Source organism: Phaethon aethereus, assembly GCF_964289735.1.
Source record: "Phaethon aethereus genome assembly, chromosome: 2".
Classification (NCBI taxonomy): domain Eukaryota; kingdom Metazoa; phylum Chordata; class Aves; order Phaethontiformes; family Phaethontidae; genus Phaethon; species Phaethon aethereus.
In genome coordinates, this window is record NC_138582.1 from 23,968,598 (window position 1) to 24,112,776 (window position 144,179).

Genomic DNA, 144,179 nt, shown 5'->3' on the forward strand with positions numbered 1-144,179 from the left:
AAGTATGGTGGATGAAATGGTAATAATTTGCTAGGAATTAGATACAGAGTAAGTCTCCCCTACCTATTTCTTTTGGATTATTTCATTAGAGAAAGAGACACAGAGATTAAGCCATAGATGGACTCCTTCCAAGGTTTCCAAACCCTGCTGCTTCGGTCATAATATATTTCACTGTTAGGATACTGTTTTGACACAGTGTACAGTGCAGGAAACACCGACACTTGGAAACGCTAATAGTAGGAACAGACATACAGAGGAAATAACCAGAGAAAAATCTAAGAGAAATTATATGACATGGACTTTTTCAAAGATAATAGAAAAAGTAGGAAAGATGGCATTTGTTCTAGGGAGCTAAGAAATAGTAGTGAAAAGTAAGAGATAAGGGAAAAAGAGAAATAAAACATCCAAGAAAGAACAAAGTTTTATATAATAACACAAAAAGTCCTAGGAAGCGAAAAACGGGGAGAGGAACTAAAAGTCACATACAAGAAATCTCAGAGAAGCTGACATCCTGAGAACAGCAAAGAGGCAAAAGTAAACTGGCCTAAAAAATGTAATAGGATCAGCATTTCTATTTATTTACGGTCACTAAGAAGTAGTGAAAAGTGGTGGTTTAGGCCATGTTGGATAAAATCTGGTTTTCCTAAAGTTAAACTTTGGAAAGAAATTTTCTGGTTCTGCCACTTCTACTTTTCTACAACAATAATACAAATTGTTTGTTGTTCACATGAGAAAAAAAAATGTTCATTTGCCTGAAAATAATTATCTGATGAACTTTGTTTACTTCCTCAGAGGATATTAATAGTGAAGGCAGAAATGCTGTTAACCCATTCATTTGTGGAGGTGTTCATCTTAGTTGAATTTACAGAAAATTTTCAGTGAGGGCAGAAAAGTTTTCAAACCGGTAATTCAGATTTTTCAGTCTAGATTCAGTCCTAGTTTTTATACAGTATTCCTCACTGCAGCTTGTGTAATGCTATGAACATGTAAATAATTTTTCTTGACTTCTTGCAAACCGGTTTTTTTTTTACTACTGCATCATGACTATATAATAGATGCCATTTACAAAGGTGCCTTTGTAAAACAGTATCGCTTATATGAGTGGCTATTTCCTACACTTAATATTGAGTTCTGCTAGCGGTTTGCTTACTGATCACAAGTAATATTAAGAACATAAAGGTTGTACCAGCATTTGTTTATATGTGTGTGTGAGAGATGGACAGAGAAGCAGAGCAAATTCTTTTTGCACTTAATTTGTAAAATGTTTTTCTATGCCTCTTAAGGGAGTTTACTTACCGACCTTTACCACGTTGTTCAAACTCCCAAATTCATTCCTGTTGAGTAATTTCTAAAATCAGGCAGCACACTGTGTTATGCATGAAATAGCAGTCGGGTAAGACACGGGTCTGTGTTTTCACAGCGGGCTGTCAGGACTGGATGTCATTCTGACTTTCAAAACAAATACAAATCCCAATCTTCTCCCAGTAACCTTACGGATCACATCCAAGCTAAGTTTCCCATCAGGTTAGTACACAGATGGTGCTCAGAGGGAACAGAGCGCCGTATCCCCACGTGAAAGGTCTGTTGTACACCCCGAGCTCCAGCCCTCCCAGGTCAGCTGCCCACACAGAGTGGGGGGAAGCAGGTACCCTGAGGTCGCCTACGTAATCATCAGATTGTTAGGAAAAAGAGGAAAAACCGCCGCCACCAAAGGTAACTGCATTCTTGTCCACAGGAAACTTTTCAGGGGGCACAGCAAAGTGCCTGAACTAGGGTCTGTGGCTGAGCTCAGCACGCAGACTGGATTGCTGGATCAGCTTGGGGGCAATTATGTGGTTTTCCTGTACCTTATCTACAGCAAGAAGAATATATCTGAGAAAACAGAGAAGAGCTTTTAGGAAAAACAACAAAGACATTGTCTTAAACCAGAATTAAAATGTTATTTTAATTTGTTGGTGCTAAAGTCCTTCATGTCAATATGACTTCTCAAACAAAATTCAAATGATGACTCATCTGGATAAACTTATCTTTTGAAAACAAATAGATTTATCTTCCTGTTAATGTTCAAAAATATACATTTATCAGGGAACAAGTACTTTATTTAAATTATCAGTTTAAAATCTTCGTAAAATGAAAGTAGCTTTCTACACTGTAATTTAGGAATTACAAGTTCCCTTAAGATATGGCTGTAGGCTGCGCCATATGTCACTTGGAGGATGTTTTCTCATACATTCGCAGGAAAATCTTGGGTTTGAATGATGAATTCTGTAAATTTGGCGAGACAGCATGAAGAATAAAATAAAAGCGGCTAGCCTCAAACTTCCCTAGACTACTAGGAGCAAGAAACTTGCCATATGTCATTGACATCCATGAGCAATACTGAACAGCAGAATATCACCCTGTTCTGCAGCATTACATACTGCCCTAAGTCATTAATACAAAGCAGATGGCTTTGTTGTTGATTAGAGCTGGTTAGAATCTGAAATTCCCATTCCAAAGGAAATTTTGACATTTATATTTATTTTCACTGCAAATTGGAAGAAAACATCAAAATTTCCTGGTTGGATGGAAGTTAAAACTTATCTGGAAACACTGAGTTATTTCACTTCATTGGCAATGAATTGTTTTCTCAATAATGTCAAAACCACTGTAATGCTAAAATTAACATCTAATATAAATGCCAAAACAAAATTGATAAAAAGATAAAGTCACACTGAAACTTTTTGCCTTATTAAAAGGAAAAGATAAAGTTGAATGATCAATCCTGACATTTTCCCAGAATTTGTCTTCCTGAATGTGACACATTTACACAAAACATTTTTATTTCAGCTAAGCTGTGTTACCTGATGAAAATGGGTTCTAGTGAAAATAGTTCACCCAGTGCTGTTCTTCCAGGGCCAGTAATTCACAGACTCATCTTGCAAGTTCAAGGATGTAAAAATTACGAGAAATAAAAGATGCACAAAGAGAAAATTCACACTTTATCTGCAGTTTAGAAACTTCTTTGAAAATTGCTTTAAAAAATTCCTTCAATTCCCACAAAATTCCTTCAGTCATCCATACCACCTCTTACATTAGGTCCCTGGTGTTTAGGCACACTTGACAGTGCTAGGTGCTGGACAAATCATCCTTGGCGTGGACCTTCATATTTATGAACTTGTAAACTCTGACATTATCTTAGTGCATCTTGTTTCCATCCCCTTAGCAAGACTCTGGTCCTGGTTGCCAGAACCTCCCACTCCCACTTTCCTGTTGCCTACTTTCCCAAAGAAATTTCCACTAAACTTCTTCAATATTGAACAAAAAGTCACAGTTACTCTCCAGGTAGGAACTTCCACCATCATTCCTTTCCCCATCATAAGAACATCTTTAAAAATATCTAGTTTGCCAGTTAATGGCTCCATTTTTTCCAATACCATGCTTTCATTTTATCTGTCAACACCAAGTCTCTGCTGTGGGATAGGAGACCATCTGTTAACAGTTTTTTTTAAGGGTAGAGTAAGCACAAATGTCACTCTTTGGGAGTCACATGCTATTTGTTTACAAAGATAAAAAAATCAAGATCATGAATTCACATCAGCTTCTCATGTTGCTTTGCGCAACAGTAGCTCTCTGCTTTAGTTTCCACTACCTTCCACCAAGGCGTTGCATATACGGTTACATAAAAGGACCAAACGAAATGTAGGACAGATTAGAAACCCGATGAAGTTGCTCCTAGATGAGTGCGATGACTGGTGCGTTTGGGTGCATTGGGGAAGATTATGTTACTACCGGTGAGTGCCTTGCACAAAGGAGAGGAGCACTTCAGAAGAGAGGAGAATGAACCCCGTTTGATGTAGCTGGAGATGTGAGTATCAGGATAAAGGCAAATTGCAGTGACGCAGACGTGTAGGAAGGCTGGTTTTTCTGAAGCACCCAGGCCCTCGTAAGGTACCAAAATCAGTGGCATGATTTTCTGGGAGATCTCAGTTTACTGGGTACAGATGCTTTTAGAGAAGCTGCCTATCACACAGGTGCCCAAATGGAAGATGTGTTTCTTTTGAGAAGCCTGAGTTTAATGGTGGGTGCTGAGCACTTGAAAAATATAACCTTGGGCATTTTAGGAAATGTGGTACAGAAAGGGATTGTTAAACAAAGAAACTTCAGGTTCCCTAGTTGCTCTTGTAATAGGAGACATAATAACTGCAGAAAATGTCCATCATTTGGATGTTGATATACGGTCTACTTTCGAAAGGACACTGCTAGATAAAGTCACCTCCAGCTGGAACGGGCTGAGAGATATTGCCAGCTCCCCTGCTGTTAGCTTTACACCCGTGTTTATAAATACCGCAAATGTCCTGTGCTTAGTGAAACAGTTGAATGCAGTAAAATCTGGAAAAAGAGCCTCCGGAGGATGGATGTCCTAATGTACCGTGTTAGCAAAGTCTCTCTTGCCCTTTATCATACAAAATTAGGCAAAGGCAAACATACTTTTACAAAAATACTATTTCCATAGAGTTTGAAGAAATCAAATATATAAATATACATCTAATTCCCAAAAGAGTCATCTGAAGTCTGCCAAGACAAAGAGCTATTTATTTTAAAGACCTTAGATGGTTCTACAAATCACTGCAATTTTCTTACAAAACCTTTGTTCCTCAACTCTTCACAAACAAATGATTATCAACCAAATAAGCACGTGACTATTGTCATGACTTTTATTGTTGTGAGCTTTTAAAGAATGAGGAAGAAATGAAATGAAATAATGAGACCCTTTGGGAGTCTGGGAAGAGGTCTTAACCAAATCTGTGTGAGTTTTCCCCCTCTTGTCTGGTTTCTGCTTTCTTTTTTATTTCCTTATTTCTCACTCAGCAGGGAAAATTTTACTTTCAGGCTGTTCTGGGTGGGTGAAGCCTTTGCTGGTTGGCCCTGGTGAATGACTGGCCAACACTTGCAGCATTATTTTTCACACTGCTCATGGGGTGGTGGTCCTCCACACCACCTCCCAAAGTGCTCCAGACAAAGCCCCAGGCGCTGAGCGAGGCTGGAGGTCCAGTCTCCCATCCGTGTGCACAGGGGAGCACAGGGCCCCCATTTACACCCACTCACACCTTGGAGGGTGACTGTAGGATTTGGGAACACTGATTGCGTTACGTGTAGCTCCAGTAGTCCCTTTCCTGGCCCTCTTCACTGCCGGTCTACCCCTACATGGAGGCAGAGGTTATACCTTAACTGAGCAGAAAACCTTCCTGAAGGTGCTTATGGGCACTCTGTCTGAAGCGGCAGAGATTTCGTGCGAAGGTGAGTGACCTCCCCCTCTCCTCGTGTAACGGCCGCGCTGGTGACCGCTAGCCTCAGAACAGACCTGGTAATGCCCCCACGCAACCAAAACCCGGCGGGTGGAGGTGGAGCGGACAGAGTCCATTACGTCAGCAAACACGGATACGCGCCTCTTCGATGGGTAGACGTACGCCACGCTCCAGTCAGGAGCAGTCTCACTGAGCCCCAAGTGCGAGGCTTCACGAGGGAAAGAGTGACCGACTGTGAACGCGAGAGGAGTCACTGCACGATATGCCACTCCGTGGAAATCCGCAATAACGTGCTCTTTTCCCCCGGGTCCCGGTATTAGAAATACCCCTGCCCGGTCATTTTTCCTGCACCACACGCTCAGCCTTACAGGAAACGCTCTGGAAACACATTCCTTCTCTGGAAGCCCCAGTGATGCTGACGCTGATGCGGAGGTGAGGGGGTGTGAGGGCATCATCCCTTTTGCTGCTGGAGGCTGAAATGCTGCTCACCGGTCGCAAAACAATTCCAGCCAAGACCGTGGGCATTGCTGAGAGTAACGTGATAAGCACTAGGCTGTTACCCAGTTGACCCACTGATGCTGAAGACGCTGGTAGTCATGTACTAGCATCTTTTGGCAGGGGCACTGCCTTCGCTGCTGCTTCTCCCTCTTCCACCCCCACGCCAGCCCTCACTGTGAAAATGCACGAAGGAATTATGATGAAGAGAAACAGGAGACAACGTGGAGCAGCTGTAGCATTCCTCTGCAAGGGTAAATCTGAAGGGATAAGAGCCTGGGCTTTTGATGTTCAATATCCGCAAGCATCTCCAAGTGTGAAATACATGAACTCTGTGCAGCTGTTCCTGCTTGAACTGCCCACCTCAAGTAAAGCACAGAGCTATAAAGGTTTTACTTTTATTTCTTGTCTTGAGTTTCTCCTGGGGGCTGTAGCAGGAACACATGGAAGAAGCACTGCAAAAGGAGCAATTAGGAGCACCTTTTGTAGGGAAAGGGTCCCCAGTAAGGGGGCTGGAGGAGCAGGAAGGTGACACAAAACAAACAGTAACTTGCAGCCGTGAAAATGTCAGGATCCTGGAATCAGGCCAAAAGCCTAACACGAAATGAGTGAAATTTATTGTGATGAACACATTATGGAGCGCCAGTGGGTAACTGGACAGCACATGTGTCCCCTGTTCCTCCTATTGACAAATAAAGCATCAATACTGAATGATGAGCCCACCTACACCTTTTCCTCTGGTTTTTTTCCTCTTCATTTCTGCATTATTCTTCTTTCCTGTTTTTCAGTGTCTGCTGGAGTTTTAGCCAGAAGTTTTACTCTGTAGTATATGTTTCAGGCCTTGGGCACTTGTTAACTGCACTGCAAATCTGTTTACTGCTGTTCCTTGTGAATATTCATAAGAGAGTGTCAGATTTTTCTAACGAATCTTGCTCATGAATTTTATCCCTTTTTTTGCTGTTTGCCAATATATGCAGATAAATTGAGGATGGCAAGGCTCAGAATTCCACTCTGCATGGGTTTTTTTTTTTGATAAGTACCTCTGTGATTATTAAGAAGTTTGGTATTCTTTCAACAATATCCAAGCAATCCAAGATGCTGTTTTTAAAAAAATTGAAAAAAAGCCTTTCTTGGCAAGCATTGCCACATTGGTTACTCAAATGAATGCGTAAAAACAAACTAGAAATGGTCAGAAGGAAACAAATTGCCTGTTTCCGCAGGGTAGTTTTCTGTAGAACGAAGAAGAATAATCTCCTGACCAGGTAGCGCTTGCGCTTCATGGCGAGAGGCTAAACCCCGAGAAGTTATTCTTTCCAGCGCTGCTGGAAAAAAAGCACTTTGTCCCACGAGTGGGATCCTGCGCTGGCACTGCAATTTCCAACGTGAAGGTGGAGAGCAGAGCTGGAGGTGGCTCGGAGGTTGTGAACATCACAAGGGCAAAATGAGAGCAGTGCAGAAGAAGAGCGCTCTGCCCGACCTGCTCGTCGGGAGCTCTGAGTTTCCCTCTGCGGGGGCACGGCAGAGATCACCGAATGCACCTTCCTGCCTTGCTCACCTGAGTCCCACTGGAGAGCTACAAGACGACAGTGTGTTGCTGTCCCCATTTACTGTTGGGTTTGCGTTCATGATCAGGCCATGGCAACGTTGGTATTCCAGCCACGGGGAAGCAGTATACACAGATGGGAAGAAAATGTGTCATTTCAGATAGCTGCTGCTTTGAACCGTTTCATTCCATAGCTTGTAGAGCCGTTAGCAGTGTTACAGCCTGAAGGAATAACTGACCTTATGAAGGAAACTTGGCTTTTACAGCAGAAACTGTGCACCGAGGCGCTGACTTTTGTAAATGTATATACCTTTTTCCCCATTCTGTAAGGGCGCGGACAAAGTGGTACAGAGATGCACCTGGAAACGTGTGTACATTGAATCACAAATTCCAGCAGAGTTGGCAGAGACTGCCACGTGCTATAATTGGTGAACCGGCTTTTGGTATCTGAAGCTTTACCAAGCAATGACAGCAGCTGATGGAGCAGGGAGTGAGCAGCTCTTACTGTGAAGTGTTGAGAACAGGGCAAAATTTTGGCCTGGAAGCCCTGGGGACACATCCCCAGCCAAGTCCCATGCTCTGAGATGTACCGTAGTCTCCCCCCTTATCTCAGGGTAAGGGGATGTTGTGCTGCAAGGTTGGGTCAACCAGAGGTTGGGTCAACCAGAACAGAGCAGCACCCCTTCTTTGAGCTTGTGACAGAGCGGAGCTGTGCAGTGACAGGCAGAAGTGTGAGTGGAAGGAGTGGCAGAAAGTGATGGCAGGAGAATTGAGCTTGCAGGAGCCCTACGCGCTGTCCTGTGGAGGCTGGTATGCAGTGACAGCTGATGACTACTGGTGGGTAGGACGCGAAAGAAGGTGAGATCCCTGCCACATCCAGATGTGTAGACAGCTTGAAAGATAGATGGTGTACATGAGTCCACTCGCCACACGTCCAGGTTTTTGTAACGATCGGCAGTTACTCCAGAGGGAAAGCGACAGCGGTGACGGTGAGCGGAGAACCACAGGGGCTGCAGAAAGCACGCGTACCGCAGACAAGCCATTAGGCATTGCCACAGGGGACTGACTCATCCCGGAGCTCTGCTTTCCCACGACTGTCAGGTAGCAGCGCTGGTTCGGAACGATGCTCTTGGCCCGCTCAGCCTTTGGCTCATTCCAGCAGTTGTCAGGAACTTCTTCAGCTGCTTGGCAGAGGTTGAAATCCCACGATTGCTATTCTCAGGGCAATTCTCAAATTATGTGTTAGAAATGTTAAAACCAGCATTGCCCCCATAAGTGGATTATTTCTTGGAAGCAGGTCAGACCATGTGCGTAAGAAACCAAAACCCAGCAGTTTCTGAAGACAAACAATAACGAGGTGGTTGATCCCTGTTTTCTCTAATATTAGAGAGTCACAGTGCTAGTCTCCTAAGCTGGTACTGGTATCATCCAGCTGTCTTTCAGCTATGCTGGAGAAGTGTCCTGCTCACTCTAGTGGTGTGCTACCAAAACTTTCTCTATCCATGCGCCAGAATTACCTCTGTGTGCACCCTGTGGCTTTAGGACAGTGTAAACCTGCTGTGTAAAAGGCTTCCTGCATTGTCCAGTGTTACCTCTCTGCCACTGAAAGATTGTTCCCTAAAGCTCATGTTCTGGCATCTAGTGCTTTCTAATTTTAAACTGTGGAATAGCACTGAAATCACAAAATGGAGCTTTCATTGCTTCTTTCTGAAAAGTTTTCTGCCTTCATTTTTATGCAGTTGGTCTCTGTAGCCAAGCCTATGGTGTGATTTGTCTTGCTACCCACACTGGGAATATATCAGGCAGGACTTGCCTCCAAACTGATTCTCTACACTTTTCAGGTGCTTTGTACCCTGTTAGCTACAAAATACCCCATGTTCTAAATTCTCCATTTCTAGAGCAACACTTCCCCCCCAGACAAGCACACCTTTCTCATTTTACTTTTTCTCACCAGTGGCCTTTCCTCCAGTTCTAAGCCTAAATCAAAATCAAGACGTCTTGCTGTCTTTGGCAGACTGAACTTAACCAAAAAAAAAAAAGTTGTCAACTTTGAAGAGGAAGAGCATTGTTAGAAATGTGTTCCTAGCACTTGCTTATTATAGCAAAGCCCCAACAGTAAAAATAAATTTTATTTCTTTTAAGAAAAGGTGTTTAGATGCTTGCATTGCATTCACACAGCAATGGGTAAGCTGCATGCTCCTGGCTGCTGCAGCTTCGCAGTTCTCCCTGTTGGAGAAGGCTGTAACAGCATCGATGTCCTGCCGCCACACCAGATACCGCACTGCAGGGGAAGCCGGTCGGTGTGGTGCCCGTCACTACCTCACCTATTTATTCTCTTAGATGCTGAATCGTCACAGCCTGTTGTCTGTCAAAAAGCTCTGTCTTCAGTCTTGTCTTAAAAACTCTGCACCTAGACCTGATTGGAGCAAGCTCTAAGTATTTACTCCATGGAGCAGTTGCTGATGACATTTCCTACAACAATCAGTGAGAGATTCTTTCCATAGCAAACACAGAGCAGTGATGCTTTCCTTCCTGACCTTCCATAGTTGTTGGCTGAAACGGTAACAACTCTGCAAGCCATAAACACATCACACTTTTACCAAACATTATTGCCTTCAGAATTAAGACCTTAACATTTTTGTATGTCGTCTTGTCCCATATAGGAAGTCATTCATATATAGTATGTCTAACACCCTTGTATCAGGGGAAAAAATTATAGAAATGCAATTAAGCATAATCATTAAACACTCAGTTTGTCTTTGTTTTGTATACCTACAACATTAATTTCTCAGTATTGTCAATATTTTACTTTGCCACTGCAATTGCCATTTGCTACGTTGCTTGCTGTATTTTTAACATTTATTCATTTATTAGAAATTTGAGAGATCTACAGAGGTCATAAAGTGTGAAAAAACACCTAAGATCAGATCCAATTTTATTTTGTTCTGTGCATTTATTGCTGTCAATCTTAGCTGACATCCTTTTAGCTCACTGTACTCTGCCCATAATCTAATCTACCCTGAAGAGGCAGGCAGCAGTGTATGGAGTGGTTATAAGGATCTTCAAGCGTCTTCAAAGATTTTCTGTACTTGGACTGCAAAAACATTTTGATCTGTTGTTGATAGAATGGGCACAATAAATCCCATCCTTACGGTACCTAGAACACCACCTACTAATGAGGAACAATCTGGAGGGCAAAGAACATGATAAGAATTCATCACAAGTGAACTCAGAAATAATCCTACTGGTTTTGACTGCATTGCCTGGCATCACAGCGACTGTATCAACCCCTTGCTGCAAGTCACACATGGTTAGCTCTCCCTCTGTGCCTGAAGAACACAGATTTTTCTGATTGTGGTGTTTTGCCCCTACCAATGCAATGCAGTGCGTTCTGCTATTCTGTTTTCGTTTTGGGGTTTTTTTATTTGGTAAAAATATGTTGCACCTGCAGCCACGTGCAGCCATAAAAGCATCATTTTTTGGACTGAAACACATTCTTATGGTCTACCTCTTGAAGGCCACTGCCTGCATGTTACCTCACTGTTTTATTTTTCAAAAGACTCTGGACTGGAAGTGTGCAAGCCAAGTTCTGCTTTTTCAAATGTTTGAGATATTAAAAAGCGGCAAGGGGTTATATTGCTAATGCCAGCTCGCTCCTACCGCAGCTGGCTCGCACATTAGCTGGAGATCTTCCCTTTCTACTCTAATGGTCTGAAAAGTGTGCAGCCCCTGGGGCTGTGGAGTCGCTGCCAACCGTGGGTGTGGGTAGCTTCTGCCTACTCCGGGGACTTTACTGGTTTGGTTTTTATTAAACTGGTGCTACTCTAAACTAAGCCTGGCTATTTCTTTTGTCCAGTTGCGTTTCCATCCTGCTGACAGACTCTGCTCGTGTTGTTTTGCCTGACATAAACCTGTCTGGCTGCCCTAACGTAATCCGTTCGCTCAGCTAAGTCCCGGGTTGTTTATTATGGACCCCGTCCAACACCCACTGAAGGCAACGCAACCTTCAGCTGTCTCAGCAGCTGTTGGACTGGGCCTATAAAGCAGGGACTTTTTTGCTATTTTCAGGGTATTAAGAGCTTGGATTACTTAAAAAATGTACAGTATGTTTTGACCAGGATGAAAGGAGGAAAGGCAATAGAAAAAATTACCTTTGAGGTGGCATCTCCCACTTTCCAAGTGTTTTGGAGACACTTTGGAGGAAAAGACATGATTTGGATCAAGGTAGGCACCCAGGACCCTGAAATGGTCAGAAGATGGAGAGAGTCCCATCGGGCAGGACTCCTCACCCTTTCCAGCCTCCTCTCTGTGAACGGGGAGCCTACTCTCCATCACCTGTGTGGGCAACAAGTTTAGACTAGACATCTAGTTACCAGACAGACATCAGTGGATCCTGTGGAGACACAGATAGATCTAGGATGGATCCCACCATTTTACCCTTGAGAAATAAAGTTTTTTGGTCATTCTGATCCAAGAACATGGGAGATTAAGGAGTCAGTCCTCTAGCTGCCTTGGGAATTTCAAATTCACCTGGTGGAGAAGGGGAGTTCTCACCATAGGAAAAAAGTATCACCAACCCAGGGGAGCCTCAATTTCTTCTTCCCAGTGACAAATAGAAGAGATGGTAGATTAGCTTCAAATGGTGGTACATGTCTCACTAGCTGCTTCTGACATGTAATATTCTGTATTATTCTTCATTTTTTTAAAAGTATTACCTTCCTTGGTCTAGAAAGGACATTTTATTGAATGCACATTTAGCCACTCCAGACATCGTTCATAAATCCATGTCTGTGTCCCAGAGACTCTATTCTGACAGAGTGTGGGAGTCTTGTATAAATTATTTTGCAATTCTACTCAAGTTATCCATACAGCAGATTTTAGTTGTGACTGTCATTCATCTGACAACTTCTCAGGCAGGTTTCTGTCGATAGAGAATAACTTCCCACAATTCAGGTATAATGCTGAGCTTCCAGCAAAACTGATGATGTTGCCTTTTGAAGCCAACACACTCAGGCTCCAAAACTTAAAACCCAAAGGGCATCAGTCATTAGTAAATCTGCTGCACAATGTGATATGTAGCAACTTGCCTTAAATAAATGTAATTAAGGTGATTTAACAGAAGCCATGTACAATAATATTTTTAATGGTTAATTTAAGGGAAATGAATTTCCAATTTTGTTGTCTGGGTACTTTTTTTTTCTCCTCCTCATTTTTTTGAAGAGTTTTTTTTCTTTTTTCAAAGAGCTGTGACCACCCAGATTACTATTACTTAGCAATAGATCCAATTTCTGGCTACAAGGAGAATTAAAAAACACAATAATAGTTTGGGGTGGGGGAATCCACCATTGATAAAATCTTTTCAGATTTTATCTGCATTTTGAACTAAAATGGGAATTGGTCCATGCCAAACGAGAGGCAACTTCTGGGTTGCTCTGATTCTGGCTATAAAGCTATATCTAGAAGTGCTTTGGCCCCCCTGATTTCAGTGTACGCTGCAGATGCACCTTGGTCCCATTTTGGAGCAAGACCAAGTGAACACTGCCCTTTGTAGCAACCTGCTTTCCACTAGAGGTACAAAAAAATGTATCTCATTCAGGTCAGGTTCTTGAGACTGTTGGGTGACCAGGACAGAGGGTGTGTTGCAACACCCAGCTACCAGTCAGCTACACCTCACAACACCCATTGCTTACCTCGTGATTTCAAAGGCAAAGTAGAATGGCAATAAATTCAATGTAGTTACAGTTCTCCAGACTGTGAAAAGATAATGTAACCAACATGTAGATTAGGTTTGTTAATTTTTTCAGAGTATACTTTGAGTATACACTTTGGAGTGCATGCTGCCCAAAGTTTCGATTGATTTCCGAGAGTGAGCTATCATCAGAAAACTCAGAATCCAGCACACTGTTCTTCTACAGCCGCCAAGCTAATAGCTATTTAATAATAATAATAATAATAATAATAATAATAATAATGACAATGAAACATGTGTTTGTTTTTCCTCTGCAGTTAATATTTTGACACCAACATGGGAAAGCAAAACAGCAAACTACGCCCTGAAGTCATGCAAGATTTGCTAGAAAGTACAGACTTTACAGAACATGAGATCCAGGAGTGGTACAAAGGCTTCTTGAGAGACTGTCCAAGCGGACATTTATCTATGGAGGAGTTTAAAAAAATATATGGGAACTTTTTCCCTTATGGGGACGCTTCTAAGTTTGCGGAACATGTATTCCGCACTTTTGACGCCAATGGAGACGGAACAATAGATTTCAGAGAATTCATCATAGCCTTGAGCGTAACGTCAAGAGGTAAACTGGAGCAAAAGCTGAAGTGGGCATTCAGCATGTATGACCTTGATGGGAACGGCTACATCAGTAAGTCAGAGATGCTGGAAATCGTGCAGGTATGTGCTGCTCAGAGGCACCCCTTGGCCTCCCTCCTTCCAAGCAAATTATGAAGCAATGTTGCAATTAGACACTGAATTAAAAACTTTGGCAGCATTTGGGGGTTTATGTTCTTGGTTCTCTGTGTAACTGTTTGAATATAAAATGTTATTTCATTTGGCAAAGATTGTGTCGCAATTCAAACTACAGCATTTGATATACATCACAAGTTTTTCCTGAGCAACACGCTGGGGAAGCTCTCCTTTGGGAGTTCTGTCGGGCAGCAGCACAGCAACTAACCTTCTGACAAATGTGATTCTGTCTCTGGAAAATCACTGTCAATTAATTACAATTAATTACAGTTAGACCAAGTAGGTATCTTAGATCAACCAAGTAGTGTACTTTTAAGGAAGGCAGGCTCCCTCCACCATAAGAAACAAATCTACTTTGAAATCATGTTGTTATGGAGAACCAGCTCACATATTTCAAAAGATGTCTGTCTGCCTAATTCCAGCAAGGTCTGTGTACTTAGTATCATACTAGTTGTCTTCACATTAAGTTGCAGTGTAGATAAACCTCATTATTCCATACACAGCTTCTTTGGATGCGTTTTCTTGTGGTGTTAGTAGGAGTCCCACCTCACTTTGGCTTCCTCTAACGTGTTTTTACCCTTGAGGCACATCACTCTACTGAAAGCTTTAAAACAGTTGTGATATGGTGGTGTATTTAAACAGCTTGAGCCTGTATAGTGCAGCTCTGTTTAAAAAAAAAAAAAAAGGCTGTTATCAAGATCCTTTCTTTCCTTGGAAATTTTGAAATGCTATCTATGTACTGTATTATTCAAATTTATATTTGTGCAAGGGAAAGGAATGCACACAAATTACAGGCTATAATGGCAAACTGTGTGTATGGAGTCAGCCTAAATTGCGGTGCCCTTGCCTTTCTACCAGGGCTCTTCTCATCTCCTCCAAGCAGTAACTAAACACCAGCGCTTGCACGGCTTCCACAGGACCCGATACAAAGCTCAGCTGCAAATGTAGGGCTGCTGTGTCGTCTCTCACTTACTGTTTTGTGTTCCTGTGCCTGCGTTAAAGAGTAGGGTTGCATTCAGACCTCCCTGTCTCCGTGCCGCAACAAACCCCGTGGAATATTTGCGTTAGAAGATACTCTGTGCCTTACAAATCTCCCTCTCCCCCGGGGAGGGTAAACAGGCTATCAATTACAGTTTTCCTAGCTGTATTTCTCCTCATGAGAAAACAAAGAGAATCCCAGAAGAACTAGCAAAGTACAAAGCAAACACACGGAGCCCAAGGGGAGCAAGCGCCTGCTCCCCAGGAGGAGGAGATGCCCCCGGGACCACAGGACCCCCCGCTGCTGCCGAGGAGCCCGGGAAGGCCTCGGCGCTGAAAGGCAGAACAAACCCCCAAGACCAGAAGATTTATAAACACGGAGGACAATGCCACAAATGTGTTCATGTCAAACTTAATGAAAGCATCAGCGGCTGGATCCTCTGTAGCGAGCCAGGCAAGGACCAGCAGAACCAGCAGCTTTTGCCAGTTGCCCCAGATCTGCCCACCGGCACGATTAGAGGCCGAAATGCTCTGCCTCCTCTTCACGGTCATGTCGGTGCTAAATCCTAGTGTCGTCCTTTACAACTGTGATGCTATCGTCAAATGAAACTGCAGTTTAGGGATCAGCGTAGGGCAACATTTTGTCAGTTTGTACATCCAACCCAGAGCAACACTTCGGCCGCGTACAGCCCTCAGCCTGGCCCTCCAGCCCTCCCATTACGCTTCTTGGGAGGTTTGGCTCTCTCCTCCTTTCAGATGGCACCTGAAACTCAGCTGAGTGATGCTTTCTGTCATTTACGCTCACCCCACGTCTTGAGGGACCGCACAAAAATTTATTATGGAAGGAAACAGCCTAAGAAGCCTGAACAACAGTCATTTCTGCACCATGGACAATCAGTGGTTTTAGAGTCAGGAAAGCTGCCCTTTCTGTCATGGAGCTTCCCATCAGGCAATGTGCTTGTGGATCTCACCCTGTTCTCTTCCTCCAGTTTTTTACAGTCATAGTGATCTCCCTGTATTACACTGGTCACCCGTGAGTCCTCCCTGTGGGGCAGGATTTGTTGTGTAGTCTCTGGAAATGTGTTCAGCTCATACGTGAAACTGAAGTAGATGAGCACATTTTCTGGCTTTATTGAGAGTTTTCTTTGATGTAGAATGATTAGACTTATAAAAAACCAGCTAACAACTATCACTTTCATTTATGAAAGATGATTATTTTTTAATAAGGAAAGACAGGATTCTGTATCAAATGTCTTCCTGGAGGCCCTCAGCTGTCACTGTCTTTCTGATAGTGAAAAACAGAACTCTCTGTTATATCTCTGATATATGTCTCAGAGGAACCTATTACAAGTCCCTTATCTAGCATACATTTGCATATTGATATAGCAGGATTTATTAAGTTTTCATTGGGATTTTTGCATGAAACGATACATTAAAATAAGTCCTAAAAGAAACACCATCAATCCAAAAGTCTTAGTTTCACAGAAAAATACTGCCCCTATTACTGCGGGGGGGGGGGGCAAGGAATATCACTGAATAACACAGGGGCAAGGCATGCTTTTCTTCTTTATCAGCCTGCTTTTCTTTGTGCTTTGGAAGTCCTTTCTCCGTAGTGATTTTCACTGCTATGCTGGTGATTACTTGCATTTTCCTCCTCACGCTCTGGCCTAATCCAACACCACTGCAGGCAACGCGGGCATCGCGCCCCTGCTCAGCACAGCAAGACGGTGCTTGTGGCAGCAGCGGCAGCAGCACTTGGAGAGCAGAGCTCCTGGCTAAGGTGGCTCGTGTCCCGCAGGAGCCCTGGTAACTGGCCAGCTGCCAAAGGGATGAACACGAATGGTCCCTAACCATTCTGAAGCCCGTTTTCTCTGCGAAGGGGAGGGTAGAGGGCAAAGCACCCCCATTCCTTTAAGCTCCATTTACGATAGTGCACATAGCTTATCACAGACTCACCTTCACATGCCTGCTCATGAGCTTCCCCTAGACAAGTCTCCAAAAAGCCCTCCTTAGAGACACACATGAGCTATCCACATGGAGCTGGCTGCACAGCTTGGAGGATCACACAACCTGACGGACTTCAGTGGTGGGCTGACGATGGCAGAGCCTAACGAGAGAAGGTGCACAGGACGCTGCTACATCTGCCAGGCATAGCACATCTGCAAAGTACTGTGGGAGGATGCTCCATAGCCCGCCCTCTTGACAGGCCTCGCCAGAGATCCTCTCAGGTTCTTTCGCTCTAGAAATGCTTTTCATGTCTCCCATATGTTCACCTATAACCTGAATAGCCCAGTCCACTCAAAAATAGCTGCAAACCAGCTATAAGATTTGTTTGTTCCCCTTGTTGAAAGGAAACCTATTTGGCGAGAGTCTCTTAAAATAAGGTTTCAAATAAGAGATGGAAACCTTGTTCTAAGTGTACATTTTTTAACCATGTGGAGTCATAAGGCATGTTAAGAATACTGAACCAAGAGATGAGAATAACACCTCTAATTTAATACAAACAGAGCATTTGTGTTTCACTTGCTGGGCTAGCTCATTTGTAAGCCAGGAAGAAACAGAAGCTGATATGGGAAGAAGCAGAAGCTGATACAGTTCTCAGTAAGGACAGTGTCAAAAAACCCCGTGGGACTGAGAGGAAAGCAATTTTTTCAGGCCAGTTATCCACTCCATGAAATTTTTAGCTGTCAAAATTTATTTCAACAGAGTAAAAAGCGTTGCCTCAAAATTGGTGCTGTCATTCCTGCCATCACGGTAAGGAGCTCTTTGACACTTCACCAAGTACAGCAGGGAAGTGCAGCCCCCACCAGGGTTTCTGGCCCGAGCGCAGCAGTGGCAGCCAGCAGCTGGGAGCAAAACCTGTGCGAATGGGCAAAGGAGTGAGATTTGCCCTAAATCACCCATCGCCGCTCATCCACATGCAGGTGGAAAATCAAAGGGGAGAGCTCTGCAGGCAACCAGCCGGTTCAGATGAAGCTGGAGCCTGCGCTTGCTCCAGTGATGCACACAGGGCTCTGGAGGCACAGTTTCTTGGTGGCATTCAGGGGCACCAGGGATCTGTAAGAAGCCCTTCTGACAGAATTCCGCCTGCAAAGACTGTCCTGACTCAGGTGGCTGCTTGTAGACAGCCACCTCCAAACCTTCTCCTGCTGAATGCCACCGATGGCTTTCAGCCCAAGCGCTGGGAGGCCGAGGAGTTGTAGTCCATGTGGAGTGGAGCCCCTCCAGCCTTCCGGTCCCAGGTTACAGCCCAGAGCTAGTACAGCCCAGCTCCACATCACTATCACACAAAACCAGCTTCCTCTGAAAGGCTGCTCTTTCACACGTGCGATAAAGAGCTCTGTGTAGCTGCGCTGAATTAATATGGGGCAAGTCTCAAGATTCTTAATCAGCTTTAGCTGGCTTTTACTTTGGGAAAACTTCCCACTGAACTTCTGAGTAAGGACATAAGAATTTGTCCAGAGTAACCATTTTCAGCATGAAAGGAACGCTTACTATGTTATTCCCATCTGGCTTTCCTAGAATATCTCATCTGTTATTCCCTTCACACGCTTCTGTGAAAAGGATCCTGTAGGATGAAGTCATCTTGAAGTGTTGGGGTTTTTTTGTCCCAGAAATCTGCATATTCTTACTATGGTTACTTTGATCAGAGTAAACACGCCTGCACTCCCAATCCGGGCCATTCCTCCCACACTTTCAATACAGATTCTCTGCTTCACCGTCCTCTCACCCTGAGTGAGGGAATGACCCCTCCACCTCTCTTCCTACCTCAGACAAAAGCCAGACAGCTTAAGATGCTTAAACATTGGTGGATTTATAAGCCTCATCTCTGCTCTGACCCCTGCAAGTCTTGCATGCTGATGAGGATGAGGAAGGTGTAAATTCTTGCCATCCACCCTCTCCTTTTTTTTCTTCCCCTATTCCTTGCTTCCCCCAGCTGCCTCATCCCAATGTTCATGTGCTTCCATGTTCATCCCTTCTTCTGATCTCCTGGTTATCAGCTGATCATGGTTGTGTGGACAGCATCCCTGCCTGTACTGAGGCTCTGCCCAATACCCTGGCACCCACATTCTCTTGGGACCCTTGGGCATTCCTGCAGTGCAAATCATGATGATGATGGAGATGATGATTAAAAGCGTGTTCACCACTTTTTGACTCAGCCAGCAGCAGTTCATGCAGAAATGTTCTCCTCTGTTCCCCTGCTCAGGTCCATAGCCAGCATTACAGACTGACCAGAGGGCAGACCAGGAAATCTGCGGCCACCGTGCTGGTGACATAACTGAGAGAGCAGACTTTGACTGTGCAGAGCATAAGCGATGGATAATTAATTGAACAGGCAAATACCTTTCTCGGGCATAACTTTCTTCCAGTTATTTAGAGTCCAGATGATGTGAAAGGTGAGCTGCTGACAAAGGAGAAGTCAGCAAGATGGCCAAGGAAGCAGGTGCTCCCTGGGTGTAAAATTGTGCTGCTTAGCGACATCCTCCAGCTGGTGGATCTATGCAGTCACGTTCCTGGAGCCGTCCCGTGGGGACCCTGGGCCAGATGAGGGTAACGTGCTAGACAGAGTGCCTTCCTGAGTGGGAAAAGAGGAAAGGGAAGATCCAGTGAGCAATCTTGGGCTTGCACCAAGGACTTCCCCTCCCAGAGCAGGAGGAAGAGGAAAACAAATAGCTAAAGCAATCAAGTCTGCACTAAGTTATGAACTGGTGGCTGCAGACACCATGTTGGAGGGGAAACAAGAATTTGAACCTGTGGAAGAAAGTGATCCACATCTACAATCCAGGGCTGGAGGGCAAAGTGACAGCCCAGTGCAGCGCCCATCGGCCAGAGGCCAGCGAGCTGCAATGGGAAGCAGAAGGAGCTGGTCAGACCAGGGCAACGCTGCCTTGGGCTGGGGTGTGCTGCCTCTCCGAAGGGCCGGGATGCTCCCCCGAGACCATCACCCTGCAGCTCTGTGGCTGTTCTCTCAGCTGTGTGGCACCGTACAGGTATCTGACACACAAAACACTTGTTTACTGGTACTGGATGCTCACATTAGCAGGCAACGTTTGGGTAACCCGTTCAGAGACAACTACTTATCCTTGTTTTAAAATTAATATTGCCTCTCTTTTAGAGGTGGGTAATGCCATATGTGACTAACGGATTTGCCCGTGCAGAGAACTATGGGTGGCTATGTTGGACCAGAACATCTGCTCTCTGGGGAGCAAATGTTGAATGTGTATTTTCAGCTGTGTACGTGCACCAACCCTCAATGAAAAGGCCACCTTGCTGCTGGTCAAGTCTTCATTATCTGTGAGACATGGCAAATGCAGGGAGTGAGTCACTGCTCTTCCCGCAGGCAGGATTCTGTCCAAGTGGGGAAAGAAAGGAGAATGGGGGGAAGTGAAGGCAGAATGAGGGGACGAGGGCGGTGAGGACGGAGCCTGGGTGGCCAAAGCATGGAGGCACACCACAGCGCAGGACAAGACCGCGGTAGTCTTGCCATTTCCCCAGGCATTGGGAGCTGCCTGTGCCTAATGTGTTGTACAAGTGAGAAATTCATCTGAAGACTGTTTTAATAAGGAAAAATGTAACCTCGGTCCAAATCCAGATTGTGTTTGACCGTGACTAAATAAGGAAACACAGTATTTCATAAATGAACAGCCCACTGAAGAGGGCAGCTGCATGCACTGGTGCCACTCAATTCCCTTCAGCATCCAGACAGCAGGTCCCAGACGATGTTCCTGGGATATTTTCTGGCTATTTCTGTCAACAGGAGATAATCATACCCCTGCGTTAAGATAATGTGTTTCTTACAAGCTCTTTGCTCCTGTCATGTCACACAGGCAATCTATAAGATGGTTTCTTCTGTAATGAAGATGCCGGAAGACGAGTCGACACCAGAGAAGAGGACAGAGAAGATCTTCCGCCAGATGGACACCAACCGTGACGGTAGGCACCCTCCAGGTGCCGGGGCGGCCACCTCTGCCCCTGTGCTGGGTGGCTGGGGTGTCCTGCCCACATGGAGCAACCCCTCCAACCCACCACTCCTCCTCCAGCCACCCAGGCAAAGCCACCACCGTCCACAGCCAGTGGGGTGCAGGCAGGCAGGGCTTTGCCTCATGGGGTTGCTTTCACAGGGGTTTTCCTTGGGGTCCCCCAGCTTCCTTCCACTGTGCTTGTCCAGAGGCTTGGCAGGTGTGCTGCGACCCAGCATGTGTGCTAAGCAGACGTGTTTCTTTTCTAGGAAAGCTCTCTCTGGAAGAGTTCATCCGAGGCGCCAAGAGTGATCCATCCATAGTCCGTCTCCTGCAGTGTGATCCCAGCAGCGCCGGGCAGTTCTAAACCCGTCCTTTGGATGAATTATGTATCTGCTTTTTTTTTTTTCCTTGCCAAACAACATTCATGGTAGTGTTGCCTCTGTATGGCCAATTATGCCTTCTTTTGTGGCATCTTATAGCTTCTTTTGTTGTGGATTAATTATAAGAATGCTGAATTGCTCTTAACAATTTGTCCAGAGCACGGGCAGTACTGTTTTAAACAGATATTGTGGTGTTATCGTTGTTTTAAAGATTTTGGTTTTTTGTTTTAACGTGTCTGTTTTGGAAAGTACGCGTTGACGAGGAGGAAACCAGCAACAAAACCCTTGGCAGCAAGACACACTGACAGATTTTTAGATTGCTGCTTTAGTAGCTGAGTATTCACCCGCAGGACCTGAAAGTGTAGTAGAGGTTGAACCAAAGGGGTTGTGATGGGTGGGGTAGGATTCACCTGGAACCTCCTCACCTGTCCAGGAGGCACCAGTTAAGGTCAAAGACAGGATCAGGAAGAAGTACGAAAGTGCAAAAGGGGTGCAGGGTGCATCGTCCGCATCCCTGCTCCTACGCCTCATTGTTTCAATGCTGTGAACATTTTCCAGGTTATGAAGGAGAAGGGAAAAAACAAAGATGGATGGTTTTTCCTAAGATTACAGTGGTTGATTTGACGTGGCTTTATCTGAAAATTCAGCAATTTGCAATCCTGATCCCCAAATCCACAACTGATGATGCCTCTTGTTGTTTGGGGTCAGCAAAGGCAGACACAGATATGGAAAACTGGGTCTTGACAATGAATTTTAGGGAGATACATGTTGAATGTGAAATTTTCAGGTTAGTAATAAAGCAGTTTCTACTAAGGAGAGTGGGCATTCACGTGAGGAACTCATGGACACGCAGCTCCAGCTGAGGCACATCTGCTGTTCTGAATGCTCTTACGTAGTATGAAGTTTTTGGGGTGTTTTTGTCTCTCTCCACATAGCTAATGGAGTTTCTGGGCCTGCCCTTAGGGGAAGGCTGTCATCAAAACTTGTTTTAAACATAAAATTGTAGCATTTATATTTCATTTATTTTAGTAAAGTTTGAAAAATCTGTACTGAAACGAGGAAATGGTACGCTTTATGGTATATTTATATATATAAAAAATTAAAACAAAAAAAAAGATCAGCTCTTGAGAGAAATGAATGTTTATCTTTTCACCTAGACGCAGGAGTTCTGAAATTTGCTGCTGCAAAATTTTATCCTTTGGTCAAAGTTGCTGTGTGCAAAGCTAGTACACATACGTGGGATTTCTTAGGGACTTCACAAGTGCTGCTGCAACAGAAAGCTTTGGCGACAGGAGGCATTATGCTGACTAAATTGGCATTAATCTGTCATTAGCTAAAGTCTGCTCTGTGATCCTGTTGGAGAGGTACCCATGTGGGCAGTGCACAGCTTTGGGAATTTGTGAGCTCGTTAGAGTAACCTCTGTCTGACAGGCAAGGCTGGCGTTTTGTCAAGTGACCTTGTAGATGTTAATCCCCAGTAGCCTTAATTTAAAACAAACTAAGTAAAATAAGTCTGCTTTGCAGATGATGATTAGCTAGGTACTAATTAGGAGTCATGAAAAAGTAGCCAAGTATGAATAATTTTTTGTTGAACACTAGCTAGCATGTGCAGTAACTGAGAGAAAAAATCCTAGACTTAATTTTCCATACCATTTGCTTTGCCAGCTGTGAAGTGCAGAGCATATTAAAATAAAATAAAAATAAATTTAAAATAACATTGTTAATCAAGTTGTACTAAAATTATTATGAGTGGCTAATTGCACTCAATAAACGTCTTCAGGGACCCACCTTTGCCTCAAATGATCACAGTGATCCAGCTGATGATATATTCCCATTACATCAATCAAAATTCCCCAGTGTGTGGGGGAGAGTGAGGAAACAAAAGAGGACCAACCACAGACAGAAACAGATTGCAATACCTAGTGCTTTTACCTGTTACCAGCATCACTGGCAAATTTTGCACCAATTCTTCCAGCTGATGGAAATGTTCTGTATCTGTTTCTCCCTAATTTTCATTAGACATCCTGTGCGTAAATCTAATCCTTCAAAGGAGAGCCTGTGCCTACCTTCTTCAAAGTAATTTTCTGCTTTACTCAGAGAAGTTCTGGTCCTCTCTCCCACATCCATCACCTCATGTATATTCAACGTCCCCTCTCGAGCACTTTGAGCTTTTGAGTGCTTTGAGTGTTCTTCAGCAGGACAAGCCTGGCCAGAGCGCCGGGGATCGCTGCAGGAATGGGTGGGCATGCACTGACCAACAGCCCCTCTGCCAGGCGGGAAGGGCCAGTCCCGCCGCCCCCGGGGTGCTCCCGCGCCACCAGCCGCGGGCAGGACTATGTGATGCTGGAGGAACCCTGCTGAACTTCCAACCTACGGCTCGGTGCAGGCACGCGGACCCAGAGCAGCACAGACCTCCAGAAGCTGGCGTTTACTGAAGGTGAACTCGGGTACCTTCTGCAGTTCCATCTTCTTCTTAACGTTCGTGAAAGTAGTTGCATGTGACTGAAACTTTTAAAACGTTGCCTTTTATTTAAGCGACTGCATTCCATCTCTTTTTAGTTTTATAGGATATTCCTGGCCCAGGCCCTAATCTCAGTTTGGTTTTGCTCAGTAGTTTTAGGGCCAGGCTTGCTTCATGTCTCAATACTGCACAACACGTGTTTGAAAACATAACCTGCGACGTGACCCCAGGCCAGCAGAGATGTAATTCTTTCCACAGTTCACAAAATCTGGAAGAATAAGAATTAGCCTCCAGCTGCAGTGGACTTAGCTGGAGATAAGACTATTGTATAAACATTTACAGAGTGAACTAAGGTTATTCTTTTACTTGACTACCACTGACGATTGGTATTGTTTTAAATTATTAACTATCCCGTTCTTTATCGTCCTCTGGAGGTATATTAAAAGAGATCCATAGCTGGAGTTGTGATAGAAGCACCTGCAGACCTCAGATCAGCAGGACAGCAGGGGTGCGCTGCGCCTCGGACTGCAATTTTCTGCTTTGCTGCCATTTGCATTTGCAATCATAACTGCCTTTATAAACCTTTTGAAGACAAAATGATCTACCCTGTATAAAATAGTACAGCAAGTTAGACACTTTCGAGCGATCCATTAGCAATATTCCCCTACAGGAAGGATGGCAGACAGCACGTACTATTTCACATCACCTCTCTTCAATTTTGCAGATGCATTCTCCAGTATTAGTGGCATGTGAAAGAGGTAGCCTTCCAAATGAATTAATTCCACGTGTAGACTGAATCCGTGGAAAATACCAGTCCCATTTATCCGGCCTTCCCAGTCAGCTTGCCAAACTCTGGGCCAGGAGATGTGAAGTGAGGACTACGGCTTGTGCTATCTGCAGCAACCTGTCTTTGTTTCAGGGTGCTTTGGGAAGGGAAATGGGAACACAACCCGTGTAAAACCAGCATGCATCTGTTTCTGTGAGCACTTGTGGTTTGGGAGGGACTGAAGAAAGACCTGTGTTTCAACAGCATTCAAAGCCCTGTGAGTTCACAGCAGTGGATGTTCCCGCGGTACACGGAGCTGTACTGTTCCTCTTGCTCTTCTCAGCAGCTTGTAGGATTTTTACCTTATCGTTGGGACTTTTTGTCCTTTGCTGTTCTCAGTTTTAAAACATAGCCTCCAAGTTTTCTAGACACTGCTGCTTAAAACAGTAAGGCAGAAGTGTGTAACTTGTGTAGCCGGACGAGGTCTATGTGCAGAAGTATTGCACGCTGGCACAAGAAGTGTTCACACACGACCAGGTCCCCACAGTTTAATAGCTGCCGCCACGGGCTGGGCCCCCGGACTTGTCAGCGTGTGCTCTCTTCACTGATGGCAAGCGTGCGATAATGCGGCTTAGCTTAATTTTCTTTCACTGCAGACCAGGCTAAGGCTCATTTGCGGTGTGGTGGAAGCACACACGTGGGCAGAAACCTCGGCTCCGCTGACTCATGGAAAGAGTGAACTGTGGTAACTCGACGCTGAGCCCTAATCCACAGCCTAAGCCGAGTGAGAACGTGGCCGTGGCCGTATGTCTCTCAGCACATGTGAACCCGGGAACACAGTGACAACTGGCAGGTCCCTGGGGACACGTGGCGGTGGGGAGGGAATCCCCTGCCTCAGAGTGAATGCCCTGAGCTCAGCTGTCTCCCTTGTTTTAAAACGCTTTTTTTTTTTTTTAGCAACACTGGTGGAGGTGCAAGACGATAGCGATGTAGCACGGTCAGGGCAAAGGAGGCATCCTTCAAGAGGCTGTCCTTTTGAAGCCTAGCATACGAGCACCAAGCGAAACAAGCGGAGGCGGGGGCTGGCCGAAAACCCTCCTGGGCACCCGCTACGCCAGCACCTCCTTTTGCCTTTCTGACGGTGCTCCCCCAGTTCCCCGTGGTGGGATGGTCCCTGGGCTAAGGAATCAGGTGTCAAGTAACTGGTGCAAGACCAGTGGAGAAGAATATTTTACCCGCCCTTTGCACAAGCGTTCGGATGCACTCTTTGCTCCGTGTCTCACCCAGCGGGCCCTCATGTAGGAGTCTCAAAGTGGGGGAAGGTGGTTTCCTTGGTACCGCGGGCAGAGCTTGTGCTTAGAAACGCAGAGAAACCTGGCAAGCGCCGGACAGTCGAGCCACGCCGGGAGCTCCATTGACTGTGCAGTAGGCAGATAAGATACAGCGCAGCGATGTGTCGGACTCGGGGTGTGATGTGCTCGGAGGTAGGGCTAGACCAGAAATGGCACCTTCTAGCTGAGCAGCTCTCTCTGCTCTGCACTCAGTCAGAGGCGCTGACAAAATACGCTTTTAAATACTTTTAGCATGAACATGCAGCTGCAGAAGTAGAATAACTCTGCTCTTTCTTACATATAAGTAACAGAGCCTTTTGTCTTGCCCTGGTTAGAAGCCGAACAAACAGATCCCAGGAAGAACATGTGGCATTTCTTAAGTGTAACTGAGGGCAAAATGTTGCCTGATCTTCCTTCCCAGTCACGGTAGCCAAGAAGGAAAAGCTCCATCCAACTCTCAAAGCCCAGGTGCCATTTTGCAGCCTGGGGAAGGTGAGAAGAACAGCTATGTTTTAAGCACATGGAGGGGGAAAGCAGCAGGGTTTACAAATTGGGGTGAAAAACAGTGACACTAGAAATGGGGACCGCCGCTGAGGGGCTGCAGAAGCCGCTGGGTGCCTCTGGCATTCCTAGCAGCCGAACGATCCGTTGGATGCAAAGTCAATCTCTTCATCCTTGCAGAAACCATCCCTGTCTACCACGGGAGTCTCAGTTAGCAGCACCCCCTTATTGCAGCCTGGCTTTTGCTGCTGTGGCTCCTGAGAAGTTGTTGGGCGGGGTGGATTTTCAGAGGATAAGATATAAAGCTTTTCAGATATCCTTAACAAGTAACAGCTGGAAAGGCCAGATGTGAGGGGCTTCTTGCAATGTACAGATTTGGTTTCCTCATTGCTCCCAGAGGTCATAAGTGTTATTTTAATATGTATGGTTGGGATTAAGCTATCACGTGTAAAATGCTGACTAATGCACAATAAACATGGCAGAAAAGAGCTTGGGTTGTAGTGAACAATGTGAAAAGACTAGAAAAATGAAAAACCGTAAGGTATCACTGTCTTTAGATCAGGATCTGAATTTGCAAGGCAAAACTCCTCCTCAGCAACAGTCAGCGCAGAATAGTTCCTCTGCGACAGCCCAGTCCGTGGGCTGCTTCATCCCCACGTCACCATGTTCTCGGGCTAGGGACTCTGGGTCCTGCCACAGACATGGTCATCTGAGCTTTTACAGCCTGCTGAGTGCTTCCCAGATCCCAAAGCTCGCCATGGCCACCCTCTCCATTGTGTTCTCTTACTGTGCAGCCGAGAGATGTCTTAGATCTTCCCCTCTTGCCCTGATCTTATACCAAACATGTTCTCACCTTCCCAGGGCAGGCGCTCAGGGTGCCCGGCTCTGCGAGGCTTTGCGCCCACCTCCCGGTTGCCATCCCTACCCTCTCCGGCAACGAATAACAAACACCAACCCTTGACATCTGGAGGAGCCAGGCTTGATGCACTTAGATGGAACAGCTTCTGCTTTGGTTCCCAGCCTTCGGCCCTCCTGTGTGTACCTTGCCAACCACACTATTTATTTCCTAGTATTAAGTAACAGTAGTATTAAACATTTCAAGAACAAACAGAACCTCTGGAACAATGTGGTTTTTATTATTGCGTATGAGTTTGTTGATACACTGCAGACTGAACCTGACCGGTGCTCTCTCCGCTCCCATGGTTTATTCCTTGGAGAGATGATTTCTTCCAGGCAGAAGCAGTATCTTCCATGCGTCACCATTCAGCATGTGGTGCCCCTATGCTGCCTGGAGCACCCAGATGCTGTCGACCAAGAGATAATTTTGGCACAGTAATGTCAGGCAGAAACTCTTCCTGCCATCTGTCAAAAACACGTGTCAAGGGTGTGACCTCTGGTTTTCTCCTCCCTGGGGACGGGGGTTTCAGCAGTATTCAGGGTTGGCCTCACGTTCCCCCACCAAACGGGATAATGATGATGAGTGAACCCACCTGAGAAAAATCCTCTTAAGTTCTAAGCTTCGTTTGTGCTGTTAATTGGCTGCACTCAAAGGGAAGATTAATGGGTCCTATGTGGTTGTTTGGGGGACAACTTGCAGTTCTTTTGCCACCACCTCCTTTTTATTTCCTGCCATTAGCTTATTCCCATTTCCAGGGCAACCAAATAGTTTTTATTAGTATCTGGGAGAAAAAGAAAAAACAAAACCAGAGTTTCAATCTGATAAGGATCTAAGGAAGCTTATTGAAGACATTGTGCTCCATGTTAGTCATATGAATGCTCTACAAGATCATGTTTCTTTGGTATTTTGTGTTTAATTTCCTTATTCGTGTTTGAGTTGTGTTCGTGATTTATTTATTTATTTTGGATCCCCTTAGCTTCAGCCCTGCCAGTCGTTCAGCTCATATGCTAGCAAAAGTCCCAATGAACCCAAGAACAGAGCTGCCTGAGCAACTACTAGTGAGGTGGGCTCACTGTGCCTAGTAAAAATTAAGTGCTTAATTACGTTCGGGACTATTTTTGTCTGCACATTTGCTGCAAGGAGATGCTTGACTGAGCTGCATTTCAGTATGCTTATCTCTTCCACTTGCTCACTTCAATTCCATCTGAGCAGTCTTGTAGTTAGTATTTGTATATTCAGTTCTGTTCTGCTCTTGAACCTGAGGCAACCAATACTGGCCTCTTCTGACAGAAGTACTTGATACCTTTTGAGTTTTAAATATTGCTGAGTGAATGACGTGATGGATGCAAACGTAAATAGTTAAACATTTGTTCATGTAAATTTGGGCAGATATTTGTGATGCCGTAGAGACTAATAAATTGAGATAAACCATGGCCAAAAGCTGAATGGATCCAAGTGTCCAGTTCCCACTTAAGTCCATAACCATTCCACAGGGAGAGCTTTCTCATCTCTGTTCCCTCAGGCTGTTTCTACATTGCAGTGTAGAGTAGAGATACCAAATCTAACTTTAAATAAGCTACCACAGACAGACTAACTGCAGCAGCATGGAGTTCAGCATATCCTGTGTCTTGGCAAAATTAGATACCTCTCTAGATGAATGCTTTGTAAGCAAACCTACATATCCTAAGGAAGACTTTTACAACTCAGAAAGGAGAGGGACGACTATGAATTAATTTGGTCCGCATATTTTTCTTATGGCTGTCTAGAATTGCTAGTGTCCTCCGTGTAGTTGCCTATAGCTATCGTGATGTGTTAATTTTCTCCCCCCCGTCCCGGATTCTGCTGTAAGCAAATCTGGTGATATTCGGAGTCTCCAACCAGTTCTCAGCCAGGCCAAACCCGCGGAAAGGACACCTAGAGGTGAGCTGCCTTCAGGAAGACTCAGGGCAGCTCCCGGGATTTGGCCCCGTGCTGCGGCATGCTTTGGGAGCGTGTACCCACAGAACAACACGCTAGAGCTACCCAGTAAAATGGAAGTAGATGATCAGGCCATTGGAGGAGATGGAGAATTTGGCGGAGGGCTGTGTATGTGTTTTGTGCCCCCCAGCACGCGCACCATTCCCCCTGTTATTAACTTCCAGTAAGGACCTTTCCTGAACTCTTAGTGTCAGAGTAAAGTTTACTTATGCTATAATGTATTTGTATTATGCAATGTACTCAGAAAAAAACAGATGATCTCTCTATGACTGTCCTCTCCTCTCGATAAGCTGTTCTCTTCTGTACATATGATATGCAGAATGTATGGGAGTCTTACCAACGTTGGTTTGCATTTTTAAGACTGTACTAACTAATGTGTGATACTATTGTGTTTTCGTAGTGGCATCTTAGATGTAAGATGTAAAAACTATTTAAAATTACCTTTTTTTTTTTTTGTTACTGTTCAGCTTTTAGAGATAGCACCAAGAACTGCATGTTCACTAGAATCAGTCTTTTTCAAGGGTCATCATAGCTGCACACGGGCACCAGTGTTTCACCCAGAGCATAGTTCTCGTTTTAATAGGGGTCAGTTTTGAGCCGAAACTAATTCTTCCTGAAAAGTCTAGTTTTTCGTCTTTCCCTCGCTCAGACTCAAGCTCCCCCCTCCTGCCCTGTGTGCCAGTCCCAGCCCCAGGAGAAGACCGAGGAGGAGGGTCCCCTGATCTGGGCACCCTGCTGGCCCCAGCATCAGGCTTTCTTATCCCTTAGCTCACCCGTGTGCACACTTGGTTTTCCTTGGAACAGCTGGCTATGTCGGGACAGAACCGATGGGTTCACATTTTAAGACCATTTGTGCAAGTAACTTGACTTTAAAATTCATTAACAAAAATTTTGAGGAATTAAGCAAGTAAGGAAAAGAAGAGCCTGAGCGGCAAGTTTGGGGTCAGAATGTTATTGGGGTGCTTCATATAGCAAGAACTTGAGATCAGTCCTTAAAAGATAGGACCATTTTGAGGGGCTTAGGTCTACATTTCTTGTGGGGTTTGGAGAGGGAAGAGTAGCTTGGATCCACCCTTTCGGGCAAGGCTGACTTACTCAACGGATTGAGTCTGAGAGATGCTGCTCCAGATAGTGTCCTGGGCCAGAAGACAAGACATGCTGCAGCTTAGGAGTATTTTTCTTTCCTTTTTTTTCCTTTTTAATTGAGAAAGCAGTTCAAACTGCACCTGGCAAAATGACTGACTTCAAAAGCATGTTTTTCCTTGTTATATAGACACTCGCAAAACAGCATTGTGTGGTTAAAAAGGCACATTTGTGATAGTTTCTTTTTCAGTGCCAAAATATATAAGCAGTATTGTTTGAAGGGAAATAAGAATTTTTTTACTGTATTGTTATTACTGTTGAACAAATATTGTTTTTAAATGTTAGATTTCGAAGACTTTTGTATTGTAAACTGTTTTGTGACATGGTGCTTTTTCATACTGGAATTACTGATTGCACCTAAATATGAATTATTTTGTTTTCTTATATAAATATGTAACCTTGAACAACCTTGATGGAAACCAGTGTATGGTGGATACCAATGGTTCAAACAAATTCTCCTACTGAAATCCCCTAAATGTTCTTTCCTACTAATAAACATTCTGTTGCAGCTAGCTATGATGTGCCACGCGCTCTTCCTCCCCACCGGAGCCTTAAAGCCCCACATAGCCCCACGGTCTGGCAAGCAAACCTCGGAGAAGCCTTTGCCTGCTGTCCTCCCAGCCCCTGGCCTGCTCCCCGCCGTGGGCGAAGGGGCAGCAGCCGGGCAAGCCAATTTGGAGGGCTTAGCGAGGGCTTACGCTGCGCCCGGGTGCTGCGCCGGCACGTTGCGGTCAGCTGGGCTCTCGGCTGCTAATGCCGGCAGCCAGGCACGGAGCGAGGTAACCGGGGTGGCTGGTAAAAGCGAAGGAAAGGCAGCACGAGGCTGAGAGGCCGGGTCCTCCGCGGCTGGAAAGGCCAGCTCAGCTGGCCGATGGAAGCCTTCCCTGCCATAGACGAATTTCTCTCCAGGTTTAGGGCATTTTTGTACCCCCAAATGACTAGCGCACCGTCAGGGGGGCGGGATGTGGGGAGGGAGCACAGGTGGGTCGGGTGGTAGCCGTGTCGAGTTGCCCTGAGATGCGGCTCGCGGGGCAGCAGCAGAGCCCCTCACAGCCCCAGCGGGCCCAGGGGGGTGACCTGCTCCTGCACTCCTTAAGCTCCTCCAACTCCAGGTAAACCCTGGGTTAAATCTGGAGTTGGGATTAGCACCAGGGTGCCAAAAGTAGTTGAAATCCCTCTCGAAGGTAACTGAAACCGGTGTCTATTTCCTCTTGAGATTAAAAATAAACCCCAGCCTATTTGTGGAACTGCACAAATACGGGCTTGACACAGGCTGGAGCCTGGATGGAGCACCGGTTGCAGGGCCCAGGTACCCTGCGGGCCCAGTGCGCCTTCAAACCGGCTGCATCACACGAGCTTCCAGCGTGCCCCAGCCCGCGTGACGTACGTTCGCCCCACCCTCCCGCTGCAGCCATAATAGGATTTAGCAGTAAGGCATAAAAAAGGCAGGGCTGTTAAGGAGGGGTTTATTTGCATTGGGACGATAAAATCCTCCACTTGCCACCTTCGCTGGCCAGTGCATCTCACTGTGTAAAGCCCGAGGCTCCTGTCCCAGGCCGGGGATGCGGACGAGCTCCCAGCACAGAGCCTGGCTTCAGGTGATGGCCGCCGCTGGGCTGAGCCAATCCCTGTTTCCAGCAGGACGAATCGAGCTCAGGGCGTGGAAAGGTGCCCAAAGCCACGGCTTTGCTGCCCTGTTGAGTCCCCTAAAGGTTCGGTCAAGAGCTAGAGGAGAGGTGGTTTTTTCCCCTCTCCTAGGACAGGGTCAGTTTTTCTTAAAGACCTTTGTTCAGCTGTGCCAGAAACGGCCTTGGCCATCGAGCATGCTGTGGGTGCAGTGGTTCCCACCAGCCAGCACACTTCTCCTCGCTCCTCCATGACCTCACAGACAGAGAACTTCCAACCACAGCCATTAAAGCACTCACATTTTAAGAGCCAGTCAGTAAAATGACTTCCTATAGAACACGATTAAACGTTTATCACAGGCAGTGCCCAGCAAAGGTGATTAAAGAGCCCCACAGGAGCTGGTCCTGGCTCACCCCACACTGCTTGTCCAAGCAAAGCCCTCAAGAAACTCCCCAAAACCTGCTGGACTGAGGACCTGTGGTGGCAGGGTTGGCACCTGGAGCTGTGAGCTTGTCCATGGAGGCTACCAGCAAACTGCAGCCAGTCCCACAGCTGCTATTATGTGTGTATATGGAGATAGATATATATTTATATGCATGGCATTATATACACATGGCTTTTGGTTTCTGCTGTAGGTCAGGTGCCAGCTGCAGATGGACTGGAGGCCATCATCAGGGCAAAGTGCGTGTGGTGGGAGAGGAACGGGTCTCTGTGGTTTCTGGTGCATCTGGGAAGACCTCTTCCGCTCTTGGTTAGTCAGTCATACTCACCAAGCTACAGAGTGTTTAGTGCCTAGCTCTCCTGCTGTGTCACAAACAAGCAGCTGACAAGTACTTTTCAAAATTATTAGAAAATGCCAAGCACACAGGGAAAGACTTTTTTTAAAACCTTTGGTGGCTGTGAAAAGGCTCTTAGAGCTGGATACAACTGGATGAGTTTTGCTTGGATGGGGAAGGGCTGGATGAAGCTGGCTCTTGGAGCCAGCACTCTGTTGGCCAAGACATTTCAGGAAAATTCACTTTTTTCCTCATTGCTCAGGTGTGGTCTCAGCCTGACACAAGAGAGGAGATCTCAGGGGCTGGCTCTCACATGGCAGTTTGTCCCAGTCAGGACTTGCCCTCAACAGAAGCGCTGAACTTCACCCCACAGTAAGACAGGGCTGCCCTGCCACTGCTTGGGCAGCCTCCCTTTGCAAAGGCAAATGCTTTCCCAAGCAATTTCCCACTTAGATGTTCTCGCTTCCTGGCTTCTTGTTTGAAATGACAAAGACAACTGGTGGAGAATAAAATCATAGAATCATCACAGAATCATAGAGTCTTTGGGTTGGAAAGGACCTTTTAAGGTGATCTAGTCCAACCCCCCTGCAATGAGCAGGGACATCTTCAACTAGAGCAGGTTGCTCAGAGCCCCGTCCAACCTGACCTGGAACGTTTTCAGGGATGGGGCATCTACCACCTTTCTGGGCAACCTCTTCCAGTGTTTCACCACCCTCATCATGAAAAATTTATTCCTTATGTCTGGTCTAAATCTGCCCTCTTTTAGTTTAAAGCCATTACCCCTTGTCCTATCGCAACAGAACCTGCTAAAAAGTCTGTCCCCATCTTTCTTATAAGCCCCTTTAAGTACTGGAAGGCTGCAGCAAGATCTCCCCGGAGTCTTCTCTTCTCCAGGCTGAACAACCCCAACTCTCTCAGCCTGTCCTAAGAGAGGTGTTCCATCCCTCTGAGCATTTTTGTGGCCTCCTCTGGACCCGCTCCAACAGGTCCATGTCTTTCTTGTGCTGAGGGCTCCAGAGCTGGATGCAGGACTCCAAGTGAGGTCTCATCAGAGCAGAGTAGAGGGGCAGAATCCCCTCCCTCGACCTGCTGGCCACGCTGCTTTGGATGCAGCCCATGATACGGTTGGCCTTCTGGGCTGCAAGCGCACATTACCAGCTCATGTCCAGCTTTTCACCCACCAAGTCCTTCTCAGCAGGACTGCTCTCAATCCCTTCATCCCCCTACCTGTACTGGTACCTGGGGTTGCCTTGACCCAGGTGCAGGACCCTGCACTTGGCCTTGTTGAACCTCATGAGGTTCACACAGGCCCATTCTTCGAGCTTGTTCAGGTCCCTCTGGATGGCATCCCGTCCCTCATTAGGGACCAGCTCTCTCAGCCTGCCCTCATAGGAGAGGTGCTTCCGACCCTTCATTAGGTTAGTGGCCCTTTGTTGGACTCTCTCCAGTATGTCCATGTCTCTCTTGTACTGGAGAGCCCAGAACTGGGTGCAGGACTCCGGGTGTGGCCTCACCAGCACTAAAGAAAGATCACATCCCTTGGCGTGATGGCAATGCTTTGTCTAATCCAGCCCAAGATACCAGCAGCCTTTGTTGCTGCAAGGGCACATTGGTTCAACCTCGTGTCCACCAGGAACCCCAGGTCCTTTTCTGCCAAGCTGCTTTCCAACTGGTTGGCCCCCAGCATATACTGGTGCACGGGGTTGTTCCTTCCCAGATACAGGACTTTATACTTCCCCTCGTTGAACTTCATGAGGTTCCTGTTGGTCCATTTCTCCAGGCTGATGAGGTTCCTCTGGAGGGCAGCATGACCCTCTGGCATACCACCCACTCCTCCTGGTTTGGTGTCATCAGCAAGGTCACCGAGGGTACACTCTGCTCCCTCATCCAGATAACTAACGAAGATGTTGAACAGGACTGGACCTGGCATTGCCCCCTGGGGTACACCGCTAGTCACTGGCCTCCAGCTAGACTTCATGCTGCTGATCACCACCTTCTGGGCCCAGCCGGTCAGACAGTTTTCAGTTCACCTCACTGTCTGCTCATCGAGCCTGTACATCAACAGTTTCTCTCTGAGGATCTTATGGGAGACAAGCGTCAAGGCCCTTACTGAAGTCCAGGTAGATAATATCCACTGCTCTCCCCTGTCTATCAGGCCAGTTGTTGAACCCATGTTCTGGTGGTTATTTTTTTCAGTCTCTGTTCCCGTTTTCTCAGTAGAATGAATTTCTATTTTCTTCTTTTTTAAAAGTTTTCTTGGGTAAGAAGTAGGAACTCAATCCCAAGTATGTAGTAATACACACCACAGCAATAGAAATATTATCTCATACATAGGAATATTTATTTTTTCCTTCTTAAAAATGTACAAAAAATAAAATAACTGTATTTACAGTTTATCAAACCCCTCTCCCAGTTGCAACACTATTAAGTTATATGAGCTATTTTCTTAATATAAAAGCACACTATTTATACATAAAATTTCCTTGTTTGCCAGAAAGAGGGCTTGTCACAAGCTTTGGCACAAACATTCTTGTTTGTATCTTGTCTCAATTCATAGGAAATGGAAGAGCATATAAACATTTCATAAGCTGTACATTTTAAAAGTCATAAGATACTCCTTTCCAGTTCTGTACCAATCAATAAACAGCATCTGACAGCTGCAGAGTTTAGTTTTTACTAATTGTTTGAATTAATTTACAACATTTAAAAAATCCATAGACTAAAAGAGGAAAATATACAAGACAGACAATTGATCTCTGTATTCCATTGACCAAAAACTTCATGAGAGAGGACACACAGGAATAAAAAGTTATTTTCTTTGTAGTTTACGTTGTGGTAAAAATCCTCCAAAATGTCTTAATGGGGGTATCACTGTACAGCAACAAAGCTTCACTGCAAGGATGCACTTTGTTTTGGGGATATCAGCACCTGACTGTGTAGAAAGAAACTAAAGTTTGAGATTCGGGGGTGTCATAATAAAACATCAAATGGACGGACATAGTGCCAAATCTGCAGCGGGAACCAAAATTAGAGCTTAGAAGACTATTTGCCTTTTGCACATCTCTATCAGAGCCTTTAGAAACACAACATCTACAGACACTGCACTGCTCTAATTCTTCATAGGGAAAATGAGTTGAGCAGCAAGCCACCCTTCTGGCTGCACTAGTTAAGATTCAAGACTGCTGTCTTGAAGAAGGAAAGGAAATGAGAGTTTTGTTCCTTTAAATAAACAACCATAGCAGTGCCACAAAGGGACAAAAGGAGGCAAGGCAGATATTCCAGTCCCCTGCTGAATAGTAGACATATCTTACTTCCATTTAACTTACAATATTTGGAAGATACAGTGTTAATCAATACCTTTCATTAAACAAAAGCAACATGTATATTTTAAACAATATACATGTGAGCACTTTGTACTCCTCAAGACCTTTGAATCAAGCAGGGGATAAGGCACGCCACTGCTTCAGAAGTTTGCATTACTTGTACTGGCCCTTCCCCATCACTTTGGTAGCCTGCTTTTGACCGGCAAGCCCTTGGAAGTGAACCCTGAGAGCTTGTAGCTTGCCATGACCAACATCCAAGGTTCAGTGGTTCTCCAGCAGCTGCTGCTGTAACTACAACCAAAAGGGTGCAGGGTGATGTGCTTTTGTAATGACTTGGGTGCTTGCAATGCATCTGCAGCACAGAAGCAAAGACCTCAGACCCTGGCAGATAAATAAAGTTAAGGGAGATCATCCTTAATTAGCTCTAGCTGTTTTAAAATACTGTTACCATCAGGGTAAATCCTACTCATCTTCCTCAGCCCTGCTACCTTCATTGAGGCTGTAAGAAGGAACTAAAGGCAGGAGTATCAGCTCTCTTGTATCAGGAATTCGCACACTTTAAGATGTATTTAGAAAAGCTTTCAGTTAATCTTGGAAGCAACTTTCCTTCCCTGGACAGTGCCTGACCAAAAGCTCCTAAAATGGCAATGGAAAGATAGCTCCTTAAGCCCCAGTATTTCCTGGAGCATCGCACTTCTCCCTGAGCCTGCACTGCTCCTCGGCACAGGATGCTGCAGCATCCAACAGATCCCAGATTATCTCCACCCAGATTATCTCCACCCATGTGTAAGACAAAAAAGTCCCATTAACCTGAGTGCTGGTGCTGCCAGGACAGCCCTGTCCTTCTCTGTGAGAACCCCAAATTCTCACTGTCCTCTCTTAATGCAGCACATCCCAACCTGGGCCAGCCCCCGGCACCACAGGCATTTCCTGTGAGTAGGAGAGCTTGGACGGCAGGTTTGCTGGGGGCAGAGCCAGGGCTCAACTCCTGCGTACATTTACTCCTATGCTTCACCTGTAGCTTCTGCCCAGACATCATGACCAACTGAGAGATCTCAGATAATATCCTTAAGATCTCAAACACCATCGAACAACAGAGAACTACAAGAACTAACACCCACTGCTCACTAGTCCTGCGTGCTGGTCCTAATGCCACCAGCCAGAACTATCCTCTTTTTTTCTTTGGAAAAAGGTATCTGGGCTAAGTCAGCACAGACCTTTTATCTGAGCCTGAGCCACATAGAAACAAACTGAACGACCATAAATTCCCTGTGTTCCCAGGATGTCTGCTCTTGAGCAGGGTAGCAAGAGCATCTTTGCTGGAGTACATATTTATAAAAAGATAATGGAATTACTACAAAACTCTGCATCAGAAGGAGAAACAGCACATGACAAAGGAAGACAGAACAGACACTTTGTTTTGCAGACATACATGGATTCTAGGTATGTTAGCCCTAAGGCTAACGGCCTAACCTTTTTATAGTTTCTGGTCCCACAGAAACTTTGACAGGTACCTAACACTTCTATTTGAAGTACAGATTTTAATGGGATGCTATTGCTAATGAAGTTAAGAAAGTGTGCAAGAGCTGGCAGGACAAATCATGCAAAAACATGACCAAATCAGATGGGTCAGCTAACCCAGATACTTTGCTTGAATGTAAATAGCTCCACACAGCTCAAAACACTATAGAATGAGCCCTGTTAAACTAGGCAATGTTTCTTTATGCCTTTAACAACCTAATAAAAAAAGATTCTGTGACTAAATGCAAAAAGGATTTCAGAAGGAAAAAAAAATAAACTCTAAAGGTTGCATGTAGGAAAGGACCCAAATTTCTGTCTGTCGCACAGGATTCACATACAGTGCACAGAGAATAAAATGCTTGCAGCTGAAACTCACAGGATTGTCTGCTGAGTGAGGAGCACTCTACAATAGCCAGAGGAGCTGGAAAGTAGAGAGGGGTGCTGGGTTTGGATGCGCCAGGCACACTCAGGCCTTGAACCCCTTTCCTGGTATGATCTTAGCCTACAGCTTTCTCTCTTCACAGAATTCATGAGACAGGGGTGGAATTTGGTGGGATAACCTTGTAGTTCAACTTGGGTTCAGATCCAGCCCTTGTGTGACAGACCTATCCCCACACCTCGGTTGTGGGATACTCAGTCTCCACTGGTAAAATTGTTCTAGTTTCGATACAATATTTACATCAAGCCCACATTTATACCTCACCCAACTGTCCTAGGAATCAAACCAGAATCATTCAATGGAGATACCAGAGCAAGTACCCTTAAGAAGAGTTTGAAGTCCTGTTTCTTACAGTCTAGAGGAATGCTTTAATGAGCAGGCTGCTGCAGAAAGCATCTTTCCCTCCACAGGCTTCAGAAAAGCCCACTTTGAGAGCCTCTGCTTCACCAACAGAACAGGCAGAAGTCCCTTCTGCAACTCTAGGCACACAAGGCAGCAGACACATGGTACCTCTTGGATTTGGTGACAGCTGGATGGGACACTCAAGTATCTACAACTGGGACTTGGGCACCTAAGGTGGGTCCCATTGTGCCAGAGCACCCCAGACCCTGTAACACAGTTTGCTCTGATATTTCAGTATAAAACTGGGTGGGCAAGGGTGGAGCACATGAGTGCAGATGCAGTTATCAGTTTCTCAGTACACACTCCTTAACAGATCGCAGCAATCTAGTCCTCTAGGAAAGATTCTGTTAAACCCTAAACCCAATACATACAAAAACATAGTGGCAGTAAACATGCCCACATACAGTAGTTAAAATATATTATTGCATATTATAAACATTATATACAAGGTTAAAATGGTTTCTTTACCATTTACTTACAAGTGACATTTGTAGCTGAATGCCTTACTTACAAGTCCTCATTGCTACGTGCTGAGAACTACCAGAGGTATTTGGCAAGACTATACACTATAGAGAGATATGGATCAGTCTGAGCAAGTGAACTCCGTCAGCCTCTTTCCCCATCTTTAGCACTGCACCAGCTTTTTGGCAATGACGGAGAGAACTACTGGTAAAGCGATTTACACCAGATTTCTGAAACTAGACCAGCGTAGTTTCTTAACATGTTTTAGAATGAGCTTATCCACACTAAGGTATGGATTAAAATGCTGCATTTCACATTTGCAGTGGGTCGTCTGGTTACAAATCTGGGGGCTGGTAACTGCTTGTACACTAGAGAGTGGGGAACAATAAATAAGGGACCAGGTTAACATGAGTGGCCTCGTGCTTGACAAACCCAAGTCTATATGCAGTGGATGCACATGCGCAGAATGGACAGTATTTTCAAAGCAGTCTAGTAACAGTTTCTCTGATCAATGTCTGTCAGGTTCACGGGGAATCTTCTGCTTTCCAAGAATGATGAAATGCTGCGGTTCCTTACAAAAAGGCTCTGCCTGAGGCTAGATCTCTGTCAGTGTGATCTTGAAGCCTTCAACCATGCTCTCCATGTGTAGGATGAACGTGTCCTCATTGGAGTAGTGTTCAATAATGTTGTCATCCATGTTTACCAAGATACTGGTGACAAAGGCAAAAATCAATACTTTTATGTACCAGGATACTAAAAGGGAAAGCCATGCACTCCACCACATGTGCTCGCCTCATTACAATGCAAAAACAGACTCCAGCACATGCCAGTACAGGGATAATAGGGGGAATCATCATCAAGATCTGCCCCATAGTCTTTGGATTAGAGGCTACTCCTTGCCAAAGTAGTTAAGGTAACGGACATGCCGGTGCTGGGATGTTAACCCACTTAAGCTGCCTACAAGGTGAGCTGTGCTCTAGATCCCTGGCAGACCCAGCTAGCTGGTGTTTCCCATGCTTGGTGTTGGCTCCCCCAGGTACACCTCCGTGCTACTCCTCAGCCACGCCGCGTGAGCTGCTGCACCTCCCTGGTGTGAGTCGCTAACATGGGGAAGCAGTGTGATTTGTGCTTTGCACACAGCCTGCAGGCCTAGAACTCAGTTTGGATGTGAGAATATCAACGACAACTATTAGAAGTGTATATGAGTGTTTTCCTCACTCCTTACCATAAAGTGTTTCTTCCAACAAACATATCACTTGGAAACAGTGTTAGAAAGAAGTAAAACATGAGAAGTTTCACCTGTCTTCTTGAAAGCTAAAGAAAACCCCAGACAAAACAATATCCTAGGCTAGAGTTACAGTTGAAAATAAATAATTGATTTAAAATTATATTACTACATTATTGTGGTTATTACAAGTAAAAACAGTTAAAGAGGAGAGATTTAGATTTATGGCAAGGAGTTGTAGCCTAGCTATTCTAAAATCACAGCTGTGATGCTCATGTCTAAATTTACTCAGCTAAAATCCATGTAGCAAACATTGCCTGCCTGCCTTTCAGATTCAGACAGTGGCCTACTTCTTCCTAACACTGCCGGGAAACTCCACACTGCATTCACAGCAAAGGCTGCACCTCTCCCATGCTAGCGTGCCATGATGTTATTAAGGGTATAGTCTACAAAACAGACTTTATCCAAATACATTTTCCAAACACAGGCTCTGTTTCTTCACAGTAAGCCTATGAATACTGGTCAGACACAGACTGGAGATTCATGTTTCCTTCTCTGCCAACCCTTGCTGTCTCCATAGACATTAAGATTTCAAGTGTATGGGCAAGTCTCCTAAAAGTATTTATACTGCCCAGCATCATGAGGCCCCAAGCATAGTTGGGATCTCTGAGTAATTCTAAGGGATCCTGCAATAGGCCCTAGTTAGTTAGCTTACTTACCCCTTTTTGCTCTTCTTATAAAGTTTTGCAATCTTTTCAACTGGTAGCCCATATTTCTCAGAGATCTGAAATCATAAAAATAAAAGAAACATCACTACAGACTAATGAGAAATATGAAATTATCATCTCTCACTTTACATAAGGCATAGTTTGCACTATCTCTGCAAACTTTGACAGCATAGCTATACAGAAAAGTCACTCACAACTATACCATGACTTCATTTAAGGATGATTCAGGAAGGAATAATCCTAAACGTCTTGATCAAAAAACCACAATCGTTTCCATCCAGAAACTTGGAGACTAAAGTTTTCATAGGGTGTGAGTCATCAAAACTGCCTCAGCATGTCCTACTGCTCTGCTCAAGGACTCAACACTCTTCCTAGTTTCAGTTTCAGATTTTACCAGGGAATTTCAATCTGATGAGCTGCCTTTCTGCCATTTCTTATTCTGATTTTCTGGTCTCATGGAAGCAAAGGCTTCTTTCACTGGGCAGAAGGCAGATGAGTAGCAACACAACAGGAGCTGATGGATTGATGGACCAACAAAAAAATGTGTACATTTCTATTTCTCAATGGCATTTCAAGGTTTGTTAGGCTAACAGGACCCTCCATGGCACTTCTTTTGGCTGAAAAGTATCTCCAAGGTACCTTTTATTGGGCAAGGGCCACAAACATGCTATACACAGGATTAAGAACCTTCTGTATTGTTGGGAAGGTGACTCAGTCTAGTTACTAGGATGAAAAAATGAGAACGCTATTTGACTCACAAAACACGATCTGAGTGTACAGATAGCAAGATGAGATGCCGCAGAGAAGTGTGTTAACAAGGTAAAGGACTTCTAAAATAAACCTCTTGCCAGCTACTCAAATGATAAAGCAGACAACATAGGAAAACTTTTGAAGGAAGAACTATTTAGCTGACAAATTACCAATACTAACAAGCATTTCCCCATGTTTTGGCATTTCTTTGCAGCAGTGTTTTAGTAAGTTTTTGGACGTCCATTCCGCAGTGAGTCTGTGGTGTGCTCATGGAGATGGTGTCCCTGAGCCCTCTGTCTGAGCCAGGTTTCCTTTCCAAATTGTGACCCTTCTTTGAGGGAACAGGTGTCACAGCCCATACTTTAGAAAAGGATTGTCCCAAAAGGCAAAACAATTACAGAAAAATTACATTTTTGTCAGTGATTAATGTTCTGTGGTACTCTACTGCCGACCAAAGTAAGTTTCCTGCTCTTCCCAGGTGAAATGAAGTTGCAGCTAAATAGCTGACTATTTATCTTCTGCATTATCTTTCTGCATTAGAAAACTGAAATGCACAATTAAAAAGACATTTGAAGACTGCCAAACATCAGTCACTGTAAAATCCTTTCTTTGTGTTTGTGCTCAGACTTCCAATGAGAAAAAGTGACATTTTAGAGAAGTAAATTAAAGCAGTTATCATGAAAAAGAAAATGGATAGAAAGCAATGGATAAACTCAGCAACAAGGACAGATTCAAACAGCCACAGGTTGAACCTCAAGCACAGCTCCCGTCCAGAGAGCCAGGATTCTCTAAGAGAGAGAATTAATTAGCCTATACTTGCCTACATCACCTATTAGTTGTATAATTGTCATTTTACCTAAGCTGCAATTTTGTACTTAAAAAGTGTTGCGTAATTCCAAGATTTTGAAGAACGAATAAAGCTTCTTTTACACTGCAGTTTCCCCTGACCACAGCGTACATCTGTGGCTAACAGAAAGGGGAGGATGTAAACAAGGAGTAACTGATAAGGTACACTAGACCCATCCACTCCCTGAGTTTTGCATCTAGCAGAGAACAAAACACATATTAGATTGTGGGTTGTATTTGTTACTTCAGTTTTACTCACACCAGCATGTTTCACTGCCCTCTTGGATATGGTGCTGGAGATACTGATGGTAGTCCTGATTCCATGTTCTCACCTGCCTTGGGAGAGGCCTAATTCAGCATCAAGGCTGCGCAAGCTCATATGCTGTAGGGTCAGATTCTCCCTGCTGTGGGGTGTACAAATGTACACAAAATGCTTTGTACATTTATGAGAAGAGGGGCTTCACCCCACTTGTCTTCTCACGCACAAGCATCCTCACTATCAGACTATAAAACCAATCTCTTTCACTCTGAGCCCTATGTAGCCTATGCAAAAGTTATGTAACCACATGCATGGGGTGGAAATGCACCCTACAAAGAAGCTCCATAACACACCCAGCTTATCTGGAGCAAGTTGAAGTCTTTGCTCCAAACAGGGCAGAACTGAACCCAGGGTTTGCCATATCCCTGTGTGGGATGTCCTAATCTAGTCCAGCTACTCTCCATCACAGACAGGACAGGCTGCCCCACCTAGCCTTCATGAATGCCTGACACAGCCTACGCACATAAATCCAGAGGAGGATCCATGGGCAGGATGCCCAGTAGAAGGTATCACCTACCTCTGACAAGAACCACTGGTGTAGGTACCCACACCTTGCCCCTCACATTCTACCCCTGTCTACCACCATCTTTCCAAGTCTCCCTTCCTTCAATGCCTCATCCTGTGCTGCCCATGGAGGGCAGCTGTCTGACCTGAGGCTGGTGACTCCTCTGGGGTACCCAGGTGCCACACTGTGAAGGCACATCTTGACTGCCTTTGAGAAGTTCTCAGACAAGCTTTCATGTTCTCGTTTTATTTTTTCTTACACTCTAGCTTTGTTTACCATTAATAGAATGACATCAAATAAGCAATCTCGTGCTGAACTTTTTTACGTGGTTTTGTTGTACCCCTAAATTTAAGTTTTCATGTAGAGCAATAATTAAAATGGCTCCATTTCATCCATTTTCATGTTGAAAAAATCCTTCATAACAGGCATCAGAGTAAAACTACAACCTGAAACCACAGAAAACATCACAACTGTGTGAACATGAGAAAATGATATATCTTCTTCTCTGGGTTGTTACCTCTGAAGCCTAGTGATATTGTACAATCAGTACCTGAAGACACTTTTCACTCACTCCATGCAAATAAACAAGCAGGGAGAAATATTCCTGTGCCAAAGAGGTTTAATAGCAGCTAATATACAGCATTCTACACATTCCAACATAAAACTTCCCTAGGATATTTGGGATACCTAACACTCACGCATTCCAAATGTTGCTCAAAGCGGTTTGGGACTCTAGGACACCACTTCCTACATCAGCTATGAGAAGTAGGGCTGAGAAAGCCTTGCCTTGCACTGCTTATGACAGGTGCAGGATTTATATAACATGCAGGGATTAGCGAGCTTTGCAAAAGACTTCCAGCTGATTGAATAAGCGCATTTCTCAGGAAGCCCTAAGGATTCAACCAATTATACGAAATGGCGAGCTGTGGAAGCAAGACTCGAAGAGGGGGTATGGGAGAGCCTCCCCCTCACAGGCTCAGAAAACAAGTCTCCAGTGCAAATGTGCTAAGTCCTGCAGCAGAATCTGAGAAAGCAGAGAGCTACCATCTGCTAGGGCATCTCACTTAACACCTCTTCTGAAACACATTTGTTGCCAACTCAGGGGGAACACCACTACTGCCAACTTCCATATAAAATAACAGGGTTTCTCACCTGACCCCAAGCAGACTACAATGAATTTAAAAAAAAAATCTTTATTTGGAGGAATATTTTCCTTTAATATCTCCATTGTTCGTTTTTCAATCTTCTGAGTAGAGAATTCTTTCCTTCCCTTAGGATGCCTGAAGCAGTGGGACAGCTTTCAGAGTGGCACTGAAATAACAGTCTGTCTGTCCCTCTGGGCTGCAGTCCCCTGGCAGGGGAAGTTTGTCTGTAGCACATATCTGATTGTACAAGCCACCAGAAATGCTTTCTCTGCTGGAGTCAGGAAGACAGAAAAGGCAACATCTGGGCTGGTTGAAGCACGTAGAAAAGCACTTTTGCCAACTTACTTCTATTGAATGGTCCCGTCTGTTGCCCTGCATTGGTTGGAAGGACACATACATAGACAGGTAGCTAATGAAGTTTGGTCTAAGCAAGCTATATTGAGCTCAGCTGTTAGCTTTTAATTTTAGAAAGACTTTGGGAGATGCTTGAATTTCCCAATTTAGCTCACCTTCTGTAATTCGAATAAATATGTGATTCTGCACAATGTAAAACTCAGGTACCTGAGATCCACAGAGTTAACCTGACTTTGGATCAGGCTGAGAGAAGGATTTAGAGCTGGTTGGTCATTCACCACATATGTGTGATGTTTTGTGACAGGCAATTGTTTCACTATTTTCCGTTGATCAAGACTGACTAGTCTAGGATGCAAACATGTTAAAAACCAAACACTTGCACCACTTTCTGAGATGTACTCTGTCTCTGAAACCTTAGACCTCTAGATATTTGCCAAGAGAGAGAAATCTGAGAAGGAATCTAATTGTTCATTTGGAATGGGGGTATACGAGAGAATAAAATAAACGTAGTATCTGAGAAAACAATATCATTAATGATGGAAAATTAGGAGAAAGCCACAGACTACGAAGAGTGATTAAGGAAAAAAAAAAGTAAAATCCATAAACAGAGAAGAAGGGTATGATTCAGGATCATTGGTGCTGTCTTTCAGATCTGGGGCTCTATAATGTTCAGAGCCTCAGTTTCTAAGTTCTTAGCACTGAGTTTAGAATTGAGCATTTAAGACATGCACAATTACAAAATTACATGATTCGCTGAAACGACTGTGGAGAGAGTATTTAAGAATATGCAGTTTGACAGCTTTTTGGCATTGATTTATACACAATATCCTACCAAAGAGTATAAAAAGTTTCTGAGTGTGTTCCTTGCAGTGAACTGGGACATTTTACAACAGATCAGATTTCTCTGGTCCGGAAAACATGCCACTGAGTCAGCAGCTGTGCTAGCAGAGGTATGCAGAAACCTTTCCTGCTTCTGCACCAGCTTTGTTTTTGTGTTACACAGTGGCTGGAGAACAGGCATGGAGAGGCACAGACTACTGGAGATAAAATATTCATGTTAGCTTGAAGGGTGATAGAAGGATTATAACATGCTTTTAACTTCCATATAAAGGCAAGATGAAATAGTGCTACAGCTTATCGTGAATTGCCTCTTCAAGCAAAGCCTGGCTTTTACTATACATGTGTGTTCTGCCTAACAACTGAACTGCAGTCACAGCTAACAAACAGTACCAAAAGCACAGTTAGGACATCCGTAGAATGTTGACTCTCCTCAGAGATACCCTGACCTGAATAGGTGCTTTAAACAACTTCACTAACCCACAAATCTTCTTTTGCCTTCTGCTACTGGCCAAATGTTGACCAAATAACTCAACCTTTACTGCATTTGAAGTGTCTGGTACATGCAATAAGACACTGTGACAGTTTTATGAAAGTAGGAATATACGTACTTCTAGCACCCAGCTGAGCTCTCTAGGGACACTTTCGTCCATTCCCATCTTCTCTCCTATGTAACATGTAACCAAGGCTGGAAATCAACTCAGTGCCCCACATGTCAATCTCACATTAGTCCCCCCACCAAAGCAGTGAGACATGTGGTTGCTTCTTAACTCTTCCCTCACCAAGTTTCACACATCAGCTCATACAAACAGGATTAAATGTGGAAATAGCCACTCAAGATCACAAGGAATGGGTAACAAGCAAAAACTTGAACCAACAAAGCAGGAAGGTAGGCTGCCTGCTAGGTAGGTCACTGGGAGCGAGGCCTACAGAACAAATTTGAGGCAGGAGGTATGCATGACTAGTCTGCATTGGTTCAGCAGCTGCCTCATATGTTGGAACAGGAATTGCACAAAAGCCATATGAAATTCACATGGAAGCAGTGCATCCTTGGGCGGCGTCTTTAAAAGATGGCTGTGAACACACCGATGGGCATTACAGGAAAAGATTCAACAGGCTCTGAATCATCATCAGTTCAGAAAGAAGCATTTCAGAAAATGGAGCCTGCATCCCTCTGCTTCCCTGACACTGGTTAATTACAGCCATTCCTCAAGGCTCAGGTCTCCGATAAACCAGCCCTGTGACACTATTTAATCCCAGCAACCTGCTAACAGCACTGAATTCAGAACATGCCAGCATTTTAGAGGTGTGCTCCAGAAAGCCTTTATGAAATGCTTTAAATGCATTTGAGAATAACTTCATCTTTATATTGCGTTTTATCTCAGTAATACATTGAAAGCCTCAAGATTTTCTTGCCAAGAAAGACAAACAATGTGAGGACATCGGATACTTACCGCTTCCATTAGCCCCTTTACTGTGGGTGATTTCAGCATCAAAGCATCAAACACCTCATCTGTCTCCTTCCTCACATACAAAAGCACTGAAACAGAAAAAAAGTCAAACTTGGAGCAGGTTCAGTCAAATGAACAGATAAAACACACCACACTGAGTAGAAAAACAAATATTAATCCATGGCAGATAAAATGAAGTGCTGAAGATGGTTTGCACTTTAAAAAAAAGTGATCTAAACACTGAAGACACATCATAGTTGCTTTGAAAACACAGGAAGAAAATTCAGCAAATTTCATTTAATGTGGGGAATCTAGATCTTCAAGAATTTAGACCTCCATTTACTGAAATAAGAGAAGCTAAAAAGCACTGGGGCCCTGTCACTGCGTCGTAGGACAAAACACACAAGCTAGGTCTTCCTAAACCTGCGGGTTGGCTTGCACCTCTCCAGGCTTCATCCAAAAGGCTGGGAAAGGATATGCAGAAAAGACAAATCTGGTTTGCCTTTAGCTGAGCTTTTGAGAGCAAAGTCAACGAAAAGGAAAATAGCGCTCTCTGACATTACACACTGCAAATGGGCCCGGCCAGTCTGAAAATAAACACTGGAAAGAACGAGTCTCAAGTCTTTTGAGACTTTACAGGGGAGACATTCAAGGGCATATCTGACAGGCAGGCATTTACCTGCATGCCCACCCCTGCTCGGGTACCCAAATGCCATTTGTACTTCTGAAAATCTCTTCCTCCCTCAGGTGTCCTGCTGGGTCTCAGTGGCTCACAGGCGCTGTACCCTGCCCTCTCTAGCTCTTGCTCTCCCCTCTTTGACTTGTACTGGTAAAAGGAGGAAACTTGCTGCTACATGGCAAAAGCAAAGCAGACAGCTACAAAGTGAATAAACATAAACTCTAGAGGAGTGTTTTAGGTGTAATGTCACATGATGCTGAAAAAGTAGCAGGTCACGTAAGATGTTCCACAATTTATTTTGTTCCCTAAATAAAATGCCTTTTCAAATAGCAGTGCTGCACGTTAGGTACAAACACACGCGCAGTTACGTATTTTATATCTGTGTGACAAACTACATTGGCAATCATCTTTTTTTTTTTTTTTTGGCAGGCAGAAAAAGGTATCTTTTGAAACTGCTAATCCTTGTGGTCCAAAGGATATCTTCACCAGGTAACTCAATAGATGACTTGCAGATGAATCAACGGAGATGATGGCATTTTTCATACAGAGGCAACTGTTTGGAAGCTAATTCTCAGGTCACTAGTGTAGCAGGGTGGACTTAGGCCCACTTCCAGAGAACTGTAGCTTCTTTGCCCAGGTTTTGAAAAAAGATTTAAAACATGGGCAGATCAGTCCCCTGTCTTGGTCTACAAACCACACGTGCAGGACAATGGTGGTTTTTTGCATCTTTAATTTAGAAGTGTAAGCCACAAAACTGCTACCACAGGCACACGTTTTGGTAATTCTTTGGGACCTGCCTGAGAGTGTCCTTTTAAATGACTTAGAAGCTCAGATAACTTTGAGTCACCACCTAAATAACTCTCAGAATAGAAGAGAACAAAAAAAATCCACATCGGTATTTAAACTTTAGTTTAATATGTTTACTTGCATGAGCAAGCACTCACTCAAAGCGCTAATTTTACCTGTACTAACATTTTTATTAATTCAGTAATTCTTTTCTTGTGACTAGAGGGCTGTCCTGTAACTCCTGGCTTTTCAAATATATGGACCTCTGCCAGCCTTAATAATTACAAACGTATCTGAAAGGAGGGAAAATCACTCAGTCCGAGGTTAAAGTTGGGGACATTATACAATCCAAGTGCTGAGCTTTAAACCTCTGTTGTGCTTGATATGTCAGGCAACGTTATGCTGAACGAAGGCTCCATTACAAGGATAACAGGGAACTTCAATCACTATTATACACACAGAGAGCCAGGATTGGTAAACATATGGGGGACTGTTGCTTTTTCTTTCCCCCAACAGGTGTGAAAATCCCGGCTTTGATTCACCAGGGCACCTTCCCATAAATGACTTCTGGTGACAGCGATGCCTTAAGAAGCCCCTGTCTCATCCCTGCCCTTATGCTCTGTTACTCTGACCCGTCTCAGTTAATTTTCCTGGATGATGAACTCTCTCAGACAGCAGATGTGAGTGAAAAAACAACCCTTTGTTCTGAGTTGTTCTTCAGACAGATCAGGTCCCTGCTTCAGCGTACAATGCAGACCCAAAAGTCTTCATGCTGGCATAACCACAGGGAGAAGGCTGGCTGGCCCGCAGCAGGAGGCACATCCAGGGCGGAGGGAAAGAGAATTGCAAAAGACAGGGGTGATAAATTTATCTCTAGTTATTTAAGAAATAGCCCTGTTTCACAAAATTGCAGAGTGGCAACCAGCCTTCGCTGAAGGCAAGGGAGGTGGTTGTACCTGGGAGATTTTTGGAAGCCAGGCCACTGAACTGGGGATTTAAGTGTCAATGCAGAAGAACAATGTTAACTACCCCTTTTAAAAGTGTTAACAGCTTGGCTCTCCATTGGCAAATCTGCCACAGCAGAAGACAAGCAACAGACATGTGGCAAAAATGAAACTATGGACATGATGGGACAGTAAGTCCTCCTGCTTGGGCCACCAGCCAGGTCTGAGCCCAGATACCCTAAGAGTAACTACTACAGTCTTTGTGGTCTCTGGATGGAGATGTGGCACATTTTAGACAAGGAAGGCAGGGCTGGTAGCTGTGACCCAGCTTTTCTTTCCTGTATTTGGAGTTTTCACTAATTGCCCAGGCACAAATTCCCTAGGTGACAGAGTGAATGCTGTCCTCCACAGGAATGGTTCACAAAAGCCTGATTGTTATGAATCCAAAATGTTTCAGAGTAGTTTAACATGACTCTCCTGAGACACAAAAGCTAGACAAAAATATTACTTTCTTCAAGCTGACAACTACAGGACTGGACATCGCCCTGATCTGTAACACAGCTGCTGGATTTATAATTAACGGGAAACTCCCTATGAAATCTGAAAGGGAAAGTGATTTGAAAACTCTTACTGAGAACTCAAAACAGGAAAAGGCCACAAAGTCTAGCCAAGTAACTAGTTGCGCTGCACACTTGGTACAGATTAACATACTTTATATTTCTGTGTTGGGCACTTGTACCTCCCTTAGAGGTCAAGGAGATGAAAGAATAATTAACAAAGATGCAGCTACCTGTGTGAGAATATGAACCTTGTTTTACCAATGGTTTGCAAACCCCTTCAGACCTGTTCTCTTGAAGGCTGCCCCTGAACACTTTTGCTTCCACTGGACAGTATTACAATTAGGTCCACCACGCAGAGGTGAGGCTACACACTGTCACAGTTAGTCAGGTGGGCCTGGATCCCTCACTGGGTCCTACTTACCTGCACTGCTCTGATAATGAGCCACCTGTACTGGTTTTGCCTGGAACAGAGTTAATTTTCCTCACAGTAGCTAGTATGGGGCTGTGTTTTGGATTCATGCTGAAAACAGTGTTGCTAATACAAAGATGTTTCTGTTACTGCTGAGCAGTGCTTACACAGAGTCAAGGCCTTTTCTGCTTCTGCTGGGGTACCCCACCAGCAAGGAGGCTGGGGGTGCACAAGAAGTTGGAAGGGGACACAGCCAGGACAGCTGACCCCAACTAACCAAAGGGATATTCCATCCCATATGATGATGTGCTCAGCAATAAAAAGCTGTGGGAAGAAGAAGGAAGGGGGGACGTTTGGAGTTAAGGCATTTGTCTTCCCAAGTAACCATTATGTATGACACAGTGAATGAATGAGTGACCAACCTGATCTCCTTCTATGACCAGGTCACCCGCCTAGTGGATGAGGGAAAGACTGTGGACGTTGTCTACCTGGACTTTAGTAAAGCCTTTGACAGCGTCTCCCACAGCATTCTCCTGGAGAAACTGGTGTCTCGTGGCTTAGACAGGTTTACTCTTCGCTGGGTGAGGAACTGGCTGGATGGCCGAGCCCAGAGAGTTGTGGTGAACGGCGTTAAATCCGGCTGGCAGCCGGTCACAAGCGGTGTTCCCCAGGGCTCGGTTCTGGGGCCGGTCTTGTTCAATATCTTTATAGATGATCTGGATGAGGGAATCGAGTGCTCCCTCAGTAAGTTTGCGATGACACCAAGTTGGGTGGGAGTGTTGATCTGCTGGAGGGTAGAAGGGCTCTGCAGGGGGATCTGGACAGGCTGGATCAATGGGCTGAGGCCAATTGTATGAGGTTTAATAAGGCCAAGTGCAGGGTCCTGCACTTTGGCCACAACAACCCCATGCAACGCTACAGACTTGGGGAGGAGTGGCTAGAGAGCAGCCCGGCGGAAAGGGACCTGGGGGTGCTGGTTGACAGCCGGCTGAACATGAGCCAGCAGTGTGCCCAGGTGGCCAAGGCGGCCAACAGTGTCCTGGCCTGTATCAGCAATAGTGTGGCCAGCAGGAGTAGGGAAGTGATTGTGCCCCTGTACTCAGCACTGGTGAGGCTGCACCTCGAATCCCGTGTTCAGTTTTGGGCCCCTCACTACAAGAAGGATGTTGAGGTGCTGGAGCGTGTCCAGAGAAGCTGGTGAGGGGTCTGGAGCACAAGTCTTATGAGGAGCGGCTGAGGGAACTGGGCTTGTTCAGTCTGGAGAAGAGGAGGCTGAGGGGAGACCTTATCGCTCTCTACAACTACCTGAAAGGGGGTTGTGGCGACGAGGCTGTTGGTCTCTTCTCCCAAGTAACTAGCGATAGGACAAGAGGAAATGGCCTCAAGTTGCGCCAGGGGAGGTTTAGATTGGATATTAGGAAAAATTTCATCACCGAGAGAGTGGTCAAGCATTGGAACAGGTTGCCCAGGGAGGTGGTGGAGTCGCCATCTCTGGAAGTGTTCAAAAAACGTGTGGATGTGGCGCTTCAGGACATGGTTTAAGGGACATGGTGGCGCTGGATTAATGGTTGGACTTGATGATCTTGAAGGTCCTTTCCAACCTAGTGATTCTGTGATTCTGTAATTCTGTGTTTGTTTTGCTTGTGTGTGCGGCTTTTGCTTTACCTATTAAACTGTCTTTACCTCAACACATTAATTTCCTCACTTTTACTTTTTTCATATTTCTCTCCCCCCATCCCACTGGTCAGGGGGTCAAGTGAGCAAGTGACTGTGTGGTGCTTATTGCAAACATGGGTTAAACCACGACTGCCACCTTGGAATTACATTGCTTTTAATGCATATTTTCACATATCAGACCTGCGCTCTCTCAAATATTATACTGGTGCTCCACCTATACCTGCTCTCTAGAGTTATTGATTCTGCTGTGCAAAATAAATCTGGGAGAAAAACAGCAGAATATTTTAATGCCCAGTGACTCCTGTGGCAATGACAGTATTGCCAACTGGGCAGATTCAGCTCCAGCAGCACAATCCCAGATGCAGGGTTCCCGATGGCAGGAAGTTCACCAGAGCAAAGGCCATGCTGGAAGAGGCTTGGCCTCCAGCCAGCATAGTCCAAGTTGCAAGAAACACTGAACAGGAAGGGGATGTGAAGAGAGCATCCTCCAGCTTCTCTGGTTCTGTGCCTCTCCTGGATTTAATTATTTAACATAATTTTGCCACCAGTTGAGAAACATTTTTTCTCTTTCAACTCTTCCCCTTGAAATGCTTGCAAATCCTGGACAATATTAAAACAACTTACCACAGCAAAGGACAGGAATAATCAAAGCAAACCAATATCTCCTTGCAGGCAATTCTCCAGGCTTCCACCTGGGAAACCCAGGTGAAGATAGTTCTTTATGTACCCTTTGTGGCTGTCCCCTTCTGCCTGATGGAGCCCTGACAATGTGAATTTGGTCAAGGCCTTGAGTCAACAAGATGCAAGTCTGTGGTCAGTACTGACCTCACATAATTACTTGAAGATTTAATTAAAAGAAGAATATGTTCACATTTATTCCAGGAAGATATCAGTCTCCATCCTTGTAATCTTATATGCTTCTCCTGGTTGAAGCACACCACCCTAGCCAACAGAGAAACTTTGCAAATGCAGGCTTCTAGGAAGTTGGTTCCATATATCTCAAATGAGTCTTACATATGGTGCAACTAAGAACAACTGAGCTCACTTCTGTACCTTATTGCTTTGTTTTCTCACACACTAATGGGTAAACCTCAAAACATTTGCAAGTTTGAGTTATATAAGTTGTTCAAACCCCTGGAGCCTCCAATAAACTTACATGACAGAATTCACGAGACTGAGGGAATGGCATATATTCTCCAGAGTGTTTAACAGTGGCAGTGTAGGAAGCTATCACCTATAGCACTGCACTGGAAGTGACAGTACACAAAGCAGATTTTGTGGACAAAACCACCATCTGCTCATCCTTTACCTTCAGCTCAAAGTTTAACAGCTCTACCTAAACCATTGCTTCAATGTGACTCAACTTACACTTCACTGTAGCAGACTGGAAAACAGGATTTGGACTGGTATAGGATATGAAACACAACTGTGATAATATTCACTCAGGGCAGTGAAAACAGTTAAGGGAAACAGTTAAACAAGCTCTTGAACAATTCAGTTAGGTCTGCTGGAATATATCTCTCCATGCCTTATATTTCTAATTGCGTAGGAAATTTCTGAGATTTTATTCAGGCTAATCTCACTCTGCAGTCAGCAGGAGCTTGCCTGTGTAAGGTCTCTGTATTTGACCCAGTGCATCTTGCATATTTGCTTGTGATCCCAGTCGGAACAGAAAAGATGAGCAAAAGTTAAAAATAGACAACCACAGATTTGCTACTGGAACATTTACGAACTACATAGCTTGGCCAAGGATCAAGAAACCTTCTAGCTTTTTTATATTTTATATACACTTGTGTCCTGATCCCTTCTTGAGATAGCACAGTCCTTTTTCTTTTCTGCTTTTAAATCATTATTAACATTTGTTAAAATGCCTCCTTGTATACCAGTAGGTGTAATGATATCTTCTCCCATGTACCCCACATTTCACTAGCATCAAACAATTGACATGGTCTGAGCCACACCTGCTGTTCCCAGCCTGAGGGCATGAGTTCCAGAGCATTATTTTTATGTGTTATGAATTGACTGTTACCTCTTTTCAGGCCTTCTTCTTTCATTTGCTTCAAAGGGGATGGACCAAACTCCTCCTCCACAGGCCGGAACATCCTTTTGACGAGGACACTGCTACTGGAAAACACACAACAGGGACCACGTCACAGTAAAACTGTGCTCTCAACAGTAGAGGAGACAACACCAGCAGTCATGACTCACTTTGGCAAAAACCCCACTAGCTACTCAAGTAGCACCAGACCAGAAACTGTCAGGATTTAGCTTTTGACACTTATCTGAACACTCCAAGTCTCTCAAATTGCCCAGACTGACTGTCTGGTACAGGTGACAGGAAAATATGCTCCAATGTTACACACTATTTTGAAAATCCCAACAGCCCTTAACTGTTTAAATATTGAGGGAAGGAGGGTGGAGAGGAAGAAACAGCTAAGTAAAGGAGCTGGACCCACATTTATACATCGATTTATCTCCTCTTTGGGGTCAAGGAGACAGCCTCGGGAAACACTGGCAATATTTAAAAAATCCAAGACCATACAAGCCAGCAAGTTCAAAAGGAATAACATGCTGTGCCAGATCCCCCGAAGCTGTGACACACTCTGCTGGGGAAGCTGAGGGCACTACAGCTGCCCCCTCCTCTCGGAGTAGCTCTGGCAGGACTCAGTATCTCCTTTTAGTCTTGGAGGAGAGAACTGAAACCAATGTGCTTGGTACCTCAGAGTCCACTGTGAGCCTTGTGAAGAACACTAGCTTCATAAAAGAAACAAAAAGGGCCTCGTGTTTTCAAGTCAGTGTCAGCTGCAGGTGCCCAGCCATTCCCTACCACTGGCCTCTCTTTGCAGGCTTACGTGAGTGCAATTGTCTTACTCCAAACTCTCGGATCTGAGGGTGCTCACTTGGGATTCAAGCAACTTATGAAGTATGGGGCTTGCACACATTACAGTTAATACAGGCTGAACTTCAGCCACACACACTAAAGCCCCTATTTGATGACATCTCCAGCTATTTTAGGGACTTTCTGCAATTATTCCAGCCCCTCCAAAGCCAGATAGGCAGTGCTCCCATTTCCAACCTTCCCCCTGCCCAGGATCTCTTTCTGCTCTTCTCTCTGGCGCTTGGGCATTCTCTCCACAGTTCCTGTATTTGTCACATACACACAAGTTCAGTGCTAAACAGCTTTCAGGAATGCAGTGAAGTTCAGTGCTCCAGTAAAAAATTCCTGGGTTTTAAATTATTTGAGCACCCTTATATATATAAAAGGCACTTTCTTATCAAATATATTGTCCTGTCCCTTTATTGAACTTTATGGCTGTTTAAACTGTTTTACTTGGAAATGTAATAAAAAACAGATATAAAGCAGACAGTTTGCATGAAGGAAAAGAAAGTTATCATCAAAAAAACTCCCTCTAACCAGTTCTACATGTTATTCACCTACTGTTAGTGATGGGAGAACATGAGAAAAGGGGGAAAAGGGAATTAGTTTTATCTGATTTCATGTTTTGTGTCTGCCTTCTATGAGTCTGAACTGCTAACTGCAAAGGTTGTGAAACAATAAATATCTTACCCTTCTCTCTCATCATCTGTATTATAGTAAACCTGGAAGGGTGGAAAAAAAAAAATTATTCCCAAAACTCAGACACTTGCTTAACAGAATGACTTCAAAAGGGAGAAAAGGCAACAATTGGTTTGCAGTTTTTTATCTTTTAAAAATTCTTTTCCTTCCAGAAAACGCAAACATCTCTAGTTCCAACTGTGATCTGGAAAAAGCATGGCTTAGAAAAACTGCTGTTGAATATCATCAGTGGAAATATATCAAAGCATTTTGACAAACATTGCCCTCTCCCTGGTTTATATAATTTTCCAAATTATTTTATAATCCTGTAAATCAGATCACTACTCACCTAAATTACCCCTAATACAATTTAAGCCACAACACTCACAAGCTTTTCTATATATTTAATACTGTCTGAAAATCTAATTAAACTATAAAGACCAACATTAAACTACAGGCCTAATGGAAATACAATTGCTAATGGTACAGCTGAACTCTTGCACAGGCTGCGGGCAGACGCGCAAGTCCAGACCATTGTTTTGTGTAAATCAGTATAGCTCAGAGTCACTGGGACCAAATTTACAAGAGCAGCAACCGTGGCTAACAGTAGCTGGGAAGATACAAAATCAGTCAGTTGTCAAAGGCTTTACAGAACAGTCAGCCAAATTCCTCACAACGTGCCTGCTCTGTGGGTCCACACCAAGAAGTGCCCCAGCACTCAAGCTGTTCAGTTAGTGTGCAAGCATGGGGCGAAGGGAGGGCACCGGAGCAGAGCAAGGCACTCGGGCAGGCTTCCAGTGCTTGTGCTGGCAAGACTCGGCACACTTGGCTCTCAAGGGGAGCCTTCACTTCTGAACCTGCACAGTGCAAATAGCTCAGAGGTGCATGTGTGTGCGCAAAGCTGAGGTCTGTAACTCGTTCTATCACCAGGACCTGAAAGTGGCTACACTTTCATAATAAAGCATTCATAAATAATAAATTATTGTCATAATAAATCATTTTTATATTAAGTAATACACAAAACAATTGCAAAGTTCAGGATAGCAAGAATGCCAATACTGCAACCTATACAAGCAGTAAAAGACAGAGTTGGACATTGCCTAAGAGCTAGCAAACTGGGGTATCTTCCGGTTAGTTTAGAAAATTATTTACAGGATTACGTATATTAGGGAATGTTTCTACCTTCTCCTGTTTTGAGACAAATCCACATTCTGTTTTGAAAGCCATGAGGACAGAAGGCACCCAGCACTGATATGTGAGTGGGTGTCTTTCCAATTTTGGAGAGTAAGTCAGTGACAGCTGTGATTGCAATGTCTGTGCTCTTCGTGCTTTGCTCTACCACAATTCCCACTGCGTTAAAATAAATGACAACTCCAACACCCAGTGTCATTTAATCTTCATTATTTTAATATTTTTTGCAGCAAGAAGTGTATAAAATTCCTTTATTTTGTCTTTATAAACTCATGTATAAAGGTCTTATTCTACTCTCTGAGATGTTAATAAATAACAGGTTCATATTCAAAAAATTGTCAGAGCTGACCCTCCAATTCAGGTTTGCAATTTCCCAGCAAGCAATAAAGTAGGTCTTAGAAGGTTCAAGTCAGCAAAGACTTCCTCACATTTCCTGGTGATAATGACTCCATGACTTCTGCACTAAGCCAGTACTAAATATTAACATTAGCATGACAGATTTTTACTTTGTAGAGTGAAAATATTTTCCAAGGAATTCCCAGATCTCTAGGTGATGCTGACAGAAAATGGGCAGTGGTGTTTAGTGAGCTTACCCTTGACCTCCTTACACATGTAGAGCTTGGTCTTTGTTTTCACTTGTCACAGGGAGGGGGACCTCTGCTACCACAAGGTGGCACTTCATTTCATCAAGCCAAATAGCACATTCAAAACCAGACTTTCAGTCACAAATCAACCTTCTATTTCAAAATTCTTGACTATTTGTTCCATTCTTTCTTCCTAGCAAAAGAATGTCAAAACCGTAACAAACACAAACTAGTCAGTTGTTAAAGAAGTATAAACTTCTTTTTCACACCCAGAACTCGGAAAGGCAGTTGTTTCTTGTAATGTCTTTTTGAAGTGACTCACCAAAAGCTGCATTTACCAATATGAGAGCTGAAACCAACGGCCCCCAGGAACTGTGCTTTGTTTTCCTAAAACCTGCTTAGGACCACACACGGCTGGACGGCAGGTGGGCACCGGCTCATCTCATGATCATTTCCTACCTGTCCAGTTCTTTGTAGGTTTCCAAAGTGAACATCTGGTATGAAGAGAACTGGCTGAGAATCCAGGTCAGCCATTGTTTTGAAGAAGGTGATATCACTCTTTTTTTGCAGAGGGAGTGCACTCAACTTCCCTTCAGCTGCTAGGAGGATTACAAAGCAACGTGGTTACGAGAGGAGGCATATTAAGCGTGATTTAGCCCCAAACCAGAAAGGTCCATCTTACTCACAGTTATTACATGAGGCTTGAGATGCCTGGCCTTTGCCTTTCTTTCTGTTCTGCTTCCTCTCTTCATCTCGGATTTTCCTTTCTGCTCCCTGATGCAAAAAAGACAATCCACAGTCATTAGCCAAAGAGGCCACTGTGAGCACCATACTCTGCGAGGCCTGGAACTACAGCAACAGACACATCAGAAATGCCGAAACAGAAACTGATTATTCCATTACGGATAAATCTGTCCAGGTTGTTGGGAATGTGCCAGCTCTGGATTGATCATCTGTGCCTGAAACTCAGGCTGGCACATCCAAGAGCCTCCAGGGCTGGACACAGCAAGAACATATCTGCATGTTGGCTTGGAGGAGATGGGATAGACAGCTCAGGCAGCATGCAGTCCGTAGGAGGGCTGTTGCCACGACAGCTTGTGCAGAGGGCACCCTGAGCCCAGCGCCTCTGCGATGGACAGAGTGCTCAGGCCAAATAACTTGCGTAGGTACTGACGTAAAACACCTGCAGGATTGCTATCATCTTAGATCATGTCTGTGCTAAGCTTTTCCCTAAACTCTCCTCCACCCACCTTGTCTGGGGGTGGCATTGCTCCACTGTGGCCAGCTTTGTAGAGGCCTTTGAGATGTGCCAGTGCAAGAAGGCTATGCTGACAGCTTGCCAACAGTGCAAGGGCTCTTACAGAAAAATATAGGCATTTCAAACAGGGAGAAGCCCTCCAGACACTGGAAAGCAATGTAGCGCTGCCCTATAAGGCCCCAGGAACTCCTGGGAAGTTGCAGGCTTCTGTTATGTAAATACACTCTCAACAAGTTTAGAAAATAAAACTTGTTATTGACATAAAAAGCAGCAACACCTCCTTTGAAGTTCTGCTAGTTTACTTTATAAATAAGAATAGTCATGTTGTGAAGGGCATTAAAGATCCATATGCTCCCAGACAGTCAGCAGGCAAAATTAATGTTTCTTTCCAAATTAAAATTAGAAGTTTCTTTAAAAGAAAGAGGGGAGGGGGAGGTAAGTAAGGAAAGACAAAAATGTCCACTCAAGATGGCAAATTTCACACATGAGCCAATGAACGAAGCTTGAAAAGAATACAAGGAAAGATGTACTCCTGGCTGTGATCTATCAATAGATTTCCAGAGGTTGAAATAGGTGGCGGAAGAAACATTTTAAAAATCATGAAGGTGTCTAACAGAAACACTGCCTCCAGGCTCAGGTCCCAATTCAGTTGTTACTGACCTCAACCACAGAAGACAAGGGATTCAGAGTTGTGCCTTTATCAAAACTGTTTCTAGGGGTACATCTGTATCTTTAAAGGCCACCTGTTCTTTGACAGAAAGGAGCAAAAACATGCCTCACAGCCCCTGTCCTGCAGAAGGCACATCCCCGAGAGCCCTGGGCTGCACAAAGTGGCTCTGCCAGGCAGCCACAGCCCTACCTGCCGCTCAGTGCTGCCGCTCTGCTGCTCACAGGTAGCAGGGTGAACCTCGAAACTCATCCTGTACACAGCAGCAAGCACAAGTTTCTTAGGACAGCAGAAACTGAGGGGGACTCAGCCTTTTATTCACAATGAAGAACATATGGTTTGATGATTTTTCTTTGATATTCTCTGTTAACTATGAACATGGTAAAGCTTCACAGCTTTGTCTTAATTCATTCAAGGCAAGACACCCAAGTCATTTGGGGTGCGGGCAATCTCTGAGCAGGGCAGCCGTTCCTACCTGGTAGTGCTTATTTGTGCCACAGCCACTTTACAAATGCAGCAACTGCAATACCCACAAAACTACCTACCAGCCCTTCTCAGCTAGGAGCATCCCACATGGCACAGGGCAGGGGCCACCCAAGCCTACACAATGGTGCATTTCTGCTGGACAGTTTTCACAGCTGAGCCATCTGACACATCTCTAATAAATCAGAGTTTGCATATCTCTTCAGGACAGAAGAAGAAATAACTTCTCATAGGTGACTATAAATTAGGCTCTCACCAGTCAAATAATTGAATGAGGTTTTTTCATTTTTTCATTGATGTCTGGACTTCATATAAATGCAATGAGTATTTCTGTTACTAACCATTAACAAAGTGCAGCCTATGAATTTCAGCTGATTCAAAATATTTTTCTTCCAAGACTTCAGCTCATTTAAGCTTATGTCTTGCATTCTAGCTCCAGCCTAACAAAGCCCTTACCATCATATAAGGACCACTCCCATCACCTTTATGAAGTTCATGTATACACCTATTTCTAGTTCAAGGCCAAAGCGTTCCACATCTGGTAAGACAGGCCCACAGACTTCAGCCGCCTTCTCTCTAAAGCTGAAGACTAATAGTGTATTAGAGCTGCTCAATACCCTATGACAATCCATTTTCTCTATGACAATCCATACTGAAGACAAGAGGGCAGGAACTGCATATATTCCAAAAAACATGTAGTTTTTCAGAGCAAAGACAACAGGATTCATTTATTTTATTTTGGAACAATGTTATGGTATTTGCCAAGTCAAATGCCTCTGCTTCTTTTCAGCAAGGCTAATCACATATAGAAAATCAAAATATCTCTGAATTCTCAGCTCCTTCATACACAGTGGCTAAAGCATCTTGCAATATATAAATATAAATAGGCCTGGTAGCAAGTTTCCCTGACAACCTACTTAAGGAATAAAAATTATATTCTTTTATCCTATAGCAGCATCAGTGATCTGCCCGTGATAAAAAGACTGCAAGGGCAGAGAGAATTAGCACTGAGAAAACAAGGTGTGCACTGTAACACTTGCTTTGAAGATTGCCTACTGGAAAATAAACAGGAACAAAAGATTGGAGAATGAATAGGGAGCAAGCACATGATTACAACCTTTGCAGCCTTTATCTCCATACATTTATGTCACAAAGCACACATTGGATCTGAGTTGGTGTTGCTCGCTAGTTTATATGCAAATGAATACTAAATTTAAGTAACTGCCTGAGTAAATACTAAAACATATATAATATGTACCACTTAGCTAAATGCAGTTTTATTTCTTCAGGGATACTCTTTCCACAACAGCTATGCCGTGTTTCAGCTGGAGGACATGAATTTCTCAGCAAACGTTTTTCTTAAAAACTGGACACCTCTACCTGTGACTTATCCAAGTTAATACACAAACACATCTGCTGGTCCTAAAGAGGCACCATCACTGCAGAAAAAAAATCTGTTAGAATACTGTCAGGCGCAGGAACAATTTTTCTTCCACATTTCAAACTAAGATATGTTTCAGTACTTAGGCAGGAGGAATTTACTGTGCAGTTCCTCTGAGCCAGGTGACTGTAATAAATCTAGCCCTTTTCTCATCAGCTTCTCTTTGGGGTTGTCAGAATGGAGCATAATGGTGCAATACACACTTCTTAAATGTATAAAAAGTATTATACGTTTGTTGGTTTGGGTTGTTTTTTTTTTTAATGGCCCCATAATACTTCTTTAATTGATCATGACAAAGAGGTGGGCAATAATTGTCTCACCTTCACGGCCTTCCCCAAACAGGCAGCAAACCCTCTCTTTGTCACTAGAGGGCGAGTCACAGACTCGACAGAGAAACTGAGCCATGGACCCTCCATTTGGCACTTCTGCAACCAGTGCCAGGGTTTTATTTTGGCATTTTGGAAAGATGAGAGTACCCAGCCCCACCAGCTACCTTCCTCTGAGTGTGACGAATTCTTCCAGTGCCATCAGCAAGTGGAAATTCTCCAACCACTTCTTACTTACAAAAGCACCGTGACAAACGCAGGTCGGTAAAGATACAGCAGGTAAGCGCGGGGAGAATCAGGCCTCAGTCTCCTTCCAAGTGCCAATTAGCACAAACTGTCATGTGAATTGACCTTAATAATTTCCATTCATTTTCATTCATTCAACTCATTTTCAGCCCTGCATTAAGTTAAAAAGCTCTGTGTGCATGTGTGCGTGTATATATTTATATTATACAGATATCTATCCCATTATCGATACCCTTGAGCCCTCCAGTTCCCACTTTCAATACAGTTTTGATGTGGATAATGCTTTAACTACCCCTGTGATCTTTTCTTCTACTTTGAGACAGTTTTGATTAAAAGACTCAACATTCATTTCCTGCTTTCTAGTCTGGGTATTTGAAGTACCAATTAAGCCCATAGATGCAATGAACATGTACTATTCAAAATCTCCACCAGTTGTGTCTACAGGTCACCCTTGATGAGTTTTGCTCTGAATTTCCTTCCTTTTTTTAAATAATTCAGATTTTTCTAATTGCTTTTCAAAAACAGGTAGATAAAAACAACTTGTTACTTTGATATTTACTGAGTTTTTAACATCCAGCTGCAGCTTCAAATCTCAAAATGTTTGACATTCAAAGTTACAATTAAAAGCATAACATTTTGACTGCAAGAAGACCTCAGTGCATACATTTACATTCATTACTTTCAAAGTTTTTACTCCACTAACACAACTGACTGATTAGCCCTCAAGATCCCACTGTCAAGACAGCAATAGGGGAATGAACTGAAAAAGGGGAAGGAGCAGCAGCACAGAGACCTGGAACAGTTGAACTCTTACCCTTCCCATTAAAAAGTTAATGCTATGTACTGCCTGGGGCATGGCCTTTTGCCTTTCTATTCCCACTTGTAAGAAGGCAAGACTAATTTGGATACATTTCCGAGTCCCTTAAATAGATGTAGGCTCCTCAATCCCTGAACCTTGACTAGAATCCAGGCATCAGCTCCCCACTGGAAGATAATTCCCAGCAGGGTTAAAGTCATCGGCTGGCAGGCGTTAAACACAACTGAAATGTGGTCACATTCACATCTAAGAATCATCACTGAGATAACATTCCTGAGCAACTATTTCTACTCAGTGATACATATAGCTGACCATGACACTGTCAGACTCACTAAGGCATGATCTATGTTTTGGTGCTGAAAAATCTTACCAATGCCCACAAAGGAGTGGGGAAACACATTGTAAAAGCCAAATTTTGCAAAAGAGGGAGTGAGCCAAAAAAGGAAAAATACATCGTTACTGAACTACAAAATGGGAATGGCTAATACAACTTTGCAGTTCACTTTTAATAAGAGGATCCTAGCAACATAAAAGTCTCATTGAAGCTTCCAAAATAACGGTATGTAATCAAGGCAGGGGGGAACCCATCAGCTGCATCACTGGGACTCAGTGTTTTCCACTGTATCATAACACAGACCTTAGTAGACCTTTCTGAAAGGTGCATTTCTCTATCAGAGACCATTCCACAAAGTTTACACGATACCTATCCCATCTGTTAGAGCCAGATGGGATAATATCATCAGACTGGCACTTGTGTGAGCCTATGGTCAGCACTGAGCTTCCAAGTAGAGATCTATATGTCTGTGCTTTCTATTATTTTTTTTATATTCCTGTATCATGACCTATAACATGATGTCCTTAAACAATCCAATCGTTGCTCACAAGCTGAGGAATCAGAGCCAAAAAGGCTGCAAAGCAGTAAGATAATTACATGATAATCTGTTGGATTTATGATATGGCTGGTCCAAATTCTACCATGAAACACAATTCTTTAGAGAAAGAAAAAGCATTTAATTAGGTCTAAAATACAGCAATAATAAACTGTCTAACAAGGTTCCTCCTCTATCCACGGTAATTGGGCTTTCCACTTACCTTGTCACAAAAAACCTTGATCTGGCAGTAGGCTCGGTGGATGGGTTTATTGCTGCGGTTGTTGTAGCTGTATGTATCGATCTGAATCATCAAAGGAAGCCCTTTTACTCCTTTTTGTGAGGAGAAGTCTGTGCTCAAGCAGTTCACTGTGATGAAAATCTGTGTACCAGAGAGATTACTTTTAAAATGTGGTGCAAACAACTATTAAAATTCTGGAAACACATGACAACAACTGGGAAAATAAAAGCAGATACACCCCTCCAAAAAGAAGATTTTAATTCAGCTACGATCCACACTCTGGCAATTCACACATTTATTCTCCACTTCTGTCATAAGTCCAGCAAAGATGCTCCCATGCTGTGAAGGACAAACTTTTAAGGTGCGTATCAATGCTTCAGTTTGGATCAGGAGCTCACATTTGAGGTGAATCATTTGATTGTCCCAACTTACCATGCTTTAGTTCACACCACAGAGCTCCAGAGTGCATAAGCTGGATTCTTTCTGGAAGAGCCAGATCAGATGTGTCCTAGGAGCACACCTCACATGCTCCAGCTGCTAATGGTTGCTCAGTCTGTGGGATCAGACTAAAAATCTGAGATAAAACATCCTAAAAAGTGTCTCACATGGATGTCAGGTCTTTAGTCCTGACTTGTTTCACTCTAGAAACCTGCTCTGTATGTTTGCACTATTTGTTAATAGAGACATAGGAAGATCATCTTGCATCATCCTTTCCAGCCATATTTTGGTCTGGCTTGTTCTTCTGACAGTTCACAATTTAAATTCAGTGTGGCCAAAGACAAGTTCTGCACCCCTCCAATTCTCTTCACACTCTCAGCAGCAGTACCCCTTCCTCCATTACATCACCAGATACTCCTGGTCTTCACTTTAAGCGTCCTTCACTATTTTTCTTCAATTTCAAAAATGCATCTCATCCTGTCTTTCAAACTGGGAAAGAGTTTCTCAAACATTTATAAAACTACTCCCTACCTCTTCTCAAAAGTCCCCTTTGCCATGTAGCAGCCATGCAACTTGACACTGCCCTTGGTTCCTGGCAGGCGCTGCCTGCCTTTTCAGAAACCCGTCTGTGCTTTCCTTCTACGCCTGCTTATGTCTGTTGATAGCCTCTAGTCACCTCCTGCCCTCTAACCTCCATCGGTTCTATGGGACAAGGTTGTGTCTCATGGCCACGTACAGCACATGGCAGAAGGGTCTCCCATCACCAAGTCTGCCAAGGACTATTTTGATGCAAAGCAAGCTTTGTGAACTGAAATATCACTGATACCTTTCAGTCAGAACAGTATGCATCAACGTTGAGAGATGAAACTCTGTTAAAAATCCACTTGTTCTTCCCAGTGATGAATACATGCATTACATAGTAATTTGGGCCAATTATTTGTTGATGTGATTCCATTTTTCACTTTTCCTCAGTTTAAAAACAACTACAACAAAACCCCAAAACTGTGAACTTTGGAAAAGGACAGAGAAAACCGCCAGTACGTATTCCTTGAACCAGGAGGATGTGAAAGCTGCTCCAGCAGAATGAGGAAGGAACCCAGGAAGGAAGAGATCTGCAGGGTCTCTCAAACAGACTTGATGCACACCTCGCTGGGCGGAGGAGAGGCCAACAGGCCCCTGGGGTCTGGGAAGACTTGGGAAGGGAGAGCATGAAGGAGCCCCTCCTGATCCACAAGCAGGGAAAAAAACTAGCTTGAGTGACCAGAATACTAACATCTGTAAGAGAAAGGCAGCCGAGAATATAGAAGGGCTCCTAGAGGGCTGATGGGGGGATACTTTACCCTAATAGCAGAAGTTAACATTACAGTCAGGTTTTTTACGATGGAGCCAGAGCAGCTTGTTTGCCTGACTGAGCTAATGGCACCTCCACATTTCTGCTTCTGATTCTATCACAGAGCTGCATTTACAAATGAAATAGTTGAACTTTAACTTCGGGGAGAGGAGGGAGGCGGGGAAGGGCCCTAGGTGAAACTCTGATTTTGAAGCTGATAGCGTTATTTCTGTTTCAAATTACAACTTGGTCTCCTCCAGCTCCAAAGGTAAGTGTGGACACGGGTGCATATGCCTTTGAAATATGATGGCCTGAATTTTCATTTGCCTTCAGACTCCTTTACAGTGTCAGGGCAATGCCTTAAAGTGTGTGTGAACACAGAGCAGTGGAATGAGGTCTGGCATAAAACAGAATCTGGTCTTGCTATATTTTAGCCCATAGTTCTGCACAGGGATTTTCCAAACTGCACGTTAACATGTGAGAGGGGACGTGCAGGCTTTGCATCTACTCAGCAGTTTGTGCATCTACCATCTTCACCGCACACTCAGCTGAGAAGCAAAAAAAGACCTCGTCCCACCTTAATCAACTACATACACTGTGTGATCTCTAACGCTGCCTCCAGAAACACTGAGCAGAGCAGGAGTGGCTGAGGAAGAGAGACTTTATCATTTTAAGAGTCTCTAGACAGCAATAACAGATTATTCAGCATGAATAATAGATTGATGCTGTAAGTTTCAATATTCTTGTCCTGACACTGTAATACATCAGGATCTCTCTGAGGAGCAATGACTACGCATGCATGCATGTGTAGTGTACTAATACTTTCTGTCACACTGTTTGCACCTCGCAGATAGACAGATGGATTCTAATTAACACAGATCATTTAGTTTGGGGAAAATTTTCTGTCTCCACGCAATCTTCTATTAGCTTTCCTGTAAAGCACAACACTGACTTTGGATTTGGAAAACATGGGGGATGTGCAAATGGAGGGAGAAGAGGGCATAAATTCTGTTACTTGAGTTAATTTTAGGGGTGTTTTTTCTTTGCATAACTGAAAATGTGGACCGTGGTGCAGCAGGCTGCAGTGAACAGGACCCGGGGAACCCTCCGGACAGTACCCTTCTCTCTGCTCCTGCCCTGTCCAGAAACCATCACCTCCTCGAGGCAGTGGCCAAGGAATGTTGCCTGCTGACTTCACCTGCCTGTCCAAGCACAGCCTGCTTTGCCCTTTACAGCCCTCATATCTCCCTCCCTTGCAGCTCCTGTCCATAATGCAGGTATTCCCACTCCCAATGAGAAAAGGAGCAAAACAACCCCACGGGCAGCCACAAAAAGATTAAGTCCCATCCTACCTCTCTTGGAAGACACTCTGGTTTAAGAGCCTTCTTGCTCTGGTGTATTGCATGGTAGAGTTACATGGTCAGAAAATACAGTTAAGTAGAAATGACAGTAGCAGTAGTAGAAATCACGGCCTTTTTTTTCCCCCCAGGGCCCTGTCTACATTTGACTTAGAACTATTTTAATGGATGTGACTTTGGCTGTACCTGAATGAATTTACAAACTTTTATTTTCCTGTGCAAACTAGATTTTAGCAGTGTTTTGCTATCAGGAACAAGTTTGGGTTGTCATTATAGCAATGTCTTTTTTTTTTTTATGTCAGCATATCTTAGATTAGAGCAATTAATAATAGAGTTCCACCCATCTAGTCTCCAGCTCAGGCATGCCATTGGCAATGAAAAACTAATTTGGAGAAACATTTGGTGCCTGAGAAAGTTTCAAAAGTGGCCTAAGATGACGACAACTTTTCTGTTTGTTACAGAGCATGTCTAGAAAAAGCGCTCTCTCTTTTGGGGGAAGCGCTCCTCCACAGTGTAGCCGTTATTATGTGAATTACTGGCTGTTTGTTAAACACTGCAGCATAATTAGTGATGTACAAGACACAAACACAGTAACCTGCCTTAAGAGAAAGCAAGGCCCAGAAATGCATTTCCCCTTTTATCATTTAATCCAGCCAACATAACTCCTGCTGCAGTCTCTCAGCTTATACACTTTAAAGGTCTACAGTTACGAAATGTCTAATATAAGCCTTTTATTACTATTTACATTTCTGGCTCCCATCATCTCAGAAAGAGCCAAGGGCAGAAGGGAGGGAAGAGTGTGTTATAGCACAAAATCAGAAACCTAAAGCAATTTCTCTGCTGAATACTGGCAATACACAGAATCTATGCCTGGGTGATGGGTCTTTACAAAATCCAGTTTTAAAGGGGTTCATCCCTCCAGACTGTAACAACAAAGAGTTAAATGTCTTGTCTCTTAAATGACTAACATCAATCCCATCATTCCTCGTATACACAGAAAGTGTGGTTTTATAGTTTCTCCTGCCAGCCGCTACCTTATAAATCCCATACAAAGGTAAGACCTTTGTTTTATTTCAATACAAATGTCTCCAGCAAATGTTTACACTACTCTTTTGAAGCTTCCTCAACCCACACCACACCCCGGCAACTACATAAAAATGCCACTTGCCTTGAATCCCAGATGCATACTTACTGAACCATTTGTATACACTGAAATTTCAACATTATTTGCTACCACAGGTTAACTCTTCTTTAATATATACGTGTGTGTGCATGGATCACACACACACAAATATATATATACGCACACATACACACAGAGACATGGTTTATTAAGCCAGTTGCCAAGTCTAATCCGACATAATTTCTGGTACTAATTCCCCCAAATAAAGTATTTTCCTCCAAACTTTAAATTTTGAGAGTAGAGAGAATATTAATTTCCTCCTTAATGAAACAAAATTTGATGTAAGTTAGAAAGGAATTTAATAATTAAGAACAAAATAATTCTTATACTAGTCAAAGCTTGTCCTAAATATTGCTAGCAATGTTAAAGAAATATGGATTGTCACAATACAAATCGCTGATAGACTGTGCTGGTCTATCAGCTTGATTTTGCCCACTGTAATCATAGCTCACTTTGGTCCACAATGTCTAAGAATGTAATGCTGCAACTCACTCACTCATTAAAAACACATTTTATTACTGTATGGGCTATGCCAAAACTCATTAAATAACTGGAAAGATTCCCAGAGGCTTCAGCATGCTTCGGATTAAAGATCTACATTTCAGTTAAATATAGCAGGACAATGATTGCATGCAAGTATACACAACAACTACACAGCACACAACTACTCTACACGCCAAAAAGCATGTGCCAGCACCTGCCTGAATAATATATCCGCCAACATGTCTGTTTACCGCATGTCCAAGTTGCAACGCTTTGCAGAAATTAGTAATTTCTTGATATTACTGGAAAGTATTTTTTGTCTGCTTTTGTCATCTTAAAATGACATTTTTCTTTAGCAACTGTTCACTGAAGTCACACCTTTGAATTTAAGGTTAAAAAGTGCTTCCATAAAAATATACAATTAATGTCGTTTCAGAGTAACATCATCCTAACCATTTTAAATTAGCAAAGTATTAATCAGAGAGAAGGCATATCTCAAAGAGTTGGTATGATTTACGACAAAGATATTCTCCTTTAACCAGGTGAGTTCTGGTTTTTAATTATCTTTCTTGCAAACTAACTTCTGTCAGCAATCAGACTGCAAGCAGGCAGATGTATGTCTACCGAAAATGAAGTTGAGCTCTCTGTTGAAACACCTCCACTAGAACTTTGTCAACCAGCTAGATGTTACAGCAAAATCTTCTGTAGGGCAACAGCAAAGCAACTAACTACCTTATAGCATATCATAAAAAGACTTTTAGAAGATGGTTAAGAAGTCAGCCAGTTCTTGTTAATTGTTGTTTGTTTCCTCGCTGTTTTTTAAAGAACTCCTTTAAAAATACCAAACATAGCATTCAGGTTCAACCAAAGAGAGCCAACAAATCACCTTGCCCATAAAAGTTGCATATTTATATACAGAAGTAAATAAAGGAGTGAAACAAAGATGGACTGTACAAAACATAGTCTTCACTTCCTACCTCTGCTTTCTTATTGCACAGTATTTTTGTCTCAGGGCAGCATAAGGAAGAGTTTGACATGGCTGTAGATCCTTCTCCTCATTTCCCTGTATGCTCTGAGCCACAAGCTCCACAGTGACCTCTAGCAGAAAAGGCTGTTCTAGAAAAAGGTAAGGATGTGCCACGTCCCACCTCTGCTCTGCCAGAAGGCAAAGGGGACTGCTGTTGTCAGCCAGATACAGCAAAGGAAACACTAGCAGAGTGGTGTTTCTGACTTTGGTGCTGTTCCCTTAGTCCATGGAAAGCAATGGCGAGATTATTCCACAGCTCAACACATGCTGTACAAGACTCCTCCTTCCGCTAACTTGTTTTGCCAGCCATCAGTCGGAACATGAGGGACCAAGCACAAGAAGCTAGAGCCAACACCCCAGTTCCCTTCTTCATAATATGGAGGCAATAGAGAGGCCTCTGCCTGTACTCTGAATACCTGTTTCTTCCACAGAAGATCCAACTGAGATGATGCCTTAAAAACCCTTAGCAGACAGACTCACTGTTAACAGGGAGATTCTGGCCATCACACCCGCACTGTTATACCCTCATCCTGAAGGGCTTCCAGGAGGAGGGTATTGCTCTGCTTGAGTGTTGGAGGAGAAATCTGGCTTTAAATCAGCTGCCCTCCAGGTGGAGTAGGAAAGTGACAAATCTGACGCTCCAGATAATTTTGCCTAGATGCAGGTTCAGTCTCCCAAGAGAGACAGGGATATTTGGTTAGGTGTTTTCTGCTGCTTCTGTTTGATTTGTCAAGACCGCTCCTGTGTGCACCTCCAGTGACTGGTCTGTTTTCTTTATTTCTTCCCAGGCCAGTAGAGCGCTTCATCACATCGCATCTCAGAGGCCCTGGCAAGAACTGCTCTGTGTTGCTTTTGTCTGACTCAGAAGAGAAAGGTCTTTGTGCCTGTGAGGTTAAGTTTTAATCTTGAAATTGTGGTGAAAAGGGAAAACAACACTGAGCAGAAACAATGGAGCCAGTTTAAAGATCATCATTCAAAAAGCTGAAGAAAAAAGAGTCTGTAATGAGGCCTTGAAATTCTTCATCTCTCTTGGATGAGGTAATTGCTGGAGAAAAAACACCCTTCAGTGACGTGCCTCAGAGTCCACAGCTTTCAAACACCTCAGGGGCAACCTATGGGAATCCCCAGACCCCGCGCAACTGGTTATTGTATTAGACTCTCCAACTAGAGCAAGCATGTGGGTACGTGTACACGTGTGCGAGGAGGAAAACACTTTAGTGCACTGTGATAAGCTTACAGATACAACCTGATTTATGCTTGATAGTCGTCCTGGTTTCAGCCAGGATAGAGTTGGTTTTCTTCACAGAAGCCAGTGTGAGGCTATGTTTTGGATCTGGGATGAGAAAATGTTGATAACGTGCTGATGTTTTGAACATCAAGTAGTCAAGGACAGTCCAGCTTCTCGTGCTGGCTTGCTAGCAAGAAGGCTGGGGGTGCACAGGAAGCTGGGAGGGGACACAGCTAGGACAGGTCACCCAGGCTGGCCAAAGAGATATTCCATACCATACGACGTCATGCCCAGTACATCAACTGGAGTTGGCCGGGGAGCCGGAATCGCTCCTCAGGGACGGGCTATCGATCACCAGGTGGTAAGCAATTGCTGTATTGGGCATCACTTGTTCTTGTACATTCCTTTATCGGTATTATTATTGTTGTTATTGTTGTTTCCTTCTCTCTTGCTGTCCTATTAAACTGTTTTTATCCCAACCCATGAGTTTTTTCCCAATTCTCTCCCCCGTTCCACTGGGGGAGGGGGGTAGTGAATGAGCGGCTGTGTGGTGCTTAGCTGCCGGCTGGGGCTAAACCACAACAATAGCCCAATACTAAAGCATGTTATGAATCCTCTTACTTTTATCAACACATTTGCAGTTCAAGCTCCTAAAAGATCAGATAATTGATAACTACCACTCAAAATAAGTACACATAAGCCAATTTGCATTTTAATGACTAGTTCCTGCAGAAATACAAGTGGCTTTTTTCCATTTTACTACTGATGCTTATTTAATGCAGCAACAATAAGAGTCATTATTTTAAAATCTTACTATGTTATATTTCCAGTGATCATTGCAAGAGTTGTATTCTTAATGTTCTGGCACCCAAGGCAGGAGCAATGTAAATTGCTGTGAGATTAGAACAAAACGGCTGAGGATAACACCTGACATTAGTGGATGTGACTTTCTTGCTCGTAGGTCAACATGGTGTCTGGCTAAGTCTGGCTTGCAGCTGCAAATGCAAGCATGTTAAAGAACTGCCAGCCCTGGCAATGGGGCTGGTAGTTGCCGGTGGGACGAGACTGCCATGTTCTAGCCATGGTAGTGCTTCCATAAAGGTCCTTGGGAAAGTCTGTCTTGTTGGAGATCCCAAACCTGTATTTGCTGTATTTGCTTGCATAATACTCACACACAGAACGGTCATCTGTTGTGACTGCAGGGACAACATACCACTGTATTTTGAAATGGAATCACATAATAGGGGAATGGGGCGGTGAGAATGTAATCATTACGTGAGTAAATATAGCACCATTAGCAACTGGGCCAAGTACGACTGTTTACCAAGGCCAGCTTTTGAAAGACGTAGGCAGTTTTCAGAACTATTGTCTTTTCTTTAGTGCTCTGTTCTTTTAAAACATGCATCAGAGAATAAAATCCCTGTTACTACAAACCTCAGCACCTCCAGTCAGCAAGTCAGGACCATGAGTGTTAACACTACCACTCCATGCTTGATGCAATCTCTCATAGGACTCACTTGCTCGATGCAATCTCTCTAATCCTCTGTTAGAAATACAGTGGGGAATCGTACATGAAGATGTCTCTCTATTTGAAAATCCTTAGCATTACTTGAACATTGGGCATTTTGTATTCAACATGAAAACAGTATCAAGGAGTTTGCTAAGCTCAACAGTGTTTGCTGTTTATTAGTTCTACATCCCTGAGTGTCCCACATTACCCCCACTCATTTTACACAGCCTACTTCCCTTGTTGTTTGCTTTCCGGAGGCCAACCTATTCTTTTAATTACTGGCAGCTTTTCATTTCTCCTACACTAGTCCATGCAGCTGAAACACTCTGCCACTCTTTGGATAACCTTATCTGTAAGAAACTTGTTAAGGTGCTCTGCTGTCCTGGTTTATAGGTCCACTGTAGCAGTCACATCCCCAAATGCAAAATCCCATGTCTGAGGGTACTTGAGCATTAAGAAAGAAAGAAGGATGGAAGGAAGGAAAGAAGGGAGGAAGGGAGGAAGGAAAGAATCAGTCCTTAAAAATACATTCATGCCCCATTGCAAGGACAGTCTGTGTTACACTATAAAAAATAATGGTACATTATTATGGGAAGGCATAGTTTAGCTTACAGAATATTGATTATTGGAGATGGTAATAGTATAGAAAGGAAGCTGATAATTTAAAGAAAGAAAATATTCACCTTGTGTCCTACAAGGTGGGACTACTTTTTTTCCTACTGACTTTGCAACTAGGAAAAAAAATTTTACAATTTCTCAGGCTGGCCATATTTTAAATAGAAAATCACTGAGAGGCCACAAGTAAGAAACCACACCATGAGAGCCTTGCAGGTTTGCCCAGAATTATATCTCTATCTGTCAGTCATACAGGTGTAAACGCAGTATCATCATGACAGCCGTTACATACCATCTTGACTTTTACGGATGGCCAGAATCCCTGGGGTCCGTGAAAGACCATGGCTTGCCTGGCTTTGCTGAGACTGAGCTCTCCCACCTCCACCTAACCTTTCTTATTATTTGTTAAAAAGGAGAGAATTGGAACAGTGACTGAGGATGGATGGTACTTATAAAGGGATACCATCTGCACGGCTTTTACTCACCTTTGCCTCCTCATTGACATCCCAAGTAAAGGACACAGCATTGAATGCAATTTCTTCAATATTCCCAATGGTATTAAAACTCTCCTTGTAATCAGCTGTAAGAAATAACAAACAAAAAAATGACTCATTAAAAAAGTTTCAACTTTCTCTTTTACAATTCATAGTACATCTTTGCATTTTTAGCTGGGTTGTCTAATGCACCCAAAACTACCTCTTGTATTGTTTATGTTCAATTATTAATAAGCTTAATTGCAAAAAGGTAATATACTGCAGCTTGAGTCTTATGCACAGTACATCACAAAGCTAAGGTTCTTGCAAAATATTGCTTGCTCTCAAAAAGGAATCAGTGTGACTGTAGTGGGAATGAGAGGGTGCATTCATTAGCTTGGCCAAGGAATGGCCAAAACTTGAAAATTTACTAAAAGCTATTGAAACATGTAAAGGGACTGTTCAAACCTTGACATAAATAAATGACATTATGGTAAATCCTATAGAAGCTTTCTAAAAAGCCAAGAGCTATCACTGGAGGAAATAATCAGCAGTGTACATTCCTTGCCCAGCCATTTCAACTTTCACAGGAATTACTGCTCTGGATGCTGGATCTCTATTTAAAAAAATACAAAAAAACAAAACCCAAAAACAAATAAATAAAACCAAAGTGCACAACAAAAAAAACACAAAACAAAGAACCAAAAACACAAAGATCCTCTCTCCAGAGTGTATACGATACTAAAATAGCAAATAAACAAAAAGTATTTTTAAATTGTCTGACTACAAAATATGCACCCTCTTCTCACTTCTTTCCAAAGGGCTGTTAATATTATCAATAAGCTAGCATTTCAGAAGGAATGCAAAGCAAGAGGGAGAAAGTCCCAATTTCAAAGATGACCCACTTCCCCACCAAAAACAGTAAGGGCAGAATACCACATAAGACAGACAACTTCTAGGTCTTCTTTATAACTGAAAAGAGGAACAAGCCCCCTTTTTCTCTCCCTTTGCCAGACAGTTTAACATATGTTCTTCTTTTTGATGACAGATGAAGAGAAAGACCACGTTTGTAAGGAGGCAATATCTGCTTGATTAAAGGAACTTCCAGATTCTTCATGCAAATACATCAGCTCTCCCTGGGACATATACATTTCCTTAGAGTGCTCCAGGGCTGTAATGGCTGTAATTGGACTCGGTGCCAGAGGGCCGAGATTAAGCCATGCAGCCATCTTGATCTAACGTTTGCCCAGATCCGTGCTTCAGAAGCACACTGATTCTTAGCTTTGCAATCAGTTATAGAAAGAGGTCGGGTTTGTATTCTATAAATGAGACACCCAAATGGTTTCAATATTATTTTCCTTTGCCCTTCTAAAAATCAACTGCTGGTCTCTCAAAAATAATTTCTAGGTAATAACTGTCATAAAATCATTTCTAACAAGACCATTGCTGTAAGGAGAATTATTTATAATTTGAGACGTGCAATCAGTATATACTTTTCCCTCATCTGAAATGCAGGGATTCTGGCATTTTACTGGGCAACTGAAATCATGTGCCTGGGATACATGAATGATTTTGAATACAGTTGAAATTCACTCTTCTGACCATAAGAACAGCACAAAATATTTGGTGATGCAGCAAATGAACATGATGTTTGAGAGGGCAGGCAGGTTTTTCATTCCCATCATGAACTCAGATCTCCTTTCTAACTGAAGTCATTGGCTTCACTATCTAAATTCAGTGTGGAAATGGAAATGAGAGGAATTAGAAGACACATAAGTAGTTTAATATGCATGTGCACACATCCACCCACCCCTTAAATTTATGATTCACCAGAAAGTGCCTCATGCAACTGACTGCTGCATATGGGCGTGCTGTGTAGGTGCACTTTGGAAAGACATGAACAAGATGTCTTGTAAAGACACATGTTTTCTTCTCCTAAAAGGCTGTCAGAACCTCACATCCCACCAACTCTTGCCTTCCCCCAACACATGCCTCTCTGCTTCCTTAATTGCCAAACACGAATCTCATGGAGTGTCTATGTGACATGCTGTTTAAAAGCAGAAGTGCATCCTATTCCCCTCAATTTACAGATAATTAAAGAAGGATCCTCAGTAGATTAAGAAAGCATTTACATCCAAGGATATTTGAAAGTTGTTAGTGTGATTACAATTTTTCCTCTTCTGTTGCTGTGAGTTACCAGAAATAGAAAATTGGAGTTCTTCGATATGCAAGAAAACATCTCTACAGGAATTATCTCCTCTTTTGTTGGGTAAACTGCATATTAAACAATGGCAAATTTCAACATTAAACACTAATCATTTGCATGCATTACAGACCATTGTAGTAGTTTTTGTATTGTGCACATAACTAATACAAACTATCCTGCAAAAATATATGGGCAAGACTCTGGAGCACAAATAACCCCAATCTAAAGCTTCCACACCCACCCTTTATGTCCATGTTTGAACCTGTTCCAGCACCTGTCAAATTATGGTACTGATTCTAAATAATCAATATTTGCTGCAATCTAGTATTGTATTCTTTATGTGACATTATTTAAATAATGATCCAATGTCACAGCACAGCACTGTAGAAAAGTCAGCTTTTTATTTTGCCTCATGCCTGCTAAAAACAGCGAAGGTGTCTCCCTCCTTCTTCAGAAAAATCTGTAACAGCACATAGCCTAAATTCTGGAAAACACTCTTCCTTCTTTCTTAATAAGTTTCAAGTCCTCAAGTTGATTCCTCAAGCGCTAAGGACTTGCTTACATGTAAGTACATGCTTATCCTATTAATTTCAATGCATCTTCGGACCCGGTACTGCATCTAATCCATTTAACCGTCCTTCCTCCCAGGAGGTGCAGCAGCCAGCACACAAAACAAATTAAAGCAGTGACCCCTGCATGTCTGGAGTGAGGGAACAAGTCACTCTATTTCCTCTGATCTCCAGAAAGGCCAGAAGGCAAACAGGCAGACCTGTGCCACCGGAGAAAGCAGCACAGAGTCATCACCTCTATCTGAGGGCTGAAGAGCTGGACCCCAGAACTAGAACATCCCAAATTCATTTGATCCTCTGCCTGTTAAGGCCCAAGTCATGCTCTAGATTAAAAGTGCACTCATAAACAATTAAAAAGGATTCACAGATGTTAAGCATATGCTACAAACATTAAATTAAAATAATATTAATGATTATAAAGCTCTGTGGAACAGGTTATACAGATTTGTGGCTATTCACAGGCACCCAATACTCGATTAACCCTTTACATACTGTTGATAGTTGGAGTGAAATCCAAAATAACAGAGAAGTGGGGCTACCAGCAGGCTGCCAGACCATCCCCCGAAGATGGGACAAATCTGATACAAACCCTTGTCTTTAGCAAGCTTCTCTTATTGCCTGTTTAAATGGTTCTCCAGAGTGTATCCTGGCATTTGCTAATCTCCCTCATAGAAACCTAATTCTCTCTGTTAACTACACAGGGCCTGGACACTAACTCAGGATTCCCTTACAGGAGCCCTTCAAGGATCTGAATTTTTAATGTAAAGGGAAATCTTCATAAAGCCACACAATAATTTAGCTTGGAAGGAACCCCTGGAGGTTATCTGGTTCAACCCCTACCCTACTGCCGCTCAAAGCAGAGTCAACTTCAAATTTGGATGAAGTTGCTCAGTTAGATCATCTAACGAAAAAACTGGAAGATTTTGCTAAATGCAGTTTGATGCTTGTAGAGAAAATGTAGTTTGGGAGCCATTCTGCCCTAATAAGCCCTAATAAGCCCAATATCCACAATTGGGAGTCCCAAAGTCCCAAAGAAAATTAAATGTACTTCAAAAACACTGTACTTGGTAAAAGCTAAGGCAGTTTTTCAGTTGTTCTCAAGAAAACATGACTAAGCAACACCTAGGTCTTTCTTCCAAAACCACTGCGATGAACAGTTCTTATGCCTGACAGGGAATGCTGTATCAGTAAGTCTTACTACACCAGGCTTTGCTCATGTCTGCAGTCCAAATAGAGAATATGCACCAGAGTGGCTCAAAAGTTAGCACAGACCTATTTCATCTCAAACTATTACTTTAACACAGATAAACACAAAGCTCATGTACAGCACTTGTTTTGCAGAGCACTATTTTACAGAATACGCATTCATAAGATGACTCGTTCAGGTAAGGGAACTGCAATGTGCTGGTACACCACGAGTGCGGTGGAGTCGGAGGGTGTTGGCACTGCAGTGGAACGAGCACCACAGCACATACTTTCGAAGGTATGAGCATTAGCACTGCAAGCTTGTAGGGACTAGCACAAAAAAACAGGCAGCCTTCAGAAATAGCTGTGACGTGGCATACTTGCTCTTTTAACGTGTCATGATAGGAGTCATTTGGTCTGGGGTGGAGGTTTAACTGCCTTAACTACCCCAAAGGCCAAAAGAAAAAAAAAGTTGGGGAAACAGTTCAGTCAGAACTATGATGACAAGACAAGACGCAGAGAGGAGATTCAGGAAGAGCTGCTTTGACCAAACACACTTGACTTTAAATAATGCCAGCCTCAGTGGAGGCTGCAGCATCTGAAAGTCAAAGGGCACTGCATGAGCAGGACCATTTAGGGACTGATTCTCAGCACTAAAGTGTTTGATCATCCCTGAAGTCTTGCAGCGCTCTCTCCAAGTAACGCTGCTTTTTTTTCCCCCTCCTCTCTGCCCCCTCTCATTCCTGCCATTCAATGGTTTGGTTCCCTCAGGCGGTCAAAACAAGATAGACTTTGTCTGCTTTGGTCTCGCCGACTCCTTTGACTGGAATCTGCTGCAGATGGCTGCGTGTGTAAACTGCACGTGGGAGGGGAGAAGTGCTTGATGTCTAGACACTCCCACAGATTTCAACTCCAGGCTCCTTGGCAGCAGGTACGTGTTCTTCCTCTGCTAAAATCTCCCAAGCATGTGGATAGGGCAGTTGTGGTTGCATGTGCTTGTAAATACCTTAGATGGGATGAACGGTGAACAGGTCTCTCAGGATAGCACACCAGAGCTCTCTGTGACACTGACAAGACTCAAAAAGCAGGGGTGTAGGAGTCCTGTGCGCTCCTTTGCAGTCACCATAATGATGGCATCTTCACTTTTGGGCTGCACTTACACATCAGATTAGCTAACATAACTGTTATGTGGGCTGCTACTGGATCAAAGAGTGGATCGGCCTTTGAAAAACTAAACAAACACTGCCGCTCCTGAAGAGGTGCAGAACTCAACTTCCCAGCAGCAGAAGGTGGAATACCATTAAATACGCATGCAAGGGGCAGCTCTTCTTTATGACTAATGAGGACCATTCCTTCTGCATGGTCTCCATCCTGCTTCATAGATCCCATATCCCAGTCCTAGCAGGGATGAGGCATTGCTAAAAACTGTGGTACAAGCCTTGCAGCCATTGCCAATATATACCACCACATCCCTGTGCAAGGTACCAGAGTTTTCCACCTTCTGCAATCTTCCCTGAAACATCTGGAGATTCTCTTACACTCACCAATGTCGAGGACCCTCTGTTTAGCTGTGTGCTGCCGAGAATGCCAGTATTTCCAGTATTTCAGCTGTTCGTCTCTGTTTTTATCCTCACTGAAAACAACCATGACCACGCTCTAAGAAAATCAACAGCACAGGTTTGCATCAGTTAATATCATTCATAGTCAGAAACACAAAAATTAAGACCTCCCATATGCCTCTAATGCTGATCCAGTCATTGCCCTCCTCCAGCACTTTGGTTGTAGAAGATTGCTGGTTTTTATTCCTGTCCAATATTGCAATGCACTTAAAGACTCGGGGAATAAGAAATGTAGTTTTAAAATAACACAGAGCCTAGGATTATGTTCTTGATAAAATGTAATCGTACTCTTAGACTTAAGAAGTCTAAGTTCCCTTAAGTAACAAGTGGTCATTTCAAAGTCAGAGGATCCTCAATTCCAATTCTGATCCAAGTCCAGCCCAAGTGTTGGAGTTCAGATTCCTTATTAGTCTGGAAGACAACATTACACTGTAAATCGATGTGTTGTTATGGGGCTCAGGCTCACTAGCTAAAGGCAAGACATTCTTAGTTTTAACATACATAGTCCAAATACCCTTCTCGGTAGCAGGACTCTTGCACACATGTATTTAATGACAAACTCAGTGTGACTATTTACTGAGTTTTGCTGAACTTCTCAGTTCAAGTTCTGAATTCCCTTTGTTAAACTGTGTGATTCAAAGGAAACAGATTGAAACTTTATGCCAAATTTCACATAAGTAATAAAGGCTTTTTAAAAACACCCTGCTGTAGGCAAGCAAAACAAAAAATACAATACAATGAATGAATGCTTGTACTAGGTAAACTGAAGTGAAAAGAAATCACAGAGAACTTTTAAATATCCTCTTTTGTTCCCATTCTTCCTTTAACACTGAGTCACCAAGCTCATAAAAAATACCATCAAGCTGTTTCATAAGCTGAGGAGCTGGATCACGATTGATTCATGATCTACGTCTCTCCACACAGTAACCACCGTAACCCTTCATGTGCTCTGTGACCATCTCCGTTCCACCTATAAAAGCCGAACGTCATCACTGTATCTTCCGTGTCTAGCTACTGCATGGGCACAAGGCAGTATATGCCATGAATGAGTCCTGAGTTATGCATATGGATACTGGCTGGCCATCAGGTATGTGCTGGCTGGGCAGCTGATGCACTAACCAGAACTGGCAGTGCAGACTGTAGCTTCTCCACCAAGGAGAGCATTAATCTTTTTCTTCTATGAACCACTTACATGGAACTTGTAGAGGTTTAATACCTTCAAAACCTCTTGCCCCTCTGTCAGGTTTGGATGGAATTGGCAATAAATTCAACAGTCACTTGGCTGGGGGCCTGGCAAACAGAACATGATCGTGAAAGTTACATGTGGTTTCACAATCTTCTGCAAACTGTACATCCTCCAAAAGAAATGGTTCCATCTCTCTTTTACAATTTCCACCCTTCTGCTGCCACAGCTTCAAAATTCACATGGCTGTGCAGTGAACCAGACTTATAAGAACTTGTTTTCAGCCAGACCAGCAAGCTCCTGACTCCTGTTTCAGCTGTACAAGTGCTAGAGTTGGCACTACACTGGGGGAAGGAACAGGTGGCTGGCAGGGAGAGAGACTTTTCAGCAGCAGTGAAGTCTTTACATCAGCTTCAGCCAACAACAATACGCCATCATCAGCCTCATGTCCTTAGGAAATCAGGCTAAAAATTAACTGCTGTTCAGGTTTACACATCATTGCCTCTCCTTAGGAAGAGTGTCTCTAAACTTCATGTATGACAGAAACATGTAGGTTGTTCTCTGCTTCACGGCTTACGTTGACTTTCATTAGTTCCTTAGACTAAAGTCAGAACATTTTTACCGTACTTCATTTATTTTGATGGAAACAGTTTTGCAGCCTCATACATATGCAGCCCTTCCAGCTTCAGGGTGAAATTTGCAGAGCAGCAACTGTGAGGCTCATTGTTCATTCCAAGGTTACTGGGCTAGGATTTGCTTACTCAAAAACATTACCAGGGAAATCAGGAGACCTGTTCACCAGACAGATGTTGCTGAATACCCAAGCTCCAGTTCTACCCACGGAATCTAAGATGCAAATCATCAATTTTGTCATACTTCTGGGTGAATATCAAGTGAAAGCTCACACTTATATGATATAAATGATTAAAAATTTATGTCACAAAGAATGGCTTCAAGTCTTCACATTTTAGCTGAAATGCACTGGAAAGCAGCTGCTGAAGTACACAAGTGAGTAAAGATGGACTTACACAGTAGATATAGCGGTTCTCTGATTTTTTTCTTTATTCATGGCAATGATAAGTTCATCAATTTCAAGTGCAATATCTGTGCAAATACCATCCTGCCAAACCATAAACTGAGGCAGGTATGTATATAATTAACTCATAAGATCACTCTTTGAAAAAACTGGACGCCAAAATATTTGAGACCACCATCAGTATGACTCTCCTGCCTTTACATTGGGCTTCCCTCTCCCACAGGAAAAAAAAACATTAAAAACCAACCAAACACAACTACATTTTATCTGCAGAGCTCCATTCCCATCTAGGAAAGAAATTGGACTCTACCCTGACTTTGCTGATGGGATGCCGGAAACATTTGTTGTCACCCGTCTCACTCAGGGTGATGGCGTAGAACTGTCCTTTGTTCAAGTAGGTCATGGGCCCCTCCCCTTGCTTTTGACGCAGAGATTTGGTAGCTTCTAGTGTATACTGAAAAGTGCTGCTGAAAAGAGAGGGAGAGAAACACCAATAAAATCCATATCACTTTCTCCTTTCCTCTTTGTCCCCATTTCATTATTTCATGCATTGTATAGGCAAGGCATAAGGAGCTAATATTAAAATTCCAGGAGAAGGTCACACAGGTATTTAAAAATGTGATTTTCTTTTTTCAAGTTCATTAGATCTGGCAATCAAGTGTAAAACTATCTGGACTGTAAGTCTCTCAGAGCAAAGATCACATCTTTACTTTCTCTGAAAAGAACCATCATGAAGTATAGGACTACATACCCCACAGTGAGTGTGTCAAATACCAGGAGGGAATTCAGTACAATTTTCAAGACATCAGCTACCTCCACAGACATTTAAACTTGGAATTGTCAAAGAAAGAGAAATTAAAAAAAAAAAAAAAACAGAATAAAATTTGTTGCAAAAGATGGACATAGAGAATAGGAAGTCCAACTGCTACTTTCAGCACAGGGCAGAGAAGGAATACAACCAGAAGAGACAACAGGTTAATTTGTGTAAAGATAACATGCAATCAAGGTTTTTACAAGCCTTCTTTTCAAAATTAATCAGACAGAACAAAATACCTACATTTAGTTCTATCTGCAATCAAATAACTTCCCTTTAGAAAAAGACAAAAATTAGAGAAAAACAGAGTTTGTTCTTCTGTTGGAAGTCAGATTTTAGAAAAGATCCTCCTTCACAGGAGAACTTTCCATCTTTAAAGTAGTTCTCAAATCATGAAAAGTTAAAGCTCCATTAACTAGTGAAGTGTTCGCTGAACACCATTCTCACAGAGCCTCTTCCAGCTGCCTCCACCAATAACGGGCTTGAACAATAATCCTATAAAAACTATGCCTGCAGCTCCTTACGTTCTCTTAAATGAAAAATGATGTTAACCTTGCAGAATAAATCTTCTCTTCAAACTGCATTTTGTCACTACAGGAAGCTTAATGCAAGGAGTCACTTACAGGATGTCCTCACAAATTGGAGATATGGGAGAAGCATTTTCACAAAGGTCCTAATTCAGCAAAGTATTTGAGCAGTGCTGGAGTAGAACCAAAAGGACAAATATGTTGGTCCAAAATAACAGCATATCCTTAACTTTCTAGTTCAAGCAAAAATTCTGGATCATCATAACACTGCCATAGCAATATGGAAATAAGGGGAAGACAAAAACATTTTTAACTACCTAACGGAAAAAAAAAATCACTAAAATGCATGAATAATAATAACATTTAAATCCCCACTTGAAGAGAAGGCAGAAGAAAAAAAATAACCTGATCCACTGTCTTTCCATCTGAAAGAAGAATTTTCAGACAGTTTAGTATCAATTATTTAGTTTACTATCAAGACAATTTCTAAGTGTTTCTGATTACTCTATCTTATAAATGGAAATCCATTTTTTTTCCTTAAAAAAGAAAAAGTTACAAATCAAAGCAAAACTAAGGTAAAAAGCAAACACTAACCTTCCCCTATCCAACCCACTGATGGCAGTAGCAGTGCTTCCCAGCAGTGCAGCTGCTGCCGGCATGAAGGCTCTGATGCAGAGTGGAAAGGCAGCACGAAGGGGACTGCGGTCCCCTCCGCTGCCGCCCACTGTGGTGTGCGTTGCCACAGTCCCTCTGTCCTGTGTGCAATGGGAACGGAGGCTCTGTCGACACTAGCAAGCAGTACGGCCCCGTCCGAGTGGACTGGAAGTGCAGAACCACTGGTGTTGCAGACCCAGCATCCAGCCCACTGCATATGCTTGTCCTATGGATTGACTATCCATTAGCGGTGCGGGCACATCCTCTGATTTAGTGTCACACAAAGGGACTGCAGGTTGCGTGCTGCAAGACTGCTGCACGACGCATACCAAAGCACGCCGAGCGCCCTGGGAGATGTACCTCCAAACCTCCCACCAGACAGAAGGCCTAACGAGGACGTGTGCTGAGAAAGGCCTAGGATGAACAAGTCAGACACACAGTGCCTTAACAGAGCTGCCTACAGTCTGCCACAGTCTGGTCTTCTGTTACCTGGCATTCTATATGTTTCAGAAAGACATCAAAAAATGTAAATCCCAGACACCCTGCACCTGGCCAATTTTGCAGTAGTTGTGTGGCACCGCTTGGGAATTTTCTTCTTGTTCCCACTTGGCAATCAAAGCATGTCCTATAGCAGGAGGATTACTATTACCCTTAAAACTTACTGCAGTCACTCAAATGATTATAATACTATTCTGAATCTCACCATGAGTCTTAACTAAATCCTCGTGTAGTCATTAAGGGATCTTCTATGGGGCGTCCAATTACTTTCATATTCACCACTGCTTTTCTTCAATCTGAAGCACCTACCACTTCCAGTTAACTCCCAGAAAGATGTGAGTTCATTTTTCTTAGTTTGCATTAGGAGGCTTCATTCTAATGTGGACCTGGGCCATAGCATGAAAGATTTAATGTCTGAGAATTGTTAACAATGCCAATGCTTCCGGATTCAATTTTATAAATATCCAGTGTACTAAGTGAGCAGTCTTTGCTAAATATCTGTTTCATATGTACTGCCTATATAATGACTCAGTTCTGAGCTCACTGCAGTTAATGATTGTTTTAATACTCCTCAGAAAAAAGATCAAGCCGTAAGGAACTTCCACTACAGCAGCAGTCATATGCCTACTCCAGGAAAAATATGTGGGCAAGTTCCTGTTTCTAAAGTGAGAGTAATCTCTCGGAGAGAAACAGGACTGCTCACAAGTATGAAACGAAGCATCAGCTTATAAACTTTACTGATCACAGTCTTTATTTGTTAAAAGTGACCCTGTAGTACTTGCCCATTCTACACACGCATTTTTCTGTTCTTAGGGAGGACATTTTCCGTTTCAAACTTCAATTTTTGAAACTTTTTTAGAAACATTTTTGAATTCTTAGGCTTTTTTACATGGTTTGTAATAGATACTTCATTTATATTATTTATAGGTAAATATGAAGTACTACAACAAGCAGAGTAAAAAGACAGAGGGTTTCCCAGAAAACCTACTAGAATTAACTAGAAAAAAGGAAAAGGGAAAAATAAAGATGGGAATTCCATAAGGTTGGTGGAACCAGTTCAACCATCCTGGTCATCTGACTTGTACATCCTGCCATCCTGAAAGGCGGGGAAAATTTTCCATGATGTGGCTGTCAAAGCTGTGCTCTGTCACCTGGGGGACCTCTCTTAACAGTTTTAATCTTGCATATCTCCAGGGGGCTTCAGAGTTGCTAACTTAAAAGAATGCTGAGGGAAGACAATAGATGAAGATATAAACTGGTCAGATATGAAAGCTAACACGCGCAGGAGAAGAAGGGGAGAATGACACTGGGCAATATCAAGGGAGCCCTGCAGGTGCACCAGGGTGATGAAAGGGAGGGTGGGAAGTGGACACAGGCAGCTTCTCCTTGATACGTTCCTATGTGATGTTGGTCAACACATTTCAAAGCTTATGCCATACCTTGTTTGTTCGTAAATATATTCTTCAGCTCCCACTGACACACTGCGATACTTCTGAAAAATAAAAACAACAATTAAAGATAGTTTCATACAATCAAAATGTAAATACTGACAAAAGTAGAATTATGTTTATTTAAGGACCCCTCAGAAGAAACCATCAGCCATTAAAACTCAAAATCCCTAAAAACTGGAGTGGATCCTACATGGTCCTTACACTAGAATTGACAGAGATAATTCATTTATGTTATGCTTTTAGAGTTCTTCATAACCTAACTGCTACAGGAATATAACTGTAAAACAACTTCTGCCATATTAAACTCCTTGCCTACACATTAATATATTCTAAAACAAGCCTGTAAAAATGTGCCCCATCTCAAAGAGAAGTAGACTTTCAAATGAAATCATAGTTTTCCTAGAGACTTCACTTTTTGTTTTGTTTTGCTTTATTTAAAAATATGTGTGTGGTCAGCTGTCCTTCAAGGCCTACAATGAATTGCTGACAAAAATTTAGATTGCTATACTGTCTATTTTGATAGAAGTGGTGACGCAGGCTAAGAAAGTATTTTACCCTCATTATAAGATTCTGTTTGAGTGAAACGCACTTTACCAGATGAAGACAGACCTACAGTCACTCTTTAAAAAATTAAAACACATCTATCAAAAAAAAAAATTGTATTAAGAGGTGGAATTCTGAAAAAAAATGAAATCTTTTTGCACAGACTAAGCAAGGATTTGTACTCTGTCTTCCTAAGCAAATGAACCCGTTCATACTCTACTATGTAAGCCCTGCTGCTTCTTCTTGGCTTGTCTTTTGCCTGAAACATGCTTTTGTTGATGTGTTTCTGATTCACTGATGGATCATTACATTTAATCTCCAGGATGTCTTTTCTGATCACCAGTTAGCAATTAAAAGCTATTTTGTTTCCAGAAGTCTCAAGTCAGGCAATATTGAAAACAGTTTTCAATTTTACCTTATGCACAACTGTGCCACAACAAATATCTAGTCAGATACTAGTTAAGTGCAAAGGTATTATGGACCTGTTAGGAATATTTCCTGAAGGTCAAAAGTCAAGGAGATCCAAGAGCAGCAGAATAGATAAGACTGATAGATAATAGATAATACTTAGATAATACTCTAAGAAATCTAACATCTGAGGGGTATTACAATAAAGATGGTGGCATATTAACATTCTAGCCACTTTTTATATGAAGGCTAGAGGTTGATAACGTAAAAAACATTCAATTTACTTACTTCTCAAATATTTTATCTATTCTATAAAGGACTAATAAATTAATCACAGCTAAATAATAATATTAATGAGATGAGAAAGGTACATTTATGCAATTGTTAAAATTGTATCCGAAGAACAAAGCAAATGATTGACCAGTGTCCACTACCACAGGGATCTAGAAAAACTCAGCACTCCTTCAGCATAACAGAACTAAGTCACTCAATAAACGTTTTGAAACAATTCCTAAATACGTATTCATAATGTGTTTAAAAATTGAGCAGGTATCACAGCAAATCTACTGCAGCCAAACCCAGCCATTCTCATCAAGTAAATAGGAAAACTAGTAAGAACAACTGCATTCTTACTTTAAACACTGATTTAACACAAGTTCCTCGTTTGTTATGTTTTGACATCTTACCTTATGTTCTCCCCACACTTGCTTCACACAGCTGTCCCTACACAACAGTCAGAGCACCGTAGGGGCAAAGCACATCCTGGAATTTTGGTAGTTGAGAAAAAATTACGGGACAGGCTAAGTGTTGAGTGAGGCTGCAGCAGGGTGGGAAAGCTCTTCCCACTCCCGTGCCACATGCACGTGAGCATTTGGGGCTGGAAGGCCACTAACAGTGGCACACACCTCACCTAACAGCTACAGATAGGGACCTAGTTAAAGTTAGTTGTTCAGTCTCCCTGTACAGTTAATAGCGGGGGTGAAGATGGAGAGGAGTGAGTGCACTCGGCAAGCCATTCCACCCGCTATTGGCAATCAGATTTGAACCGCCTCTTTCTCCACAGACTGCGGAGAAAGTCTAGGTGACAAGTATGGTACCCTGTTATTAACCAGCCATTTTAAAAAACACACAGCAAAATATAACATTGTAACAAAATTATTGTAACATGGAGTTTGAGATACAAAATATTACTATTGCAACAAAAATTACCATAACACAGTAAGTTTGGGATCTGAAACCAAGGTATAGATGTAAATACCTTTCTTACCTCCAAGTTAAACAAGCTGCACATTTCATAGAATCATAAAATAATAGAATAGTTTGGGTTGGAAGGGACCTTTAAAGCTCATCTAGTCCCCTCCCCCTGCAATGAGCAGGGGCATCTTCAACTAGAGCAGGTTGCTGAGAGCCCCGTCCAACCTGACCTGGAATGTTTCCAGGGATGGGGCATCTACCACCTCTCTGGGCAACCAGTGCCAAGGTTTCACCACCCTCACTGGGAAAAACTTCCTTTTTATATCTAGTCGAAATCTACCCTCTTTTAGTTTAAAACCATAACCTCTTGTCCTGTTGCAACAAGTCCTGCTAAAAAGTCTGTCCCTACCTTTCTTATAAGCCCCTTTAAGTACCGGAAGGCTGCAAGAAGGTCTCCTCAGAGTCTTCTCTTCACCAGGCTGAAAAACCCCAACTCTCCCACCCTGTCCTCATAGGTGTTCCATCCCTCTGATCATTTTGGTGGCCTCCTCTGGACGCGCTCCAACAGGTCCACGTCTCTCCTGTGCTGAGGGCTCCAGAGGAGCGCATTTGACAGCACTTTGCACAGCGCGGGCTCACTGCTCGGGCAGCTCTCAGCAGCACGGCTCAGAACAAACCAGCCTAATGGGATCGCTCAGCTACAGCACCCCAGGGGAAGCCATGGGTACAGTACCACCGGACTCCCGTAAAAAGCCATTCACCAGTAACAATGAAAAATATCTGAAATTATGTGATTTGATAATGCAGAGCAGTGTTTCTAGTCCAAGGTTTGATCTTACTGATTTTTCAATGGCAAGCTGGATTTCTTCATTAATTATTCATTTAGTTGACCTAAATGTGTTCTATATCTGACAATGGATTTCACCTCCACACATCCTGATCTGTGATGCTTGTGTGAAGACAATTTACTTTTCTGTAATACATGTACACAAACTCACAGTAAATTTCTTATATATTCAGTCAGACTAACTCAGCTTTAATATAGCTTGACTTGTACTTTTGTTACATTTACAATTTTATAGAGTTGGAGGACAAAATCCAGGGAGAGTTATTTACCACCTAATATCTCCAATTATTTGTAGAGGTACAGTCAGCTTTACATAATTTCTATCTTTCTACATTTCTGCCTTGTTTGCATTATTCTGCAGCAGGCAAAAGCAGCCAGAGGATCCTCACCATATTAAAGCTGACTTTATAATTACTTTGCCTCAGCATAACAATGTAAAATAGTTACAAGACGGCTCCTTGTCTCCCTTCATTCCTCCACATTCCCCTACATATACATGCACCCGAGTCTTTCCTTGCCTGTTAAACTTCTCCGTTCCCCTCTAGTCACCTAATTCTACCAGTTTTCTCACTTGCCCATGTTGCAGACTAGAGCTTAGTGCAACAGACAGCTTCTGAATATGTTACTTGGGTTTATCTAGCAGCAGAGGCTGACAGTGCTCATTTGCACTTTCAGGAGAACATTAGGAATTTCCCAGTTACAAAGTGGCTGCTATTTCTTACTGTTATGAATAGGTCTGAAGGCAGATCTTGTTAACAGATAACACATCTTCTTTCAGAATGGCAACTATCCTCTACTTGACACAATATCCCAGAAGACAAAAGATCCATTATTCTCAGTTTCCAATAAACAACTTTAAAACTGTCTTCTGAAACACCTCATGATTGCTCCCCTATAATCAGAGCACAGACTGACAGGAACATGGCAAGAAGCAGAGATTAATTTGTTGAAACAAGCATCACTGCTTTTCTAATGGCTCCTGTGGGTAGCTCAAACCTTCTTATCTTGTTTATAGCTTTTTATTGAGTTCTTAGATGCTAATTTGAGGTGAAAAACTTACTTCTGTTCCTCCATCTTTGAAGGTGTCGCTGTACGTACTGTCAGGCGTACTGCGCTGGTCGTCCTTGAGATAATTTGTGTGGGGAGCCATGTTGGACACTTCATATGGTTCAAAGATAACACCTCGGTGCTCCTCATTTTCTCCTCTTGCATAGTGTGCTTGTGGGGTCATAAAAACAGGGGTGAATTCCTCTGCTTTAACCACAGTCACTCCAGTCCCCGTGATGGGCGTCGAGCTCCCAGACACATTTGTGTTGTATTCCCTTTTGGAGGACTCCAAAGGATCTTGGTTCAAGGAAAGGTTAACCGGCACTGTCTTCAGGACTTGCACGCGGTTCTCTCCCCCACTTAAATTACTCTGAGCTTCCGTGGTATTAAGACAATTTCTGTGAGACAAAACCAAAAAATGTTATGAACTGTCCTAATAGAGTAAATGTCCTCCTTAAATAGCTTAATGTTCTTAGATGGCAAGGAAGGAGATCTTTCAATTCTGATTAAGGCATTGCCATAAGAAATACTAGGGAAAAGACATCATGAGGCAAGTAGAGGGGTCCAGAGCTCTTTAACAGCTAGGTAAAGATAATACTTTTGATTTGACCCATAATCATTATGACTTGTTATAATAAATTCTGGAAATCCAGGGTGGCTTTTGCCTTCGCTTATAATTTGGATGCAAAATCAATCCACCAGTGCAACAGCCTTTAAGCACAAAATAAGCTTAAAGAGTAAGGTGAGGTATGGATTACTCACAGTAGCAATTTGCATGTGAAACAGGCAGAATATCAACAGCAAAATTCATATGCTGATGCATACTTTCAGGCTCTTGACAGACCACTGCTGTCTGTGCAATTCTGGTACCAATGCTCTTCTGAAAGAGCAAGGCCAGGAATCCCATTCTATCAGAGTAGATCAGTAACTACAGTGGCTGCAAGGTAACCTCCAGCAGCATTCCCACATCTAACTGCGGTTGCTGTTGAAAGCAATCTGATCACTGATAGTAGCTGCACTGACATAAAATTGTTAACTCGTAAAACTTTTAGTAGGTGTAACACACTGCTTTGTTTTCAGCCCAGGAGATATGTTCTGACATTACAGTTCCTCTCTCTCGGCTTTCCACCGAAGGCCAGTTTTGTCAATCACACTCAACTTAGGAATTTCTCTGGCATTCACAGAAGAAAAACTGTCCCTCAAAAGAAGTTTCATATTCTATTTTGAAACAGTGATTTTATACTATTATCTATTTGAACTTTCACCTTACACAGCTAGTGGAGACCATCTAAGGCTATCCTGAATTAGATACGTTGAAATAAACCTTACGTAGCTCCTCTCCACTATAGTTTTACACAAGGATACCTTCTTAGATGTAAAAACTTAGTTCTTTCTACACAAATATACACTCTCTCTTGTCCACAAGTCTCAATAAAGGCAGGAGTCAGCTTCCTCTGACTCTTGAAGTCACTTTTAGCCTACAGAGGATGGCTGAAATCTGAGAGGAGTGAGAAAAACATTTTGACTGAATGATTTTAAGAGAGTTACTTTATTTGCTTCTGGGCAGATCCTGAATTATGTTAAATAAAACTGTATAAATCAGGTTACTGAGGCCAAACTACTCATTTTTTTCTCCAAAAGAAGAAAATTTAAAGAAAAGTAGCCAATATACAACTATCAATATAATCTGATTTTACTAATCTGAGCAGTAGCAAAACAACAAAACGAAACACAAACACATCATGAAACTTTCTGCTACTTTGCAAATTCCATGTTTAACAATACTGTTTAATTTTTCTAATAAACTAAAAGGAGTAAAGTTTGCACCCCAAAACTTTTATCCTTTGGAAGAAAACCATATACCCTCAGGCTATTATCATTCCTTCAGTTCACAACTGATCAACACTGTTAGTAGCTGGGTGTATGATTTTGAATAATACTGTACCTTTTATCTTGGTCTTCTTGATTATCACTCACTTTGTTAACAGACAACAGCCTTTTATCTCTGGGAACCTGAGAACAACACCAGGCATGCGGTCAGGTAAATGCAACTGTCAGGTATTTGCAGCTTCAGTTGCTCTACTGCAACAACTAGAAAAATGTAACTGTATCAGTGTTGTCTAGCTCACAGATGCCAGGAGCTGTTTTAATTTGGGAGACTGACTGTGAACATAAAGATAGCTTCCAAAGGGAAAAAAATGTAGGGATTGTTTCCTTTTCTCATTCTTGGGCACACAAATCTGGAGCAAAGCACTCTTCTATATGTCCTTATCTTTGCAACATCAAGCTAGATCACGCTATCTCAAAAAAAAAGCTTATATTTCCACACACATAATAAAAGATGAGAAAGACGACATGATGCTTTGATGAGCATTGCACAGAAACCCTTTTGGATCAGAGGAAAAAAGGGTTTCACTTAAACCACAAGCACCAGCTAAGTCCTCCAGTCACAGAGTAGTCTGGAGGGTACAGGACCCGTACCCAGGGAAAGCTTGTGGATCCTTCCCTTTCCTAGCATGGGGACAGGTTGGGACATGCTTGCATGTCATTAGAGAACACCAACTTCTGCTTTGCTGAGTGCATCAACAGCCATGAGAAGTAAAAATCCAGTCAAATCTGGCCCCTCGATAGACTCAAAATTGACACCAAAAGTGACTTAAAAGATTTGTCTTCCCACATACCAGTTTCCTGACACCAGCACAGATATGAAATCACCACGGGCAAAGTTGCTGCCATGACCATATTTTTCCTTTCTTGCTGAAGCAGTAAATTGGGAGCTAAAACTTCTATCTTTTACAAAAGAAGGTATATCTACTCCATCACAGCAGTTAACTCAGGATTAAAAAGCAAGAATAGACCTAAGAATGGGCTACAACTCTGCCTTTTATCTTTAAATACTTTAAAGGAGTATCACGAAAATATCTGAATTTAGACTAAAAACAATACTACAGTGCACTACAGTAGCCAAGGTTAACATCAGGTATATCTGCAAGACAGCAGCAGAGTCAGAGAGCACTAGCCAGAGCCCGCCCTTCTCTCAGGGACATCCTCTCTCCCTATTAAGCATCCTGTTGGTTAAAAAAACTCATTCATAAATTTTAGAAGTGGGTTCCAAGTCACAGCTTGCTCATGTTGATTGCCCTGTTAAATTCATGTATTCATCCCTGAAGGAGGGTCTACATTTAGGTAAATACCACTACAAGAAAAAGGAAAAAGGGAAAATAAAAAAATAAGTTCAAATAATTCCTACTGACTGGGAAAAGTACTTCAAAAAAATTACCCAGCATGTCAGAACAAATGAGCCAGTCAGATGATAAATAAGGGCTATTTGAGAGAGTCTTGTGCACTGGAAGTCCTCCTCTACACTTCCACATTACAACACAGAGGTTTAAGTTAGGTTTTAAGTTCCTGTTTGAGAGCACCTACAAGAGTTATCCTTTTCTCCCAGTTTAAGACAGAAGTAGTTATGATTGAATGTGCTGGAAATGGCTTTGAGATTAACACAGCTTATCCCACCTGAACCCCAAGTATTTTAAAACTGCCTGGAACAAGGAACCGACATGTCTCTTAGAACATAGTTTTGAGAAGGAAAAGGTCTGTTCCCTTTTTTTACTTAAAAAATACAGCAGATTAATGAACTGCTATGTCGAAAGGCATTACTAAGACAGAAGCCAACACTCCAGATTCTCATACACATCCTGAATTTTACAAATCCACATTAACTTCACAGACTCTGGCACTGTGGTGACTCTGTCAAGTAGAGAAAAGGACCTTTCTTCTTTCTCATTGGGAAAAGCTTTTCTTTACTGACAACACCACACAAAAGCAAGGAACAATTCTTGAAATATAATCAGTAAAAAAATTAAAACAATATTTAACCATAAGTTTAGTATTTGGCAACTTTCCTATAAGCCCTTCTCATGAACACTCATTTAATGATTGTAGAAGAGGCCAAAAAGAGCAGTCCATTCTCTAAGGGCATTTATACTAATAAATACTAAAAGCAAACGTTTCTAATTTTAAATTTCCATTCCTGCTACTTCTTCATGAATTACAAGAGGAGCTGGTATTGTTCTACTGGCTTTCACAGAAGAACATCCGTCCAATGCAGGCATAAGTGGCTTCGTCAGGAGTACTGAGACAGTTTAACAATTTCTTACTTCAGTGCTTGGTAGGCAACACTGATTCCATTTGCAGAGTACAAAGGGGTCAGCCTGGGTTTCAGAGTGAAATTTCTGCATTAGAGAGATGCACCCTGTAGGACTCTCCTCTGATTTCAGCAGAAATCTCGACCATAGCTCTACTTAAACACTATGAAATATACGAAAAAGTAAGGTGGTATCAAAATGGTAGGTAAAGCCCTGGGCTTAGAACCTGACATAAACTGAAACTGTGTGTCAGTACTTCCCCTGTAAACTGACTTAGATCTCTGTCTCTGCGTCCAGCTCCATTTCTGTCCTCCACCTTTCTATTTAGACTGCAAACTTCCAGTGCAAGAGCTAGACCTCACTGTATGTTTGTAGACAGCCTACTGCAATCATTAGGCGAATAAAAACAACATGGGAAACTGTCAGATGAGAGATACTCCAGTTAAAGAGCAAACTAAAACATGTGTGGAATGAAACAGAAAAGCAGACAAACCTACAGATGGACAAGGCCTCCTCTTTTCCACTTTTTGAAGAATACTGCAAGTATCCAAGCAGAAATAAAAAGGGGGCTTATTCATCCAAGGCTCTTGCAAGGGAAGAGGAAGAATGCAACGCTCAAAAAAAAATCACGTTTGAAAATTTAATATGGGAATACTGATTTTGTGTTTTCTGTCCAGAACTAAATACATCAAAACAGACTCAGACAGCCTTCCTAAAATGGGAAGGGTGCTTGATGCAAGTATCAGAGAGAAAACAAGTAGTAGTGACTTCTGTTTTTGCGAACTGGCTCTTTTGATGCCTCTTAGAGTGGTCCCCTGCTAGTGCAGCAGGGAGGAATAATGATGGAGTTACCTACTTTATAATAGTCATACAATAGGCCAAGAGCAGCAGCACTGTCCTCATCACCATTTATGCTCATCATAGCCTTGGTAGCTGCTGTTAGGGGATTCTCCAAATATGACTTCCAGGCTTCATCTTCGCTGGTGTAGGCTCGTCTGGTGTTGAATGAAGTGTCATTTGGCACTAAGGCCACAAGTCGCTTGTTACTGCATAGACAGGAAGAATAAAATTGTGATCCAGAAGGGATTACTTTATTCACAAGGCATGTTAAAGATCATCACATAGCTCAATGAAAGTGATAGGATTATATTAAGCAAGCATCTCTGTATTAAACTTGGTGACATAAATATTTATCAGTCTTAGGTGTCTGCAGTACCTAACCAAAAAAAAATTAAATGTGTGCAGATCTTGTGATAATAATTCAAATGTATTTTTACTAATATACAGACAAAACTATTAAAATATTTTAAAACTATTTGGAAAAAAAGGAAGTAACAATATAAGCACATTTTGCCCCAGTATTTTTGCTAGATGTACACTTGATTAGGGAAAAATATATTTAACTGAAATCAATTACAATAAGAAGACATGAATGAAAAAAATGTATCTAATACTAATCTAGTGTTCACCTAAACCAAGTATAGTTCAGTATTTAATAACTGGGTACACCTTATAATTGAGCTATTCTCTCCTTTTGGAGTGCAATTTGTCTGTAATTTCAGAGAGGTTTTCTGTAACAGTACATGAGCAATGGGTCCAGTGGACAGAGCAGAAGTCGTCAACATATTGGGTCTCAATTCACACTTTATCACTCACCACATCTAGTTACAGACCCATGGCAATACACACAAGACCATTAGTAAGTGGGATTTGCAGCAGAGCAGTTTCCTCCAGCCTGAAAGTGGTCCAAACTGACCAGTGCCTGCATATATCATGAGAGAAGCTGTTGCATCACAGCTATGGCTGAAATTTCCAGTATAATGGAAACATAAATGAAGATAATAGTACCTGCTTTTGCAAAATGTTCAACAAACTTATTGATAACAGCTATGAAAAAAAAAAGAGTTGCATTCCTATTACACAAGATAGTAGGCAAAAAGATTACGCAGGGAAATAATGGACTGAGGGGTGTGCTGCTTAGTGCGTGTTGCAACAGCACTGTCAAGAATTGTGGCTCAAGTTACAAGGATCACGACGAAACTTTTAACATGTTAGACCTTACAAATTTGAAAACTGCAAAGGCAGCAGAATAACTGAATATATTGACTTAACGGGCAAAACTAGCAGTTATTCCCAGTGACCTTCATAAAACATTTCTTGCTATCTTCTACATAAAAACTGTTCATTATTCAGCCTCCTCTTTTTGCCATCCCCTACCTGCAGCAGTGCCAGCTCCACAGACCTAACCCAACCAACTTCTGCTGTCGCACACAGAGTGGCATTCAAATGCTGCGCAATCGAGCCTTTTATTTGATTTCAGAAGCAGGATTTGATAAAAGCACAATTGAACCCACGCAGTAAATGCTCTGGGATGCCAGGACTGTGTCCTGCCGGGCCCCCAAGCCACGGTGACCACCAGGCTGGGCCTTCACCCGGGGCTCTGCCGCTGCCCAAGCACAACCTGCAAAGTGCGTGCTCCAGTGTTTAAGGAATAGGAGGGGGATGGTGGAGATTATCATCTCTATGGTACGCAGCACTGTTTACAAGTTTCTTTATTTAATGAAAAACAAAATAATCCATCTGGTACATAGAGCACAGTTTTATGAGCTCTGTGGGGGAAGAGCGCGTTTCGTAGCTTTGTATCACAACATAGAGCCTACAATTACAGTTCATATTATATTTTCCTTTCAGCTAAAATATCTGGATTTTTAGAAGCTTCCTTTCTTTTCCAAGGGCCTTTCTTTCTGCCTGGCCTTTTGCTGTCTCTTCTAAAGTTTTGTGACCTTCTTGTTACCCACATACACATTTGTGTCGTTACAGGTTTGCTTCAGCAAGCAAAGCTGAAGCATAAATTAGGAGCCCAAGGAAAGACAGAGAGAACTGCTAGGTCTGCTTGCCTTTTCAATACCTTATTGTTAGCGACTCAAATCAGATTTGCAACAGCCCCGTTGTTTGTGCCAGAGGTAGCTGGGGGCCTGTTCCCGCTCTGGAGTAGCCAATTCTCCCTGGCTCAGAGGCAATTATTCCAGGCAAGGATTCTCCTTTCCTCAACAAAGCTCCCCTTCAGCTAAACCCGGGCTGTTTCACCGCATGGGCGGCTGCCCATTGCAACGCACAAAATACCGCTCGCTCTCCTTCCTGTAGCAATCTTCCTTTACAATCAATAACTGCCTTTTGTTACTCGGAGCACTCAGAGCCGTGCGATAGTCGTAACTGATTTATGAGCACTACAGGCAGACTGCGAGATGCCCTTTAAAAACACACCTTTTAAGAGCTGGGCCATGCTTGTCTGCAGAAATGCTGGAAGGGAGGAGTCAATCTCTGCTGCTCTAACTTAGTCAAGACAATCTTAAAGCAATGAAAAGAGTGCTGTCCCTCAGAGGTGTTGTCTACGATTGTGTTGGGGAGAAGCTAAGTAAAGGGGATAAATGCTCTAGGAACAGCCACTCAGTACGTGAACAGCTGGGATGACTGGAAAGGCACTGGTGCACAGACCTAGAGCCTCCCCAACATCTCCCCAGAGCACGTTTTCTCTAAAACCCAGGTTTTCACAATTAAAAACTAAATATCCATCTCCTCTGGCTTGAGAGATGGTCTGCAGCATAATCAACCGACATACTCATTGTGTTTACTCTGCAAACAGACTGAAACAATAGCACTAAGAAAAATAAAAAACTTCCTCATCACCCCCATCCCTGTAATCAGCTCTGTGGGAGGTTAATGGTCAGACCTAATTATCATGATTTAACATGGTCAATCATTTCAAAGATTATATCCAAAGCAGTCAGTCAAAACAACTGCGCTCACTTTAAGAAAACTTCTCTATTAATTAAGGTCGTTTGGATGGGAGAAATGAGACTCACATGTACCCACACATTCCCTTTCCTTTTCCACAACCGCTGAACCTCCTGGACAACTTCAGCCATGTGACAGGGGGGTAGCAAAGTCCCCCGTAACCAGAGGAGATAAATACTTAATATTTTAATATATGCCAAGAAAACCCAATCTCCTGAGCGAGGCTCTGCACAGGTAAGCTCCCCTGGTCCCGACAGGCACCCTTCCATGCTGGGGCACCCCCAGCTGTTCCAGCTGTGTAACTGATGGCAGCAGGCAGCTGCTTGGAGGAGAGTGACTCTGGTGGCACCTGGACCATGAGGAAGACAAAGGAGGACAGCTACGAGAAACCTAACAGCGTTCCCACTGGAGAGAACTGCTCTGAACGCCCCCACCTGTGAGAAAAGTCAGTCGGAGCTTGCAATTAGCAACACATCTACAAGTCTTATCAAAAGCTGCAAACCCATCAGTGACCACATTCACAGAGAACCACTCACTTAAGGAAGAAAGATGGGTCAAGAATGTACATGGAAGACTCCCATCCAACCTAGCCAACAGTATCAACAAATATCTGCTGTAGTCCCATCTTCTAAAATAGCCTGTGAAGGAGCAGAGAACAAGCCCAACCCTGACCGTGCCCATCCCTCAGTCGAGCTAGCCCACCACCCCTCTCCGTGGCAGTCGGGATGTGAGCTAACCAGAACACAGATGGGGGAACATGCCTGTACAAGCTGAAAGCACACCATTATTTTACCACGGAGATACAGCTTAACACTTGAGGATATTTTGTGCCTGAAAAAGCGCATGTTTCCTTTCAAGCTATCAGTTGAGCTTCTAACAAAGGCAAAATGTTTCAGCTCTTTTATGTTAAACAGTAAGTAGGTGGTTATATATCTTAATTTATAGGTGTGTGAGGATGAAAGGTATTTTCAGTGGAATGGTCTAGCTTAGGAGCTGAATTGCCCTGACACTTGAGTGTTTATGTCAAGAGTAAACTTCAGATGGCCTTTATTTTGCAAAAGCTTGTTTTTCCCCCAACTGTTCAGTAGAGATTTTCTTGTTTGTACCATCCTACATTACTTGTGTGCTTTCTACATATGTCTTCCAGATTTAAACCAGTTGTGGTGATTTCTGCATTTGGTAAACTGCTATTTTTGAATTTATTTAAAATGAAGATTATGGAATTTTATAAAACCCTATACAAGTGCAGTGCGTAGAGATGTCCGAAATTGTGCTCACTTTATTTCAGTTACTGTAGTACAACAACGTAAGTTGGAGAGGTACATTATTGTACTTAATGTCAATAAATTAGCCGAATGGAAAGGCTGGCCTTTCAAGCCCTTCTTCAGATTAGAGATAATGAACTTTCAACAGCCAGCACTTGGGGCTATAAAATCCTACTACAGGCAAATTCTCACCCAGCTTCATGCAATTTGAGCATTGGCTTACACAGAATCAGAAATGTGCATTAACACATTCATGAACAATGGTGAAAGGCGGCAGAGCCTTTGTGATCAGAGCTTGCTTTTTATTCAGAAACAAGATGTCCTGCCTGCCCATCTCTCAGCCGATTTTGATGCTCGAGAGCTTTCTGTTGAATTTGCAAAGTTCACGCAGCCCTCAACCTCTCTGCTAAATTTGTCACTGAATATAAAGCAGACTGATAAAGCCATGCTCCATCTAAAGTACAGCATCTCCTCCACCATATGCTCAGCATTACATCCTGATCTAGCTGGTGCTAGTGGGGAAAAAAGTCTTGTCCTGCCTGACCCCTAACTTTTGCCTAACCCAGGAAATTCACCCTCTGAAATCCAAAGCAGGCTGTTCAAAGTGCCACAGTGGACACCCAGCCCAGGCATTTCCTGGGTTTGTTTTTTAAATTGCTTTTTAGGACATTGCATTTGTTCTTTCAACAAACTTTAAACAAAATAATTGTAAGAGTCAGGCTGCTCCATGCATATCCCTGCAGATTTCTTTGCCCCCTGATAATGCATTAGGACTTCCCCCTCCCTGCAAAGCCTAGGTGCCAGATAGGAACACAGTAAGCATAAGTGTGTGGGGCAGCAGAGTGGGAAGAATCCCCATTCCCAGATTTCAGTCCAGGCCTGAGCCTGCCTGTTCTTATGCCTGTGAGACAACTGTGCCAAGCACTTCTGCACACAGCCTCTGCAAACTGTCCCTTCAGGAGAGGAGACGGGAGGCTTTGGTCCATACAGCTGTTATAAAGCACACAGAAATTTTAGCACCAGTCAAATAATTGGAAAAGTCAAGACAGACTCATGTCATCCTGGCTCCCAGCCCAGCTCATCAAGGTCATGGGATATTTATCATAAGCTCCTTTTTAGTTGGATGACAAGAAGGTGCACAGGGCAACTGTCTCCAATTCGGAAACCCTGGGAGAAACACAAATTCTAAAAGGAGATGCTAGCCAAAGGGACCATTTCTGTGTTGTGTGCAGACAGGCGCCACACACCACATCGTACCCTGGGTTTATGATCCCTTAATTGTCCAGATCAGAGACCCAGCTGAAGCATGCTGTGACTCAGTGTGCTATGGGGAGAGCACCTGCCTGCTTAGTGTTTCCTCCAGTGCAAAGGAGAAATGGGGAACTTCAAGAACACCTGCATTTCATTTGGTATGACAGGAAGTATACAGGAGCACGCTCCAGCCACATCCAAGAGCTGGAAAAAGAGCTGAAGCTCACACTTCAGTTTTGACATAGCTAAGGAGGGCAGAGTGTGATCATTTACAAGCATTTCAGTAGCTCTAAAGCCCTTCATGGGTTTATTTTACACAACACAAATCTCAGTTCTGCTATAAGGCTACTATAAAACAGATTTAGAACAGATGTTCATTATAATTTGTCTTACAATGAATGTACATATATACAAAGTCACAGGCACAAATTGAACTACTATGACCATTTAAAAAGCAGCTAAGGACAGAAGATGCATAAGTTAACAAACTTTAGATTCCAGATCATGAATTTCTGTCCGTGCTTATTATACAAAGAAGTATAAATCAAAGCTAGCCCTAGCGCTTGAAAGGATTTGTTTTAAAGATTCTGATGTTAGCCCAAATTTACTACCCTCAGCATACTCCTTTGCCTAGACATCAAGTTACCAAAAAAAAAAAAAAAAAAACCACCATACTCCCCCAAAAAACACAACATGGGTGACTCACTGCAAGTTTTGATTTATTTTGTTTAAAAAAAGTTTAGACTCCTCAGGATTTCTTGCCAAAAGTATAATTAAAAAGTCAGCAACATTGTTGTTTCAAATAGATAATAATGTTCTGTTAAAACTATAAAGGAGCATAAACGTTTAACGAACAGGAAAATTATGGCCCATGTGTTGGTATTTCGTCTTTCATAGCTGACAATCACATCATTCCCAGAAGCACGAACAGGTCTCCAAAATGCACTTAGCGCAATCCAGTGAGCATATAAATATACAAATGACTCAAGAGTGAAGGAAAATCAAAGCCTTTAGACCACCAGGAAACTAGAAGATGCCCTCTGGCCCAGCCAGCAGTCCATACTAAGGAAAAAACTCCCATTAAAGGGGCTGAGTAATTTTGCCTACTAATGAATGCAGGTTTGGGACTCTTGCAATTTTGGGACAATTATTATTTTTGAGCACAAGACAAATCTGAACAAGATTACACATGTTAAATGATTAAAAGAAATTATTTTACCTTTACAAAACACTCTGAGAGGAAGTAAAATAATATATTGAGAGCAGAAACAGTAAATGGCAAAACAGACTAGTTTAACAATTAGATGCTACTAGAAGCTTTATTTGCTTTTACTCAGAACCAAAATAGCTTGAGCATGTAATAATGATTAAAAAAGATTAAAACAAATAGGTGATTCATTAACATTGACAAAAAATTAAGTATGTCAAAATGGAAGTACAAAAAAGAAACCTGACACAAGTATTAAATACATAGAGTAAATGCCTACTGAGGACTAGTTCAAGTAGGCAATTACTCACCGAGACAGACTTTTTATACCTATGATTTTAGAGACTTTTTTCATTTCACTTTTATTAGTGTTATTAGTGCACTAAGTAGTCTGTTGCTTTTTTTTTAAACCAAGCAGAAAACAATCTCAAAAAAAAGGCAAATTTCAGCATATTTGTAAAAAAACCCTGACATCTCAAAAAATGAGGATACTCTGGAGCTCACAACATTGCTGCAGTACCTAATAGTTGATCAGAATTAGCAATTACTTGGCAGCTTTTCACCAGGCCATGCTCTGTTTTGCTAAGAAGTGTACTTCCAGTGTGCATAGAACACAAGGTTGTTTTAGCTGACTTGCAGCTGCCAGCAGTAGGCTTTAAAATTAAAAACAGGTCATGACAAGGCTTCCCAAACCTGCTGCAGTTTAACCTGACCCTTGGCCCTCTGGCCCTTGTTCATTAATTGCTTCCACAGAGTTAATGGAAATGGAATAGTTACTGCACTGATAGCACTGATCGCTTTTTTTCAGAATATGAAATCTTTTACATAGTCAGAAGGAAAACACGAATTCAGCAGCTCAGCAATCCTGGGAGTCAAGATTTCCCACAAATATTTTTTAAAAGCACACAAAACCAAAAATATACTTTACAGAACAACTAAAATACAGAATCACAGAAGATGCCATTATCTCCCACTATTAGGAAAATTCACAAATCTACAAATATACATAATCTTTGAGGTTGGAGACATATTCTCAAGCTACAGGTATGTTGCAATATTTGACTTCTCCACAGTTCACATGCACTTAATATGGTTTCCTTGGTTAAATATTTCGTAAGCAACAGTTCTCCTCTTTATGGCGTTAGTACTATCGAAGAATAGGACAGTGTCCTGGTATAACTAGGATGTCTGAAATAATTACTTATCTTCTTTTAATTAGCTACTACTGTCCCAATCACTGATTAAAAAGCTAATGAAGATTCATCCCAGAATGAATTCCTAGATCAGCATTTGAAAGTGCTAGTGTGTGTGTGCATGCGTACAAAAAGGGCAGCTTAACTGGCTGCTCGATAATCATAGGAAAAAAAATATTTGAGGTAGCCATCAATGGTCTGCACTGGATTAATATTTGTGAAAATATTTGACAATAAATGTCAACCGGTGTAATATCATTTCCCCTTCAGATGTCCCTGCCAGAACGAGAATGATGGTGTCCCTGCCGACCCTTCCCACAGGGAAGAGGTTATTTGATCATACAATCAAGTAAGTGACCTGGGAAAATCCCCTCCCTCCTGTTCTGCTTTGATCTTCAGTCTGCTCTCAGACTTCAGCACCAGAGAGACAGCACTGTTAACAGCAAGGTGTAACCATTTGATACCCTTACTCCTCTCAGTTAAGCTTATGATTGCAAGTTCTATGAGGTTCTTCTCCACACCGATTCTCCACCTTCCTTCCACAGAGATGCTTTTCTGGGGAACATCCATGACAGTATGTCTGACATTTGAAAAGTGCAAGCACTAAACACCTCCAGTTCCTGTTTCTCCATTCATTTCTGGATGAGTAACACTTTGGAAAATTCATCTCAATGGATGATGACCTACTCAGACACTCAGCACTGGGAGAAAAAAAAAATTTACTAGTCCGTGACCTAATTGCCACTCAACATCTTCTGATGGGAAATGTTTGGCTCTCAAAGAAAAAATTAAGAACAACTCACAGAATCACATTGTAAACCACAAATGCCCTTTGTTGTTATAGTACTAGATGCTTAAGTGAAATATTATGAAGGCAGCATCTACATTTACACACTGAGAAGAAACAGGAAACCAGGGCAAAATTACTCTGTGAAGAGTCCAAGATCAACTTCTGCCACAGACACTACCAAGTAGCGAGCTGGATGTGAACATGCCTCCACAGGAGCAGGTTTGAACGCATTCCCACCTCCAGGCTCGCTCTCCCCTCAGTTATTTACCCTATTGCTCAGCTGCAGACCCAGGCTGCCCCAAGTCCTCCTTAATGTGGTCAGTCTGAGCATGCCCCAGCCCTGTCTACCTGGTGTCCAAGTAGCTCTTGTGCATACTGGGGGTGTTGGGAGCCTGACCAGCAGTCATGCGGACGGCTGGCTAGCAAGAGAGCCGCAGCGACCAGCACACTTGGGCCTGCTACCAAGTCTGCTCTTTGTGCAACTGCAGTCCCAGCCTACACAGGATTCATGACCACACAACACCAGGAGCGGCTGGGACACAACTGTAGCATTTACCAGGCAGATCCCAAGTGGTTGTACCATTGCTGCTCCTCATTCACAGGAGTACCAGCAATCTCTCACAAGTATTGAGGTCACCAATCAGGTTCACTAATGCACTAGAGCCATTAATACAGAGTTTTGCAGTAATAATTTCTTTTCTGTATACTACAGTAAAAACAACTTTTCAGCCTATAAATGCAAAAGTGAACCCTGGAATCATCTTTACATCCTGTGAAGGGGATGCTGCCTCCTCCTCATCCTATGCCCATGGCCTCCATTCAATGCCCAAGGTCCCCTCGTGATGGCTCTGGCAATTAGATGGTTAACAGAAACAGCTGCATGGACCTCCAAAATGTTCATAGAGAGGCAGGGACACACATTTCCTTCTGCAGAAGTTCCAGTTTGAGTAGTTCTGCCTTTAAGACCTGCATTTGCTTGCACCCTCTCTGCACATGAAGAACCCAGATAGATAGATGAAAAATGGACGTTAAAAGTAACCTCCAAGAGGAGATCAGGCTACTCTCAACCCAACACTCCCCTGAGCCAGTTCTCTAGCTGCACAAACAGCTCTACTGACACAGCTGAGATCGTGGAGTGGAATGGAAACAGGAACAAGTGGCCACAGCCTGCTTAAGTCAGTACCACCTCTGAAACATGCATGTGAAATTATGCCTTATCTCTTCTGACGGATAGGAGTTTGTGGGAGCAAGCAGACAAGACCCAGCTTAGGCACAAAGACTAAAGGGAAAGACAGGGTGATACGCACACTATCTTAAGGATAATCTCCCCAGTTAGCATTAGAATCAAACTGACTTGTTCTTTAGCATTTTCACCTGACTGTCCACCTTCCTCCCTTAAAGCTGATGGTGCAGGTAGCACTACAGCACCCCTGTCCCTGCTCCTACCTCCAAAGAGGGACACTGTAGGCAGCCCTGTAGAGCCGTTGTGCCATAGCATGGACCACCTCTCCAGAAAACCTAGCAAATCCTACTGAAGGATGAGATAGGAATGTATTTTACCACGCTTTCTATATCCCCTCAACTGCGTAGTCCTTTACATCAGCACTTTACTAGCACAAACCCCACAAAAACATGTCCAATGACACTGGCAAATTAACTGACCTCGAAATAATGAGCTTCCCTCTCCAGTCTTGCCTGTAGGGAAGATCTGTTTTTAAGTAAAAGAAAGGCCATGTGGAGAAGAATGTTGTACTTTCTGGATTAGGTTTTAATTGGATATAATTAGAGCCTAAAAAAACTACCAAAAAAACAACAAAAAAACCCACCTTCCCATGCAAACTCCCCCTACCAGTCTAATATCTCATTCCACGTGGTCATCTTTTCTGAAAACAAATGTATTTGTCTTCTCATGTTACACTTGTGTATAGAGCCCAGGGGATTTCTTTACTTTTTATTTCCTTTTCAAACTCTTACCTACCACCTATGAATTTTCTAAACACTTTAACCAGAAACAGATCACAGGCATACCTGCAATGGGGGAAGTGCTGTTACTTGAGGGTACGTGCTCTGCAGTGCTCTTGCGTTCCTCACAGTGGTAACAGCAGCAGCACTACACAGAGCAGGGGATGAAGGGCATTAATGCTCCAGTCTCAGTAGCTTACACCTATGCCATACCGTTCCTGTTGGGAAGGAAGGATAGTCCTGTAGCTTAGTAGCATCCTAGACCCAGAGGGGACACCTTCTGCCCTGTTTTTTTACATGAGTTAGGTTTCCGCTGCATTGTTTTCCTGCTTCAAAGTTGGCTGTGGTACGAAGTTGCTTCCCCCCCATATTCCCCTCTCACTCCCATTAACTGCGCTTACTCTGCTGCAGTCTCGTTTCTGACTTTTTGCTGAAACTACTGGCAACTAGGCTCGGCCAGGGAGAAACTTACGGGCCTCTCACCTTAGGCAGTTCTGGAATTGCCCATTGCTTTGGGATGCCCTCGATCACTGCTTCTTGTCAGCTCTTGGCTCTTTTGCAGTTAATCTGGTTCCCCTCTCAACTCAATGTCTCCTCTTTCAGCTGCTCCTCCCTGCCCCACCGGCACCCCTCAGGGCTCTGTCCTTATTCCCTTCCTTGCACTTAAATCATTTACTGCTGTTATCTGGACACCTAAGGCTTTAGTTCCCGTTCCCACTCAGATGAACTCCCAGACTCCACTTTGCTCCCAACTCCCACCACAATCAGTTTAATTTCACATCACTAACTACCTTTGCACTACCCCAGTGTCAGCTGATGTTTGACAAGGCCAGGACTAAAACTATTTTTTTAATCTTTCTTCTCTGAACTGCCCCATCTTTTGCCTATCAGGGCAGCCAACCCTGCTGTTTTCTTTTGTCGGATAATCTCTTTCTTTCACTCCTTGACCAGCAGGCCGTCACCAAGCCTCTCTCAGTCCGACGTCTCCAACATCAGGCCCCTCCTCGCTGCCTCCTTTGCCACAAAGGCTCCTGGGGAATCCAACAAGAGCTCGCATCTGAGCAGCACCAAGGGTTGCCGAGACCATGCTCATAACTGGGCTGCTCCTACCTGCACCCAGAGCAGCAGTAAAACAAAACTGCCGTCTCCCGCTTGGCCTCTGCGATCTCCCGCCCTCCATCTTTCTTTCCCCGTTACTCTTCCCCCAGCCGCCTCCTGCAGAAACACTAATAACCCGAGCAGGTAAAATGGCCTTCCCGCCTGGCTGCCTCATGGCAGCTCCTCGGCGCCGCACAGCAGCAGGCCGCCGCCACGCTGCCAGCCAGGCCCCGGCTGCCTCACACCAACCGCCTCGCCGCCATCGCGGGAGCACAGACATCCGCTTTACCCCAGGGCGAATCGGGGCGGGCAGGCACGGGGGTAAATAAAAACAACCCCTGGTTTTGGGCCGATCATCACGAAGCGTTGATGGACTCGGACACACGGTGAGGTGGCGGGAAGAGAGCGAGCCGCGGCCTGCGCGCCGAACGACAGCTCCCGGCACTTCTCCCCGCCCCGGGACGGGCCCCTCTCCCGCCGAGCCCACCGCTGGCTCCGTCTCGGTCCTGCGGAAGGCACGGGGAACTCCCCGCTTCACCGCCGCTCTTCCCCCGGCCTCGCCCGCCTTGGGGCGGCCGCTCCGCAGGCCTCGCTGCCGCCAGGCCTGAGCCCGGCCGCCGCGGCCTGCGGGCTCCGCCGGCGGGCACCCGCACGGGCGGGAGAAGGGGTGCGGCGGCCCCGGGACCGGCGGGAGCGGGTGGTTTCCACCTCCTCCTCCCGCGCCACTATTGGAAAAGTTACTTTTTAACCCCGGGCGGAGGCGCCGGTCTCCAGGCAGCCGGGGCGTCCCGCCGGGAAAACAAGGTCAGGGCGCCGAGGCTGAAGGCGCCGCGGCTGGGGCGGCCGCGGAGCGCACGGGCCGGGACGAGGCCCTTCCGCCGTCCGCGGGACGGGCCCGGGGCGCCGCCGGCCCCCGGCCCTGCCCGCCCGGCACCGGCCGAGGCGCGGGGAGGCGAGGGGAGGAAGATGGCGTGTCCGGTCCGGAATAAAAGCCCTTTGTTGCGCTCGCACAAAAGCCAAGAAGCACTTTGCGTCCGGGGCCTTCGGCGGGCGGAGGCCCCTCCGCTGTTCTTAGGGCAGGGAGAGCTCCCTACCGAAAAATGAGCCTCGAGGTGAGGGAGTTAAAAAAAAAAAAAAAAAAGGAAAAAAAAATCGCTAGACTAAAAGAGGAATTTAAAAAAATCGCGAAGCCCCACAACCAGATGGAAAGCAAGGTGGGAGGCGGCGAACCGCAGCCGTGTCCTCGGGCGCTCCAGTAGTTGCTGTGCCGCCCGGTCCGGCGTCGCTTTAAGGAAGGAGGAACGCCGTCCCGGCAGGTCCGCGTCCGCCACCGGCGAGGGGCAAGCACAACCAGCCAGGCGGGCCGGCCAGCCTCGCGCAGCGGGAGCAGCGGCGTGCCTGCGATCACTTACTTGTCCGTCTCTTGTGACATGTTTGATCCAATGAACTCTCTCCCCTTTTCCCGGTGCCTCCGTCTCCCCGGCGGAACTGGACTTTCAGGTCTGTGCAGGTGAAGGTGTGTGTGTGTGAACGCCCGGGACGGCAGAACCAGAGCTACTGGTAATTCTGCTTTCCTTCCCCCCCTCTCCTGGCTCCGCAGCCAGCCGCCGAGGTAGGACAGGTAAAGCCCCCTCCCCCTCGCATGTGGGGAGCGGCGGGGCTGGGGCGCCGGCGAGGCACGGCTCGGCTCGGCGCGGAGAGCGGCCGGGCCGGGCGCGCACAGGTAACTTTCCCGAGCGGCGCTGGATTCTTTCACTAAAGGAGCGGGGCAGAGGGACGAGCCGCCAGCTGATTGGGCGGCGCGGGCCGGCAGGTGCGCTGCCATTGGAAGAGGCGCGCACAGGTAAGGCTGCCGCCGAGCTCCAGGTAACGCGCCCGCGCCGCGCCGCGCCGGGAGGCAGCCGCGGGGGCCACCGCCGCCGAGGGGAAGGGAGGGAGGGAGGCAAAGAGGAAGGGGTAGCCGGCGCTGAGGCGGCGGGCAGCTCCACCGTGCAACAACTCCTCCCTTCCCCCGCCGCGGACGGAGCGGGCCGGCCGGCCGCTCTGAAGGAGGCGAGGAGCGGTGAGGCGAGGCGCGGGGCCGTTGGTGCCTCGCGCGGCGGCGGTTAGTTGCTGGCCGCCGCGCGCCGCTGAGGCTGAGGAGAGGCCCCTGGCCTGTGGCAGGGCGCGACGCGGCGGGGCCGCCCCTCGGCCGCCCTCCGCCTGCTCCGTGCGCCGGGCCGGCGGCGGAGAGGAGTTGCCGTGCCCGGAATCCCCTGGAGCCGCGGCTGGCCAGTGCGGCTGTCGTCGGATGGCGCCCAGGACAGCTTCGCAGTTAGGTTTTTCGCTGGGTTTCAGGGACTTTTTTTTTTACTTTTTCTTTTTGACCTTACCCACGGTTGGGACCGGTGGGGTTTGACGGTGGTGAATGTCTTGGTGCAGAAGGCATCTCATGGCAGAGGGATGAAGTGGTGCCAGATGACAACATCCACTGCAGGATGGAGATCTGAAGAGCTACCAGTCGAGCTGAGGGGGTTGAAAGGGTCTGTTTTGCCAGCAGGAGAAAGCTGGAGAGAAAATGGGAAAGCTGGGACGGGGTGTTTATTGAGGAAGTCTCTGTTATGCATGGGCGAAGTGGGTAGAGAGGACTGTGCCCTCAAACTGTCAGTCACCCTTCAGTCCGGTGCACCCTACTGTGTACTTTGTCGGAAGACATGAGTGGGCTTAGAAGGGGCGGGACTGGGCTGTGTGGGCAACAGCTTTGCCCCGGATGGGGAAGGTGAGGAAGAGGGCATCTCCCTGCGTTGGGTCAGTTTGAGAAAAGGGAGTGGAAGGGCAGCAGAGAGACTTCCATCTGCTCTCACCTGTTCTTACTCCCTATTCCTCCACCAGAGACATGCCAGGACCCCACTAATTCTTCCTGCTACCATCTGCCCTCCTGGAGACATCTTCCTATAGTAGGCATCCAACTTGACTGCTGATAACCTCTGCTGGACAAATACTGCTGTATGTGTAAAGAATGCACCACTATGTGGGTAGACCATTATATTACTTAGTGATCTTTGCAAGAAAATTAGCTGAATGATGCCAAAACTTTCAAATTTATACTGTCCTACATGAAGGTGTTTCTCATTTTCTACCGTTGATTTCACCTGATAGGGGAATGTAGTAGAAGGGATATTCACAGAAATATATATTTGTATAACAAAATATATAAAACATATAGTATTGCGATCTAGGGCCCTATCTTCTTTCACCTACTCCTGCAGTTGAAATCAAACTTGACTCTCTGAAGTCTTTGGCATTATGGTATCAGACTCAGGCACAAATATCTATCACTGGGTCTCAGGCCTTATCTGTGTTCATAGTAACTAACCAAATTAAGCCAATTCAGTATAAATAGGTTAGAAGTCAGCTTAAACATAGCCCCGTGCAGATTTCCATCGCTTTAACTAAACAGAATTAGAAAAATACTTTAGCTTGATTAATGACGCTTAGATTGGGCACAAGATATTGGTCAGCCCTTCTCTTCCTCCATTCCCCAGGCACAAGAAAGAAGCAATCTGTAAATCCAATCAGAAGTTGCTAATGTGGCCTGAACTTTGAATAACAAATACTGGTATTGAACCTGTAGGCTGCTATTCATAACAATGCTTCTATGAATTATTTTGTATAATACATTTTGAGGAAGCCAAAAGGCTTCATAAAGCACAGAAGAGAAACAGAGTAATCTATTCATTATAAATAATGCAGTCATTTTGAATACAGAATTACTGTGTAATCTTAAAACAAGTTGAGATACATTACTGTGAGATACTATGAGTTGCTTTGGAGAAACAGTGGTAGAATTATATAACAGTTTAAGTTAGTGAGGCCCCCCTGTTAACTGCAGAAATGATAAGGTTTCTTTCCCAAATATTTGTTATGCTGAAGGAAGCTTTGAGACCTGAAAAGGTTACCTATTTGAGCACCATCAATAGGATTGATGCCAGTCGGATTTCCTTTTTTTTTATTTTTAAATTATGAGAAACATTTGTTGTCTTTTTCCTGCCTTTTTTTTTTCCCTGTGTGAAACATATAGGAAGAAGGAGAGGAAGATCAGTGATGCACACTTTTGAAAATGCCACCTTCCCTAAGGTAGAAATGCTGCTGATGTGTGATTTTACAAGAAAGAAAACTGCATTTGATGCCATCTGCAGTCCTGGACCAAACCCAAACTGTAACTCAAACTGAAATGGAGTTTGTTGTTCTAGTACTGGGTCAAATACAGAACTGCCTTTAGCAGACTGCTCTCGGGAGAGATTCTCTTAGAATGAGGTAGCTGGGAGCCTGAATTACTTACTGCTCATTGTCTTAGGTGGTGTTCCAAGGTCAAAGTTAGGAATATAAGTGGAAAATGCAGGAATGAACTCTTGATTTGAGGTTATTGGAGATGACACCTGTTATTTAGTTGGGACTTGCTTAGATGGAAAAATATACCCTGAAATATTTTTTAAGTATGTAGGTAGGCATAGGACTCCTCATTTTCTGGATGAGCCTTTTGCTTCAGACTGCAGGCTGGAATCAAAGTGAAAGTGTCGGAGTCCACCTCTAGCTGAGCAGGTCAGACAAGTCCTACCTAATCCAGCCTGATGCTCATTCTTCATGATCTACAAGATTATTATAAACTAATCTGTTAGTCATTGAAAAATCAGCTAATGTTATTTCTGTCCAGACCAGTCTCGCTTCCTGTAGAATAAAGGCTGTGTAGAGCAAATATGAAATAGTCATGCAATACATTATTGAAAATCTAGGACTTGTCTTTGGCACATACAGGAAAAAATTAAAATAGTAAACTACTGTCTTTCGTACTGTGCTTGCTTCCTTGTCTGCACAGCAGCTGATAGTTTTTTGTGGCGTAAGGATTCACTGTAGAATTTAACTATCTAAAACTTTACCTCATGTTTATACTGTTTACTCCATAGCAGCTAGCGTCAATATTGTTTGGACTTGCCAGCACTGGGTAAAGGAAATAGAGTGTACAAATAAGGCTTACTAGGCTTACTAATTGCACTAGGTACCTAAAATATCTTTCAGAAAACTATTAAAAGAAGTCTATGCAATAAAAGATGTTAGAGAGATATTTATGTCAAAACAGTGCTGTAAAGCAGCTCAGTGAGAGAGCAATGTTTGAAAACAACTGTTTTCAGGAGGCAACGATTACCACGTATTTTTATTTGCATCCTTCTATGTCATTGATGGCTGTTGGTATAAAATGTACTCTCTCACAGTAAGTTCAAAGACAACCACCTACCTACTAATTTTGTGATATGCAACATTTACTATTAATCCTCCCCATAGCCTTGCCTTTGTAGTCATCTTCTGTATGAAACTATATTTATTGGAATTTGTGCAGACCTTGATCCTCAACTGACTTCAATGAAGCCGTCATGACCATCAAAATAAACCTAAAAGATTTCAGTGCAACCCTCCTATACCCCAAATAGATCATTCTTCTGCTCTAAGAATAAAACACTCCGCACTGCTAACTTTAAGAAAGTAATTCTAAGTAACCAAGATCCTGATAACAGTTTACTTCTAATGCTTCACAATGAAACGAAGATTTTGTGATTAATGGCAAGTACTCGTGGATTTCTGTCATGCTGCCCAGAAACTGCCATTTGTGCTCCCCAGACAGGTCTGCTGGGATCCCTTTAGCACCTCCAGCTCTCGAGTGCCTCCACATCAGGTATGACAGCAGCAGTTCTGCAGTGTGGAGGACCATGGAACATCAAGCATTTCCTGGCCACAGGGTAAGGTGTGGAGCAGAGCGGGGGCAATTTCTGTTTGAAATGCTGATTTACATTTCTTTTAGATTCATTAAAGCAGTATGGAAACATGTAAGAAAAAAAAGGAGGGGCTTTATTTATTTTTGTTTTGCTTGTTATGAGTGTAGAATTCATGGTTCTGAAAGATGTCGAAGTTATGACTATCCTGTGTATTTGCAACGCTGAACTTAGGCAGTGTGGCACACACAATGTTGTTTCAGCTTAAAACAGGAGAAGTCATTTTTAGTGATGAAAATAGCTCACAGAATGGAAATCCTTTCAGGATTGAGACATTGATACAGCAACGAAGGCAGCAAAGTCTGACAATACATTGGAATATTATGTTCATACTTGATTAGCAGACATTAAAGTACCAATCCATTTCATAAAGATTACTCACAGTTTTGGAACCAATTCAATAGAACTTAATATAGAATGATAGCTTTTTTGCGGATGCTTTGATCTACCTGATAGCGTTTTTTAGTGATTCACTCAAGCATTTTGAAACATTGGGAAAATACAATTAGGTCACCTAATGACAGTAATTTTGCTTTTAGTGTAAAACTGTAGTGTGAAAAAGAATAAGAAGGCATCTCTGAAAGACAATTTAATGTAATGTGGGACTCTGGAAATATGTTTATTAAGCTGACATTAAAATTGTGTGATGTCATTATGGGGCAGAGCTACAGAACCTAAATAACCTGACCTGTGAGAAAAATGTTAAGAGTGCATCTTCCAGAAGCTTTGTCCAGCTTCCCATGTTAATCAGCAGGATCTTTGCATCATCATAGAACAAAACTGCAAATTCATAGACGCATTTTGAGTAATCCTAATTTGAACTAGTTTGGGATGAAGGTAAAATGCTGTTAGTTTGTTTGGGTTATGAACAGTTCCTGGGGAACGCAAGAAGAAAATTGTCCTAAGACCTATATACCTTTTCTTTTCTTTAATTACTAGAACATTTTTTAATTGCTAGTAGTAGTTTAAAAGCAGCTTTTTCTCGAAGTTGAAGTTTCTTTCTTTCTTTCTTTCTTGCTTCTTCTCTTTTTCTTTTTTGCTTCTTCTCTTTTTCTTTTTTGCTTCTTCTCTTTTTCTTTTTTACTTCTTCTCTTCTTGATAACACAGAATTCCCTAAGTTGTACAAAATGAGCCCACGGTTGTTCTGGTACTGCAGTGGATGCCTGGGGGCAGTGGACTGGCCTTCTACTAAGTTCCATGGAGGCCTGGACTGAAGGGCTCTCACTGGGGAGTGGGAATGGCCAAGTCTGTGTCTGCCACAGAGGCTGCTGCTCCCAGCTCTCATCAGTCATGTCTTGAACCATTATGACTTACAGAGCATAATTTTAAAGGAACCTGAAATAGGGATATGGTCAACATATGGAAAACCTAAGAGCTTCAAATGTCTTTGCATTAGTTATAAGCATGTTGAGAGTTTACAAAAATACAGAAGCTCCACAGGTCTAAAATATTGCACTGCAATAATAAGCATTCTAAAAACAATGACAAATGTGTCTCTTTTTGCTCTAACAGTCTGTCCTAAAATAGGTGTAACTGTTCCAGCATGCAGAAAGTGAAGGATGGCATATAAACAATTGCTTGTTTACTTTTCCCACACTCGGAACTAGAGCAAATGCAGCCCAAAGAATCCACAGAAATACTTTCCAATAGGAGCAGCAGGAGTTGGGAAACAAAGCTGTGGACATATCATCCTATTCACTTAAAATCAATGTGGTTTTCCGTCAAAATAGGTCAATACGATGATCAAATAGCAAGGTACTTAAGAAATCACAGCAAATGGAAAAAGCTGCTTTCAGAATCTGTTGAATAAGAGGTGGGGCTGATAGCCCCTGGGCTGTTACTCATTTATCCTTGTGGCTGCCCTCAGGAGCAGGCAAATGTTATTTTATTTGAAGGGCAGAGGATAAAGAGGATTGTCTGGTGGCACAAAAGGAACCAGTGTTGGAGCCAGGAGATCTCTGCAGTGCCTTGTTCTATGGAAAGGTCACTAGACCATGTGTTTCTGTGTTTCTGTTTAAGCTTTGTCAGCTCTGCTTTTAGTACCTTTACAGACATGTGCAGCGGTGTCACTTTCTACTATTTGTTGCTATTCTCTTTTGAAATAGAGGAGTATTTCAGAAGAAAGCCTCCAACTGGTTTCGTTCATAAACATAAAGGCAGTATCTAATATTACTCCATCAGGCTTTTTGGGCAATGTAGGATCAGAGCTTGTTGACATAATCTTTGACCTTTCTTATTGCCCGGCTTTGGTTCTTCAGTGCTCAGGATCATTTAGTCTGTGGCTTGGGGAAGACCCCAGTTCTAGATCCCTTGCAGCTGCTTCGTCAGCCTGTCCTATCAGGTTCACCATCTCAGTGATACCGTGTTTATACAATGCACATGCCCTGCATGCACCTACAAGCCTGCTTTATCTCTACTCAGACTCTGCTGTGAAAGTAGATTTTGCTATTCCTCTGCTGCTGGAAGGACTTCCCTGACACCCAAGGAGATGTGATAACTGCTCTATCTCGTTCTGCCCCAGTGTTGTGGCATAGCCAGGCCCAGGAACTGGGCTCTCAGTGCGTCACTTTGACGTGCTAGTTCCAAGTTCCTTTACACCTCATTTTTCTTTTGCAAGTATCTCTGTTATCTGTATGCATTATTACACTGCCTAATCCATTGATTTTTTTCATTGTTTTTTTAATACAGATTGGAGTTACTAGGTAATTCTAACTCCTTTAACTGTGTTCCATGGCTGTGGTGGATGCTGCTTTATAACCCTACTTTTGTTTCTCACGAGTCCCTTGTTTAACAGAAGGATCAGACAAAACATCCCTGTTTTCTCAATTCATTCAGGATGCAGGAACTTCTTACCATGTCATGCCCTAGACACTGTGTGTAAATAGGAGTTGCACTGATGATTTTGCTTCCTTTGTTTCAGTACAGAAAGCAAATTTCTCAGAATAAACAGATTTACATCTGTGATTTTTCCCTTATATTTTTGTTTCTTTTCCTTTTTCCCAAGTAAGTGGAAATCTTAGCTTCAGGAAGAAGCAAGGTGAAAATATTCTGCACTGAAGAAGTTTTATGTGGCTCCAGGACAGAGATGCTGAGTATCTGCTCATCTCTGACTTGAAAACAGTACCTGGAGATGGCTGTTTGTTTATATGCGTTTGGTGTGAGTGTTTGGGTGTGAGGGGCAAAGCAGGCAGATTTACATTTACATTTCTTTACTGCTTTTTTCTCTAGCTCCCACATATGAGCAATACCCCTGCGGGGAAGGGTGGGGGCCAGATGCGTATGTTGCTTCTTATTTCACCATAAACTTTGCTCTGAGTACTAGGACTTCTCAGGGGAAGGAAAACCCTGCTTTACCATCATTGGGGGTATAAATCACTCCTCTGCATGATCAACACCACCGTTATGGTGCTTGGGAAGGGAGGCAAAATCATATACTTAGACCGTGTCATTCCAGAGTGAACTAGGTGCAGGAAGACACATTGAAAGGTTCAGGAAACCCATGTGAGAGAGAGGCCAAACTGACACCCTGCAGTGTCCTAGTCCCAAGGCAAAGACCTTGTTTGGTTTCACGGTGAAGTTGCTTGAGCTCTCCCAGCCCAGACACCAACTGCCAGGGACAGTTCCTGACCTATGAAGCTTTGAAAGGAGGTGTGTGAGGCAGACGTGGGGAGGTAGGTGCAGCACCTCTCCATTTTATACATGAGGTTTTTGAGTAACAGACCTGCCAATGGTTACGTGGGGAATCTGTGCAGAGCCAGGAATTTACTACCCCTTACCCAAATTGCAGGGGCATTCAGGCTGCTGAATGCTGCAGCCTGACTCCTGGAAAGTACTCTTGCATTCCCAGTGAAACCAGTGAGTTCCCCAGTTGAGAATAATTTATTTTTAAACTGCACACGCAGGGTTTACATGTTTTGACAAACTCCTGCTGGAGCGCTGAGTGCCTTGTGGATTCTTGGCCCCTGAAACATCATCATGCCTAACTGCTTGTTAAATCTGCTGCCTAGCAGAATCCCTCAGCCCTCCTGTGGGGCCTTTCTTAGTCTAGCCTTGCCCCTTTTTTTGTTTAAATCACTAGCAAAGGTGAAGGTAGAGTTTACAGTGGGAGAACAATTCAGGGTGAATTGCACTCAAAATAGACAAACTGCATTTTAAATGTAGGATTTTAAGCCCAAATGTCTTTATCTCATTTTATCAGAGCTAATTAGTTCAGCCTATGTGCAGCATAGGTTGAATTTTAAATGTTGCACTGATAACTCTAAGCTGACATCAATATCTAGACAGGACAACTGATGATGTGATAGTGAGTTTGTCTTCAAGGACAGGTCTTGCCTTGGACAGAGTGGAGTCCATCCTCACCAGAGTTTTATTAACTCTTGATAAAATCTTCCTCACTTCCTTATGAAGTGCAGGTGGTGGACACTAAGCTTGGTATCACAACGCAGTGGAGCAGGAACTGATCCCATGGCGGGTCACAGCGATGAGCAGGCAGCAACTTGAGTCAAAAGTAGCACACAAGAGAATGTTAGAAGGTCCTGTCACCCTGGCTCTCCTGGGATCTTGTTTGTAAGGTGAGGGGGCATAACTGCATGCTTCTACCCTCCTTCTTACAGTGAAGTTGAGTAAAGCATATTTTGTGAGATTTTTAACAGAAAAACTGGTTGGCTTAGCCCAGTAAAAGAGCATGTGGCTGCCTGAAGGGGTTTTCTCTCTCTCTTACCCTAGGTCGTGCATTTCTGCCCTCTTGTGTCACAGGAAGCAGCCTTAGCTCTTTCATCTTCCTGAAAGCGGTTTTGGTTTTGATTTTTTTTTTTACATAGGGTTAGTTTTCAGGCAGGTAAGTAGGCTGGTTTGACCCCCTAAAAACTCCATTCCGAAACTGTGGGAGTGCTGGAGCCAACAAAAGCAAGGGGACAGTAGTTGTAGGGCAGGCCCACCTCTTTTGGCAGCAGCCTGGTTTTAGCTTTGAGTTAAAGCGATTGTGAAAGTGCATGCAAAGCAGGCTTTTCTGTTCAGGGTGAATGAAAGCCTTCCAGGTGTAAGCATGGGGAATTAATTACAGCATTTGCACAGCCTAGTTCTGGAGTCTCACACATGGCTGGCTCACACGACGTCTCTCAGCATTAGGGAGACGTGGCATCACCAGCAACTCTGGCAGCATCTGCTTCTTGAATGTTTCAGCTTTTTCCAGTGGCTGGACTTGTGGTTAATTTCTGCAAGTGCAAGACAATCCTCAGCATCACTGTAGACCCGGTGAAGCTTCTGAATTCATGGGAGTGTATGGATGAGTGCAGCTCTCTGATCAAGAAGGTATTTTATTAAGTCACAGGTGGAATGATCATCTTTTCTTCGGAAGATGTATGAGTAGAAGGTGGTGTGCCTGTTTTTTATAGATAGCACTATGAAGAATGTCAGTCATTCAAGTTGTCCTTTGCACTGCATCTCTGTTCTTTGCTTTGGAGATAATTTCACAGCTGTCTAATGCTCAAATTCTGTTAGCTTTAGGCAGTAGATGCCTGGGGTTAAATTCGATGCTTTGGCCCTCTGAACCCAGGCGTGCAAGATGTGGGGCAGGGAGGGGGCCTTTCCCCTTGATCTGTGCAGTTCTCTTTGGGTTCCAGAGCTTCCATCAGGGCAGGGAGAGGGAAGGGAGACCAAGGATATCTGAAAATCTTTAGGGCAAACAAGGCCAATTATACACACACCAATTACCTCAGTGTAAACAACCAATCACACTATAATGGGGAGAACCTTTTGAGCCTGAGGAGGGTGCTTTGAAGTGTTTCTGCTCAGTGACTGCCTATTAATGCCTAGAATTGTAGCAGCAGCAGCAGCAGCAGCAGTTGGCTCCAGTGAGTAGAATTTGGTGGTAATGACAATGGAGCTGGGTGGATTGGGAGTTGCATACCCTGATATGACAATACAGTAGTTAAAATTCCAACAGCGGTGAGGCAGTAGCCAGTGGCAACCTGGCTGTAGGCTTGCCTGTATCAGCCAAGACATATCATTAATGGCAGCATGAAGGAATGGGAATTTTTTGTTACATGTATGTGGAGTCATTGCCTTTGTGTCCAGGAAACTGGTTGACCTGCACTGTACTGACCTTTCCCAGTAAGTCTGCAGCCTCCTCTGGCTTTAGGTCTCTCTAAGCTCCAACTGTCATTTTCTCCTTCGAAGCACTACACCACTTGTTCCGAAGGCCTGATCCTGTGGTGGATGGAGTCCACTGAGAATCTTTCTAATTTTGTGAGCTGCTGATCAGGCCCTATAGGGTTGAATTCAGTCTGTTTGCAGGTGAGTGCTGCTACCTGTGTAATGCTGAGGGCTGCAGCAGGTTCCTCAGCCCTGGTCTCCAATCCTAGAAATGGAATTGAACACAATGATTTCTTCACTGGTGCATGCCTGCTCCTCTCTTAAAGTTCCCTTAACATTCACCGTGTACAGCCCCTGTTCAGCCTGCGATCAGTGTGCTGGTTTTGCCCTCCTACGCTCAGCAGAGCTATGTCATCTGCTTCTAGACAAGACACCGGTGCAATAAGGGCAGACATTTCTCCTGTACATGCAGGAGTTAATTCATTTTTTAGAAGCACCTACATGATTTCTCGCATTTTCTGTGAAAGAATACAAGTAAGTCGTACCCAGGTTGACATAAATGTGTCTAACTCTCAGCAGGGAGAGGATTATGTCAATTTAGGCTAATAGCTGCCACAGAATAGACACGCAGATACTCTTAAATTGGTTTAATTTATGTCTGCTGGCCCTGACAATTGGAAGAAAAGATAAATATACACAAAGCGTTCAAAGCTTGGGGTGTTGTGATGCTAATTGAAAAGTCACCAAAGGAAGCCTGCATGGTGTGTGGGAATCTTAGTGCATGCGATTAGTGGCTAATTAGTGGCTGGGAGCTGGAGTGCGCTCCTCCCAGCTCTCTCACGCTGAGAGCAGGCGGCTTGGCCCATGCAATCAATTCTTGCCGCTGACACCCGCAATGAAGCACCTATTGTGGGCAACAGACAGTATGATGATGGGAAGATACAAATAATGCCAGTGCTGCAGCAGGCTCTCCTAACATGCAGAGAAGCAGTGTCAGAGATACTGCTGTCTAGGTGGCTTGCTCTGTCCTGAGCCACAGCAAAGATACAGGCATTTGAGAACTTTTTTTTTCTTTTTAACAGATGCACAAATCTTGTTATCTTACTTTCTGCCTCTTTCATGCCATGTTTGCAGCAGATGACAGAACACACTCAGAGGCCCTGAGCTTCAAACCCTGCTTTAGACTCTGAAGTGAATGCATACAGGTGGTGGCACCCCCTTCCTTGCATCATGTTTTAGAATCGTGACATTTGAAAAACAGAGGTTTCATCTGTCTGTCAGTGTCCCGATATTTCTCTCTCAAGCTTTTCCCTGGTGTACAAATGAAATATAAGAATCAGAGATTTAAATAATACACTTCTGTCATGAATCTAAGAGGTTGGCCTTTAGAAAAAGAGAGACATGCAAAATTGTAGGAATTGGTGTCACTGACGCATCAGACACCACTGAACTAATCAGGGTTTTGTTTGATTAGGCACACATCTATTTTTCTCAATTGTTTTGCGTTCATTTGTGAGAACCCCTTATTTCTTCATTTAAGAAGGCTGTTTTGTAACTCTTCAGAGTTACATGTTTTCTTCTTTTCACCACATTAGCTTTTCCAAATCTTAAACAAGTGTAAACACAGCTTTAAACTGTTACATACCCTCTTGATTAAACTAACCAGTATTAAACCTCACACAGGCATCGAGTAGCAGTATCAGGATGGTTCACTTCTGAACGTTACAGAAGCTAGAAAACTTTCTTTCCATGTCACCAGGTGAGTAATGCGATTTTGCTCAAACTGGAGTCAGAAGTGGGGTAACGTAAGAAGCCCATGCTCACGGGCAGTGGCCTGGGACTGCATGAGCTGGTGGTTATAGAGTCAGCTTTTCTGGCGATCGGTGCATGGGCATTTCTAGCCCAGTTCCCTTAACCTTCCGGTCAATCAACCTTCTGGACAACTAGCCCTCTTCTCCAGCTGTTGAGAAAAAGCTAAATCACCCATGATCTCCCCATTAAGAGCTAATTGCAAAGAGGACATCCTTCATATAGTAGCCATGTTGTTGTAAAAGTGATGCTATTGGGAGAGGTAAGGTTTTCTGACAGAGATAATATCTTGTTTGATCATGTACATAGTTGGGAAAAGTTAACAGACTTTCAGACACCGAAGTTATTCTACAGGTTGAAAGAGAAAACTCGAACTTTGAGCTCTTCTGGCCCTCTCTCAAAAAATCCTGTAGAGAGAATAGGCACAACAGCCCTAGACAGTCAACTCTGCCACGGATAAAGCCAGTTTGCAGGGCAGCCCCGAGAGCCCAGGTGCTCCAGGAATCTTAATAGCCCATGTGGAGCAACAAATTCCTGAAACCTTGCTCTTCGTTCAGTAAATGTTTGTCAAAACAGGAATGAGAGATACAGGAAAAATCAGCATTTTCTGGCCAAATTATTTCCAGCTGGTTCTAGGTTGGTATTAGTAATGCAGCTGTCAGTTTTCATGGATTTTAAACGGACATCCTTTGTGTTAGTAATTTTTAAGATATCTTTTCTTTTATCTTAAGCAAAATACCTGTGGGTACTGATGATTTCAGATACTACTGGACAGTAACATTAAGATACCCAGTGGAAGCTGGTCAGCGTGGCGACTGACGCAGCATGGGAATTCGGTGATAGCGCAACAGACTGAAAGATAGTACATGCTGGAGACTGGCAAGGAGCTAGGAGCAGATAAGACATCTCACTGTGAGGTGAAAAGGGGGCAGAATCCCCAATCAAGTATATTCAGCTGAATGGAGCTTGTAAAGGCACCGTTGTTTGCTTGAAGAGCTTTTGAGAGGAATCTTAAGAGGACTCTCTGGTCTGGTGGGCAGGTTGCCTCTGCCAAGATGCTGCCTCCTTTTGGGAGTCACAAGAGAGAACACTTGCCCCTTCCCCTGGCCAAATTGAAAGAGCCCCTTCTTGTTCCCTCCTGCTCCCTGCCAAGCTTGGGGTGTCTCTTGCTTCCAGGTCAGGGGCAGCAGGGCTAGTGCTGACTACTTCTTCACAGCGTCCATTTAAAGTCAAGGCTCGCTGATGGTTGTTGGTCCTTAGGCTCCCCCTCTTCACTTGGGGGAACAGCCCTGTCACAAGGGCATCTCAGATAAGGCAGGTGGGTGTCAGCAGACCACCAGCAATCCAGCCATCTCCCCAGAGTGCGGAGGAGGCTCTGGAAGAAGGGGTCAGCCATGTAATGACCTCTGCATGCTGTGTCTGATCAGTTCCTGCATTGCTGAGGAGTTTTATGGGGGTGCGGTGGGCTGTGTGCGAGGGGAGAAGACGGGAGATTCTGCCCTGGTACACGGAGTCTTCTTTTGTACTTGTTCCTCCTATACAGGAACTCGGCCAACTGTCCCACCAGCTACCACTCGCACCTCTCCACAGGCTGGGAGACGGGCAGGTCTGAAAAGGCCTGGCAACCTGCTGGAAGAAGTTACTTCTTTTGTCCCCTTGCAGGACATCCTTTCTCTTTTAATGTTTTCTGCATAGCAAAGAGAAGAAAAAAGAGGAAGGAGCTAAAGAGAAGGAGCTGCAGAGGAGTTTCCAGTTCCTGTAGGAATCTGTGCACAGCATGTTGGGTCTGCAGGAGAACAAGGCTGTGCTCAGCCCCATGAAACCTGGTAGCTCAGCTCTAAATCCCAGGATCTCTTCTGGTTTCTGAGCCAATCCCTCAGCATTTAGAGAAGGTACTGGACTGAGATGAAGTTGTGCAAGCATATCTGATCTCATGTCAGCTAAAAACCCCTAAAAATCAGCTTAAAGCACTAGCCTGTTCCAAAGAAAAGTGCCAAATCTCAGTCTGGAGCTTCTGTTAAGTTAAAACCAGAAATGTTCCTTCAAATAACATATAAGCCAGTTTGTTTTGCAAATGATCTCTAACAACCACCTTTTCCAGGTAACTTCCAAAAAAAATTTCACCTACTAAAGCAAAATTTCACCTATTAAAAAAAAATTCACTTATTAAAAAATTTAAAAATCACCTATTCCAAAATAAAATCTGGATCTTTTAATCATAGAATGTGATAAAATCAATCAATAAAAAAAGGGAGATATACAGAAGTTTGGTTTAACTGGGGAAAAGCGAAGGTGAAAGATGGGTCAAAATCAAGCTTACCATGGAGGCTATCTGCAACCTTTGTGGAGAAAGATTACCATCTTGCTGGGGAGATCATGTTTCTGTTATTATAATCTGGCTGATACTGTTTCCTCTCCCTTCTCTGTTAGGTTATCACCTCGGACAGCTGGGGGACCCGATGTGACGTGCAGGGTGAAGCTGTGATGAGACTGAATCACATTATTGAATCAGAAGTGTCATCTGGTCATATCACGCACTGTGAGAATGTGTAGGTACCACAGTCCTCCTCCCAAAGCACTTACAGTCCAAGCCAGAGAGGAGGGTCACAGTAAAGTAGAGACATCTGTGCTATTTTAAATGTGATTTATAGCTGTATTTTTTCAATAAAGCAATTTTTTAATTTTATTTCATTTTGAATGTAGAAGGATATGAAATCTTACAGATGTTACAGAAAGAGCAGGCTGCCTTTCTGCATAAGCCTCTGTGGGGGAATGTCCTTTCTGTGCAGGCAGCCAGGAGGATTGATCTTTACGATGAAGCAGTTTGGTCTGGGCCGCCTTCCCTCGCTGGCCTGTTCAGAAAACGCTGAGGAGGGCAAAGCCAGCCATCTTTACAGCCTTGCCAGGTGACGGTAACGGGCTGCTGCCTATGGCTGTGACTATGGCTGTGTGCAGGGACCCTCCTGGAGCTGATCCTGTTCCGCTCCACGGAGCAAGTCTGAACGAGGTGAAATGAACAGGAAATGCCAGTTCCAGCCCTCCCAGATGACTCCGGGCTACTTGGTGCACTAACTTTTTCAGCCTCGGGAGGTTTTGCATGTTAATTCGTCACCATCCACAAACTGCTTTTGGATCAGTGCTGAGATCAGCCGAGATCTTGGAAAGCCACCCAGTTCACGTGATTCTGGAGACAAGGGCTACGCCGTGCTTACTGGGCTGCCTGCTCTGCTCTCCTGTTTTGGTAATCCTCTGCTCACCTGCAGGTATTAACACGTACAAGAAAACTTCGTCACGATAAACAGTAGTCAAACATGACACTTTTTTTTTTACGTCCATCAAAGATGCCATCATACTTTTAAATCAGTCCCAGCAAAAATCATCAGTGGGGCTGCAGAAAGGTCAAAGGTTTGCCGGTTTAGGATTTCGTGGGAATATACGCTTGTTTGGACTTGGCCCAAGAGCTTCGTTTACCTGTTTGACAGGTAACAATTAGCGAGTAATAGCTCTGCCGGCTGGAATGCGGCTGCGAGGGCCAGCGGGCGCTGGGTTACCTGGTGGGCAGGTGTGGGTGCAGCGCCCAGATAGGTATGTGCATGCACTGCATTCCTGGGAATCAGTTTTCCCTTAAAGATGCAGCGATGACTGCAGGGCACAAAAGGGCTGGGCTTAGCCCAGGCTTGAAGACGTTAAGCTGTTTGCAAGGTAAAGAAATAAAGTAAATAGTGGAAGAGAAGCAGAGCAGTGGCTGTGAGAAGCAGCTGCCCCTTTTTTTGCTTGCCCAGAGAGGAGAGTTTTGATTCTTCCCTGAGAATCTCAATAAAAGAGAATTCAGTGTAATTACAGTATCATGGGAAACAAAAAAGAAGGGAAAAGCTGAGATGGGGTAGAACTGATTTGGGGAGCAGTGCACATCTGTCTAAAAGTTACGTGGACGGGTGGCCAGCATGGCTCAGGAACTGTCTGTAAGGATTTCGGCTGCATTGGTCTCCAGCAGCAGCCCAGCACAGCAGAGCCAAGAGGCTCACCTGGCACGGTATAAATGTGAAGTGGGGAAGTCTTCTATCAATTGGCTTAGAAATGGTTAAACAGCTTAAGTGCAGTTACTCTCGACTCTGCCATTAGCAAGAATCCAAGCTTCATGAGTTTATCAAATAAAACCACTTCATCTGTGGCAAACGGCCCCATTTCCAGCTCCTGTAGCAGTCAGGGAAGATTCCTGCATCAGCCCCTCCCCATGGTCAAGTCCCTAGAGGGAATCTGGTATAAATTATGTAGACAGTCAGGGACTTTGCAGGTGTTTTTAAGATGTTTAATTTTTTTTTTTTTTTTAATGACAGCAGGCAATGCTTCTGTTTTAGGAGCAGAAAGATTTGCTCATTTTTTTCATATTTTATTCCTATTTGTGAACAGGCTTCTGTGTTTGTGTGTTTCCACTTATGTGTTTCATACTTGACAATTGAGCTATTGTGTGACTCTCGAGAAGCCACATCCTCTTTCCTGGTCTCTGTATTTTCACCTGCAGAGTTGGAGTAGCGAGTCCCTTTGTTATTAACCATCAGAGACACAGATGGTAAGTACTGCTAGTTATATACATGTATGCTATTATAGATACATATTTATTTATATCGCACAGTACTTCTTCTGAACCTTATTTCACTGAGATGATGAAGTATTTTGTATTTTTAATAAAAATTATGTCTTTTTTACTTATAAATGTCTTCCATGGCCAAAAGGACTTTATCCTTGGTGTGGTAGTTGATGTCATTTGAGGAAGAAGAAATCCACGTATAATTAGAGACTGTTTTCCTTGATTTTAAAGGACACAGCATCACTTTGAGTCATTAAGCATTATTTGTACACTGTTATTTAGTATGACCTTCATTAAGAGGGAGTCTCTTTGCTCAACAGTGTACTGGCCAATAAATGGTCATTAAGCCTGACTACTAGCTGACACAATAACGAAGTTTGTATTTATTCTTACAAACTCCTCACAAGCCACAAGCAGCACTACAGAAGCATAGAGACATCTCTGCACTGTGGACCGAACCGAAGCAAAAATGTAACCCTTTCTCAGAAAGTGCTGAGAAATATGTGACAGGCCCCTTCGCCCAGCCCACATCCACTGCTTAAGGAGATGCAATTACCTGTTCTGACTTGGACAAGAGGCTTGTCCAGTGCTCCGCGCACCTCCTAGAGCCCCCACCCTGTGCTCTTTGGGAAGGAGTAAGCAGCACTCTGCCCCTTCCAAGCATCCCCCCCTCTGCGTCTCAGACTTCCTCAGTTGGAGCTTGGATTTACATCTCTGCGTTTTGCACCTCTGAGTCAACATGTCATTTTGTGAACCTCTCTGACCACCATTTGAACCCCTGTATACTTCTGACATCTATGTTATGTAGCCATGAGCCCCACAGGTTGCGAGGTACTTCAAATAATCATTTTGTTTGTGATAAATCACATTTCTGATTGTGGCATTTGGCATCTATGGTACGGTGTGAAACAGCAGGCAAACTGTTCCTCCTGTCTCCCATTCATTGCTGACCTTTACAACCTGCAGAGTCATGCACATTTTGGTGTGTCTTTCTACAATGGCTGTTTTGACCTTGTAACGTTTCTGATCACCCCCCCTTTGGGCATGGAGGACAGGAACTGCATGCAGTGTTCAAGACCTGGAACAGTTTAGATTTGCCCAGTGGTGTAACAATGCTTTCTGTTCCTTACATTCCTGATGTTGTTTTGGCCCTGCTGAGCATCAAAGCAACCTTAGCATGCTGAGCAACACTTTCATCACGCTTCATGGTCATGATCGTGCTGAATAATCATGCACAAATTCCTAAGAGTCAAGTGAAGAACTCCCCTCTCTCCTGCAGCTTTCTGCCCACCCCTAGATTTTGCGTCCCTGTGTAGGCTTGATCGTCCCATCACTTGGAGTGAGTGGAAAGGGTTCTCCTGATTTCAGCAAGACTGGAAGTCCTGGGAGCATCTCTTGTTAATGTCAAGGGGACCCGCATGGAGAAGCTGAGATGCAGTTAGCACTGAGTGATGTGCTCTTCTGGTCCTTGGTCAACAGGACTCATTAAGGCAGAAGACAAATGAAGTGCAGTACCAGTGACGGCCTTGTGAGTTTTGCCTCACCTTTCACTTTCTTAAATGCTTTCTGTGAACACAAGGAATTCGGTCTTTCAGTGTGGTGAGTGTGGCTTTCCACTATATCAGCACTTTAGCCAGAATAGTTGTAAACACTTAGAGAGTGGTGTCAATTAAAGGTGACTTAGGAACAAATGTGATATGAAGAACTTGGAAAGACTGAGAGAATTGTACCAAAATCGCACCAGATGCTTTTCTAAATGGACACCTGAAGGGAAGAAGCTATGGAGAGGATGGCTTGGGAGGCAGCCTTCTCACTTCAGCGGTGCAGTCACGGTGATTAAACATACCCTTTGGAAGCACACACTGTTTTGAAGGGGCTTCATGCCATCACTGAATGAAGCTTACAATGAATGACCCATTTCGTGTTAAGAGGCAGGATGACTCCACCTGCTATTCGGGTTATATACAAAAGGCTGGCAGTACTTCAGGCTGAACATGGGGACTCTGGAGAGTATGACAAGGGCTCTGTTGTTCACTGGTAACTACCAATAAAGAGCCCGCTAGATAAAGTGGATCATAAATGGCATCTGAAGTAGTCTTTCACTCCAGCAAAGGATGTTCCAGGACAGCAACATAGGAAAAGGACCAACTCAAAGGAATTCACCACCACAGGTTGTTCCGAGGCAGCATCACACTGCTTAAGGAGGAACGGAAAACACGTGGCCTTATTCTCTGTGAAGTGTTTGTGGAGTTTTTGTCACCATAGTACCAAGTCACCAAATACAGAAAGGTCCCTCCCACGATTCATAACTGAACCCACAGTGGCTGTTGCTGTTTCTTGCAGTCCTTCTCACTCTACCCCATATGTAATAGCTGAATGGAGCAATGCTGGACACTTACAGGCCTCTCCATCCTCCCAGCACGTTGCAAACAAGATTACTACACCCAGCAGCTCTTCATGAGCTTTTCTGGGCAGGTGGAAAGGGCAGATAGTTCTGTGGATCATTTCATACAGCTGTAGGTCTGACTGGTGTCACCTGCTATTACCAGGGTAAGGATTCATGAAATAATGCATTGTGAGACCTTGGGTTCAGCTGTCCATCACCAGACTTGATCTATTTGGGAAGACGTTTTCTGAAATAGTTATCAAGTAATGCAGTATTAAATTTTGAGCCCAAATGGTTCTGCTGCATGTGACAGTAAGGATAAAGAAAAATACACTTTTGTCCATTTTTGGGACATAATATTTCATATTTATGAACAGTTCTGCCATTACCATACTTCAGAGAAAGATGCTGAAAGCTAGCATGGCATCAGGAGAGGCAGAAGGAAAAAAAAAATACTACTTCAGGAGTCTGCTTTGAAAATCCCTTTGAAATTTGCATTTGCTCAGCAGTAGTGTTGCTAATATCAGCAGCTGAATATATCTGGGTTTCCATCCACACCAAAGCACACATCAGGCCACATGTGGCCTAAAAGCAGATACCTCTGCCTCTCCACAGCTCTCGTGATGAGACAACCAGCCTGGAGGGAGAAATCCCCTGCAAAGACAAATTGCTCTGCAAGGGAGACTTTTTGGAGCTGGGGCAGAGGAGTAGACCATGACAAGGAGCATAGGAGGGGAAGACAGGGGCTGGAGGCTGGAAAGGTGGGCAGACAGGCTGTGACTGGGAACCAGAGTGTGGGGAGCACTGGACTGCTTGGATGAGACTACAGCAAGGGGAGGGGACCTCCGGGTACAGCAGTAACAGCACGGCAAGCTGAAGACAAACATGGGGGCGTGGGAAGGACTAAGACTGTTTGAACGAGCGAGAACTGAGAACAGAGGTAGAGGGAAAAGTGGTGGGGCTGGTCTGTGAGGAACAAGGGCTACTGACGGCTGAGTGCTGCAGCAGGGACCCGTTCTGGACAAGACCAAGTGGCTAGACAAGCCACTATGGGTGGCTTCCTGGCTCAGCCACCACATTTTCTGCCTTCCCCTGGTGCTGGATTGCCCAGAGATCTCAACATTACTGACACTAATTACACTACCAGGAGCTGCATCACTGCAGGAAAGTCACTTCCCAGATGCAAGCTGAACCATGGATGGATGCTGTTTTGAACAGTAGAATCATAGAAGAGCCCAGGTTGGAAGGAACCTTGAAAGATCGTCTGGTCTAACCTTTCACAAGAAAGGGAGCCTAGATGAAGATCATCTATCATCCTGTCCAGTTGCATATTGAAAACCTCTAGTGATGGGGACTCTACCTGGGGAGGTTGTAGAACTAGACACTTCGGGTGGGACAATAAGAAGCTGGAGAATTAGAATAACAGTAAGTGGATGTCTTGTATTGGTACATGACATGGGAGGTCATCAGTTGGAGCAGGCAGACGAGCAGAGAGGCCAGCTAGCTGTCCTTGCCAACAGCACGGCAATGAGCAAACCACTGCTGTACCACTGCAGGAAGGCATCTCCAGCCAGCGAAAGCAGTGCTGAGGCCATTGCGGAAGGGAGCGGTGAGATCCCACGGGCATGACCTGCCTCGTTCTGCCCTAGGAGGGGTGTCCCAGACTTGTTCAGCACAGAAAGCAAAGGCTGCAAGGAGGTACTAATATCTCAAGGAAGTAACTACCAGGAAACAAACACAATTTAAATTAAAGGGCAGTGTTGGCACACAGACAATAAGGGTAGAAATGGACTTTGACATATTTCAGGTGGTAAAGAAAGGGTGGCAGCTAACCAGGTGAGAAGTGAGTTACTAGAAGAGATCCCCCAGGAGAAGCAGTGGGAACGATGGCCCTGGGGGCTCAGGAATGTCATTTGGCTGGGAGATACTGCCAGGACCACCCAGAGCCAGGGCTCAGTGCGGCATGTGAGCCCTTCCAGACCACTTGCTTGAGCAACTTCCATTTTGGTATCTCCTAACTTTTGAGTTGTCACTGCTCTTCCAGGGCACTTGTGGAGCATCATACTGGGTCTTCTGCAGCTTTAGCAATTTCATTTCAGTGAATAAGGTAGCTTTCATATAGGCCTAATTATGTACTAGTCGTAGAAAAAGAGAAACAGAAAAAGGAACTTACCTGTATTTAAAAAAGCTGATCTGCTGCCACCAGGGATTAAGTCCTGACACAAAGAACTTGACTTACCCAAGACTGGTTGGGACAAAGCAAACAGTGCGCTGTTTGACTGCAGCCCAGCTAGTGATGGCAAACCTTTGTGGAAAATAAACTGCAGCCATCACAGCTCAGGGGATTCTTTCCCTGCCAGAGATAACAAAAGTTATGAAGGATGAGAAGAAGCATCCCTTGGATAGTCACTGTATTATATAGCCCCTCCTTCAGACTGGGGAAAGATCAACATGAAGGAGTAATGCCTTCCCAAGGGATATCTGATGATGGAAGAATTCAGATTGTAAAGAATGTGTTACTCTGAGTGACACACATAGTTTATTAAATGTTTTCAATTCTGTGAAATAAAGAGCAAACATGAGTCCCCACACCCAAGCAAACACACAGATAGGTTCTTATATAACTCCACCCCCTGTGGCTCCTTTTTGCCAATTTCTGCAATGACTTAATTTAAACAAAATCCCAGGACAGATGCACTCCAGAACAATTCAGCATAACCTCAGCTTGAGCTTCCTTTTAAAGTGGCAGGTCACTGGGTTTTTCTTCGAAGGCATGCATGCTTATTAGCAGCTTCCCATGTTGTCTAAGGGAAGCCAATGAGACTCATCTTATTTTGGGATTTGTGTAGGTTGCAATAATAGCTGTGCTGCTTGGGACTGCTGTTGATGTTTCTTTCTCTGTAAGAATACAGGGAAAGTATTGGGGATTAGCACTGTCACCATGCTCACTTATTCCCTCCTCTCCCCACCGCAAGTCTTACACAAAGAGCACAGACAAACACAACCTTCGCATTGCACAAAAGTAATATTCAATCCATTATTTTGTAAGTAGATCAGTAACTGAGAATTTTTATTATACCACTGTTAAACATAGTAATAAGACTTTCCTTCTATGAGCAGTGTATGTGACACTGTATGAGAGTTTAAACCTGGATCGCAAATATCACAGATTAATACCTGTACCTTCCAGATCATCAAAATGGAAAGGCAAGTTCACGAGTATTTCCAGTTCTGGTAACTTCCACCCTATGCTTTGCTTTTCCTTCCTATCACCTCTCCAGCGTCTTCCAAGCTGCCTTCACTGTGGCTTCTCTCGTGGCTGTCATGACGCTTCCTACTCAACAAGTGCAGAAGTCCATGGGAGTCTTTCAGTATTTATCAGCAAGATTTGGAGTCCTGCCCTCAAGAACAGTGGGGAGACTGCTCTTGGTTCAGGCCCATGCCAACATGAACTCACTGGCACACGGTGCTGGATGGGAGCCATGGGAGAAATGCTTCCTCCTTGGTGGTTCTCATAAAACAACAGGTAACATCATTTTCCTCCCTTTACTTCAGCTTTTGACTTTATAAAGAGAGGACAATTATGATCATTTGCTACATAAAAAGACATACAGGAAAGATTAATGCAGTGCTGTCTTTGAATGCAAACACCAGATGCTGCAGAGGCTCAGTCATGTAGATTTTTTAATGAAAAGACTCCCTTTGTCCTTGTCACAAAGGATAAATAAATTATGTGTGCCTTTTTAAAAGATCTCACCACTCCATTCTTGGAATATAACATTAAAATGAAACCTGAAATTATGTTTCAAATATTAAGCTAAAAATATTAACCTACAAAGATGTAAAGGTGGAGCTGACCCAAGAACTAAGGGTGTGAGTTGGGCCTATTCTTAGGCTACTGAGGTTGTGATCACTAAAGAAACTGAGCACAATTAAGCTACGGCTGGCAGCAAGAGAGCTATGTGACCCTGTCCAGAAATCTGGCTGTTTCTGTCCCATCTTGTCCCATCCCACCACATCCCATCCTTAACACTGGGAGAGAAGCAATAGAGCAGCGTGGCCTCTTAGAGCCTCCCAAGAGCAGGGACATTAGGGTGGATTTTTTGGTGAACTATTAGCAGCGTAACAGTGTCTCTGTCTGGAAGCAGGGGGTGAACTTCTTAGTGCTTTTCTGTTGGAGCCAGCAGAAAAAAATAATCACCAAGTGCTTTGGGTAATATTCAGGGCTTCTGTCAACACTACCCAAATTACCAGAGTACTTACCATAGAGGCAAACCTTGGGAAATCACGTCAAGTGTTTAGCAACCAGTGATCTCATAGTTTTTCTTATTTGAGCAGCGCAGGATGAAAGCCTCCTATGAAGCCTAAGCAGACAGCTGACATGTCCCAGCCTGTTTCCTTCAGTGGCTAAAAGAAGTCATGGCAGACATTTAAATAAAATCTCTGTCCGTACGTGCAATTATCTCTGAAACTACAGCGGGGGATGATCGCCTCTATGGGCAGCCTTCACAGGTAGGAGTGTTATTTGAGGTCCCACGCAGCACTTTGGGTTTGGGAAGTAGTTTAATCTGGTCTTGGGATATCTCATTGCACTCACTTGAAGGAGAACACTTGCCCAAGATGTCTGAGTTTTGAGGACAAGTGGATTTGCACAGGTTAGCCCATGCAGGAGATGGCAACCACTCTGAGGAGGAAAATCTGAGTGTGTTTCTTTACAGAGCCTTGTTCTCTAAGCACTTCTAAGCCTCCTTCTCTATCACCCACCAAGCCCCAATGTCTATGCCAAAGCAGGAGTTGCAAAGGACAGTTATGTGACAAGAGTTATTAAGAAATAAACCAGGAGCATCTGATGTCACCAGACACTCCACAAAACACACAATACAGGATTATCAAGTTCAATCTCCACTTCAAAGCCAATGGGAATGCAATGCTGGTGAACATCTCCATAGTCCACTCCTCCCCTTCCTCCAATGCTGCTGTGTAAATCTAGCCTTAGGACCTATGAACTAGAGAACACTTCAATTCCATTTATCCCTAGTATCTTGTCAAAACTCTTGTGGTCTTTACAAATGCTCTCTGTGAAAGGCTGAATGAAGCAGGGAGTCAAAAGGAAATTCACCTTTCTACCCCTGAGAAATGTCCTGCTAAGAACTGAAATAAACTAAGAAGGTCACTTCCAGAATATTTAAATTTTTTTTCCCAAATTCACAGACTGCTTTTTTTTTTTCAAGGAATGTTTTCATTTTGGTGTGAGAAATTTCCCAGTAGATTTTACTTCATGTTCTAGTGATTCAAAAACCCTTAGTGAAATGTCAAATCTTTTCAGACAGGTTTTATAAATAATCTGGAACTAAATCTCTTTAACCCTTCTTTCTCTTTCCCCAGGAGCACAGCCAGAATGCTGGGATACCCTGGAAGAAAGGACTGCGGTGCTGTAAGTTACAACTTTATGATAGTATAAAAATAAAAAAGCCCCAAACAATTAATGTCATACCTGACACTTACTTACGAGAGCACAAAAGCAATCTGAAAGCTGTAAAATCCCTCACCAGCCTTGTTTAAGCTCACGCTGTGAAAGACATGGGTACTAGTAACTTTTATTACCAGCAGTGCAGCAACCGAGTATTTTAGAGCTTACGTAAGTTGGGCCAGATCCACAGATGGTGTAAATCAAACTTCTGTAGTTACTCCAACATATCTGTGGTCACAGAGGGCTCTCTGGAGTCATTGCACAACCAGTGCCACCCCAGGGAGCTCTTACATGAGGTGCAACCTCCACGAGCTGCAGACACGCCAGTCTCCTGCTGCCGATATGGCAGTTGCCTGCCCCATGTCCCTTCTGGAGGTGTTGGAAGAAGGGGCCAATCTGTCGTGATTCTCATCCTCCAGCCAGGCTGGCATTTTGGCCCTGCCTGGGGCTGGTCCCCAACTCCATCTCACTTTCCTGAAGCCTCTGCAGGAGCCCCTTGGTCCAACCTCATCCATTCCTGTCCCCTCACTGCTGTAGCGCTATGTTCATGATTGTGAAAATGGCATCTCTGAATAGATTTAGCTAACGGTGGAGAAATGATCATTTCTAGGGTAACATAAGGGTAGAGACCAACGGCTGGAATGTGTTTCTCCCTACTGGGAAGGGGAGGAGGAGCTGGCTGCTGGCAGCAGGTTGTGTTAGCACAACGCTCCAGGATGACTAAATCGCTCAAGGTAAAAGGGTGGTGAAATTTGATTTGAGTTGCTGTCAACTGAGAAAATGCACTTATCACAGTCTTCTCCCACAGTCATGGAAAGAGCCTGCATCCAAGCTAGCAGCAGCACCCGGTATGGCTCCCGCTCCATCCAGTTCCCGACCTCCATGAGATGGGAGTGACAAGGATGCGATGCTCCAGCTGCCCTCTCCCCCAGCTGAGCTCGATGCAGTCTGCAGCTGGGTCCTTATCTCCCATGGAGCAACGCAAGTCATAAAAACCACCACATGAGATGTTATACAAAGCACCTCTCGGCTCTTTCCTGCAACTTCCAAGGTTTTATTCTCTCTTTATGGATAGCTCTGTCCACATCATCCTCACCCTTGAAGGGCTTTTGCCCATCAGCAACTCCCAGCCCAGCTGAGCTCTCCTAGAGACGCCACAAGTAGCGTTTGGTGTTGAAGTGGGACTCACCCACCAGCACACTAATGGGGAGGCCACTTCTTGCAGTCAAGAGAGAAGACCCAGACAGTCTGCCTCTGCAAGTCTGTAAATCCCCAGCGACTGCAACTTCAGCCTGCAGCAAGGTGAGCAGACTTGTTTTCAGTTTTCTCTTGAACAGCAGCATCACAGGTGAGAGCTCTTGCTCTGCCGGTGCCATCTAGTCATAAATTCAAATCAGACTGACTCTGCACCTTCCTTCATGGATTTTATCTCTCAGGTCACTCTTTCCCAGCAGTTGAGGGATAAGCAATTACATGTCTAAACTTGCGGTCATCATTCTGCAGCCAGTTATCAGACATGATACGTCAAGCAGCTGCATCTGATTAGAGAGGACTGTGTACACATGCCTCCTTTTTAGCTGCAGTATTCTTCGGTCATGCTGAATGTGTGAACTCATGAATGATGCTCATCTGAATATTCACCTAGAACAACTAGATGTTTTTTCCATCTGACTCACCCAGATCTGCCTCTGACATTGCTCCAGAAGTCTCATTTCCCCTCAAAGCTCTGTCACTTAGCTTTGCCTGTATTTTAGCTGCACGCTGCAAGCGCCACTGCTTTGAACCTTCAGTGCTTCTGTACAAGGCTGCTGAAAAATGCCACTTGGCGTTTAACTCAAATTTTTCAGTGACTTTCAAATGTCCTTTTTTCCTTGTTTCCATACACGCCTGCCTGGTCTTGATGGTCCGGAGCAAGCTGAGTTTCTGGGTTTAACTTGCTTTGAAGCTACTAACACAGTTCCAGCCTTGCTCCCTATCCGTTTGTCTGGGGTGCTGGAGGCTCCTTCACCCACCAGCCTCTTCCATGTCTGTGGCTGATTTTCAAATAATGCATTAGTTGTTAGCTAGTGGTATCCTGGAAGGGCTGGTGTTTGTTTGCAAAGCTCCTCTTGGCAAGAGAACAGGGAGTTTGCAGTTGCTGCCAAATAACACAAGCCTCCCAACAATAAAAATATCTTACTTTTTTCACCTCTGGCCTCTGATGGAGGTGAGGAGGATGACTTTGGCAGTGGCACGTTACGTGAACCGGGTGAGTGGCATCTCCCCAGCCGCTCTGGGGTGTGTGCCCACCCCTTCCCCTGCAAGCGCAGGCTGAAAGGCCACGGGACTGTGGCATGTTTTCCATCAAATTAATCACCGGTATTTGCGTACAGACATGCACAAAGCCTGCCAGGATTTTAAGTCTTCAGACATATTTTCAGCACCGGGAAGCAAGGTGAGATCTCTCATCCTGCTACTGAAACTGCTTCTAGTGAGCAAAGCGTGAGACCTCTGCAGGTTCCCGTAACATCATGGGTGGCCGGGCGATCTCCGGGTGAAAGCTGGCAGCGGCAACTGCTGCCTGCCTCTCCAGGCACGCTGGCCACCTCGCCCTGCACGACGCAGTAGGCAGCCCTCGCTCAGAGCCACAGCACGTGCTCTCCTAGGAAGCCCCTCAGCAGCACATAACGTGTCAGGGGGTCTTTGGAAATATTTTTGCGTTGCTTCATGCCCCAAATAATTGCTTCAGCCCCCCTCCCTCTACCACTCACATGCGTTTTAACTCCTGCCCCGTCCCACTTTTGCCAATTCTCCTCAGGCCTGGTTAAGCAGGGCGGGATTTTGCCTGCTGCAGCATGGCGCCCACTCCTTCCCACCCCCTGGGTGACCTCTCTCCTTCCCCAGCTGCCCCCACAAGCGCTGGCATTTGGGCCGCCAAGCCCACGATGGAGCAGCCGACCCGGCAGCCGGGCAGAGGGGCACATGGCAGCCCCCTCTCTCTCTCCGCTGCTCGCCTCCGGCAGCATGCGCTCTCCTTGTTTTCCCTCATTATCTTTTGCACCAAAGAGCTTAATTTTGGCGCAAGGCCGCAGGGGACAGATGGCCACAGCTGGGGTTTGCGGCACGGAGGAGGCACGGCACGGGTGTCCCTCCGGGCCCCACAGCTGCTGGCAAGCTGAAGAGAGCCAGGGCAAGGACTCAGCCGCCGCCACATAGATCCAATAGGGTGTTATTCCGTGCCACGCGCTCGTTGGCGCGGATCTGTGCAGGGGAGAGCGGGGTTGAGGAGGTCACCCTTTTTTGGGGATGGGAGGGAGCCTCACCATATGGACAGGAACTGTGCTGAACCACCCTTCCCTAAGCCAGAAAGCAGCCCCAGACCTATTTTATTTACCAGTAGCGACGGAGGCACCCCCATCTTCCCATCCGACGCTGGTTTGCGTGTCTAGGCGGACACGGTGCCCCGTGCAGGTATGGCCCTTCCCAGTGCCGAGCTCCCCCCAAACCACCACTCCCGGCGCCCGGCAACGGTCATCCGGCACTCCCCAGTATCACCCGCTCCTCTCTGCTCCTGACAACCGTCGCCAAACTGCAGCCTGGCCTCCAGGAATGGGTCAGTGCCAACTGCAGGCTTTTTTTGCGGCAGGAACATTTTGAAAACCATTACCCCATGTATAGCCTCCGGCGAGTGATAAATTGCAAGCTCCTGTGGCCACTTTTTCCACAGTTTGGGATTTTTTTTTGTGTCTCTCTCCTCTCCCTGCTCCCTTATTTTTGTGAAACTAATTGGGAGTTAATTATATGTGTGACATCTGATTGAGTCAGCCAGTGGCTTCACAGGTTAGCAGGGGATGACAGGCAGATAAACAGCCAGACACAGCGACACGCACGCCCACACACGTACACGTGCACACACACTCGCACATGACTGCATAAGCCGTCTCTCTGAGAAACCCGTATCCACAGCAACGAAAACCCGTGGTTTCAGCCAGTGGTGGACGTTTATCCGAGGCAGTGACCCTCGGCCAAGCTGGTGAGATGTCACTCAAGGGAAATGGGGCTGGTTCTTCCTTTCGCCTTCAGAAAAACCCTAACAACTTGGACATTGTTCTCCGAAGACTACTTGGGTGACAACGCAAAGTACCTTACTCAAAAGTAAGGAAGTGGGGAAGCGATTTGGCTCAATGGAGGAGGTGCCCACGCCGCGTGGACCTCTGCTCAGGCCACCCCCAGGTTCTGACAGGGCACCGCCTGGGAAGGTGCTTTTGGCCTGCGCCGAGACTGTGCGAACGCTGGTTGCGTACCTGTGCTCGGGCCCCGGACCTGGCACTGCCTAGCTTACATGCGCTTTTTTGTGCCTCTGTTTCTAAAGCTGCAGCAATACCACTTTTTTTTTTTGACACAGGCGCTTACAAGACCAATGATGTCACTGATCTGTGCGGGGCATGTCTGTGCTCGAGGCTGGAGCACCACAGAGGAAAGGCAATCCTGAGATCACAGCAGGATTCAATTAGGGAGTTATCAATTGAGCACAGGGCTACACACTGGGAGTAGATGGGTTAGCAATGGCAGTATGTGGGCATCCTCCGCTTTTCCCCTGGCTTTGGCTGGGGTCCTCTGCAAAGCTGATACGGAGGAATCATTGAAAAAGGACCGCTAATGCATGCAAGTGAGAGAAGCAGGGGAACTGGCTTCCACAGCCACCTGAATTTTAGGAGGAAGTGACACACAAATAAGGAAAATTTGTGTTTCTACCATGCTGATACTCTCATGCATAGCAGAAAAGGGTCTGCTGCCTGCAGAGGTTGTGCTTCCAAACAGGCCATTTGCTGCTACAGCACCCAGTCCTGGCGCAAAAGATGACAGCTTTAGTCTCTTTGGGAAAGGCAAAGCCTCAGAGGTTAATCAAGGCAGTCTTTGCAGCACCAAGGCACAACACAGCAGTTGCAAGATTCAGGTTTATTTTAATTGTTGCACTGTAGGACTGATTGCAGGGAATAATCATGGTTTGGCAGTCAAAGGGGAGCACAAATAATAACAGAACCTGCAGTTTGCAGGTACAAGAGGAGGTGACTCGGCCCTCAGCAGCTGCCTGCCTGCCTGTTCTGGGTTTGTGGCTGTGCCCCAAGCCCTGCAGGCTCCCAGGTTTCTTAGCCCAGGGAAATGAAACAGCTGGCAAGAGCAAGGACAAAAGTCAAGGCTGGCAAAGCACTTTCGAGGAGTTCTTGATTGCTGTGGTCTCACAACCACTGTGCAGAAAAACCTCAGCCAGCTTCACATGTGCTGGCTGAAGGCCTGGAAGGGCCTCGCCACATCCATGTGCTGCTCTTGTTGAGCCCCTCAGGCTGCCAGGGCCAGGGCAAGTGTCTCTGCCAGCTGTTTTCCTCCTTGAAATAACAATAATTTTAGTACAAAGAGGGAAAGGACCAGTCAGTGGCAGCAGCTGATAGGTTTCCAGGACCCACCACCAAGATACACCATGAAATGTTTATGCAAATCTCATAAAAATGTGTCCATCGTCTTTCTGTGAGAGTTAAAAAGCTCCAGTACCATCTGCCAGAGCAACAAGTGTCCAAAGCTGTCTGCATTGGGCTAAACCAGCAGCTGATCTCAACATGGCCTGCTGAGAAACAAGTCCAAACACTTTAGGATTTGCTCTCAGTCAACCTCTAATTGCAGAGTCTAGTAGTCATCAGCTGATGAGATCTGAAATGTGGATCAAGCAACAGCTTAAGCAAGTGAGCGTTGCAACAAAAATACAGAATCCACACACAGACATTATTTTTCACAAGAATGAATCGAAGCTCCTTACTCTGCTGGTACTGTGCCGCAGCGCTAGTGATTTTTGGAAGTGGAGCTGGAGGTGCTCATACCCCGCAGAGGGCATTGCTCCTACATGGCAAGACGCAAAGGATCCTCTTTTAGTCTGAGCCAAGATTACCTACAGAGCCGGGCCTTTGCACCCGGTCTGTGTTTAGCTATTGCTGACTTCATTCCAGGGTACAAGCTCAGGAAACTTGTGCAAGCTGCTAAGGCGCTTGCACATTCAGAAGGCAGTGGAGCAAAACCACTGAGTTTTGAGTCACAGCTGAACACACTTGCTGGGGGAGACACCTCACTAAGTTTAGATCAGCCTGGATCGTCTGAAAGAGCATAAACAGCAAAAAAGGAAGGAGGACAGACAAGGCATTTTCTTTCATAAGGCTGTTAAAGAGTAGTCAGAGAGAAATGAAAAGGGGAAAAAATATTAATGCTTACTTTTGTGTCTCTGGCTGCAGGAGAACAGATATTTTCTTAAGCAAGAATCTGATTACTGAGAGCAGATGACGAGGAATTAAGAAACAAGGAGATAAGATCAGTAATAGTTAATAAAAAGCCTGGGATCTGTAAAACCAATAAAAGGGAAAGGCCATATACAGGCACGTTGAAGGAAATGGGGAAAGAAATTAGAGACGCTTTAGCAAACCTTTTCAGAAGTTCAAGAGAAATCCCTTGGGACTGGAAAATATAACAAAAAGCAAGTGCTGGGGGAAAGCAGCCTGAGGGCAAACCAAGGCTACATCTAGTCAGTTTGAAATCCATTGCTGGAAAGTCTTAAAGCTTATTAAAAGATCAGCTTGGAGAAATACTTAGAAGAGCATAAGAGCACCTCAGTAAGTTGCTTGAATTCACCGAGATTGTTATTGGCAGAGCAGAACGAAGTAGTGGTACGTGGTGAGAATTTCTGAAACAACGTCTGGCTTGAAAATTATTTTTAAAAAGAGAAAATGCGAGAGGTACCCAAGTAGAAACCAGATGACCTATGCATGAAAAGAAAAACACGCTAAGATGTATTTGTTGCAATTGTTCTTCCAGCTTCAATCCCTGGACAAATTGTACAGCAAATCCAAGCATCATCATGAGAGTTTTGTAAAGCAGTTTTAAGTTATGTTAAAAATTACAACACTGCAATATGACATTACAAAGACAACCACACATGTCCAGCCCTGTGTGACAAGCAGAAATATTAAGCTGGCACTCCCTCTTGGATTTAGCTAAATCAGAAAGCAAACCTCCATGGTCTTTGCCTGGATGACAGCAGGGATGATGCAAAGAAGAGGACAGCAAGAGTCATACAACTGCAGTATTGCAAACAATACCAAAGCAATATGCTTGCATTGTTTTAATTAAAGTAGATGTGGTTTATTAATTAATAAAAATAAAGCTAGAAAATTCTGATCATAGAAATGTACAAAGATAAAGACAAAGGTAACATAGACATGAAAAACATGTATTTTTAATAAGTTTTAATATTGGTAAGATATTTAGCTAGGTGATATTATTTTGGCATTTCTGTCTAAGCTCTCCCACCAGGATCAATTCGCAGGAAGTGGCACAAAGTTAATGTATTGTTTTATTTTCTGTGCTCTGTGTAGTGTTTTTTCTATCAAGTTTTAATTCCTTTAAAACAAAGTGCTGCAGCTTATATTCTCAGTGTTGCTATAATGCTTTGCAACTTCTTCTGTCTGTGCTAACATTTCAAAAGTAGCTAACTGGAGGAAAAAAATCTGATATCAATGTTGTAATTAATTCCATCCATCTCCTTAAAAAGCAGCAAGCGCGGCAACCTCATCTGCACGTCCTGCTAAGGATGCCATCCCGCTGCACCGGCCACAGGGCAGCTGGGCTGGTGGCTGACCAGGCATCCCTGCAGTTTGCTCAGGCAGTCCCCTGCTTTAAACATTAACTCAAATAAAAGCTAACACGAAAGCTGTCGCAAGGACAGATGAGGACTATGAAGAGGAGGTATCAGCAGGTCCCACATCCGTGTTTGTGTTTAAGAGACCCAGCTGGGCCAGCGGTGTGCCCCTTGCAGGGGTGTGTGGCAATGGCATTGCCCAAAGTCACCTTTCTCCTTGGCAAGAGTGTCCTCGGGCTGGAAGGGCAGCTACGCAGGCACCCAACCACTGAACACATCAGCCGGCGCCGCCAGGATACGAGCCCAGTAAATCTGTGGGCATCAGAGCTGTAGAAACCCAGGGGATTTACCGCAGCAGCAGCTGAGCCCCAAACGCTGCCAGCTCGGGAGCCCCAGGGCGGCCGGGGGAGTCTGCAAGGGCTTTCACTCTCAGCGGGTGCCCAGAGATCAGCGCTACGGAAAAGCTCATCTAAAAAATGTAATGACCTAGAAAATGGTAAAATTCAAATGTAACCGGAGAAGTGTTTTGAAATACCAGGGAGAAAAGGACACAGCAGCGATGAATGCCTGAGTTTTAAAAATGTCCAGCCGGTGAATCAGCGCTGGTGGGGACCAGCACTGAGCTGTGGCCATAAAGTGAGGAACACGTACACAGACAGCCATCGGACCGACAGGGAGCCTGGAGAGCGGCACGTTTGATGAGCCTTGAGGAAGCACAGCCACTATGGCTGTAGCACCAGCACAGGGATACCAGGACGTGAGGCAGATAATGAGAGAACCTGTGAAACGATCCACCTCAAACCCTGAAGCCAGAGGTGAAAAATTACAGGCAGCTTCAATCACGTACATGTGATATTTAAGTAATGGGACTGAATGACTCCCAGTATGAGGAACTACTGTAATACTTGGATGCAAGTAAGTTGGCAAGTGAATGGAAAACGTGATGACCATCCATACATATGTCTACATCTGTACCATCTGTCAGACCTTTGAATATGCAGGAAGAAGGATTAGTTTTTCAACAGAATCCAGAGACATTAAAAAAGCAAACCTTTCCAAAGCCTCTAGGGATGCCACTGGAAAATCCCTTGACAGTTTTGTTAGTTGCACAACACAATGCTAAGATAAAACGTAGCAAGCAAACACTTCTGCACTGGCATCCTCTCATATTCCTCTCCACATGTATAGAAACTGGGTAAGCTTTGGAGCTCATTGGGGACAGATCCATGACCATAGTGACCAGGGGAACTCCGGGGTTGTGGTTCTGGGGGCCCTTATGGGACAGAATCAGAGTCAGCACGGCTGAGGCTGGCAGCCACAGCTGGAGACTCTCCAGTCCAACCCTTGCTCTTGCAGGGTCAGCTAGAGCAGGCTGCTCAAGGCTGTGTCCAGTTGCAGTTTGAGTATCTCCAAGGATGGAGACTCCACAACTTCTTTCTGCAACCCGTGCCTGTGTTGAACCACCTGCACCATACAGATGGGTTTCCTTATCTGCAACCATAATTTTCTGTATTTCTCTGTGTGCCTGGGCATCACTGAGAAGAGTCTGGCTCCCTCTTCTTTATCTTCTCATCAGGTATTTATACACATGATCACCCTGAGCCTTCTCTTCTCCAGGCTGAACAATCCCAGCTCTGGAAGCCTCTCCTTGTATGAAAGTTGCCTCAGTCCATCATCTTTGCAGCCCTCCAATGGACTCACTACAGTATGTCCCTATCTCTCTCGCGCTGGGGAGCACCGGCCACAGCACTCCAGATGGGTCCCACGGGTGCAATGCTCTGCCTAATGCAGCCCAGGACATACTGGCTTCTTCACTGCATGGGTGCATTGCTGACTGATGGTCACCTTGACCCCCGGGGCCCACCAGGACCCACAGGTCCTTCTCTGCTAAGCTGCTTTCCTACTGGTTGCCCCACAGCATGTACTGGTGCATGGGATTATATCTCCCCAGGGGCAGGCCTTGCCTCTTCCTCTTGTTGAACTTCAGGATTTTCTTCTGAACCTCTTCTCCATCCTGTCCATGTCCCTCTGAAAGGCAGGACAACCACCTGGGCCATTAGCCTCTCCTCCCAATTTTGTATCATCTGCAAACTTGCATTGTTGTAGAAGGCTGTCAGGTTGGTTAAGCATGATTTCCCCTTCATATATCCATGCTGACTACTCCAAATCACCTTCTTGTCCTTCATGTGTCTGGAAGTAGTTTCAGGGATTAGTTGCTCCATCATGGTCCCAGGGATCAAGGTGAGGCTGACCAGCCACTAGTTCCCTGGATCCTCCTTCTTGCTCTTCTTGAAGATAGAAGTGACATTTGCTTTCCTCCAGTCTTCAGGAACCTCTCCTGATTGCCACACACATACCGTGGTAGCTTTTAGTTTTTGTGTCACTCCATCACAGACTAGCAGAAAGCAAAGAGCAAACATCAAGAACATCCATTTTGTTTGGTGTTTGTCATGTGTAGAGTACCAAGAGAAGACTTTATATCCAAGACATAACCATGAGGAGATTGAAATTGTTGTGGGTCCCTGCTGCCTTTCAGTTATGCTGGTCTGAATCCAAAGCAAATCCAGCATCTCCGGGCAGGCACTGAGGAGGAGTTTCTGAACTGCGGTCGGTTCCTGGCCATAAGCCAGCTTTCCCTGTAGGGCCACACCAGAAGTGCCCGGCACTGCACTGCTGCCAAGCAGCTCTCCAAAGCAGGAGGCATCACGGGGCAAGAGTTATTTTAGGTGCCATCATCACATGTGAGCACTTCCCACAGACAGCCCGTACTGCCTGGGGAAGGGTCCTATGGATTAACATAAAAAGCTGTTCCTAAATCCTACTCACAGACTTCATGTGTGTGAAACCATCTCAGGTAGGCAGGTAATTTTCTTTACTGAAGTAGATGTAAGCCTTAGGCAGATAAAGCGATCACAGAAAAAGGATGTCTGGCTTATTTTATTCTCCAATGTGGAAAAGGGTTGTAGCAGAATAAGCACAACTTTATACTGGTAATTACATCTGCAGGGTTTGCGTTACTTTACCTGTATCACAGCATATGTTCAAATGTGTACGTTTTTCTACGTAAATCCAGAATTATTCCCTATACACTGTGTAATGGAGAAAGCTGCTGCTTTGCATGCCTTTTTGCTTCATTGCAGTTAGGTTAGCTAAACCCAAGAGCCACATGCCATCCTGCTGGGGGAGGCCAGGTGGAAGGAGATTAGGGTCAAGCCAATAGGTGACAACGAAGTCTTTTCCACTGCATTCCTGTGTGTCCAGTTTATTCACAACTGGAAATCTCCTAGATTTGGCAAAGTAACAGAAGACTTAACAGGATGCGTGTAGTTCCAGCCTGGCCTGTCTCTGTTGGAAGAACTTGTTGAAATAATGTCTAGAGGTCTGGCTTGGGGGCATTCTGGGGAGGTAGAGGTTATATCCTTATTGTTTTCTAGGTAAAAAGGGAGTGATTAAAGGCCTGGATTGGAAGAGGTTCTTTTATAGAGAAATACAAATGCTGATCCCAATTTTTAAGTTCACCCCCAAAGGGGATCTGGAAACAAATTTCTGAAAGAAGCAAGGCAGTGTTTTATGGGCACCTTCCACCTTCAAGACTGTTGAATCCTTCTCCCACCTCTTAATCCAAAAGCAAACAGGCAAAGTAAAGAGAAGAGATTTGCTCAGAAAACGAGCAGAGGCGCGGGGATGCAAGACCTCCAGCATCGCTCTCCACCGGGGCTGCAACAATGGCACGTGCAGAGGGCTCAGAGCAGGACAGACTCTCAGTGTCTCTCTCCCATCCTCCGAGCTGCTCCTCTGACAAGCACCTTTCCCCATCCTGCTGCCCAGCTCCATCTCCCAAAAGTGGAGTCTGCCCCCAAAATCCCTACAAGCCCAAGAAATGATGCTGCAGTTCGTGCATTTCTCTCCGAGTTGCCGATGGTGCCCAGGCATCGAGGAAGGAGCCCTTTCTGCTAGATCCTCAGCCGGCTGGGGCTTCACAGAGCAAAACCACAACCTGAAACTGCAAACAGCAATTCTCAGACAGATCATGGGACCTTCATCTTCAGAAGCAGTACAAGATATACGTGTTAATTTGTGGTTAAGGCCTATTTATCTGGAACAGCACTGGAGGGTAGCTTGGCCTTTCCTGTAGCACAGCAGTTGGAACTGCCAAAAGAAAGAAGCATTAAAAGTTAATAAAAAAGTCTGAAACACGCTCATTAAAATACTTGGAAAACTTCACAGTTTGGCTTGATACCATACAGTGAGTATGTGAGAACTTGACCGGGCTTGCCTGCCTCCCTAGCAGACTGTCTTGACTTAATACTTTAAAAAAAAATCACCTGGCGCCTGATGCCGTGTTAAAAAGCCCCTACCATGTCAGATACTGTTGTAATTTGCCCTGGAAATGCATCTGAACAAAGGAATGCGTGAGCACAAGTCTAGAGCTCAAAGAGGGGCAATACTGGTTGTTACACAGAGCAGTGGATACAGACGGTATTTTATTTATTTTATCATCCCAAAGTTTCAGGGGCTGGTAACTCTTGCCACCCCACTCTGGTTCATCCAGCCTCTGGCTGGACAGGTGTTGCAGCCATTGCTCCCAGAGCAGG

General features: G+C 44.1%; 2 protein-coding genes across 2 annotated transcripts; one reads left to right on the forward strand and one right to left on the reverse strand.

The window, feature by feature from the left end:
- Positions 1-13,351: 13,351 nt before the first annotated feature.
- On the forward strand, positions 13,352-21,626 carry NCALD (neurocalcin delta; the record flags this gene model as incomplete). Its single annotated transcript, XM_081996748.1, has 3 exons — positions 13,352-13,729; positions 20,608-20,713; positions 21,009-21,626. 3 exons carry the CDS (start codon positions 13,352-13,354, stop codon positions 21,104-21,106), a joined length of 582 nt encoding a protein of 193 aa, XP_081852874.1. The 3' UTR covers positions 21,107-21,626.
- A 17,717-nt stretch (positions 21,627-39,343) lies between these two features.
- On the reverse strand, positions 39,344-94,877 carry GRHL2 (grainyhead like transcription factor 2; the record flags this gene model as incomplete). Its single annotated transcript, XM_082015070.1, has 16 exons — positions 39,344-39,458; positions 40,693-40,757; positions 46,912-46,997; positions 53,993-54,087; positions 55,532-55,563; positions 57,754-57,893; positions 57,981-58,068; positions 63,625-63,783; positions 73,300-73,394; positions 78,792-78,903; positions 81,396-81,552; positions 85,018-85,070; positions 89,082-89,466; positions 91,014-91,081; positions 94,073-94,262; positions 94,873-94,877. The coding sequence occupies 16 exons, from the start codon at positions 94,875-94,877 to the stop codon at positions 39,344-39,346; spliced, it is 1,845 nt and encodes a 614-aa protein (XP_081871196.1).
- Positions 94,878-144,179: the final 49,302 nt, after the last annotated feature.